The 144,179-nt window shown below is 31.9% G+C and overlaps 4 protein-coding genes, 2 long non-coding RNA genes and 1 pseudogene across 6 annotated transcripts in view; 3 read left to right on the top strand and 4 right to left on the bottom strand.

Moving 5' to 3' along the window:
- LOC143074361 (uncharacterized) overlaps positions 1–4,147 on the top strand; it is a 5,257-nt gene extending 1,110 nt beyond the window's left edge. The window contains exons 2-3 of the long non-coding RNA XR_012977818.1: positions 1,902–1,970; positions 3,099–4,147. This is a non-coding gene — a long non-coding RNA (uncharacterized LOC143074361). The remainder of the gene's footprint in view (positions 1–1,901; positions 1,971–3,098) is intronic.
- Positions 4,148–8,340: 4,193 nt separating this feature from the next.
- Positions 8,341–21,117, top strand: LOC143074360 (uncharacterized). The gene is made up of 3 exons (XR_012977817.1): positions 8,341–8,449; positions 17,248–17,300; positions 20,125–21,117. It is a non-coding gene; the product is annotated as an uncharacterized LOC143074360 (long non-coding RNA).
- A 9,956-nt stretch (positions 21,118–31,073) lies between these two features.
- On the bottom strand, positions 31,074–41,264 carry LOC143074359 (glycosyltransferase 25 family member-like). The gene is made up of 7 exons (XM_076249851.1): positions 41,210–41,264; positions 40,195–40,301; positions 36,745–36,819; positions 35,507–35,564; positions 34,536–34,663; positions 32,207–32,410; positions 31,074–31,278 (listed from the first exon to the last, which is right to left on the bottom strand). Exons 1-7 carry the CDS (start codon positions 41,222–41,224, stop codon positions 31,128–31,130), a joined length of 738 nt encoding a protein of 245 aa, XP_076105966.1. The 5' UTR covers positions 41,225–41,264; the 3' UTR covers positions 31,074–31,127.
- Positions 41,265–55,748: 14,484 nt separating this feature from the next.
- Positions 55,749–59,210, bottom strand: LOC143075297 (thyroxine 5-deiodinase-like). Its single transcript, XM_076250668.1, has 2 exons — positions 59,137–59,210; positions 55,749–57,155 (listed from the first exon to the last, which is right to left on the bottom strand). Exon 2 carries the CDS (start codon positions 57,153–57,155, stop codon positions 56,424–56,426), a length of 732 nt encoding a protein of 243 aa, XP_076106783.1. The 5' UTR covers positions 59,137–59,210; the 3' UTR covers positions 55,749–56,423.
- A 4,260-nt stretch (positions 59,211–63,470) lies between these two features.
- LOC143075296 (thyroxine 5-deiodinase-like) lies at positions 63,471–65,349 on the bottom strand (annotated as a pseudogene).
- Positions 65,350–76,483: 11,134 nt separating this feature from the next.
- On the top strand, positions 76,484–139,850 carry LOC143075295 (4-hydroxyphenylpyruvate dioxygenase-like). The gene is made up of 12 exons (XM_076250666.1): positions 76,484–76,563; positions 76,657–76,683; positions 80,055–80,117; positions 85,585–85,735; positions 86,951–87,033; positions 87,467–87,660; positions 88,911–88,988; positions 89,810–89,972; positions 135,232–135,303; positions 136,130–136,246; positions 137,518–137,640; positions 138,411–139,850. The coding sequence occupies exons 1-12, from the start codon at positions 76,561–76,563 to the stop codon at positions 138,483–138,485; spliced, it is 1,149 nt and encodes a 382-aa protein (XP_076106781.1). The 5' UTR covers positions 76,484–76,560; the 3' UTR covers positions 138,486–139,850.
- Positions 94,140–115,587, bottom strand: LOC143076859 (uncharacterized). Its single transcript, XM_076252751.1, has 9 exons — positions 112,816–115,587; positions 112,122–112,195; positions 109,450–110,895; positions 107,482–107,605; positions 106,903–107,026; positions 105,520–105,638; positions 101,087–101,282; positions 98,935–99,099; positions 94,140–98,412 (listed from the first exon to the last, which is right to left on the bottom strand). Exons 1-9 carry the CDS (start codon positions 115,585–115,587, stop codon positions 98,168–98,170), a joined length of 5,265 nt encoding a protein of 1,754 aa, XP_076108866.1. The 3' UTR covers positions 94,140–98,167.
- Positions 139,851–144,179: the final 4,329 nt, after the last annotated feature.

Here is a 144,179-nt window from a genome sequence, read left to right as displayed (position 1 = left end):
AACACGACGGGTACCACATGTGGAGCAGGATCTGCTTACCCTTCCGGAGCACCTGAGATCACCCCTAGTTTTTGATGGGGTTCGTGTTGTTTATTCTTTAGTTTTCTATGTTGTGTCATGTGTACTATTGTTTTTCTGTTTTTCTTTTTCATTTTTAGCCATGGCGTTGTCAGTTTATTTTAGATTTATGAGTTTGACTGTCCCTTTGGTATCTTTCGTCCCTCTTTTGTAGCTCTAAGTATCCACAACTGGGTCTCATATTTCATAAATAAATCTATATCGTATATTTTAGTAACATATTCCTGAAAAGAAGTTGAAAGCACATTTCCAACAATATAAAATGATTTTTGTAAAAAAAAAAAAAAAAAAAGAACAATAATAAATTCAATGCATGTTTTCATGATAATGTCAAAGTGTAATGTAAAAAAAACCAGCTATCACACTTTCAATGCCACTCAGAGATTACGCCTTAATCGAAGCGTCAGTATTCAGACTATTGGTTTATAATTTACTTTAAAGCTTTGACCTTCACATTGAATATAACACAATACTAAAATAATCAATTCATAAGTAGTTAAATTATTATGTCAGCGATTTCAAATCACAAATTACATAAAAAAAGATATTATGCAAAATCTTATCACAGACTGGGTAGGTATCTCATTATAATATAATGACAACGTTTTTTGCTTTTATTTAAACTACATTATTTGTGTCAAATGCAAGATCCAGAAATATATTACCAAGTGTTGGCTAATGTTTATCAAGTTTGTTTTCGTTATTTTTTTTAACATACATAAGGCTGTTAGTCCTGTTTAAATTGTGTTACATTTTGTCACGTCGGGTTTATTTCATGTGGGTTTTGCTCGTTATGAATGGCCGTAAGGTTTCCTATATGTGCTTACACCTACGTCATTTAGTCTTTAGTGAATAGTTTCACACACATATCCCTTAATGTGTATGTATAAAGGAGGGTTTTCAGATCTACTTAGACAAATCAAAAACATGGATAATGTTTGGGAATAAGACTGCAATTAATTCTTTCTCTATATTATTTTTATAACATCTGGTTGAAAACTATTACATTTGTAGATAGGAACCGAGTGAGAGCAAGATATATTTATAATTTTAATAGGCCATTTGTTGACTTCTAAATCTTTAAAATGATTGTGTCTTCTGTGTCATATTATTGATGAATTACTCACATCTGCCTCTAGTCAAAAGCTGTTCGATAAACATAAATGAGATATTATTCAATACGAAACCATCGAAACGATCTTATGAGCCAATAATCCGGGGATTTAAAAACGTACTCATCCAATTATATTGTTCTAAGACGTTTTAACAATGTATAAGGAATAGATAATATCCAAAGAAGAAAACAACAACTGGTCTCACTGAAAACAAAGCCTAATTTATAATGAATCCACAGTAGTTATTTTACAGTTATTTTAAAGACCAGGATAGAAGATTTTTTAAATGTTATTTGTAAATAATTTAATTTTGGATGTAAAGCGTCTTCTGATTGGCTGACGTTATTTTGTTATGAGCCCATAGACATAATTTAGTCATTTGACTTTGACGTCATCAGCGTTTTTTAATGGTTTTCTACGGTTTAAAATGGAATTTAGAATTAAATTATAAGAAATGACTGTAATATTTTTTCTGTCTATTCGAAATAACATACAAAATGTGGTACACACTGTTAAATAACCCGCTACGTGCGTTATTCAGTGTGCACCACATTTTTTATGTTATTTCTTCATAGACAAAAAAAAATATTACAGTCATTCCTTAAATAAACGTGCTGTATTGGAATTGTTTATCAACCTTTTTATTTGCCATATATATCATAAAGATCATACATTGTACTTCGATTTGACTTATCTTATTTATTACAGTAAATAACAGACTTGTACTATCAAAGATTATAGAAATGGGAAATTCAGCCTCGTGCAGTTCGGATTCAGGTATTATACATGTAATAAGTATAGAATAAATAATCGAAGAATTCAAATAAAAAAGTATCCAACGAATGCTATAAGCATGATAAGATCACAGTGATTCCGGAATGCGCATAGTGAAAGCTTTAATTATTAGTGCTGTTCGGTCACGACATTAGTTATAATTTTTATTACAATGAAAACGGATTTTTGTATAAAGAAATAAAGTAAGAAATGTTAGGATCTGTATCTTTTGCTACGCATTCACAATCGATAACATCTTGACAACACTTATCGTTGTATGATGACAGAGGAGTGAAATCGAGTTAATTTCACATATTAAGCATGCAATGAATGAAATCAATAAACGACAAAAAAGACAAACCAATGTATCATACACAACAAGACAATCACATGAATACCACAAGGAGTTAAAACTTGAGTCGATGTGATAAGTGTCTTCTTTTGTGCATGCATCAGAAGCCGTCCCACGTAGTCAACATGTCTAAATCGGGAAAAGGACCCACATATATAGTTTTAATGTTGATTCCTAGTTGAGCATATCGTAATTTTGAAAAGTTTACTTTACAGGAATAAAATGAAATATAAGATATTTTACACAATTGTTTGTACATACTTGAGTTAAATAAAATCGTATAAAATAGGCAAAGTGAGGATGTTAAATATGATGTATGCTTTTTGTTCTTCTTCGTTACATTTGTTGTTTTTATAGTGATTAGGATGATAACACAATGTTGACTGTTGTAACCCTATTTTTGACATTTTTATCAATTGTGTCTGTTTGTTTTGTTCACGCATCGGTGACAGCATAATGGAATTTGATGCGACTGTCATACAAGTGAGAGGTTTAGCTAGCTATAAAACCAGGTTCAATCCACCATTTTCTACATTAGAAAATGCCTGTACCAAGTCAGGAATATGACAGTTGTTATCCATTCGTTTGATGTGTTTGAACTTTTTATTTTGCCATTTGATTTGGGACTTTCCTTTTTGAATTTTCATTGGAGTTCAGCATTTTTTGTGATTTTACTTTTTATCATATTTCATGCAACAGAAGGGTTTGCCGAAAAACTGCATAAAATAATAAAGAATAATCGAATCTTTCTTATAACGTGTTTTTTTTTTCAATTGTAGGAATAGAAAATGAGGTACGTATAGTTATGATCGGAAAAACAGGTAGTGGTAAAAGTGCAACAGGTAATAGCATCCTTCAGAAAATGGCTTTCGCGTCAGTATCAAGTAGTTCATCATGTACGAAACACTGCACACGAGGTGAAAACATTTACGACACAGGACACAGTAAATATCATCTCATTGTTGTCGATACTCCAGGATTATTTGACACGGGCATGGAAACCGCAGACGTAACCAAAGAAGTTATAAAGTGCATCGGAATTACCTCCCCTGGGCCACATGTTATAATTTTTGTTGTACCGCTTGCAGTTCGTTTTACCCAAGAAGAAGAGGCGACTGCATTGCATTTCATCAATGTTTTTGGCGGGAAACTTATGGACTACATGATAATTATTTTCAGCCATGGAGACAGTATAAAGAAAGAAGATTCTATTGAACAAAGAATTAAAGATTCACCACAATCTCTTCAGAAACTCGTCAAAAAATGCGAAAACAGGTTTGTGGTGTTCAATAATAAACTCACATTGAAAGATCAGAAGAAGAGACAACTAAACACGTTAATTGAAATAATTAACAAAATGATCGAAAAAAATGAACAACCGTTTTACACAGACGAGATGTACAAGAAAGCTGAGGAAGAACTGCAAAAACGAATGGAAGAATTGAGGAAAGCAAATGAAAAAATGACAGCGGTCGATCGCCGTACAACTGTTCGAAACGAAGTTGAAAACGATGAAGGTGTTTTATCGATGATTGGCAACGGCATATATAGTTTTGGACAAGGCATGGTCACATCAGCTGTGCAGGCCACAGGAGTTCCTGCTCTTATCAATGGTTTGACAAGCTGGCTTGGACAGAAAAAATAGTACCTTGTTCAAAATAATATGTGAAAAAAATTGTGTAGTACACCTGTATATCTAGTATGTAACTCTGAAATATCCACACGAAGATATAATTAATTTAACAACATAGTTAGGCATTGTATTTTTTATTTTATTTAATTTGGAATGATTTTAGTTGATATAATAAAAATGTTTTATTGTATAATAGCAAGGATGTATCAGTGAATATTTTCTAATACATGTTTTTGTATTATATTGTTATAATATATAAACTAGCTGTGTTGGCCCTTTTGAAGGCTCCAGGTAAGCTGTATAGGCCACGAGACCCTGCTGATGAAAGATAATCTATAACACAGCTTAATCAGACAATGCCAGTTCATAACACTTTTATCAAACTGTTTTGATTCTTCGATTAAACCAAGAAACCTATAGTAAAGAAGATACATCATTTCAAAATTGAACTTGTCTTATGGAAGTCACGATGCACTTTATCGTCATTGATGCAATTTTGATTTCTCGTCCAAGTCCTTAATCTATTTTATGACAACTATTTTTATCAAGCAAGTAAAAAGTACCTGCAAAGAATAAAAGTAGGCAGTTGAACCTGTTGATTGATCAATGGCAATGTAAGAGATATAATAATCGAAAATTTTACTCGAAAATGCTGTGAAATATTCCGTTTCAAGACGTTACAAAACACGCAACATCATCTAAGGTTTGTTTATGTTATCTTGTATAAGTGATAAAATATGAAACCAGTATATTTTATGCATAATGGTACGTCCAAAGTTGAGTAAGTTCAAGGTTGGATGATATATAAGTAGCTAAAGGAAAGCTTATAATTTTTTTTTTTTTATATTTACCTTGAACGAAGGTTTTTGCTTTCAGAATTGAAAGTCATATAGAAACAACATTATGTTTTCGCCATTTTTATGACATATATGAACATTTGTGGCGTTTTATATTTTTGGTTTAACTAATTTTCCCACACATGAATAAGAATATTTAAAAACGATCTAAACATTGATTCTTAGGCAAGATTTTCCTTTAGGAAATACAAACACAAATATTAATCATGTAAGGGTGCTGACAGACCAACCATCTGAAAATTGTCGTTGATTTATTATAAAAATAAATGTTGACAATTCATTCAATTTCTTATCTGTTCCCATACAACAATATATCTGCAATATGATATCTTGCAAATTATCAGTCTGTTCTAAGCACATTTTACCTCCATATTAATATTCTTAAAATACTTAAATTTTATCTAATATTAAAAACCACTATCGGATGGAAGTGAAATTAAAATATTGTAATATTGTAATGTAACATCAATTTACTTTTATTAGATATTCTCCCTGGACCTAATAACTAATATATCAGGGATACTTAGTGCAATGCTGTACACTAAGTTTTAATTGTTAACAGCAATAAAGTGCAAAAGAATATATTAGTCACGTTTGAAAACAAAAAGTATATTAAGCTCGAAGGTATGCTGTCGATTGACACGATTCGGTCAATATTAAACAAAATTCATATTATTATATAATCTATATAGAATTACTCAAAATGAAGTTCTAAAACGAATAAAAAACACTGCTGCACTACAAATGAACCATTCCATATAAAATTGTATATAAGGGTTTTGAATTTTTGTAGCGAATCTTTTGGTATTACAGTATTTGATGCTATCTAAGTTTGGTAGAATTAAAGATTTCGTTACTACTATTCTTCCTAATATACTTAGTTTTCTTTTCTTCCACTTTGCTATTATTTTTTCACATTTCAATATTTATTTTCCAATATTAAGATTTTGACCTTCTAATTTATTGTTTCGAAAATAAATTCCCAAACTTTTGATAGGTTTATTACTCCAATTAATATTTTCATATTTTTTCTTTGCAGTGCTTCATTTTTAGTTCTATTAAGTTTAAGTCCAGGAAAGTTACCAAATGTTTCAATTAAATTTAATGCAACTGTAATATAATTGAGAAAGGAAATTGGGAATGTGTCAAAGTGACAACAACCCGACCATAGAGCAGACAACAGGCGAAGGCCACCAATGGGTCTTCAATGTAGCGAGAATTCCCGCACCCGTAGGTGTCCTTCAGCTGGCCCCTAAAAAATACGTATATTAGTACAGTGATAATAGACGTCATTCTAAACTCCGAATTATACACAAGAAAATAATATTAAAAATCACACAAGACCAACAAAGACCAGAGGTTCCTGACTTGGGACAGGCGCAAAATTGCGGCGGGGTTAAACATGTTTATGAGATCTCAACCCTCCCCCTATACCTCTAGCCAATGTAGAAAAGTAAACGCATAGCAATAAGCACATAAAAATTCAGTTCAAGAGAGGTCCGAGTCCGATGTCAAAATATGTAACAAAAGAAAATAAATAAAATGACAATAATACATAAATAACAACAGACTACTAGCAGTTAGCTGACATGCCAGCTCCAGACCTCAATTAAACTGATTGAAAGATTATGTCTTCATCATATGAATATCAGGCACAATCCCTCCCGTTAGGGGCTTAGTATCATACTATCATAAAATATACGAGAAGAACATAATCCGTGTCATGCCAACAGCTGGTTTTTTTTTTTTTTAAATATATGCGTTTAGTTCCGACGCAAAGACCCTATAAGTGAATCAATATTACAGCAAATATTATTTCAATGTCTTTGTTAGAATGTAGGTACAGAGCTGTATCGTCTGCTAGTTGACATATTTTTAGGGTATTAGTGCTGCTTTTTAGCTTAATTTTTAATCCTTCAATATTTCTATTTTCTCTAATATTTCTATTCTTATATGCTATTCAATTTCCAGGATTACCTGCCTTTAGCAGCTCTATTTATATCTATATTTAATGAAACACAATTATGATCAGTATATATGTTGCAGAACTATAGGTCTTATATCGCATGAAGTGGATTTTTTGTAAACTTCAGGTCCTATTAAAAAATAGTTAATTCTTGTTGTGTCAGATCTATCTTTTCTACACCAAGTGAACAGCGTTTTTTGTTTGATTTTCTCTATCCAAACATCAATAACTTTTAATGATTTGATTAATTTGTTGAGATTACAAACTGTTTTTTTTTTTAATCTATTTGAGCTACTATATCATCAAAATCACCTCCTATAATCATTTGTCTTATGCTATGTTTATCCACTAATAATTTGATGTTTTTAAACAAGTCATTTCTAGTGTGTGTATCATTAGTTGCATATAAATTAACTGTAGTTAATATGTTGTAGAAATCTATCTTCTTCATCTTCAAAACTATCAATTAATTTCAAATTTAATGTTTTTTTTTTATCCAAATTGCAACACCTCGTGAATTGCTTGTTCCGTTACTTAATATACTTAGTTCACAAAAGGCATAAAGGGCGACAACAGATACCGTAGGGACATTTAAACTCATAGATCAGAGGATCCCAACTTCAATTAACGGTCTTGTTATTGGAGTCTCGTTTTGAATTGCGAATATCAAAATAAAGTCCAAACTTAAAAAAAAATCTTTCTGAATGACTTTTAGGGTGTAACTGAAATCGAAAGTCTACTCAATACATAACATATAAAAGTATTAAGAATTTACGGGAACAGAGAGTAGATGAACTGTTCCAGAGTGCTAAACGGAAAGTGAAACTACATAAACCTTGAGTTGAATATCAAGGGAATTTAGAAGTTAAACGTATTGTATGTTCAGCTTGGCTTTCGCCAAAACGTAGATTTTACTGTCGCAAATATCCGTTTACATGGCTCATACTGCCGATGTCAAACACAAAACTTAACAGATTACATTAATGTTATGAAAATTGATTGTTGCAAAACAATTGAACCTTTGGTAAAAAATGGAAAACAACACGTTTTATAATTTATTGCGTCCGAAGCGCTTTTCTGGATTTACCTTCATCAGGAACGCTCAAAGCCAAACATTTGAAATCCGAAGATGTATAAGTACCGAAAATCGTTGAAGAGCTTTATGTAAAAAAAACTAAAATATATAGCCAAATAAACTGGTAAACTGAGTTATCATTCTTAACATAATTGTAAAATCAAATCTTATCGATCTTATAGTAATTCATCGATTACATGAATGTTTTATGAGCGAAATGTGTATTGATGACTTAATCAGTATGCAGTTTGAATTGCAATTGAATTCTTCTTCTTTATATTTTTATACTGAATCTTTAGCACACGACAATTATTTGTTTTTGTTATCATTTTATATACATCATTCAACAAAAAGATAATTTGATCCTGACATTTTGAAAAAGCGCTATTTTCCTAAAATATTTTCTTCTTTAAACTTACAAATGGATCAAATACAAGTTTGACTATTTAGCATTTAAAAGACCATGCTAAAAATAAACCAACTCCATTGAATGTGATCATAAAGATTGACAGATTCATAGGAATTTACGCAGTACATATAGAAATTGCATTTAAATTTTAAATCAGCAAACGTAATATCGATAGTTTGAAGGTTTAAAGGTAAGACGTTTTGCATTTTATAAGTTTTTATCTAAAGCATAATTTTTGGCAATGTTTTAGTTTACAATGTTTACCTCCTCACTGTTAGATTGTTTTTGTTTGCCCTTAAATCCGTTCTTCATTTCTGGTATTCCTGTTCCGACTTGATATTTTATTTGCTGTTATTGAAATAACTAACACTGATATAACACCAACTAATAGTAACAAAATTAATGCAATAATACGAAATATAAAAATATAGAAATAAATGTACAAAAATTGTATCTATAAAAAAAATGTTTGTTATAAAACTATTATAAAGAACAAATATTTGGTTGACATGCGTAATTTACGGTCTGACACGATTTTATAAGTGCACAAGTAGTTAAAATATTATGTGTTTTGATGCAATACCTACGTTTAAAAGGTATTTTGATAGTTTCGTCGTCGATTATATAACACTTTGTTAAACGTCTAATAATCTTCTCTCATAAGAGGAATGAATCGTATTTTGTAAAAAGAAACATAATCTGTACCGTTGTTTTCCTAATATGGTTTTTGTTTTCTCTCAATCTATTAATGACTTATGAACAGCGGTATATTCCTGTTGTCTTTATAAATGAACGATTTAAACATTGTTGTGACGTCATTATATTATTGTATCCGTTTTTTTTTTAATTCAGTTATTGGGCTGAAAAGAGACGTGTAAGGAACGATATCTGTCTAATATTTTTTAAAATAACTCTCCTCTTTCTTAAAAATATCGGACAGCTGAAGGCAGTATAATTGATTCTTACCGATAAATGAAAGTTCAAGAACAGTTCTAATAAGAATTAGTTTCTTTTCAATGTACTTTCCAAACAGTTTCAGACACTTTACTTTTGTATAAACCTCAGAAAATACAAAATACTACAATTCATTGAATGCAATAATTATACATTATACACAGAAGCAAAGATACATACACCTACAACAGTACAATACTTTGATTTGATAGAAAACCGATAAAGTTATTTGTATAGGGAAATCAAGAGACAACATTATGTTTCGGTAACATAAAAAACACAAGTGAATATCCATACGCAAATAATCAAAAACTGAAGGTTCTAAAGACCCTGTGAGACGCTCATCTTCGTCTTTGTGTATTTTCAACAAAGGACACTTTCAAAACCTCATTAATTAAACAATGACCAGATTAGAAATAAGTCATTTTGTTGAACGTATTTATATGAAAGAGTTATTTAAGTGACATCCCAAATAGTAGACATTTTCATTTCAACAAAGAATTATCTTGGATAAAAATGCTTGTGAGAACATTTAAAACTCTGATTACAGTAATTTCATAAGCGATCATTATGTATATTGTTATGTAAACAACACGTACTACTATTATGATAATGACACCTGTCAATCAGTTATAAAAGTATCACCTCGTTGAATCTACAACACAGATTAATCAGATCAACTGATCGAAAAATCACATTAACCCTGACAGCATTTTCTTCTATTTCAATCCTAATTAGGTCTACTTTTCTGATATTGTGTATGTGTTTTTACAAGGAAATATGACAAACTTTTAATCTACTTAAACATTAACATGATTAATAAACCGAAAACAAAAGATTTCTGACTCATTTAATAGCTTGATTTAGGATAGATTATAGCTGTTAACTTTTGAAATCATATATGAAAATATTTATATAGACCACAGGGAAATCGCGAATTCTAAACGGCGCGAACTTTGATTGTGTTAGTAAATCGCGAAATAAAGACGGCGCAAAAATTTCCCGGTTTACAGTAGATAATTGAAAAAAAAATAACCTAAAACAATGACTTTTATGTTCGGGACAAAACATGAGCCTCAACGAACTAACTACTGTAATAAATTGATGCACGTTATCGCTACAATTGACAAAAAAGACGACAAACACACTTGTCAAGTTTTTCTCTCCAGTCATAAGTACTAATACTAAGTGAGCCAAAAAGCCCCAACGGCTTACTAATTAGAGCAAATTTGATGTCATACCTGGCTCTTGGAGCTGGTGAATAAGCATAGGAATAACGATGTTTAACTTACAAAGAAATACTGCTGATATGGGACTCAACAGTAACTACCAATTAATTAAGGGCGACGTCGTTTTTATCGACTTTCATATCAAATCGTGCCATCAGTCGACAGTTCCGATATCCTTATCACACTCAGGCATATTATCTAATCAATTTATTATTTAATTAAAAATTGCTGAAATAGATATTGTCTATTAAATTAACAATGACACAACCTATCAACTTATTCATGATGAGTTGTATAGACTGCCAATTCGTTTTGGCCAATTCCGTTGTCCCACTTTAACGTAAGAATATGTGTATGATTGTTCTACTGGTTAACTGTTTTTCCCGAAGGGTTGCATCTGCCCAGTACAGATTTGTACGGTTCGAACTTATTGACTTTATTAACATATATTTGACTGGTCAACGATGACAATTGTCAGTGTTAACACAAACTTAGCACAAAAAGCTGACTTTGTCATCTGACTGCTTTTAGACTTCTGACGAAAACAGGTCGGATAATGAAGTTCAAATCCGATCCTCTATTCGGACAATTCTGCGATTGAACTAGCTCTGTTTCAAGATGTTACATTAATATGATCTGCTCCACACTAAGTTAGATTTAGATCGATTGATATTTGTTTGTTATTTGTTGATGTGAGATATAAAATATAAAGTACTCATAAACCTTTGAATGGAATATCGATTTCTCCCAAATCAAAAGAAAAGATATCGGTTTCATCGTTTAAAGACCAACAGGTTACGTGCATTGCATGTATAATAAAATTATAAATATTTTATGTACATATATATCAAAGTCTAAACATTTTAAAATTTAGCAAGCCGTGTTAATTATTTAAGTGTATGATAGCATGAACTAATGATGGTCACATGTTAATTAACCTAAATAAATTTGTATTTAAATTTTGGTTATTCAAGATAGATTGTATAGTAAGAACATGACGATTTACATAAGCATTGATGTACAATTTCTAGAATGTATGCATAGTACGCTGTAATTCTGAGTACTATCATTTCTCCTTATATTTATTCAGCAATAACAGGAATGTGTCCATAGTATAAGGATGCCCCAATCGCACTATCATTTCTATGTTGAATGAACTTGGGGTTAAAACTCTAATTTGGCATTCAAATTAGACAGATCATATCATAAGGAACATGTATACTAAGTTTTAAGTTGATTGGACTTCAACTTCAATAAAAACTTCCTTGACCAAAAACATTAACCTGAAGCGGGACAGACGGACGTACAAACAGACGGACGGACGGACGCACAGACCAGAAAACATAATTCCCCTCTACTATCGTAGGTGGAGCATAAAACAAAAGTGTTTGATATTTCATGATGCGTTATTTGGCAGCATCAATCATCACTAACTATGGGTGTACCTTATAATCAGCAGTATAAGCCGGTGGTCTAAATCCGAGTAATACTCATCAACGATGCCAGGCTTATATTTGTGACCCTTAAAGACCCAACAGTGACGTTAGCATAAAACAAGTTAAAATACTGTAGTAGTTTCGGTATGTCAGAAAAGATTATAATAGTATATATATGTTTGTGAAATTTCCCCTAATACATGTTGCAGATCTTGTATAACTGATATTGACAAAAACGATAGATAAAAGCAACAATAGTATACTGCTATTCGAAAGTCATAAATCGATTGAGAGAAAACAAATCTGGGTTACAAACTAAAACTGAGGTAAACACATCATCTAAAAGAGGAAAACAACGAAATTTTTATATATAAAAAAAAAATAGATTGCATATGCGTTTTTACATATTTGTATGAAAGTGCTGTTAAACAAACTATCTATAAATCAAACGGAAACAAATTACATTACAATCAAAATATATAAGTACAGTTATCAATCTTTTTTGTCAATTGCTCGATAGAAAGGAGACTGTAAAAAGTAACAAACATAGAAACTTAAAAAGCTTAATAGGTATAGGAAGATGTGGTATGAGTGCCGATGAGACAACTCTCCATCCAAATAACAATTAATAAAAGTAAACCATTATAGGTCAAGATACGGCCCTTAACAAGGAGTCTTGGCTCACACCGAACAACAAGCTATAAAGGGCCACAAAATTACAAGTGTAAAACAATTTAAACGGGAAAACCAACGGTCTAATCTATATGAAAAAACACGAGAAACGATAAACATGTATAAATTACATCAACAAACGACAAATACTGTACATCAGATTCCTGTCTAAGAACAGGTCAACACATTTGCCTGTTATACTGCATTTTTCGTATGTATTTTGAAACGCTTTTTTTATCTTTGAAATAAGTCCCTATACTTCAAAGACATATGTATGTATATGTTACAGTAAATAGGTGAAATTAGGAATTACATGTAATTACTGAAATTTAGGAATTACATGTATCCCCGATGTATTTGGTAAATACAAGTAATTCCCGAAACGGCCCAGTTATTACCTGTAATTACTAATTTTAAAATGAATTTTTACACCTATTTACTAACTGTTAAAACAATGTTGTAATATGGTAAGCTGATCAAAAGTTATGATAATTCTAGCTATAGAAGATCAGTGAGTACTCTTAAAAAGTGATCAGCCTAAAATGTACCTTTTTTGTTATAAGAACATTAGCTACGAGATATAAAATAAATTAAATATGGTTTTTTGTTTGTTAAATCATTAATGAAAATTATATAATGAAATTATAATTCACTTTTAGCAGTCAATCTGGTTTTATTTTACTAAAATAAGCAGAGAAACATGGTTGATGATTTTTGCACTTGCAAGTGAATAATTGGACCTCATTGAATACGTATTCATGTGACCTTCAATTCAACACCTACCTGGAGATAGGTTACCGATGTATTCAGATTTAAAATTGTAAGGGTTTCGCAGAACCCAGGATCTCGCCTACTTTAGTTGTTAGTCGCAGGCTCAACAAAAATGGGGGGAAAATATCAAATCTTTTGACTAGTGCTGTAAGAAGATTCTGTTTAAATTTGGTTAAAATCCAGGGTGGTTTATGAAATCTAATAAATATTTAAAAAAAACTTTAACCGCAGAGTGTATGTAATGTTAACTGGGAAAAAAACCAAGTCCATTTATAAAGAATATACGAAAAGGGATTTCTTTTTTTACATACTTTACTTCTGGATATTATCTTATGAGCATTAACAAGCTTCTGTCCAAGTTTGGTAGAAATCCAGGATATTCTGAGAAAGTTATCAAAATTTTAAAAAACTTTAACCACAATGTGAATGTAGTGTTAACTGGCATATAAGTCCAATTATAAGTAAAATACGGAAAAACTTGGTTTTATTTTCACAAAATTTACTTCTTGAAAATTATCTCATCATTAAAGTTAAGCTTCTGTTCACGTTTGGTAGAAATCTATGATAATTTAAGAAAGTTATCAAATTCAAAGAGCTGTAACCACATAGTAAATATGTGTGGATGATGATAACGACATAATGGTTTGCTGTGTCTCGCTTTTGCGACAAAGGTCGCAGTCTCGACAAAAAGAAACATAATCATAATGACAACATTGAAAGAAAATCAAAAGGAATGGCTTATTCAATCCTCAACAGATCATTCTTTTCAGACAAAAACGATAATAAAATTTTGTTGCAGGTATATAAGCTGGAGTTTGTAGGTTTTGAAAAACTCACAAAAAAGAGAAACACAAAAATATGAAATGTGACTCTTAACACCATCAAATTGTAAAAAATTGCTTGTGAAAAATGTCAGCTTTATCACAACAGTCTGATAAAAGAAGTCGTGAATAAAACTATTTTGTAAAAGGAATTTGACTTATGTCATTGGGAAGGTTTATATGCAACAACTACAACAAACAACAAATATTTTATTTGCCAATCACGGCACCCAAAATGAGCAGAACAATTACAATGTAATTTTCAAACATAATGTAAAGTAAATTAAAAATAGGTTAAAAGGGACATTTTATGATTGATTTTGATTTAATTGATTAATATAAAATATTAAAGCAAATGAAGTAAGCAGAGTATGCCTGATGGAGATTACAATATAAAGAAATTATGAGATTTTAAGAATTATTCAACCAAATTTGGCATTATCAAATGTTTATCATCAAAAAGAGCTGACAAAATTGCCTATAAACTTCTCACAAATGTATATCTATTTTGGATTAATATCATTGTCTTGCATACTGCAAGTGATATTAAGGGAGTTTAAATACTTTTAACACAACCACTTTTCAGTTTCAATTCACAACCACTAAAGGTGTGCCTTATATTCTTTAATCCTTAATTAAGTCAGCCCTAAAATACCTACTCTTTTACTGTCTTATTTTGTATCTTGGATTATATCTTTAATTTTAAAACAAATATTTCAAGTTAGTAAATAGCTGTAAAAATGACAAAGAAAATCAGTGAATACCAATAATCACTGAAACAACTAGTAAATACATGTAATTACTAAGTTGGCTAGTAATTACAGGTATTTACTGAAATGTTTAGTAATTACCCCTAATTTCACCTATTTACTGTAACATATATAAACTGATCACCGTTATCTAATATTTACAAGAATGATTATGGATATATACATAGAAATTTCAGTATGTGCATATATGGAGTCAGAGACATACAATATAGAATATTTCATGTTGCTGTACTTGAGAAATAAATATACGATTTTCGTTCCAATAACCAAACGTCAGTTCTAGTCAAAGTGCTGCACATGCCAATATGTCAAAAGGAGACATATTCATGAGTCTGTTCAGGAATCTAGATGTCATAAGGACAAGTACACAGGTCTGATCATCAGAAGCGCCTGTATCTTATCAGTAGTATTTTTACAATTGCATGTACTTATGTTGATACAAACCATATCAACAATATGAAAAACCTCAACAGCTCCAATTGATAATATTGGACACTTGTATGTTAAAGGGTATTGTGTATTTGTGAAACAGTCTTGCACTCCTTTAGCCATTTTTTAATTGATAATTTTGTATTATACGTAATATATGTGGGTATTGCAAGAGAAATCTGTTTGAATGTTTGAAGAAGTATTTAAATTTAAGGTACCAGTCTTGTATTACAGTTCCAGTTTCCGGTGCATGGTATTACAGTTTTTGCATTAAGTAGTATATTCAAATAACTGTAATTTAAAGGCTAGCTATGAAAAAAAATGCTGGTAAATTTACAGCTGAGTTGGCAAATAATACTGGAGGTGAAAATGAAGTGTTTTTTATACCAACCGTCATAATAAAAGTCTCAGTGAAGTCATGATATGAATATCACAACAGTCACAATTCACCCACTCTTGGCAAGTATGATAGTTGGTATCTATATATGCATTATTGTACCTAATGAAATGGCTATCTACTTTTACAACCTTCACTTAAACTGTGAACGACCAATTTCCCTCTCAACCAGGGTTTCCGCTGGCGGTCGTCATTTTCGCAATTTGCGAAAAAATAATAATTGTGGCGATAAAAATTGATCATTTGCGAAAAAATTTGGCGAAAGAAATATAAATAACGATTTATTTTCCTCCATCTAGTTTATTTACCTTTTTTCGAGTTTCTCGGACTTTACCCGATCAGACAATACTCGGAATTCACCTTGATCTCATTAAGATTTGGAAAAAAAATCAATAATCAGCTGATTGCATTTTATAGCTATCGACAACAAAGGACTAATTAATAAAGGTGTTGATTGAATTGTTTGACAAAATTATATGGTTAAATGGCTTCCGCTAAATGTCACATAGTTTTTTACAGAATTTATTTACGACTTTTCGACGCACGTGTTTGAAGCAAATTTTTGACGTCTCCTCTCCTTTTGAAGATAATTTAGAAATGCGCATCTGGTGCAACAAAATTGGTACCGTTGATTTTATTACTACCACTGGGTCGATGCCTCTGCTGGTGGACTATTAGTCCCCGAGGGTATCACCAGCCCAGTAGCCAGTACTTCGGTACTGGCATGAAAATACGGATTTTTTGTGTTATTAAAATTTGCTGTTACACAATATTAAAAATTATTATAAATTAAGGAATGTATCTCCCTCATGCAAAGCTCTGATTCCTTTCACGAATTTGGCTATACTTTTTGGACCTTTTGGATTATAGCTCTTCATCTTTTATATAAGCTTTGGATTTCAAATATTTTGGCCACGAGCATCACTGAAGAGACATGTATTGTCGAAATGCGCATCTGGTGCAACAAAATTGGTACCGTTGATTTTATTAGAAAAGAAAGCTGTTGTTGTGACGAAAAATGTTTGAAAGCAAGAAAAATCTCCGATTTAAAACTTTAACTATCCTTTGACTTTAATATAGGTAATTGATTATGGAGACTACTTTAAAGTCTTTTGAGTGACACACTTGTTTCAAGCAAAGTTTTATGTCTCAACTTTTTCATTTACGATGGTCAAGAAAAGAAAACTGTCGTTATGAAGAAATCTATCCAAAAGGTTGGAAACAACCCCTCGAATGAGAGTAACCCTTCACTGTAATGACTACATATGAAATGAGGGATCATGAAATCATCTTATTTAAGGGAGGGGGGGGTAGAAAAAAGGTAAATTTTAAACGAAAAATATATTTATGTTACTTGGCGAAAAAAATATTAAAGTGGCGAAAAATATATTGTTTTGGCGAAAGAGGTGGCGAAAAAATTAATGGACCCAGGGGAAACTCTGCTCTCAACCATATTCAAATCAAATATGAGATCTTGCCGTTTGATTTGGTACATTTTATATATTGCAGAAAAGTTCTAAAGGTTACTGAAATGGGCAATACAGCATCAAGTTTTCCTGCAGGTATACTAATATATAATGGTACTAAGTAGATAGAAATGTCAGGTGACGCTCATTTCTACTATACTAGAAATTCAAATTACCTATCTTGTTTGAGTAGGCGCAGATACAATAAGACATCAAGAATAGTTATCAAAGGTACCAGGATTATTATTTAATTCGCAAGACGCGAGTTTCGTCTACATAAGACTCACCAGTGACGCTTAGATCATAATAGTTATAAAGCCAAACAAGAACAAAGTTGAAGAGCATTGAGGACCCGAAATTCCAAAAAAATACGGTTAAAAAATTTATTGCTTGGAATACTGTTTGTAAATATGTTGAAGAGATTTTCAAACATTGTATTCTAGATTTGTGGGTCTCATGTAAATGATTTGTCTTTTTGGTCTTCAACACAATCAAATTTGTATCGTTCTTTTCAATAGCAATGTTTTGTTATGATATATAGCTCGAGGATCTATTCATTTAGTTAATTTGTTTGATTTTTCGTTTAACGTTTGCAATAGCATGAATTGTTCTATATAATAAGAATGTTCTTATCCCGGGCATAAAAACAATGCCGTATTTGGCGAAACCTTTTCAACTTTTTATCTCCAGTGCTGTACAACTTTGTACTTTTTTCACTTTCGATATTTTATATCTGGGCGTCACTTGTAAGTCCTGTGTGGACAAGGCGCGTTTTTGGCATATTGAATTTTAAACCTGATGCTTTTTGTTATCTATTAATCATATTTTTCTTTGTCTAATATGTTCTCCTATTTATTTGTATTGTAGTCCTGTAATATTATGTTGTCATTTCAATGTTATATTTAACTTTGCCATTAAAGTGCGAGGTTTGGCATGCCACAAAACCAGGTTCAACCCACCACTTTTATTCCCCTTTAAAAGTGTCCTGTACCAAGTCAGGAAGATGGCCATTGTTATATTATTGTTCGTTTCTGTGTGTGTTGCATTTTAACGTTGAGTCGTTTGTGTTTTCTCTTATTTTTGAGATATTGAGATCAGACGTGGCACGGTACTTGTCTATCCCAAATTCATGTATTTGGTTTTCATGTTATATTTGTTATTCTCGTGGTGTTTTGTCTGATGCTTGGTCCGTTTCTGTGTGTGTTACGTTTCGGTGTTATGTCGTTGTTCTCCTCTTATATTTGATGCGTTTCCCTCGGTTTTAGTTTGTTACCCCGATTTTGTTTTTTGTCCCTGGATTTATGAGTTTTGAACAGCGGTATACTACTGTTGCCTTTATTTAATATTGTCTCGTTGTTAACCAATATTTTAACTGTTTTTCAAGTTATTTATATAACAGTAACGGCACAAGTCTGCTATTAAAAGGGTTTACATGGCGCCTTTAGAAATATCTACAATGAATCGATAAACTTTATTGCCAAAACTTTCATAAATATTGCCAAATAGAAAATAAGTGTCAAGTCCACTTGTATTTTTAGTATTTGTATTTTTATTCATCTGATGGGTTAAGCTTTTGTCAACTGAGTTTTATAGTTCGTTCTGATGTTACTGTTACAACACTGTCCCAGGTTAGAGGAGGGTTGGGATACCACTGGCATGTTTGAATCCGCCGCATTCTTTATGTATGTGCCTGTCCCAAGTCACGAGCCTGTTATTTAGTGGTTGTCGTTTGCTATATGTTATTATTTGTTTTTCATTTATGTTTTGTACTTAAATGAAGTCGTTAGTTTCCCCGTCTGAATTGTTATACATTGTCATTTCGGGGTCTTTTATAGCTTAATGTCCGATGTAAGGGGAGGGTTGGGCGCCCACTGACATCTTTAAACTCGCCAAATTCTATATGTGGCTGTCTAAAGTCAGGAGCCTGTTATTCAGTTGTTGTAATATATTGCTGTTACATTTTTATTGCTCGTTTATTATTTTGTACATTAATTATGCCGTTGTTTTCCTCGTTTGAATTGTTATACATTTGTCAAGTCGGGCCCTTTATTGCTGACTATGTGGTATGGGCTTTGCTCATTGTTGAAGACCGTACGGTGACCTATAGTTGTTAATTTCTGTGTCATTTGGTCTCTAGTGGAGAGTTGTCTCATTGGCAAAATCATACTACATCTTCTTTTTTAAATTTATCATTTTATCATCTCATCATACCTCAAGTAAGTTTATCTAGCATACTTGAGAAAAAGGCTTTAATCTTCTTTTTTTATATGTATACGACCAATTAAATTTGCAATCAGATTTATGTAATGACCATTTAAATTACTTTTGTTTGATACGAATGTACATAAAGAAGTGAGGTATAGAGAGTGGAATAGTCAAAACTGTCAGGCAAATCAAAAGGACAATCAAATCATAATTCACGTAATTTAACTAAAACATCCATAGATTATTTTGAAATCTTTAAAACCAGGTTTAATCCACCATTTTCAACATACGAAAATGCCTGCACGAAGTCCGAGGAGGCATTAAGTATTATTTTTACTATTTGGATCTCTTTGGAGCGTATGGTTTAGAATGTAGTTGATGACTTCCATGTAATATTTTCGTCTTACCATCACCACGTTGTTGGCTGCTTTGTCGGCAGGTACGAACACAAATCAATTCGACAGTACTTCATTTTTTTAATCCTATAAATAGGCGTAAAACGTTTTTTTTTCATTTCTGAATTATTTTTATTTGATTGTTTTTCTGGAATCCTCTGGATACTCCTTATGTGATTGTTCTGGTTATTAATGAACGGTTTGAAGTGGTTGAAATTTGATAAATAAATCTACAACTGTGTTTTGGTTTTCCTCAATATCGATAAATGACTAATGATAAATAAAAAAAGGATTATTCATGACATTACAATTTATTTTAGGAATAGAAGACGAAGTACGAATGGTTATGATCGGAAAAACTGGAAGTGGTAAAAGTGCAACCGGTAACAGCATCCTACAAAAGGATTTTTTCAACTCATCATCACTAAGTTCGTCGTGTACAAAAAACTGCAGACGCGGTGACAACATTTACGACACCGGGAGCAAAAAATATAATCTTATTGTTGTTGACACTCCTGGATTGTTTGACACGGGAATGCCAAACGAAGAGGTAACCAAAGAAATCACAAAGTGTATTGGAATTAGCTCCCCGGGTCCTCAAGCTATTATTTTTGTAGTGCCTCTCGCAGTTCGCTTTACGCCAGAGGAGGCAGCAACTGCATTAAAGTTTCGGGATCTGTTTGGAGAAAAACTCTTGGACTTTATGGTCATTGTTTTTAGCCATGGAGATAACATAGAAAAGGAAGTTTCTATTGAACAAATAGTAGCAGAAGCTCCTCCACCCTTAAAACAACTCTTAAAACAATGCGGAAACAGGTATGTGGTTTTCAATAATAAAAATGCTTCTAAAGATAAAAAGAAGAAACAATTGAAAACATTGATGGAAGTAATTGAAACAATGATCACAAACAATGACAAGTCGTTTTACACAGACCCAATGTTTAAGGAGGCTGAAGAAGCACTACAAGAATGAATGGAAGAACTTAAGAAAGAAAATGAACAATTGCAGGCGGTAGACCTCCGCAAAACAGTGCGAAAGGAAGTGGAAGAGGAGAAGGGTACTGTCTTATCCAATATCGGCCAAGGTATATTGGCCGCTGGACAGAATATGGCAACAGCAGCGATAGAAGCTACAGGGGTTCCTAGTTTGTTGAATGGTTTTTCTAATTTGTTTGGGCAGTAGAAATTATTCAACGAGCTTGATTACAGATATTTTAAAATATCGTACCAATGTAAAATAACTAGAGAAATACACCTTTTACTACTTAACCAACATTAAAACCCTCTTGTATTATTATATTTGTTTTAAATATTTGTAAATGTTTTCTTTTGAATTTGAAATTTAGAGTGAAAATGGCGAATGTGTCAAGAAGAACAGAACCCGATCGAAAAGTATAAAGAACCCCCAATGGGTAATTAATACAACGTGGAAATCACAGACTCGCAGACAGGCTTCAACTGGCCCCCGATTATGGTATTTTAGTTTAGAGAAATGGACGTCACCTTAAACTCATAAACATATACATGAACAAAAAAGGATACAAGACTTATACAAACTAAAGGCATCTGACTTGGGACAGGCGCAAAAAAACCGGCGGGGTTAAACATCATTAGTGAGATCTCAAACATCCCCTAATTCCTCTTGCTATTTTAAATGAATCAGCACAAGGCAATATGCACAGTAAAACTCAATTTTAAAAAGTCCGATGTCGGAAACTCCGAGGAAAATTCAAGAACGGAAAGTTCCTAATCAAATGGCAAAATCAAAACATAAAAAATATCAAACGAATGGACAACAACTGTCATATTGCTGCCTTGGTACAGGCATTTTCTAATGTAGACAATGGTGGATTGCACCTGGTTTTATAGCTAGCTAAACCTCTCATTTGTATGAAAGACGCATCAAATTCAATTATATTCAAAACAAACAGACATATTAGGTAACAATGTCAAAAAGGGGTACAGCAGTCGACACTGTGTTAGAATCTTAATCTAAAAAAAACAATTGTATCAAAGAAGAACAAAATGGCATATAGACCAAGATTTTTAGCAATCATTAAAGACAAGTATTCACAAATGTACTATAGTACAACAACACAATGACGAGATGTAAAAGAGGGACGAAAGATACCAGAGGGACAGTCAAACTCATAAATCGAAAATAAACTGACAACGCCATGGCTAAAAATGAAAAAGACAAACAGACGAACCCCACCAAAAACTAGGGGTGATCTCAGGTGCCCCGGAAGGATGAGCAGATGCGGCATCCGTCGTGTTGCTTACAAACAAATCCGTGAATAGTCTAATTCGGTAGGTCATATTTATCAAAGGGAAGGGGATTGTAGTTACGACGTAAGGAACATATCCGAAATCATTTGTGAAACGGTTATTCCATATCGGTCAACCAACTCGTGATGGCGTCCATAAAATTTACGAAGGGATGATTTCAAATTCACCATTTGAAACTCTTGGTTTAATAGATTCCTTATGAGCAGCAACCCTCTATCGAGAAAATGATGATCGGAAATGCAAGCACGGGAATATCGTATAATTTGAGAGGATTTTACCCGTATGCAAGTGCTGCTGTAATGTTGCTACTTAGAAATGGAAAGTTCACAATTGGAAAGCTGAAATCATTTCTTTTGTCGTAAAGTTTTGTTTTCAACCGACCCTTATTGTCAACTTTTAGATGTAAGTCAAGATATGAGGCCGAATTAACTTTATCTGTAATATCCTTTATCTCTGGTTCGATGGGATAGATGCGTTCAACATAGTCACCAAATTATGAATTAATTAGTGAAATAATATCCTCTATGTAGCATACAGTAGAGTTAAAGGATATTGATAACTTCTTATCTTTCTTCCTAAGAAGTTCCTGTATAATATGAAGTCAGCCTCATAATAATAAGAAAAAGGTCGGCAAGAAGAGAGACACAATTTGTTCCCATTGGAATGCCGACAGTCTATTGAAAAACACGTCCTCCGAACGTAACAAATATGTTGTCAATCAAGAAATCAAGCATCTTGATAATTTCAGTTTCAGAGAATTTTTTGTTTGAATCAGAGTGATCTTTTACAAAGTAGGATTTATCCCTCCCTAAAACAAGATACTTTTATCTACGCTGGCCATTCTTTTTTATGAAACAAAGCAAAACCAACTCTTTCATTTTGTCTTTTAGTTTGGAATGTAAAAGTGCAGACCCACGACATATAAGTACTAAAGAAACATAAAAATGATATAAACAAAGCATATAACAAACAATGAACTACAAATATACAAACATGTATTACAATAGCACAATATCTAGATGTATACAGTGGGCATTCAATAAAATCGTGAATTTCAGACCTTAGAAAAAACTGCTTCTAAACACACATCTTATGGCATATTAATGTCTCCTGTGGACATTTCAGTTTGTTTTACTTTATATACTAGAAAGATCTTATTTTTGTCTGAATAGGAGACCCCTTTTTTATCGATTCAGATTAAACAGTACATATATGAAGGTACAAGTCATGTTACATAGTGGACATTTTGATGAGTTACGTAGTGGACAAAACAGTTTCGTAGTGGACAAAACGTTTCGTACAACCCTATTCTATGTTGGTAAAAACATACTGAACATTACAGATAACTAACCCTTGTTATTTGTTTTGAAGGAATATAATTTGAAACAAAATAGTAAAACACGACTGCATGGTAGTGGTAGTGTCTACTACGAAACGTTTTTCTCCCATACTTGTTTCGTAGGTGATCGTTTCGTAGTGGACATATTCACATGTTTATTTTTCTCCCACAATCCCTACATTGCAATAGAAACAAGAAATATTCTATTCATCATAGCACATACTATCTGTACACTGATATTTTTTTCATAATTTTAAAACAAAATACTGAAGGAGATTTGACCCGTTTCGTAGTGGACATTCAAACAAATATGGTATCACTCTTGTACATTTGATGTGAACAATTTAATTGCCGTTATAAAAGCATGACCTTCTTTGTAAGACCCTAATGTTTCTTGCAAACATTGATTTTTAAAACTGTTTAGTAGCAAAATTTAATGACTTCGTTTCGTAGTGGACACTTCGTCAGGTATGTCAGGACACGCCTTTTAAAATAAAATAAATCATCCTTTTGTCAAAAGCTGTTGATTAAAATATGTTGGCTCTAGATATATTTTTGAATAATTAAGAACCTATATTAAGTATTTATTTCTACCTTTTTTACCAAGTTTTAGAGTATAAATGCTGAAGAGGAGGTCTAGGGACATCTGAAACCTTTCAGGAATCAATATCTGTACAATCCCTCTACAAATAATATTCTAAAATACAGTTGTTGGCATGACACGGGTTATGTTCTTCTCATATATGTTATGATGGTATGATACTAAACCCCTAACGGGAAGGATTGTGACTGATGTTCATATGATGAAATCATAATCTTTCAGTCAGTTTAATTGAAGTCTGGAGCTGGCATGTCAGTTAACTGCTAGTAGTCTGTTGTTATTTATGTATTATTGTCATTTTGTTTATTTTCTTTGGTTACATCTTCTGACATCAGACTCGGATTTCTCTTGAACTGAATTTTAACGTGCGTATTGTTATGCGTTTACTTTACTACATTGGTTAGAGGTATAGGGGGAGGGTTGAGATCTCACAAACATGTTTAACCCCGCCGCATGTTTGCGCCTGTCCCAAGTCAGGAGCCTCTGGCCTTTGTTAGTCTTGTATTATTTTAATTTTAGTTTCTTGTGTACAATTTGGACATAAGTATGGCGTTCATTATCACTGGACTAGTATATATTTGTTTAGGGGCCAGCTGAAGGACGCCTCCGGGTGCGGGAATTTCTCGCTACATTGAAGACCTGTTGGTGACCCTCTGCTGTTGTTGTTTTTTATTTGGTCGGGTTGTTGTCTCTTTGACACATTCCCCATTTCCATTCTCAATTTTATTCTTTGCTTAAAAATGTTAAATCTAATTCAATGTACTGACTGCACAAAAATTACTTGTAAAGATCAAACGCATTTTTTAAAAGTGGCTGGGACAAAAAAAAATCACTTTTTTTTTATTGAAAAACGCCTATGTATCAAAGTAACACCTAAAGGCATATAGACATAGCAAATTAGCAACAATGAAAGACAATAATACAATAACAGGATGTACAAGTACAACAAGTATCTTAATCACAATAAAAACAAATAAACATTAAACAAAGAAACACAAAAAGGCATATATATCACATCTAACAACATCATTCATTGCGTTAACATTAACTCTGGCGTAGATTTGCGCGTTTGACGTCAGATTGAAACGTCACACAGGTACAGATACAAAATAATTGTGTCGCTCAAAGTATGAATACATTTGGTCTACAGTTCTTTAAGGCATACATTTCGCAGAATGTAAATTAGAAGTTTACCTTTCCTTCTTGCCGCTTGTCTATATTCTTATTGTGTATTTCTTCTAAAAAAAGAGACACGCCATTCTATATGAAAGAAAACCAAAAGGCCATATAGACAAAGCATTAGCAAACATGAAAGACCAGAATACAAACCTTATAATAGAAAAATATCACAATGGCGTGATGTTAAGTACAGAACCACATCATACATGTCATATGTATCAAAGAAACACAAAAGTCACACGGACAAAGCCAAAATGAAAGATAATACAAACAACACAATGACTGGATGTATAAGTACAGAACCATGTCAACTGAATATCACTAAAAATAGACCAAACAGTTAAAGTAATATTAATAAAGACAAATAAAAGAACACTATAACACATATTAAGATGATAAACAAGCCGGTAAGCAAAACCATCGTGTATTATTTGTGAAGTTGATACGGAATATTTATCAACAAGGTATTTGTACCTAAGGTGGGAACAATTTATAATTTAAAATAAGTTACAGAAGAAACGCAGCAAAATGACAATGATTCATAAATTATCAAGGAAGTATTAGCAGTCAATGACTTGCCAGTTCTAGACCTTAATTAAACTGATTGAAGGATTAAGTCTGCATCATATAAATATCATCCATAATTTCTCTCCATAGAAGTTAAGTATCTTACCATCATCAATTATATAAGACGAACATAACCCCTATCATTCCAGCAACTGGTGATAGAATAAATTTATGTTCGGTGAAAATTGAAGACGATATGAGTGAAACAATGTTAATTTCAAAATAAGCCATCTTTAATTACCTGTCAATAATATCGTAAATATATCCCTCCTAAATAAGTCTGTGTACAGTTTGGTTAGCTTTTTAGATTAGAGACGAACTCTTTTGTAAATGTTTTGACTAGTCCCTGATATCGAAAAAAGAGAGTAAATCACTTTCATTATTACAGGGATTTCTTACATCAAAATCAAATGCGTACGCGCAAATCGAACAAACTGAGATAGTATTGTATAAACACTATAAGATAATGGCACGTTAACGTCACAATCTTAAATCATATAAATAACAATGTCAGGAAATGAAAAATCATTTCTTTCGTTTATCGTAAATTTTGGAATTAGGCTTCATGTTAAAGATATAGATATTTAGATAAGTAAAGGGCAGTGTCATTGATAGTATAAAATAAAATTGAAATTGGAAGTAACTATTTAATGCTTTCTTCACACATTTAAAAACAATCCTTGTTTATTCTGCTTAAATTGAGAATGAAAATGGGGAATGTGTCAAAGAGATGCATGCATGTTACATTTTTGTTTAGAGGCCAGCCAAAGCACGCCTCCGAGTGCGGGATTTTCAAGTTGCGTTGAAAGCACATTGATTGCCTTCGGTTGTTGTCTGCTCTTTGGTCGGGTTGTTGTCTCTTTGACATATTCTCCATTTCCATTCTCAATTTTATTAAATCAATGTTAATGTGAATGAGAACCAACATCTAAAGTGTATCATCTTTATCTACCATGAATAAAAACAGTTAAGACAACATATGCAGACATATTTACAAGAGAATGCACATTTTGGTCACTGCCATTTGAAAAATGAAAAGTTTTACACAAGTATATAATTACATGTGTCAAATGTGTACAAGATCAATGATCGTAAGCATTAAGATTGTTCATGATACTTAACACATTATCCTTGACGTCAGTTCGATGTCATATTTAAGCACATCATGACAAGCATAATATACTTGTGGACTTCCAACATTGCTTCAGAAGCAGATGATCGTGTTAGTCGCAGCTAGTAATATCAGCAGAGGACATAACTAGAAACATGGACGACAACCAACTGGTAGACATTCTTTGATTTGGTTTTGATTTCACACTGGTAGGGGGAAGTAACATCCGGCGTACCCCAGGGAATAGTTTTATGACCATTGCTGTTTCTCCTGTACATAAATTACATAGGGAACGAATTACCCTCACATACTCGCATATTCGCAGTAGCTTACATTAACTAGCGATATCAACAAAGGGCAACTGCAAACATCTACAAAAAAGATCTCTACAAAATGGTATATTTGAACAAACCTTAATTGGCAAGCGAGATTCTTCAAAATGTTATATCCTCAGAATAACCAAAAAGAGACAAACCATCCGTTTCAACTACAACACCAATAGACATATCCTGGAATCGGCTGCATCAAACCAGTACCTGAACTTACCAACACAATTTCATGGGACAAACAAGTTAGCAAAGTTGTCACTAAGGGGAACCGAGCGGAAGGAAGTCAAAAAACAAACCTATCTTGCCCTTGTCCGACCTTACATTGAAAACGCCTGCAGTGGTGCATGCGACCCTCACTTACAAAAGCATAATTATATAAAACCAGATTAAGGTCATGTTTTTCTCTGGCTGTTTATGATGTCTTCACACTAAATCCTTTGGATGTTGGATGTGTACGGATTGATAGTTTAGTCTTAAATGCATGATTTTTTTATTAGTTGTTAGTGGCTTTGAACTAGCTGTCAGATAACTGCGAGTACTCTCAGATCTGTTCATTGTGTCTTTTTGTGTCGGGATGTATAAGTACCCGGCCACGCCCACTGATATTTTTATCCATCTGATGAGTTAAGCCTTTTTCAACTGATTTTTATAGTTCGTTCTTATGTTGTACTGTTATACCACTGTCCCAAGTTAGGGGGAGGGTTGGGATCCCGCTAACATGTTTAACCCCGCCACATTATTTATGTATGTGCCTGTTCCAAGTCAGGAGCCTGTATATTCAGTGGTTGTCGTTTGTTTATGTGTTACATATTTGTTTTTCGTTCATTTATTTTCATAAATAAGGCCGTTAGTTTTCTCGTTTGAATTGTTTTACATTGTCTTATCGGGGCCTTTTATAGCTGACTATGCGGTATGGGCTTTGCTCATTGTTGAGGGCCGTACGGTGACCTATAGTTGTTAATGTCTGTGTCATTTTGGTCTTTTGTGGATAGTTGTCTCATTGGCAATCATACCATATCTTCTTTTTTATAAGTTAGTCTAACGCCGTGCATCACGCTTTATAAAAAAACAACTACTCAAGATAGCCTGTTACAACACTTTTATAAGAATTGAACCTGACACCACAAAACAAACAGAAGAAAAATAGCACGTAAGCTGCTCTTTCATAAAGCCATTCATGAAAAGGTTACTATACTTATTCAATCACACATTTTCAAAAACAAGAAGAACTTCGAGACTCCATCAACCGAATACTCAGAGATACGTACAAGTCAGGCCAAACAAAGAAACCTACGAGTACAGATTGTTTGCCTCGGACCATCAGAGACTGGCATAAACTACCAGACGAACTACTAGATATTGAGAGCGGTGAAAAACGCAGAACCAAACTCGCCAAGCTTCTCTGTAGAAGCTAATCAACACGAATAAAAGATAGATGATATTGTCAACTAGCACCTGTACATTAATCTTGAGCACATTTTTGAACTATTGTTTATTTAATGTTATATACAATTTGTTTTTCATGTTGGTAGACGTCAAGCTTAATTTTGTACTTAAGTGATGGGTCAAAGAACCTTTTTTCGAGTGACGACATCACTTAGCAGCTATGTCGTAGATGTAGATGCACAATTTATATCGCAAAAGCATTCATTCTTCAAATTCTTATGACTCACGAAAACATATGATCTGATGATGATTTCAAATCTTTGAACAATGATCAGTTGTTGCTTGTTCAACATCTAGTGGCCAATATTACATGGAGATCAAATTAACAATCAATATTCAGATTTCGATTAGACCGTTTGTTTTCCCTTTTGAATGGTTTTCCACTAGTCATTTTCCAGGCCCTTTATAGCTTGCTGTTCGGTGTAAGCCACGGTTCTGTGTTCAAGTCCATTCTTTGACCTATAATGGTTTATTTTTATTAATTGTGACATGGTGGATGTAGAGTTGTCTCATTGGCACTAATACCACATCTTCTTATATCTATTTACATGTATTGTCATTTATCATATACAATGCAATATATATGGTTTGCAAGGTAGATCGTCGCAATGAGGTGAAACAGGTTAGAAAATTTGGACGCTCAGCGAAACATGATCGATAATAACTAAATATGAATAAGATATGGTCAGGAATATTGCCTAGCACAAGACGTCCTGCGAATTCTTACGGAATTTCTACTAGGGTTTTTCAATGCGCACAGCTGGAAGGTTACACGATCACTACATATACATCAAAAGTACAAATTGTGGCCTGACAACCAACGCTTGCAATGCCGAGTTATTCTGTCGGACGTTTTATATCAGAGGGATGACAACATATCCATGTCCTAGTCATAGTCAGCCACGTGTGTGTATATTGCTTTGCCATGAACTATATGTGAAGGTAACACAAATATCAACAAAAATTTGACGAGAACGGCGTCCCATAAATTAAATTTAGGCGTTTCAACTTTTTCAAGTTTAGAAGACAAAAATCAATTAACAATTCTTCATTGCATGATCCCTAATCAATTGATTAAGTCTAAGCATCGTTTTGTTATAGGAGAAATGGTTGTCATTAGTAGATTCTGATATGTCTACCCTTCCGGAGCACATAATAGCACACCCATTTTTTGTTCATTTTGGTTTACTCAGGCTGTTTTTTTCGAGGGAAACTTTCGTCGGGTATCTTTTTTGTAGTGGTGTTGTCGGTTTATTTCGACTTATGAGTCTTTAAAGGCATCTTCTACCATTTCTTTTGAAGCTGATTTTATCAAATGTTATATTTATGTATATTAAATATACCAACATTCTCTTTCCAGTTATCTGAACCACCTCTAAAAGAAGATGATAGGACGAGCACCATTATTAATTATATAGTATTAATAACTGGGTGTTTTTATAATGGCCCTGTTATATGTCCAAGGTTGTAATAATGGTCGAGGAAGTCTGTAATGGCCCGAGGCAACGCCGAGGACCATAACAGACATCCGAGGCCATTATTACTGACTGAGGACATATAACAGATGTCTCTCTCTCTCTCTCTCTCTCTCTCTCTCTCTCTCTCTCTCTCTCTCTCTCTCTCTCTCCGAGGCCATTATTACTGACTGAGGACATATAACAGATGTCTCTCTCTCTCTCTCTCTCTCTCTCTCTCTCTCTCTCTCTTTTTTTTTTTTTTTCTATCTGATGAAGCAACCATTATCAACTACTTTTTAGTGTTTGTTCATATGTTGTGGTATTAAACTACTGGAATGGGTTATGAGAAGGGTCACACCCGCTTACATGTTCATCCGAGCCACATTCTGCATGTGCCTATCCATAGTCGGGAGCCTGTAATTTCGACGTTGTCATTTGTTATGACTATCGTATTTGTTTTTCGTTTATCTTAATCATAAATCAGGCTGTTACTGTTCTCATTTGATGTTGTTTTTTTTTCGGGTATTTTTATAGCTTGTTTTGGGTATGGGGTGTCCTTACGCTTAAAGCCACACGGTGACCTATATTCGGTAACCTTTATGTCATTTAGTTTTGGGTGGAAATTTGTCTCACTTGCAATAATATTAAGAACATACAATACCAGTTTAAACTAATTGATGAGGGTTTATACAAAACGTAGTGAGGGAGCTATCAATTGATTTTTAAAGGATTCAAGGATTAAAATTCTTGTACTTTATTTTATGTAAGTTGTAATCTCTGATCTGCCTTTTTATCTGTCACTCTAATTCGTCTTGCCTTTTTGATCAGTTTATCTTAATTTGAAAAAGACATTGTTATCCTGTCTTTATTTTTATGAAAGGTTGTTGGAAGATACATGTAACAATACAATTTTGCGAACTTCACTGAGCAAATAATAATTGTAATTGGCAGACACATTTTATTGAAACCTTGAGAAAATTACAATTTTGATACACAAATTAAGTATCAAGTTTCCAAGGTAGAAGCAATTTTGCGTGAGTCTTCAGTATCCGATATGTATTTGGTCTCCCCGAACCACCATGACGGATAAATTAACAAAGGATTGGTTGCAACAGCTTTCAAATCATTTGGGTAAAAAAGTTTTTTCCATTCTTCCCTGAAAAAAAGGATTTTGTTCTATAAATTAATAATAAATTCATATAAGTTTTAGACTTCGATGCACGATATGTTTTTAATTATATAGTTGTTATTGGCTTTTAACTAGCTGATAGTAACTACAAGTACTCTCATATCTGTATTTGGTCTTCCTTGTGTAGGGATGCATAATTAAGTACTCGTTCAGGTCCACTCTATGTTTTTGTTAGATGTATTTCGATTTGTATCCATCTTATGAGTAAAGACTTTTTTAAAGTTTGTTCATACTCTGTTTGAAGAGGGTTGGTGTCTTCAACCCCGCAATACTTTGTTTATTCCTGTCCCAAGTCAGGTACCTGTAATTCATTGGATGTTGTTTGTGTTTGTGTAATATGTTTGTTTTTTGATCACGATTTTGTAAATCGTTTTTGATAAGAATATAATTACAAGTAATATAGACGTACATATGTTTTGAAGCTCAAATTGACAACTGGGAATGTTTCAAAGATACAACAACACAACCAAACAGCAGAAACACCACCAATGGGTCTTCAACACAGCAAGAAAATCCCGCACCCGAAAGCGGGATTTAGCTGACTTCTAGATAAAATGTATACTAGTTGATTAGTTGTTTATTTTAAGAAAAATAAGACCTTATTCGTATAACAATAAACTCATCATAGATTCTTTTTTTACGCAGACGCGCGTGTCGTGTACAGAATATTTAGTCTCATCAGTAACGCTCGCATAAAGAAGTTTAAAAAGTCAAAATAGAACGAAGTTAAAGAGACCATTGATGACCCAAACAATTTTATCAAAAATTTTTGCCCAAAGAAGTTAAGTTTATCTATTACTGTGGTAGAAAATGCAAAGTTGAGTAAACAGTTAATTTAATGACTATGACCATTTCAATAATTTTTGTCAATACTTGTTATTATTAAATTTCTTACATTGGATGTCTGTTGTACATAATTGGTATCAACTCATCGGTTGGAACTAGTTTCTGTACTGGTTTCTGCTTCAGTATCTTTTTCGCACCTTTTCTTGTGATTGCATACGCTAACGCCCAATAGGAAAAATCTGGCCACATCGCAAAATGCGTTCCATCCACATATTTATCAGCAGTTGCATTCATGGGCTTGCGTCCCAAAAATCTACAACAAATCAATTATTTAGTATACAGAAAAAAAAAAGACCATCCTAACACATTTTTGCAATTTGGTTGTATGTAATAGAGAAGGTTGAATTAAATGACGCAAATTATCTTCGTTTATGTAAGTTATAGTTACGTCGATCTACTGTCACTTGGGTAACACATTTACACTCACAATTAATTTGCTAAACAGAAGATGAAATAAAAACCTACGTGGTTTGCAATTCACTTCTGACAACAAAGATTGGATGTTAAATGATTAAAATACAGTTCAAGATATGACAGCTGTCTCATGATGGATTCGAACATTTATCTTTTGTTAAATCAATGCGAAACTAATTTTCGAGGTTATCGATTAGTTTCTGTACTCAATAACCTTGAAATTTAGTATTTGCGTGATCTCACGAAAGATATTACACAGACAATATTTTATTCTTTCGTTTCTCTTTTAATCCCTAAGTTTTAGCAACACATTTGTCGTTTTGAAAACATTCACCGGTCCTTTTTATAACGATGCTTCAGTGCTTTCGAGTTATTAACACCTTTAGTCAATAATCCTGTAGAAACATCATTTTTGTATTTTACAAAGTCATACAAATTGGGTTTTTGGTTTGGATTTCATGTTGGAGAGATCTCAAAATTCGCACTTTAATGATTGGTGGTGGATCAGTTGTAAGACCTCTCCTTAAACAAAACTCATCTAATATACCAAGCTTATCACTTTAACCTGCAGTCTAGTGTATGATCTTCATAAAACTCATAGTAGCAAACAAGTAAAAAAAAAATAAAGTTGAAACAAAACTATTTAAACTTGTGCCAAATTCATATCTTGGTAAATATCATCTAAGGCCATATGTGTTTGTTGAAAATCTTTAGTGTAACCAATTATCCAAAATCTCATAATCCGTAAAAATAATCGTAGAGAAAAACTTTTGGCCAGCACAGGAATACTGACTACCGGACAGATGACACCGTGGGAAACAAAACGTCCGCTTTCACTGGCATTGACTCAAAGTTTGTTCTATCTCATTTAAGATAAAGATTTTCTCACTCGGTACGCCTGAAGTGCGTAACGTATACACAAGACACTTAGCCCGGGAGTAGAAAAAAACACCTTACTGCATGTTTCATATATTTCAACATTTGAAGGATAAACTCAAATATGAGGTTCTTGGTGGGGATAACAAAATAGAAAATTATTTGTAAAATATGTAAAATAAGGGCGAAAATAAATGAAGGATTTAGTTTAATTTGTGAGTAACTAATTTTCATGGATTACATTTCAACGTCCAACGAAGTACACCTTTTTGGGGAATTTAAGCAGACTTTGGCTAAACAAATAAATAAATATCCACGAGAATGCAAGTTTTCCTTCATCCAGAATATTGCTTCCCAAGAAAATAGATGAACCCACAGTTGAACCCACTTTTTTGGCTTATTGAAAATTAAGCTGAATCAAATAATTCAGACAGTAGAGAAGAAAAATCTGTTTTAATTGTTGATTACTAAGACTTAAATAAAGAGTAAGCTATTAATATTCAATTTATGAAGTCTCTAGTCTAGTCAAAGGATCAGAGTTGTCTAGCTTAATTGAACGATAAATTGTTGAAATTCGATAGCATGTTTTTATGTGTTGAGAAATTTTAACTTATGACCAGTGCATGATTGGATTACATCTTTCTTATTGGTCAATGATCTTGCGAGGTCAGCACGATTTCACATGTAAGTGTCGTGTGGTCACTTCCTTTTATCATCAGCATTTGATGTGTTAACTTGTAATTCTTATCAAAAAAATTGTGAATAATTCCCATCCTCATACCTCCATTAATGTTATCTGTAAAGTAGATATGTATATAAGTTTATTTGGGTTGTGTGTGCAGCTTTTTCTCCCCACTTTTGCTATTTTTTGTTATCTATTCAATTGATATGATATTAGTAAATATTATTTCGTATTAATTATGTTGTATTATTTCATATTAAACATGAAGTTTTATGTCAAATGTTTAATTTGCAAAATGTACTTTTTTTGTATTTTATGATTTTGAATAAATGTGCATATATATGTTTGTGGTATCCAGCTGTCTATCTTAAAATGTTTTCGTTTATCTTGGACCAATAATACTCACAAAAGATCCCAATCAGGTACAAACTCTTCTATATCGGCAAATGACCTAGACAATTGTTTGCGAAACATAGGAACGAATTGGGCGTCATCTTCTAGTATAAGAACTCTTTGGTAATTTTTAACTACCATCTATGAATAATAAAAAGAAATGTCATGTTAAGTAACACTTTTTACTCTCCAATTTCGAAATCGATTTATCGTTATCGAACTGTAGTAATATTTTGGATACACGCTTTTAACTAGTGTTAAGTTAGATTCAATTTGATCTGTTGTGTTCCCTTATTTTAAAATTTAATTTGAATGATCAACAACAATTGATGAAAAAAATAATTTTGCGGAATAATTCATCAAATTTAAGCTAAGAATTATATACACCAAATTTGCATATATATAAAAGAAACAGATCTATACCGCTTTCAAATAGCTATATTTCAATTAACCAATAACTAATCCCGGTAATGAAGTAAAACCGAGCGGAAACCATCAACTATTAGTGGTAAAAGGGACAATAGAAACACTGAACTACAACAAAATCAAACGCCAAAATACATAGCATCGTACTCATGGTAAACGAAAAAATACTTGTAAAAGAGGTAACTTTGAATTCAGGTTCAAAATGTATAGATCTATGCAACTACACAGAGACAAAATAATTGTGTTCTGTTAAAGGCATGTTTCTACATAACACACGTGACCTTAATTGATGATTTCCAATAAACATTTTATGGGGGTCTTTTGGTAATAAGAAGCTTTCTTTGATAATATGTTGCTATGATTTCGACGCTAACAGTTAAATAAAATACATTTTTTTTCAAAATAGGAGCACAAAAAACCAGCACTTTAAGTGTCAACAACCGTGAAAAAAAGCCAAACGTACGCAATCTTTCAGACAAAGTTTTCAATGCAATATATGTAAGGCCAAATATTCATTCCAAGCAGCGCCACAACATTGCACAATATCTATTAACTTACATCTTCCAATATGTAATAATGAGTAAGTGCACATCCAATTTCACCATAGGTCATATTCCTACAATGAAATATAAAAAACACGAATGAAATGTTAAGGCATGCAAGGCTTTCTATAACACAACTGTATGTAATGTGTGTCGAGTATCAAGCGTTTTTTTCCGAAGGTAAGAAACTATCGAAAAGATCAGATACGTCATACCCGTGTCATTAAAATCGATTGCAGACAAATACATTCCAGATTGTTTTGTAAGAATACAGGTCATCAGACACACACAATCTTCCCAAATATAATTTGATCTCCTTTAATATATCACCACTAGTAGAAAAATGGTTGCCAGTTGGACCTATGTAATTATTGCTATTTTGTGAATTTTTCCTTTGATCTAATTTTGTGATAATTTTTCATATCATGCTACTCGGTGGAAAATTATCGCTAGAAACTTAGGATGCATTTGCGTTTCTAATGAAATTGACATGAAATTGACAACGTCATCATAGGTAAAATAGCGATAAACAGATTATCGTTGGTACCTGCTCAAGCGAGAAAATCAATCTCGTTGAGATGATCAACGACAATCTATAATTCTATACAATGCTAGTATATATGATGACGTACATTTTTAAAGTAATCGTCCAATACCTAAGTCCTATCACTGCATCGAGTGTGATACATTATTTATATTGAGACCTTTAAATATTAAATTGTTGATAAATATTGTATTGTAAGGGATTTGCTTGTTGTATATGTTACTCTTATGACTTTAAGATAATATGCAGACCAATTTACCTGTTTAATGCTTCATTTCAATTGATCTGAAAAACAACGACTTCTTTTTATGTGACGTTATCGATCATGGTCGCCGTTTTCCATTGGGTCACAAGAAGTATTTCAAAGGAAAGCAAGACCATTTGACATCATAATCAAATTTAAACTATTGAAGAAATGAGATCAAACGAACTTCACTATCATTCTCTCTAGAACAGTGGCGGATCCAGAAATTTTCATAGGTGGGGGCCCACTAACTGACCTAAGAGGGGGCCCGCTCCAGTCACGCTTCAATGATTCCCTATATAAGCAACCAAATTTTTTTCCCAAAAAGGGGGGGGCCCAGGCCCCCTGGGCCCCCCTCTAAATCCGCCTCTGTAGAATACAACCTTCGTGAAACTTTTTATAATTACCTGTACCCATTTTCATCAACTATATACTACTAAAAGCTGTATGATAGTGTATACGTTACCTATTTTGATATATATCTGAATAGCCTTGTAATATTTGTACTCCAAGTTTGTCCAGTTTTTCAGTATTCAAATTTCTATTGATTATAAAAAAACACATCTTATATCGCACATGCATATGGCGCTGTTTGCTGTTTGACAAATACCACTTTGCAAATTAATTCATTGATAAAAGACTAGCTTGTCTTTTGTTTATCTGGATCAAAATAGTGTACAGTTAAACCAAATGCAATTAAGATCTTTACATATGGTTTGAATTCGAATTTTCTGTAAGGTGATATGGATATAGTTGGTTTTCTTATATTATAAAAAGAGTGTGCCGTTGGTAAATCAAGTGACTTCATACATCTTTTCTTGATGAATTCCTCATCTAATAATTCTTTTTTTTAATCGAAATGTTTTACATCCTTAAAACAAAGATTAACAAACACATATAGAAAAAAAGGACATGTCGGTTGATATTTTTTTGGGGTAAAATTTCATTCCTGTAAATAATAAAGAAAAATCCCTGAGAAGAACTTTTTTTTATTGAATTGATCAGTTAATCATCTAAAAATTCTTTTTTTAAATAGAAATGTTTTTACATCCCTAAAACAAGGATTAACAAAAACATTTAGAAAAACAAGAGGCTCTCAAGAGCCTGAATCGCTCACCTGAATTTTTTTGGTTTAATCTCTCATCAATGATTATTTTGGCTTTTCAATTTATTTAAATGTTCTTTGAATCGTCCTATTTTCTTCAAAAGCAAAAAAAAATCATTTTCTCCTATGTTCTATTTTAGCCATAGGAGCTATGTTTCTTGACATACAAGGAAATGAAATATAAAATTTATACTAGATACTCTGAAACTCTGAAACTCATTTAGCCTAAGTTTGGCTGAAATTGATACAGCAGTTTCATAAGAGAAGATTTTTTAAAGTAAGTCAACATGATGAACAAATTGTGAAAAAAGTCTTTAAAGGGCAATAACTCCTAAAGAGGTCAATTGACAATTTTGGTCAAATTGACTTATTTGTAGATCTTACTTTGCTGATCATATTTGCTGTTTACAGTTTATCTTTATCTATAATAATATTCAAGATAATGACCAAAAACTGCAAAATTTCCTTAAAATTACCAATTAAGTGGCAGCAACCCAACAATTGGATGTTTGATTCATCTGAAAATTTCAGGGCTGATAGATATTGACCTAATGAACATTTTTACTCCATGTCAGATTTGCTCTTAATGCTTTCGTTTTTGAGATATAAGCCAAAAACTGCATTTGACCCCTATGTTCTATTTTAAGTAACGGCGGCCATGTTTTTTGACGAATCAAAAATCAAAGCACACACTTTGTGCAGGATAATCTAAGGAACAACCATGCTAAGTTTTAACCAAATCCATTCAGTAGTTTCAGAGGAGAAGATTTTTTTTAAAGTTAGCAAATATGATGAACAAATTGTGAAAAATTGTCATTAAAGGACAATAACCCCTTAAGGGGTCAATTGACAATTTTGGTCATATTAACTTATTTGTAGATCTTACTTTGCTGATCCTTTTTGCTGTTTACAGTTTATCTTTATCTATAATAATATTCAAGATAATGACCAAAAACTGCAAAATTTCCTTAAAATTACCAATTAAGTGGCAGCAACCCAACAATGGTTTGTTTGATTCGTCTGAAAATTTCAGGGCTGATAGATTTTGACCTAATAAACATTTTTACCCCCTGTCAGATTTGCTCTAAATGCTTTCGTTTTTGAGATATAAGCCAAAAACTGCATTTGACCCCTATGTTCTATTTAAAGTAAGGGCGGCCATGTTTTTTTACGGATCAAAAATCAAAGCACACACTTTGTGCAGGATAATCTAAGGAACTATCATGCTAAGTTTCATCCAAATCCATTCAGTAGTTTCAGAGGAGAAGATTTTTTAAAGTTAGCAAATATGATGAACAAATTGTGAAAAATTGTCATTAAAGGACATTTACCCCTTAAGGGGTCAATTGACAATTTTGGTCATATTAACCTATTTGTAGATCTTACTTTGCTGATCAATTTTGCTGTTTACAGTTTATCTTCATCTATAATAATATTCAAGATAATGACCAAAAACTGCAAAATTTCCTTAAAATTACCAATTAAGTGGCAGCAACCCAACAATGGTTTGTTTGATTCATCTGAAAATTTCTGGGCTGATAGATCTTGACCTAATGAACATTTTTACCCCATGTCAGATTTGCTCTAAATGCTTCCGTTTTTGAGATATAAGCCAAAAACTGCATTTGACCCCTATGTTCTATTTTAAGTAACGGCGGCCATGTTTTTTGACGGATCAAAAATCGAAGCGCACACTTTGTGCAGGATAATCTAAGGAACAATCATTTTAAGTTTCATTCAAATCCATTCAGTAGTTTCAGAGGAGAAGATGTTTGAAAAATTGTTAACGACGACGACGTCGACGACGTCGACGACGACGACGACGACGACGGACGCCAAGTGATGAGAAAAGCTCACATGGCCTTTTAGGCCAGGTGAGCTAATAAGGACATGTTGCTTGATATTTGTTTTTGGTAAAATTTAATTATAGAACTTTTTTTTTATTAAATTCATCAGTTAAACATCTAATAATTCTTTTCTTTAAATAGAAATGTTTTAACATCCTTGAAACAAACATTAAAAAAAAAGAAAAAAAGGACATGTCGGTTGATATTTTTTTTTGTGTTAAATTCAGTCCTGTAAATAATAAAGAAAAGTCTCCGTTAACAATAAATTGTAGATTGGTAACATCAGTGTTAAAGGTTCCAATATCATCAGCGTAACAAAAGTGCAGTTCAACCTAAAAGTCATTATAGTATTATGTTGCAAATCCTGCTTGAAAATAAGGCCAGCTAATATGTGCAAGAAGACTGATAAAGATATAAGAAATGTGGTATGAGTGCCAATGAAAAAGTTAAATCACAAAATTACTGAACTTCGGGGAAAATTCAAAATGGAAATTCCCTAATCAAATGGCAAAATCAAAAGTGAGACAAGTCTCCATGCTTGCTTATTGTTTGCAATGACAATAATTGGAATGATAACTTAAGTACATATAGAAGGACATTGGTCCTAGTTTGATTCATAGTTTAATAACCTCTTATCTTATAACTACAAAATAAATGTAAAAAGTATAATTTGGTTTTTATTTGTTTATGAATAAAATGAGATATGTTATGAATACAAATACTAAGTGAGACATCTATCAAAAGGAGTTCAAATATAGTGGATATATAACCACATACTATGTTTACGTAGTAGAGTTTTATTTATATTACATACTTGTATTGCAGTTCATATTAAACAGATCATTCTAAAAACAAAAATGCGGCACGATAAAACTGATTGCATCAAGTATTTAATATATGTTTGATAAGAACAAGTTCACAATTGATTCCTATATCATTAACTAATTAATACTTAGTACCCTACCGTCCATCAACAGCATGAAAATATGTAAAGTCAAGTTTCATTTCATCGGCTGCCTTCTCCAATCTTTGTCGTCTTTCTGTTCTTCTCTTTAAATGCACGATATAAATCTAAGGTGAATAATAATACAAAGTTAACGATTTAAAAAGTAAATTTATAAAAAAAAAAAAAAGAACTCCAAAATAAATTATAAATGGAAAATCGCTAAACAAAAGACAAAATCAAAGCTCAAACACATCAAACGAACGAATAACAACTGTCGTATTCCCGACTTAGTAAATGCATTTTGTATGTAGAAAATGGTGGATTAAACCTTGTTGTAAAGCAAGCTTAACCTTTCACTGGTATGACGGTCACATGAAATATAAAAACTTCCTTCATTGAATGATTTAAGCCTTGCTGCAATTTCAATGTTATAGAAAAGAGTTGTTTGTTAAGAAAATAAATGATCAACAAAAGCTAAACGGTTAATAAAAAAGCTATATGGCATATTTAAATCAATAGCATCAGATCAAAAACAAAACGACAAGATGACCAACTACAGTCAACAAAAAATAACTTAGACAACTATAGTCTGATGAGCCCATGATTGATTATAATTTTGAAAATTTTAAAGAAATGGTTTTACTACAAGTATGTGAAAACCAAACATGTTCAATGGTCCATGACAGATAAATCCTGTCAGACAGACATTACAATCATTCAAACCACAAACTGTAGTGAACTTATAAATGGTATAAGGAAACTTAAAAATTTGACCAATTTACCATGATAATGAGGACAATGCCAGTTGATACATTCTAAACAGAACAAAGAGTAACCAAAACACAAGACTCAACATTCACTAAAGAAACATGACAACAAGGTCAAATTCAATGGACAACCTGTTGAGCTGACATGTACATCTTATATTTTTCAATGATAAAACATTGTTTAAACTTTGAGGTCATATCTTTATAAAGATGATGCGCTTTCACGAAAATCTAAAAAGAAATGATTATTTTTCAACAAAACAAACCTTATCAAACATCATAGTATCTGGTTTGAAAGCATATTTCGATTCTGGCGGGAAATCTGAAAACAAAGAAAATAAAAATTACAATTATTGACAATAAACACATCTTGTTTATTTTTCGACTCAAATTATAAAAAAACACCTCTCAAATGTATTTAAACAGCAGTCTGATTTTAATACTTATTTTGTGTTTACTTTTATGTTGGAATAGTACATTAAATCACACTTTAGTCCTGACAAATACGAAGACAATACAAGTAAGTGATATGTTATATATCAAAATAAGATACAGGCTTGCGAGTTAGATAATTTCCTCCCAAGGTATCATCAGCTCAGTAGTATAAACATATGTTCTAACAATAGTATGACTTATTTCTAAGCAGATGCTTGAAGACGGCATTAAACTTCTATTTTGACAATTTGAGTCTTATACCAAAAATGTATATTACGAACATTGTTAATCATAACCCAAGTTATGTTGGATGAAATGTTATAAATTGTCCTGCAGATACACAGTAACTAATTTTGATTGGCGATTTCCTTCGATTTTCATATAAAATTTGTAATTTTCAACAGCAACATATAGTGCTTTTATTTTATGAAGTATTCAAAATTATTTAAAACATTTTTTTTTGTAAATATTTGATGTATAATGTATAATGTATACTCTGATATTCAATTTCCATTATAAGTTGACACCATGAATTCTAATTGATAATGTCCTTTTAATAAATCAAATATTTAACAAACTTAAATTAATCGAAAAACTAAGAATTCAATCCCTAGACTAAACTACCTTAGTTGTACCTTTGACGAAATCTTTCGAATTATTTGACCTCATTCATGCGTCACCGATTATTTCTTTTTTAGACAAAATACACGTCTGAAGTATAAATCTACTGTCCTGTATTTATGATATTGATTATATAAAGATATATGCTCTTTTACAGTCCTTCCTATGATGATAACAACTTTATTCGTTATCAATACATCTCATAGAGTATATGCATTTAACAAACATGTTCAGAGAACAATGGCATCAGTTACCGGTCAATAATCTACGCAAAACAGAATGGAATCAAATCGACAGAGTAAATACTATACAGTCATCAATTACAGATCTGTTTAGCAAAATTCTCGTATATAACGGAAAAACAATAGTTAAACAACTTTGGTCTTTCCCAATAATATGTTCAAATATACGTTTTTGTTACATCGGCTTCCGTAAATGGTGCATACAGCTCATTATCAAAGTTTTTTCTGGGTTATCATTTTCTACATTTGTATATATTTATGTCTTTCATTATCAGATTTCTAAAAAAGTAGTGGTTCACTTTCATGTTCCACTTTTCTAATTCTTAGTAAAATTGTTTCAATTTGGTCAATTTAAAACTAGCTTACAGGTTGGTTTTCTTTTTGGTATTTTGGATTTCTTTTTATCCAATTTTCTAGGGCTTATACCTCTGTTTTGTTAGATTCAAGTTCGTATGAACAAAATGTACTAGAATAATTCAAAATATCGGATAGCATATTATTCTAGCTATATACACTAACGTGAATGTCACTGTTTACATTATTTGTCCTTTGGTATCTTTTTTTCTCTCTTTCCGATCATTATTCTTCTAATACATTTTTAAATACAATATAAGACTGTTTATCTTGTAATCGTCGATATCTTCATTCCGTGTAATCAAGCTACATTCATGATTGAAACATGTACATTGATCTTTTATCACATTACTTGTACTTTCAGGTAAAGATTAATATGAAGCGACAAGAAAACCCGTTGAACATGCATACAGTCTGATTGTTTTAGCAATGTTAGACATATAATTCTGATTAATTACGATGTAGTTTAGTACTACATTTTTACATTTGTCGTTCCTATGAAATGTATTCACAAAAAACAGACATAGCGATCCTACATTCTGGTTTTCGAAGACATGGTCAGCGGTATCGGAGTCGGCGGCGTCAACAGTATGGTTCAGTCTGTGATATAGTTGTTAAAGTCATCAATAAATTTGTCAAAACTACATGTAATTTTATGAAATTTGGACAACAGGATGTACGGGGCGCCGGATGGGACTCTTGTGGTTTTGTACAAAATTCAATTCTGTCATAACAAATCTTTTTTGTCTTACAAAACCATGTGATACAGACTTCGTTTTTTGAGAACTTCAATTTTTTTATGACACAATTCATTTTTGTCATGACAAAAATGTCATGACAAAAGTCAATTTTGTCAAAAAGGTATGCAATATAAACTTATTTCAATGTTATAACGACAAAATTCAATTTTGTGACGACAAAATTCAATTTTGTCAATTTTGTCTCACAAAAGTCAATTTTGTCTCACAAAAGTTGATTTTGTATGCAAATTAGTTAACAGAATCCAAACTAAACTAATTTGCATACAAAATTGACTTTTGTCGCCCAATTTTCAAATTTAAAAAAAAATAAAGTCTGTGTAACAAAAATGAATTTTGTCATGAAAAAAGTAACTTTTGTCCACTGAAAGATAATTTTGTATGACAAAATTTTAAATTTGTAGTATGCTACAATTTTTGTTTAACTGGGCTCATTTTTGTTGAACAAAACTCACTTTTGTCCGTACAAAATTGAATTTCCAGTAAAAAAACACAAGAGTCCCATTCGGCGCCTCGTAGGATGTTTGTGACTCAAATATGTATGAGAACATTTAATTTCATTTATCAGAATTTACTGAAAATGTATTGCAGTTTTTTGTCAGTCTACTTGAGGTTAATGTTTTGTTAGCGATCAACAACTTTTTCAAACCTAAATGGAATTTATGAAATTTGATCAAAAGCTTAAGTATGACAAGAATACAGAATCCAGAGCTAATTTTGTAAAAACATTAACTTTTATTTTTAAAGTTTTTGTTCATAATTAACACTCAGTCTGAGGTTCAAGTTCCTCAGTCATCACTTACTTTGTCCAACCTTCATGGAAATTTATAAAATTTGAACAGAAGCTTGTTTTTAACCAATATACAGTTCCCATTGCAAAATTTAGAGGATATTTTTTTTTTTCATTTTTCAATATTTTACTGAAAAACGGACCTTATTTCAGTAATCATGAAGATAAGTCGGGGATTTAGATTGAATTTTTTTGCACAACAGTTACATTGTCAAACCTTCGTTGAGAGTTATGAAAGCTATGGCAGAAGCTTCTAAATGATTCACAGAAAATGTCTGAAGCAAACATTTTAAAATATATTTTCTTCATTATTAGTGATGTATTGTTAAAACGGTTTCGTTTGTTACAGATATTACTTACAGTCGGTCATGTATTACATTGTTTTGACAACACAAACTGTTTAACCTTCATAGATTTTTATGAAACTTGGACAGAAGCTTATCTTCAAGACCAAGGAAGAGCATCCAAAGAAACTGTTTAATTATTTAAAAACTTCTGTATACAAGCCTTCTTTTAAAGTCAGGATTACACTTTGACATTGACAGCGGCAATTGCAGGCGTTAACCCCTTGTGAAACTTTTAATGTATTTCACCGGTGTCTGATCCGAATCTGCCGTTATATATACGTGACCCGTCGATCTACACAACTGTAAAATCGTATTGTAAATGCTGTTAATTCCAAAGTAAGACCTTCCAATAAATGGTTTTAAATTTGGTTATTTTGTTTCTGCAAACGTATTCATTTTTATATCTTCTAAGGCTGTCCAGAGAAAATCCCAAGTATTTCGCATTATTCAAAGTTTTGAAATTGCTAAACGCACGTTTTTTTTTTACAAAAGACTCATCATATTCAAGATAAATTTAAGGAAAATAAATTAAAAAAAGTAAGGAGCCGAGAGGACTTGTTTTTGATACCTATTTACAAAAAAAAAAAAAAAACCAAGGCTATCTATTCGTAGTGTAGACATTTCTTTTGCGGACAGTGAATTTATGAATATGATCGTATCAATTAATTCACGTTAACTGGTCTGGTAATACATTCGGGGAGGAACGTCCTCAAGCAGTGACATTGACCCTTTGGTTGTCAAAAAATCATTATTGATACCAGACTTATAATTATGATCGCCTGACTCGCGTATGTAGAGAGTTCTCACCACAGTATCATTATTAACTGTAAGATTAGGACTCATCGCTTTTCCACTCATTACCCGAATGATTGGTTCCCACCGCTGTTCTACTCATTACCTGAACGAATTGTTATCATCCCTTTTCCACTCATTACCTAAATGATTAATGCTCACCACTGTTTGTCCCATTGCCTGTTAGATTAGTTCCAACTACTGTTCCAGTCAATGCAAACACAACCAGGGTTGCTAAATACATTACCATATTGTTTTACAAAGACAAAATCCAGTTTACAACACTTCACTTGAACACTTAAGACGTTAATATGAATCTAAACAAAAAATATTGTCAATAGTGAAAAAATAAAACCGACTAAAGTTCAGGAGTATAGAAACACCTGTGTGAATAAAAAAAAACATGATTTACATTTGTAGCTTAAATAAAACAACATTTAATTGATGGTAAAAGTTCAAAAGAGTATAAGTTTACAAGTCAACGAATCTTTTAAATTCAATTTAAGGTCAAGGATCAGTAAATGAACTAGTCCATAGATTTTTTTTTAATTTAGAACTCGATTAGATATTGAAAATATACATCAGAAAATGTAAAAAAAAGTATATGTCACCGACTTCGTTTTCGAGAAAAAAATCATTTTTAAAATGGTCCGAGAGGGTACTAAATTACATTGAATATATAGGGGGAATCTGTATTTTTCTTCTACAATTTTCTGTTTCCGGTATAAATCACGTAAACCGCTCCATAGATTTTTTTTTTTAAATTAACATTTTCTTCCTCTTTGTCTTACGAATTAGATGATGTTAAAAAAAAATATGGTCACCGACTTCGTTTTCCCTGTAGAAGCGACGCAAACTCAACATTTTGGCAAAAAACCCATCAAAATTCGTGACGTCGTATTTTTATTATATATAACGTCAAGTTATCATGCTAATTATTTCCAACGTTCTTCGTGTTGATTATGCACGATTAATATGTGTTTCGTATTGATAGATTCTTTTTATCTGGATAATTATCATTAATTTTTATTTTGTATTTCCGATATTCTCTATTCTTTATATTTAGGCACCCCATTATGCTCTTTTTCTTTTTTCTTTTTCTTTTTTGCCTTTTATTCTGCAATTTTTTGCCCATTATTCTGTATTCCGTTAACCTCAATCAGACCCAATTTTATGGAACATTTTAAAAAGAAATTATACGTTATAAAAAATATGATACATGTATGTTCATTATCAATACACATGTCTAAAACAATTACTAATTCAAACAAAAATACATTGTAAGTACATGAACGCAAAAATAGTAAAAACATAAAAATAGAAATCATCAGGTTTACTGTCTACAACATACAAGTTGACGCAATAAAAGATGTAATTGAAACTATAATTTGTTATGCCCCCGCAACTAAAAGTTGGGGGGGGGGGGTGTTACCCCTGTCCCTATGTCCGCCGTCCTTCCCCTATTATAGTTAATCCGCATAACATCTACAGTTTGAATCCTAGAACGTTTTCACTTTGTTGTCTGTTTCTACATATATTGAAGGTGTGCATGTGGTCAGGGTTGTGATCTTTATTAATATTTGCTCTAATGGGAGATTGTTGAATTTTGTCACTTTTTTTGGTAACTAATTCGTATATCTCTTAGATTATCGTGTAGATCATCTGTTTGCATTTTTTCTCCGTTCCGATATATGATTTGGCAAATTTTTGAAAACAACGGTTACTTTACTTTAGCAGCGGAACATGTAATAGCTCGTTTTTTGGTACTATATCACGACAGATCGAGTTCTGTCCATATACTACTGCTTAACATCGCATATATAAACAAACATTATATCAACGATTCTACAAATTATTGAAAGAGTGTCGTGCGGTTATTTATACATCTGCAAGTTAACAATTAAAACACGCAGTCAAACTGACATCTTTGTGAATATTTTTTTTTGTTCTGTATAAAATTTATTGTATACAAGTCTACAAAAACGTTTTAAAAAGTTTAGTAAATAGTTATTTTTCCATAAGTGTACATGTGTATGCTCGAAGTATATATAGAATCAGTACATGATACACAACATGCGACAAAAAAGGGGGGTAGTAATAACAGGAAACTAAATTAAACTTAGGAGATAACTGTATTGTATTTTAAGCTCCGACGGCATCAATTGGGGATTTGATGGTCGCAAATTAAGTTTACTGGCGACGCGTTAGCGGAGACAGTAAACGGGTATTTGCGACCATCAAATCCCAAATTGATGCCGTCGGAGCTTAAAATACAATATTGTTATCTCCATTCTAATGAAACTACAGAAAACAACGTTAAAACATGTATTTAAAATCTGTCATATGCCGTCTGCGCTTGCGCGTACGTCCCATAGCATCAAATTGTCAATTGATGCCATGTAAGAAAGTGACGTTATCCAATCAAAATGAACGTTACAAAAGTTGTTGCATTAGAATAAGGCTTTGATCGATGTAAACTTCAATAAAACTGGAAGTTACACAAGGGGAACAGGAAAATAAGAATATATTGCATCACTTACGACAACCTTTGAATTGACCAGTGACTTTTTTATTTATTACTGACCAGCCACAACGAGATAATCCAACGAGTTTTTAAGGGTTCATATGAAGTGTGGACCTAAATGTTCTTTATCTTTAAATATGACGCTTATTCTGTAAAATCCTCAATAAACAATTTTGTAAAATTCTTCTATAATTAAATGATTTCTTAATTCTGTACATGGTTCTTGTCTGTGTCTACACTGTTGTATTAAATTATTATTTCATTTTCTGTTGTTATTCTTTATAATTTTGCAAACTTTTTTGTTCAATTTTTACATTCGCCAGTATCCGTTATTCTGCAACTCCCTTTGAGATCTTATTATATGTGACAATAAATTAATGTCCTTCTCTCTCTGATTTTCGCTTTCTCTCAAGACATTGCACGATCTTTGAAGCACGGTGTATTTTCCAGAAGATACATCGTGTAAAACATTTACAAGGAAACCAAACATACGGAGATTGAGATATAACTTAAAAACAGATGTACAAATTAATGTTTAATATGCCTACCAAAATAATCCCCCCCCCCCCAAAAAAAAAAGAAAACACAACAAAAAACAAAAAACAAAAAAAAAATACAATCGCACACAGGCTGAGACATGACTCGTAAATGTTTATTTTGTTATTTAGTTCATCCACACAAATGAGGGAGGGGGGCGGACCGGGATCGGGTATTTTTAAATACGGGATTTCGGAATTAATCTTTTCGGGATCCGGGAATTCTTTTTTCGAATTTCGGGATGGCGGGATTTATTTTAAATTACTTTAAATTCGGGACCTCTGGATTTCATTTTTTAAAGTCCGGGATTTCGGAATCAGGACCCCTCCTATTTTTTTAGTAGGTATATAGTAGTAGTATGATATAGAGTTGATCGATATAATCTCGTTCTCGACCTTCAAGTTTTATGGGTGAAATAGAATTGAGAACAGTTCTATTCTATATTTGAGATGCTACTTTCAGGGTACATTTTTATTTTTTATTCGGTTAATTTTTACCCATATATATATATATATATATATATATAACACGTCAAAAAGGGTACAACATCACCATTAAATAACTATAAAATATACAAATATTAGATATTTCGGATAACAGATATCCTTCTTCAATAATAGCACGATGTCAAATAAATCATGTCAATATATTCAAACTGAGATACTTTTTCTAAATCTTGAATTTATACAATTTGAGCGAACACCACAGACGCTGATACAATTTTAAAATTTCCAAACACGGCGCAAAGATTACAAAGATATGCCAAATGAAAATAGTTATTTTCGTTGTGAACTGGCACAACTCTAGATTTCCAAAGGTTGTGACAGTTGAGATGTTATAACTGCATTGAGAGCAGTCCTGAAACAAAAAGATCAAAAATGTCCTAACCGATCCAGGATGGTATAAATTAGACAACGGTAGGGCAATTACAAAAGAAACTACATATTTAAGCCTCCCAAACGAATAGCAGTCTAATAATGATTGAAAAAAATAGTTTTATATAATGAGGTTAAATAATTGAACGTGGCAACGTACTTATACATCATCCCGAATCAATGGAAACCTGTAATTTAAACTGTTATTTTTAAAAATAATTTCGAACTGTAAAGCCAGTACTAAATCCGGCGTTGTTTGAAACAGGTGGTCACAGGAAAATGAGGGACTCGTTCTATGTTTTTTCAGTTATGCTCTCTGGGGAAACTGTCCGTAACTTTCTTATCCAAAATCTTTCAGGATATCTGTTATCCGAAATATCTAATATTTGTATATTTTATAGTTATTTAATGGTGATGTTGTACCCTTTTTGACGTGTTATATATTATATTTTGTAGTGTACAGAATCATATTACATGATCCATCGCCCTGTAAGATTGATCGTTGACTATTTATTCAGTCATTTTATATATATATATATATAAAACAATTTCCTTTGAGGAGACAACCATACGAATCAATACTAGTAAGAAAATTCTGTTAAGGATCCACTGAATGTTCTTTTGTTAGGATAATATTCCATGTATAAGTCTTTAAACCATAAACTATTTATACATGTATCTATTAAAAAGATTTGTGTTCTATTTCATCGAAACTTTCAACAAAATTGCGGACGTGAAAGAAAACACCATTAGAAAAAAACAAACACGTCAGAATACAAAATGTAGCGATGGATTAATGATCGTGAAACATCATTTTTGTTTATTTTTCATTTGTTATAGAATCATATTCAAAACAGTGTAGCTGTGGCCATTGACAACCTTAAATTATCCCATTGACTGGGGCAGATTAGGTGAACGTGTGTCTGTAACGACAACTGCTCACTATGTACTTGTTAAACTGTGGGGTCACAAAAGGTTCTCAACACCTAAATAAAGAAATTAGAAAAACTAATCAGGAATAACACGCTGTTTTGATTTATATCAATAATATAAATCAAAACATAAAGTTATTCCTGATTAATTTTTCGAATAATTTTAATATTAAAGGCGTTTAGAACCTTTGGTGACCCCACAGTTTAAATTCTATAATAAGTAAGTAGTGAGCAGTTGTTGTTACAGACACACGTTCACCTAATCTGCCCCAGTCAATGGGATAATTTAAGGTTGTCAAATAATGGCCACAGCTACACTGTTTTGAATATGATTCTAGTCTAAAAACTGTTGTATGAATATTAAATTATTGTTCCGACCGTAAAGAAGGTTAAAAATTTAAATGTATTATAGTTTAGTGTCATCTATATGACTGACTGACAGCAGCGGAGAATTTATGACCAGTATTAATTTATGTGGTTCATTTCCTTTTCGCTACTTTGAAAATATTTTTAATTGTTCCAAATGGTGTGATAATTTTCAAAATAGGGGATATCTAGTCTTACCGTACAAGACTAAGTTTAGTATTAATTAATGTCCCAAACTTGCACCCCATTCTTATTTCCTGCTACACGATGTCTTTTCCCAGTGAATATAGCATGTATAGGGTTTTTGTATGGACAGTTTTGACATACTACGTATAGAATACAGGGGCGGATCCAGGATTTTGCAAAGTGGGGCGAAGTTTTCTAAAATCGCCGAGCGGAGCGAGGCGAACAAATTTTGGGACCTTTTTTTGGCTAAAAAACATAAAATAAGTGTAAAATGCACTTTTTAAACGGTTCTTGACGTGGGGCATGTATATTTAATAGTTGCTGTTAAGTGTAAGAGTTGGACATTTTTGATGTATTCTCCCCATAAATTGTCTATCATAAAATTATAGTATGGGTCAAAAGCTATGATCTGATATATTTCATGTGGGACTTGTCAGTAAAAATTAGACATGGAAAATTCTCGCTTGTTGTAAGTTAAGTTAGCATAAACTCACAGATTTCTTGTTGTAAACAAGATACACGCCGCGCTATTCGATGAATTTTACAATACGAGCGACACGAGTTAAAAAAGACAAACAAGCAATTTTTATACAAATGTTTGGTTGATATGTTTTACCCAACACAATTGAAAATTAACCAAAGGCTACGAATGAGTCTGAAATGACTACGAATTTATGAATGAAGGTCGACAAATGGAGACATTAAGGCCACACCAGCAGGCAGGTTGCAGTCTGATCTTGATAAAAGTATTCGATATATCAGTTCATGCAAACCCCCGTCCCGAAAAAAATACGCCCGTTTTTTATTTATTATGTTCATTTAATGCTATATTATTCTGTTGGAAATTTTCGTTTCTATTAGCCAAAAAGTGGACAAGATTATTGTTTTCAATCTAAATACGGCCAGACTCTCAGATCTCAGACTGCCTCCTCAAACAATGGCTCGAACCTTGCACTTTAAATCTATCCAGAGCTTATACTGACTGGGGATAATTATTCAGCTATGTTATTTTAAGATAGGCGTGGGCGTTTGGGGTTAAACATAATTTCGTAGGTAAATAATATTAATGTGGAACTTTTTTCATGAGATTATAATAGAGTATAACTTTTTTTGGTTGAATTGTGAAATAAAAGTCAATACGTTCTTGCTCACTCCTTTGTCGCTTTGAAGGTGTCATGATTTTTCATGCTCAGAATTGCAAATGTGTTCCTGTAATTTGAATTTCAAAATGACTGAGAGACGTTTTTTCGACGAACTGGTCAACTCAACCATACCGAATCACTCTACTGTGATGCGACTGCCATATAAGTGAGAGGTTTAGCGCTATAAAACCAGGTTCAATCCATCATTTTCTACATTTGAAAATGCCTGTACCAAGTCAGGAATATGACAGTTGTTGCCCATTCGTTTGATGTGTTTTATCATTTGAATTTGTCATTTGATTAGGGACTTTCCGTTTTGAACTTTCCTCGGAGTTCAGTATTTTGTAGTTTTACTTTTGAAATAATCAGTAAATACTGGCGAAAAAAAATCTGTATATGAAAAGAATTGTCTCATAAAAATTAAATACACGGGAAATGGCAAAGTTTACGAAGTCTAGTCTAAATCCAAGCAAAAAGGGGGGCGTACGCCTTCATGCCCCCCTCTGTATCCGCCACTACACGCAGTTACTGACGGCTTGTTCAAAGCCAATAACAACTAATAAAAAAATCAAGCATCTAAGACTAAATTCTTACCAAGATCTCTGTAAATCAGTGTTGATTGAGACCCACTGGAAAGAAATGCACCACTATTATTCTGTGTAACAGATTGTCGTTGTTGCGTCAACCAGATTGATTTCTTGTTTTACTTCATTTGAATTTTAAAAGTGTAAGAAAAATTGATTTCTTGTCCAAAAATACCGTGTGTTGCACTTATAAACATTTCTTCCTGTTTTTAAAACATACTAAATGTTTATAATTACATGATTGTGTAAATTTACATTCAAACATTAGATGAATTGCATTTATTTCAAACGTGCCAGAAAACATGCTCATATTCGAATAAGCTGACAATAATTCAAGTGAAACAGGGATGGGGATATACAAAGTACTGTAAAAGAAAAGTTAGAGTATCTATACTAATAAACGAGAAGACCTAATTTTGTGTGTCGCTTCTCTTCCTTCTACAATGAATTAATCATCATGCCTCTGTGTTCTATATAGGTATAGTCGCATTTGTCATCTTTTCTTATGATTATTCAGTTTGTGTTATTTTGGGAGGAAAACGAAAATAAAGGTGTCAGGCCACCAATTAAAAATCTCTATCTGTTCAACCGAATCTTGCAATTTTCACAGCTATCTAAATATTTTACCTTAAGTTTAACTTCAAGGAAACCAGGTATATCCTGAATTGTACATGTATCACCTTTCTACATGCCAATTTTCAACCAATGTTTAAAGTCTTATATGAAATTTCTGATCTTGAAAATACAGGTACTACCAAAATAACTCCCTGTTTTCTTGAAATCTTAAATTAGTGTACTATGTAGCGCATTAATCCTGAATTTTTAACGCAAACTCATAGACAAGTGAATTTTGACTCAAAATGGTCTAAATATATTTCCCTTTCACCAGAAGTTTCATTTCTGCATATTTGTTGGTTAGTTTAAGTAAACAATGACATCAAAAGTACTATTTTGTGTCAGAGTTCAATATACTGTCTAGACCGCACTGTTTTTCCTCATCACAATTATGTAGAAATAGTGGTGAGCAACAGTGATCAACAGTTTTCACACTTGTTTTAACTGGTCGGCAGACATCCAAACTCAAACACCTGATTTTCGTTTTGAAGGTCGTCTTCATGACTTTTCATATTCATTTTCAAAATCCTGTAGCATTTCTTCAATTTTAGCAAACAAGTTCATTCTCCTAGAAGATACATACTTTCCGTCAGATTTACCGTTGTCCCATTGAAAAGTCGCCGGTTGAAATTTTAACATTGCAAAATCTGGTCAAAGGGACGTAATTCGTACAAAACGTCGCAATATTTCGCGGAATCCGCTAGACGGCGTTCATTTACTGTTACTTGACCTTAATGCATGTTATCTAAAGCTATCTTTGAAACATAAATTTACATGTACAGTTCATAAACGTATTGGTTGAAATTTAATCTTAAACGTGAACCGTTTAAATGATTGAAAGAGTCATAATGTTTGCAAAAGGGTCTTTCCAAATATTTCTGAAATATTACCAAAGTCGTAAGCAACATACGGAATTAATATGAAAAAAAGATCTAGCAGGCATACAGGCTGATACAGCTGTTTATCATATTAATAAACATAAGTTTGTTAGAAAAGGATATTGTGGGGTAGAAAAGGTTAGGCAACCTAAAATGAGCAATATGCATATGATATTGTATCGATCGGTTTTCTCATATAATTTAAATTATATGTGTTTAAATATTTATTCATAGGTTGCTTTTAATATTTGGTGATTAGGTGTCACACCACCAATTACTCCCTCCAATTTAGAACGTGAAAGTAGGCCTACTCGGACAAAAAATAGTGCATTTGATGTCAGTATTTACTTAAACTAACAAGCAAATTGGCAGAAATAAAACTTTGGGTGAAAGAGAAATATATTAAGACCATTTTGAGCTCAAATTTACTTGTTTATGAGTTTGCATTCAAAATTGAGGATTAATGCACTCCATAGTATACTAATTTAAAATTTCCAGAAAACTAGGATGGTATCTCTATTCGGAAGACCTCTTATTTCTAATATGATTTTAAACATGTGTTGAAAGTTGGCATGTAGAAAGCTGATACATGTACGATTCGGATATACCTGGTTTCTATGAATTTAAACTTAAGGTGAATTATTTAGAAAGCTGTGAAAATTGCAAAATTTGGTTGAACAGATAGGTACTTTTAATTGGTGGTATGACACCTTTAAGCATTTATCATGAATGAGAACGCTTTAAAATGTGAAAATAACACTTTATACATGTCATGCGTCCGAAGATTGACCATCATCAGAAACGCTCAAAGCCGAATAATTGAAAGCCAATGATGTATATGGTCGGAAATGTTTGAAGAGGTATAAACCAAAAAAGACCTACATAAATAGAAGGATCCATCTAAGGCCAATTTTGCATGATGGATTTACAACCTTATTTTCTGTATAATTGACAAAATATTAATGTGTAGTTGCCATTTTGTAGACTGGTTGTTTGTTCAGACTGCAGTTAACGCAAGTTATCAGTACAAGAAACAAGTGTCTTATGTTTAACGATAACGACAGTTCTGATCAAGTCTGATGTATGATATGGCTTATGCATATTCCCCTTTTTTATTTTACATTGGAGCTTATAAATTCTTTTTTTATATTTGGAATTTGCAGGTAACTTAGTAATGTATGAGGAAAACCGATACTAAAGTGGACAGTGCGGACGTCATCATCCAAACTTGGTCTCTATAATAAATACAATTAAAATCTATCTCAACTCAGAATATGACATTCAACCAACGACATTAGTTACATTTTGTAGTGTTTTTAGAACATATTATCGCTATTATCTGTAAAATGGATATTCCTTAACAGTCAGCAAACCAAGGATCAGTATGTAATTACGCGTTTTAACTAATAACATTGGCGAAAAAAACGGTGGTTTATGATATTTCAGTCTGGTCACGCCTTGTTGATCGATCACGATCCAAAAAATGCATTGCCTGATCTTTTACGATGAATTTTTATTAAAAAAATCTAAAATAATATATACATTTTCAAAAAAACTACGATTTTTTTAAGGAATAACACACTGGACTATCTGACAAACTAAAGATAAAGTTTCAAATACTTACTTACATTCAAGATCCGACATACGTTATGCAAAAAAATCATGCAATAATTGAAGAAGAAAGACGATTTCATCATATTTCTAACAATGCAGTTAGACACTATCAAATTATTTGTAAAAGTAGAAAAATAGAAGTTAACTCGATCATGTCTTTACATTCAAATTAATAAAACCAACGATGTATTTCATAACTAGTTTATTATTTGACAACTATTTACAAATTTATCTTCATACGTTAGACTGGAAATGATCACTAAAATGATTTTGTATGTATTTTATATTTTACAGACTATAACGTTGCCAATTCTAATTCATAAGAGACAACTAAAATTAAGAAGGAAATATTTGCGCGCAACTTTAATTAAGTGCATTACATGCTTAATATATCATTTTTACTGCTTGAAAAAATCCCAGTGTGATATACATTTTATAAAGAGTTAATAGTTTCATAGTGTTTTTGGTCAACATGGTAAATATTCATAATGATATTAGAGTTTCTTAATGATTTCTTCTACCTAACAACACTTTCAAATAAAATTTAAAGCTTGAACAGTTCGCTGCCAATGCAACACACGTTCGTAATCATGATAAAATACAATCGTCTTACACAAATTTGTACATACATTAGGCAGTTGTTCTTCTCGTTTAAATCTGTCCTTTGCGGGCCTATCCCATACAGACTATGCAATATGGGATTTACTCATTGTTGAAGGTCGTACATTGGCCAAGATTGGTTAATTTCTGTGTCTTTTTTGTCTATTGTGGAGAATTGTCTTACTAGCATTCATACCACATCTTCTTTGTTATAGTTATTCTTTGCTTACTATCATAAGGAACTACTTCTATATTGTTTGACTGGTTATATCATACACAAATACTTGTCTAACTACAATAATGTTCTAACCATTGCTCTACTTCCTCAACACGATACCCTACTGGTCCTCGTTCACCTGCAAATGCAATGACGTCATTTAAAACAATGTATAAACGCTCATAAAGCCCTCCGTATTGCAAATTAGCCTCATCTCGCATGTTATCCACAACAATTGAACATTTCGGTCCGAAGGATTGTAACCGTTTAGCTGCTGTAATGCGTTCTTGTAAGTTTCTATGATAATTTATTTCTGTATTATTTCCAAATTTCCAACCATCAGAAGGATGTGCCTCTTCAATGTAAATGATTAGAAAATCAGCGATATCAGAAAAGCGAGCTATTACTTCATTGAAGTGCTCAAGCTTCACCATAAACGGTGGTCACGTACAACTGCCGAAATTTAGTATCAGTGGTCTTCCCTTTCGTTGAAAGTCTGAAAGCCTCGTTTTGACCAAATCGTCTATCCTAATCACTTCGACGTTTGGAGTCTTGCCATGTAACTTTGCAGTTTTGAAAACGTCTAAATACATCGCCTTCCATTCTTGTTTGAAAAAGGCTAGTGTATAAATAGAGTTCATATAATCTTCGTCTGTTAGTATAGTTCCTTTGAGTGTTTTTCTAAATCTTGCTGCCTTTGATTCTTTGATAGAGGGAACAAAAATTGATAGCAGAACATTAATGGACAGAGCAACCATTTTTAGTATGCAACCAATTACCTTGAAGAAATGGAGGAGCATCATCTGTAATTCAAAAAATATAGTATGTGTATAAGATTAAAATGAAATGTAGGATTCACGTCATTCAGACTGCAACACAAGAACATAAATGACCAAAAGACAACTAGAATGCAAACATACAGACTTCAGCAAAAATAGATGTCAATGAAAGCTATCATTAGACACATTTCAAGTAGAATCATTCTAAATTTAAGTGAAGGGTTCATATTTCTAGAAAAAATGTTTTAAACATATAAATATTACCTTAAGATACCAGGTTGACGTTTTTGTTTTAAGCGTTTCATCAACAAAAGATTCATCAGCGAAGATCGAGTCAAATGATAAATGCCAAATACAGTATAGAATTAAAGATTTCCAGTGGCAAGTATAACATGCAAATTTAAAATTGTACAAGGTTAAGGAAAACGAATTCGTACTGAATAATTGCTACGCTTTTCTTTTTTTTTTATAGTTTTTTTTTTTGTTTTTTTTTTTTATACATGTAGCTTAAGTTAACTATAAAATGACTTCATTATTATTCTTCAAAATATTCAACACCTTTGTTAATAAACTGCTTTTCTTGTCTCTCTATTGTAATGAATATGCTAATCCCTACATTGAAGTATGGAGATTTAGAAGGATAATAATATTATTTACACCTCACCACAAATTTTATTGCTTTGTATTTACATTGTGTCATAGATTAAATGTATGCGTTCAGTTTATGTTCACTTGCTTTAATATTTATTTTGACTGTGTTAAGCCATTTCAATTGCTATTTTACAGAGTGTCCTTCTATGTTGTGATGTTAAACTATTGTTTTAGGTAAGGTTAAATGTTGGTACCTATTCAAACATGAAACGTGCTGCATTTGTTTGCAACTGTCTTAAGTCAGGAACCTGATGTTCATAAGTTGTCGTTTGTTAATGTGGTTCATAAGTGTACTTTCTAGTTTTGTATATAGATTAAACTGTTGGTTTTCCAGTTTGAATGGTTTTACACAAGTCAATTTTGGTCCCTTTATAGCTTGCTGTTGAGTATGAGCCAAGGCTCCGTGTTGAAGACCATTCTGGGATCTATAATGGTTTACTTCTACAAATCGTGACTCGGATGGAGAGTTGTCTTATTGGCACTCATACGACATATCCTTATATCCATTTAATAAACCTATTAACATGAAATTTGGGCTAAATGTATTAAAAAAAGACTTCTTCTTTCGTTTCATATACTCATAACAAAGAACTCTTAGGTTAAATGAATTAATCAGAAAGTCCATTTGTTTTTAAATTATCATTTTATTAGAAAACATATATTGGAAAATAAATACATTTAACCAGTCGATGATAAGAACTGGTCAAATTTCATGACTATTTTTTAGGTAAAATTGCGAAACATTCAAGATGACGTGCTTTTGTATGTGTTTGGATATAAGGTGTTTTGTTATTTCGATGTAACTTTGAATTCCTTCCTAGATCAGATTTATCTTCTCCAGGATATATGTTCTCACAACATGAAATCTACTGTCCAATTATTTTTATTATGCATACCCTTTTTTAATTAATAAAAGTAACAAAACAATCCTTCCTTTGCCTCATGTCTGATGCTCGTGCGTTACTTTCTAAAGATTTTTATTCAACCTTTAATACATTTTCTACTTCATTTCAGTCATTCAAAACTAACCACCCTCTGTCTTGGTCGAAACGTTTTCTGACCATATGTGTTTGAATACCTAGCCTTCAATGTTCGCGTAATGCATATGCATGAAATATTTGTCACACTTTGTCTTGCTTTTAACACAACATTTGTCAAACAATGATTCCAGCGTTACATTCACACCTTCACCGTAGTACGATTACCTTTGGGTTAGAAATAAGTCCTTTTTCTATGTTATTTACTTTCTTTTATCAAATAAATATTCTTTTATTTTAACCAGATGGACCTTAGTCTGCCAAAAACGTGTGAATTTAAAGTAGCTTTTATCAATATAATTTGTTTAAAAACTTACCGTGTCTGAATGTCCTACTAGTACTTACTATTTTGGCTACTTTAAGTCAATATGAACATCTTGCTCGGTCGTAAAAGTTAGATAACATGACATGAATATCTATTTAAAGTTTTAATCTCATTTGACCTCAGTTAATTCAATTTGGCATAAGTAATGTATATGTGTGTTAGTTATAACCCATTCATTCATGATTATGTATTTAATATTTTAAACGTAAATTCCTCAAGTCTAAAAGGTTCTCTGGATTGACTGTTATCAGATATTAATTTTGACTAATGACGTTTGGTCTTCGACAAAACTTTAACAAAAACACCGAGCTTTACAGATTGAAATAAACAATTAATTTCCCCATAGGCGACAATGGTAGCCTTTTTCGAGATACAGACTTTAGAAAGTTGATTTTTTTAACGAAACCTTGCTAGAATCAAAGAAAAGTTATTAGGACAGTATTTTTTTGTCCCAAAAATATAGGTTCGCGTTGCTTTTCTTAGCGTATTTTGTACTTATCTCCCATGCCTATCAATTTTGCCCTTAGAAAAACGTGTCTTGTCCTAGCGTTAAAAGGTCATCTCAGTGCCTTTAGGGCTACGGAATAATTTTTATTTTGCATTTTGTATAAAGCAGAATGCACGAATTCTCTAAAAATTAAAAATAACGGGCGCATATATCGACCAATCAGGATTAGCCATACTCTTAATTCTGAATACCATGTTAAGCTCATAAAATGGCTGCGCCCATAAAATCTAATGGTGTATTGTAACCTATACGGTATTTAATACTTTCTTGTATCGTGCAATTCATATTGCGTTAGATGCACAAATATATATGCCACAAATAAATCATCTTCGAAACGTTCTGGCATAACTCTCTGAATTTTCACAATTTTTTATCGGAGGTGAGCCCAGTCGAAAAATGTGAAGAAAAAAAATCTTTTTTTTTTAGTAAATGCGGTACTGCTAAAAAGGGCCTTGAGATAATGACCACTTTCTCCAATGATTCTTAATATATCATCAAGTACTGATTATATTGATACCAAAACCAATCCAATATGCAACTACTACGGTGAATTTTTAACAACAGTTTTAAATGAAACCATTTTCGTCTAAAAGTACATTTTTGAAACAGACTATAGCATTTCAAAATATGGAATATGTGTAAATATTTGTGTTTTTACATCGATTACTGTTTGTTAACTACAAAATGGTATGCTTATTCTTATTCTTTTAGTTTGTTATTCGTGTGAACACTTCAATGTTCGAAGGGGATCATTTCCGTACATTTTCGCTGAATTTGGTAATTTCGATAACAGCACTTGGGTCGAGATTGTTATGTTTAAAAATCGATTTATATTCACAAACTCTAGACGTGTAATTGCTCTTTTCGAACAAATCAGCAGAACTTCAGAAAATGACATATTCGTTCCTCAGTAAGTCAAAAGTCGAGCCCACCCTTGTTTCTAAGGTAAAACACAATACAAATACGAAACAGACTATAGCCTAAAAACTAGACAATCAATATTTCATTTGTCACAAAAAAAATACGGTTTCACATCAAATGTCAAGTAAAATGACTGTTTTTGACACTTTTTAAGCACTATGATAAAGAAATCGGCGTTTTGCATTTGCGCCGATCTGCATTTCATTTGCGCCGATTTTTTCTTTCATTTGCGCCGATTTTTTTTTTGCATTTACGCCGATTTTTTTTACAGGTAAATTACAGGTGAATAGATATAAGAAGATGTGGTATGAGTGCAAAAGAGAGAACTCTCCATCAAAGTCATGTTATTTTTCATTTATCATTTAAGACCTCTTCCATTAGCCATTTGTACAAATGTAATGAATTGTCAATCATAACATGTATATAACTGTTGTCCCCTGCTCACTACTGGGAGATGGAAGAAGGCCCACAAGATACACCTCCAGACTTTTTCTTGACAGTACCCGTAGTTCTTTAACCTCTGTCTTTCGGACATCTGCCACATGTTTATGCTCGATCAGTGTTTTGACAATATAATCCGTGGTGACTCTGGGTTAACACGATTTGTGGTACATTCGTAAGATATGTTCTTATGTTTCAGGACACTAACCTTCCGATATGTATGGCCCTCGATGATTAAAGAATTGACTCTTCCGCTCGTTTCAGTGTGTAATATGTCCATCATGTTACAACGAAGTTCCAGAACAATATGAATCAAAATAAACTTAAACATAAATGAACAACAATTATAACCAGATTTTATCAATGGTATAGTACAGTACATGTACAAGTATTAACTAACATGTAAATCTAATTAGGAGCAAATATAAAATCGGCGCAAATGAAAAAATGAAATCGGCGCAAATGAAAGAATGAAAATTTTCAAAATCGGCGCAAATGTCATACGCCCAAAGAAATGTCGATGCTGTATAGATTGTAAGAAAATGATTTGAAATTTTACAACTTTAAATGGAAATAAGTTAACAGTTTACAGCATAAAAAAATCCAGTTTTTTAAGGTAACATATTCAGCGCCACAAAACATATTTTTATGTTGTATCAATTGTTTGTTTTGTCGCAAATCGTTGTCGGTGTGGTGGAATTTGTGCGACTGTTAATACACAATGAACGAATAAATTTAATTTGTGATACCTGAATGCAAATACGTAGTTGATAAAAATTATAAGGGATAAATAATTAAGGTCAAAAGTAAATAAAAAGGTTTAAACATAGAACGATTTAGGTTTCACACTTTCTATTTGCATTTTCAAGTTCATGGATGAACTGATATCATAGATATTAAAACACTGTAAAGACTGAAGACTGAAGGGTGTTCACGGCCATGTGTCTATGTGTCTATTAAAAGAATAAATCGTGATCCATTGGAAGCCATTTTTTTATAACTTTTGCTTGTTTTACGTATTATTTTTCAGTTTATTCATATTCGCTCGTAGAGGATCAGCGTTTAGTTTGGTGTTTTATTCTGGTAAACTATTGTATTGTAAGCAATATTCAACACATGTTCAATTGAGATTAATAAACATAAGAAGATGTGGCATCATTGTCAAGAGTAACCCAAAATGTCATACAATTAAGCAATTATAGGTCACCGGACGACCTTCAACAATGAACCAAATAAAAGTGAAAGGTACGACGGCCTGATTTTAGTACAACATGATAAACGATATACCAATATATATATAACCAACAAATGATAACCACTGAATTGAAACAGAGGGACGAAAGATACCAAAAGGGACAGTCAAACTCATAGATCGAAATTAATCTGAAAACGCCAAGGCTTAAAAAAAGAGTAAGACACAAATAATAGTACACAGGACACAATATAGAAAACTAAAGACTAAGTAACACGAACCCCACCCAAAGGTGGGGATGATCTAATGTACCCCGGATGACTCCTGTCATGGCACATACATAAGATAGCGATGTTGAATATGTTTAATGGCGCAAACCCCTCTCCCTAGCTTGGGACAGTGATGTTATAGTACACAGTAAAAACTGATTTTGTAATACAATGTAATCTCTAAGCTACATTCAAGATCAGATATACAGTCTTTCGTGATCCTATTGCAATGATTGGCCAACGTTAGCTATTCTTTTACTATTAATTGTTTCTCGATATACAGAATGACACTCGTGTATTTAAGCAATAATTCGTACAATAATTGAAGAAGAAATTCAATTTTATTACATTTCTACCAATTATGTTATGCACACTAAAAACCTTCAAAAGTATTAAAATTATTAGTAAATTCAGTATGTTCTTAACATTAGAATACATAAAACGAAGAATATATTGCATATCAATTTTATTATACCATATCCAGTAGAATGGCATCTAACAAATCTGAAAACTCTTTACAAATTTGATTTCATACGTTCGACTAGAAATGGTCACTAAAATGTGTTTTTTTTTATACATATTTTATACTTTACAGACTATTGCATTGCTACATTTTATATTATTCATGGGAGTAAACTTCAATTACATAGAAGATAGGTGTACGCTACTGCCACCAATGGCATTAAAAACGCTCATTTCACCTTTTGTCCAGCTAGAATAAACACTAGCTTCTTAAACTTTTTATAAGGATTTTTTATAGTATTTTTTGGTCTACATGGTATAACCCCATAATGATACTAGAATATTTTAATTTTAACCTCACAATTACAAATACAAGGTAAAACACAATAGTCTTACATAATTTTTTACATGAATTAGACCGTTGGTTTTCTAGTTGTTTTAAAGTTAGTCATCTCTGAGCCTTTTATAGCTGACTATGTGGTATTGGTTTTGATTATTTTTGAACGCCGTACGGTGACCCATAGTTTCTGTGTCATTTTGGTCTCCTGAAGAGAGTTGTCTTATTAGAAATCATACTACATCTTCATTTTTTATATTTCCTCTCTTCCTACAATCATAAGGAACTCCTTTAATATTGTTTGACTACTTATTTCATACACAAATACATGTCTAACTACGATAATTTTTTAACCACTGCTCTACTTCCTCAACACGATACCCTACTGGTCCTCTTTCACCTGCAAATGCAATGACGTCATTTAAAACAATATATAACCGCTCATACAGTCCTCCGTACTGCAAATTAGCTTCGTCGTGCATGTTATCCACAACAATTGAACAGTTTGCTCCTAGAGATTGTAGTCGTTTGGCTGCTGTAATGCGTTCTTGTAAGTTTCTATGATAATTTATTTCTATGTTATTTCCAAATTTCCAACCATCAGAAGGATGTGCCTCTTCGATGTAAATGATTAGAAAATCAGCGATATCAGAAAAGCGAGCTATTACTTCATTGAAGTGCTCAAGCTTCACCATAAACGGTGGTCACGTACAACTGCCGAAATTTAGTATCAGTGGTCTTCCTTTCCGTTGAAAGTCTGACAGCCTCGTTTTGACCAAATCGTCTATCCTAATTACTTCGACGTTTGGTGGTTTACTATGCAATTTAGCAGTTTTGAAAACATCTAAATACATCGCCTTCCATACTTGTTTGAAAAAGGCTAGTGTATAAATAGAGTTCATACAATCTTCGTCAGTCAGTGTAGTTCCCTCGTGTATTTTTCTAAATCTTGCTGCAATTGATTCTTTGATAGAAGGAACAAACATTGATAGCAGAACATTAATCGACAGTGCAACCATTTGTAGGATGCAACCAATTACCTTGAAGATATGAAGAAGCACCATCTGTAATTAAAATAGAAAATGGTATGTGAATAAACATAAACGGAAATGTATGGTTCACGATATGTCGACTACGACACAGCGACATAAATTACCACAAAGACATCTAGAATGCTACATACAGACTTGAAGGCCGTACGGTCACCTATAGATGTTAAATTTTGTGTAATTTTGGTCTCTAATGGAGAGTTGTTTTATTGGCAATCATACCACACCTTCTTTTTTTTATATTCAGAAATAGATAGATGTCAATGAAAGATATCAATTGACACAATTAGAGTAGTATCATTCTAAAGCAAGTGATGAGTTATTTTTCTAAAGAAATTTGTTTCGAAAAGGTAAATATAACCTTTAATATAACAGATTTACAGTTGTTTAGCATCAAACGTGTAATTCGTGTTCAAAAGACTCATCAATGACGATCGAGTTCAAAAAGTAAAGCCCAAAATAGTACGGAATTAAAGAGCATTGAGAACCCAAATTCAATAATTGAGAAATGAAACCACCTGTACACTGATATACAAACTCGATAAGAGGTATCAAAATGAATAAAACGTGTGATTGGAATTGTTTAGTGTATAATAGTCAATGACAAGTATAAAATGCAAATTTTTAATTGTACAAGGTTAACGAACAGCGAATTTTCACTGAGTTCTTGTCTGTTTAATGTAACAGTTTTAAATATATTACACAACATTTTTCAAGCAATTATGCCAGTGATATATGAAAACTTGTCCGTTCAAGGATTTCCAATTGGTTTAGGAACAGGTGGTCAATTTTAAATGTTGTTTCCGATCCTTTATAACAAAAACCTTTTTTTCTATTGTAACCAGATGGAGTAAAGTCTGCCAAAAACGTGTCAATTTAAAGTAGCTATGGTCAATATAATTTTATTTAAAAACTTACCGTGCCTGGATTTCCTGTGTATTAATTTGGCTATGTTAAGTCATGCACATCTTGTTAGATCGTAAATACTGGATGACATACATGAATATCTATTTAAAGTTTTAATCTTATTTGACCTCAGTTAAATTCAACTTTGCATAGGTAAAGTATATATGTTACTGATAATCCCGTTATTCATGATTATATAAATAGAGTAGTGTATACGTAACTTGCTCAAGTCTAAATGGTATCTAAATTGACTGTATTAAGATATTAATTTCGGCGCAAGACATTTGGTATTTGAAAAACTATAACAAAAGCTATTACAAAAACTATTACAAAAACTATAACAAAAACTATTACAAAAACTATTACAAAAACTATAACAAAAACTATTACAAAAACTATAACAAAAACTATAACAAAAACTATTACAAAAACTATTACAAAAACTTTAACAAAAACTATAACAAAAACTATTACAAAAACTATTACAAAAACTATTACAAAAACTATAACAAAAACTATTACAAAAACTATTACATAAAGGTCTAATGCAGAAGTACAAAAAAGCTGAAAAAATATTTTAAACCAATTGAATGATTCAAAGACAAATGTATTAATTCTATTTTTGAACAGGCATTTCTGAAGAAAAGGGTGGACAAAGCATGGTTATAAAGCAAGCTAAACACTTCACTTGTATAAAAGTCTTTTGATTAAAGTCAACATAAGTAGATTAGGAGCAATAAACCTATCATAGATACCAGGCTTGAAATTCTATATTTACGCCAGACGCGCGTTTCGTCTACAAAAGACTCATTGCGATAAGACGTGTCACGGTACTTGTCTATCCCAAATTCATGTATTTGGTTTTGATGTTATATATATATGTTATATTTGTTATTCTCGTGGGATTTTGTCTATATGTGTTACATTTTAGTGTTATGTCGTTGTTCTCCTCTTATATTTAATGCGTTTCCCTCGGTTTTAGTTTGTTATCCCGATTTTGTTTTTTGTCCATGGATTTATGAGTTTTGAACAGCGGTATACTACTGTTGCCTTTATTCATCAGTGACGCTCGAATCAAATCATGTTAAAAAGGCCAAATAAAGTACAAAGTTTAAGAGCAGTAAGGACCAAAAATTCCTAAAAGTTTGATTCTAATAAATATTGTCGTTGCTGTATGAACACTTGTCTAGTAAGATAGACTGTATGTTAATCACTAAATGTCTTTTAAGGTATTGTTTTTAGGTTACTCTCCCATTGAGGTACTCTCAGTATGATTTATGAATGACAAATAAGTACTCAATCACGTAAATGACTATTATGAAAATATCAATTTTTAGTTTTTTCTTGTATATTATGTTTAAACAAATGTTACATTTTTGTCTTGTTATAAATGACAAAAATACATTACATACAATAATAAAACCGATATAATCTAGGAGTGCAAAATTCGGTTAACAAAGATATATAACCGACCTCTATAAAATACAAGTTCCAAGTATAAGTTTAACTTTGAAGCAGGAAATATTCTAAATCTGCAGTGCGACGGTTTAAATTTTAAAACTTGTAAATGTACACTAGTACATATAATGCATGATATACAATTCGTTTAAAATATGTTATGTCCTTGTTTTTGCAAACCTATAAATACCTATAATTGAACTTTATATCAAGGTTATATATTTATTGTTTTATTTACATCTATGTTAGCAAATGTGCCAAAGATAACTCGTCGGTGGATTTAAAGATTGTATCAAGAAGGCAAATGTGATACATTAAAAGGAATGCATAATACTAAATCTTTTTTATAACAGCGTCTTTATATTAGCTCGAATCTAAAGTTTAGAAGGTCATTAAGATGAAATGTCTGAGAGCAATTGATAAAGGATCGAAGATACCTGGATACCGACAATTCTTTAGCAGTGATTAAAATAAAACTTTTGTTTCATATCTATAGAATTTATGAAACGTTTACAACATTAAACAATATATTCTTGTACTATACATCCTTGGCTTTCAAATATTCGCTTGAGCGTTTCTGGTGAAGTTTAATCTAGAAAAGCACTTCGGAGGCATCAAATATATAACGTGATGTTTTTATATTTTTCTTTTTAACTACATTTAGCACGTTAGACAAATATCATAAAGAGTTGTCAATTTATAGTTTTTTTTAAATTTTTTTCTTACGAACTTACCTTGAACAACTAAATATACTTTCAACATAAAAAGTGATGTAATATTTATAATTTAAACATGTAGATAAATTCTTTCCAAATTGTATAACATGTCATTTTTAAAAATAATATAACCCGAAGGAAAGTGACATTAAGGAATTTACTGTAATTCGTAGAGCAATTATCGCTACGAAAACATTATATTTAAGAATGAAGAAACATTTAAAATAAGAAATATTCAAATTAGAACTAAAACTAGAAATATTAATTTTAAACGCGAGTTTATATAAAGTACTTTTCGAATTATAGTAAAAGTTCCTAGCGTCAATGTTTTTCCGGTTATATAATAACACTATTTTATAATGAACAAAGTATTTTAACCTCAAATCTTTTTCTACCTTTTACAATAAAGGGGTGAAAATATGTTCTCTTAATTTTTGAATTATAATAAACCAAAACTCAGCTGGAACTTTGAGGATAACATCATGTATATTTGACTTTTTTTAAGCTTTCACAAAGATATCAGAAATATAAATATTTTCAACATCGGCCTGGTTATCATCCCTCGACCCACATCAGCACCTCGACTACGTCTCGGGCTGATATGGGGGGGGGGGGGTCTCGGGATGATACCCGGGCCGATATTAAAAAGGCCATTTATTAATCTCTATATATTGGACGATTACTTTAGAAATGAACGTGATCAAACTGTACGCATTGCGTATAAATGTCCAAGTGGCAACCAGTTTCAACAAGCAGACACATATTGTATATTAAAAGATCAAATTATTATACAGAATAATGTGTGTGTCTGATCACCTTTATTCTTACAAAACAATCTGGAATGTATATGTCTGCAATCGATTTTAATGACACGGATGTGACTTTTAAACGGTTTTCCACCTTTGGAAAAAACTTTGTGTTTGACACTAGTCGGACATTACACACCATTGTTGCAAAGAAAGACTTGCATGCCTTAACTTTTCATTCGAGTTTTATGTATTTTATTGTAGGAATAAGACCTTTGGTGAAATTGAATATGTACTCACTCATTGTTATATATTGGAAGATGTAAGTTAATATATATTGTGCGTTTGCTTGGTATTAATACATGCCCTTACATATATCAAATTGAAGTCTTTGTCTGAAAGATTGCTTACGTTTGGTTTGCTTCCGAGGTTGTTGACACTTTAAGTGATGGTTTGTGTGCTACTATTTTGAAAAAAATGTATTTTATTTAACTGTTAACATGTCAAAATTATCAAAGAAAGCTTCATATTACCAAAATACCTTCATAAAGTTGATATTGGAAAACCATCAATAAAAGTCACCTGTGTTATGTACAACATGCCTTTAACAGAACACTATGTAGTTATATCTATGTTTTTTAAACCTCAATTCCAAAGATACCTCTATTGCAAGTCTCTGTTCATTGCTCATGAAAGCGACGCTATCAATTTTGGTGTTTGCTTTTGTTCATTTTGTTGTAGTTCAGTGTTTCTGTTGTTCTGTTGTTTTCTTCTTGTATGTGATGTGAACAGTGGTATACTTCTGTTACATTTATTTATATACAAATTTGATGTGTAGATTTCTTAGCTAAATTGGATGTTTAAATCCGTAAAGTTGAAGTTTTTTACATAAATTGGTAATGATTTATCATTTTATGCCTCATCGTTCAATTTAAGAAGAACTATAAGATATCAAAATCAGTGGACAAAAAAGTTGAAAATCAATTTAGTTCCAAATAAACACTCATTAATATCGTGTATTTAAAATATTAGTACATTTCAAAAACGATAAATCGATTTCAAAATTAGAAAATAAACAATTGTTCCCTTACCGTACTATTTTGATTTTGATTTTATATTCAAAGATGATAGTTTAGAATTACCAAAGAGTTCTGATACTAGAAGATGACGCACAATTCGTTCCTATGTTTCGCAAACAATTGTCTATGTCGTTTGCCAATATACAAGAGTTTGTACCTGATTGGGATCTTTTGTGAGTATTATTGATTCTAGATAAACGAAAATAAATATAGTGTGGATTTTTCTTTTTTCGTGAGTACCAAGTTTTTGTGGATTGAGGAAAACTTGCATTTTCGTGGATATTTGTTTCGATGTTTGACCAAAGTCTGCCTATATTCCTGAGGAAAATGTGTACTTCGTTAGTTATCGAAATTTGTAATTCATGGGTAACCACGGAATCCACGAAAATGTGTTTCCAACAAATAATAATGAATCCACAGTATAAGAGTCTGGATGGTGGTCCATCATTTCTTTATTTGTTTTACGTTCAACAGATTTTGCACATAATTCTCTATTCTGTTAACCTCATCAACAACTTCATATCGGAGTTTATCCTTTAAATGTTGAAATATATGAAACATGCAGTAAGTATTTTCTCTACTCCCAGGCTAAGCGTCTAATGTACAAAATGTATATGTAACGCTTGTCCATAGTTATCAAAGTTACCAGGATTAAAATTGAGTACGCCAGACGCGTGTTTCGTCTACATAAGACTCATCGGTGACGCTCATATCAAAGTAGTTATAAAGCCAAACAATTACAAAGTTTAAGAGCATTGAGGATCAAAATTCCAAAACGTTTTGCCAAATACGGCTAAGGTCACGGCCGACACTCGGCTAACCGAGAGATTGGTCGGTTAATCTATATTGAGTATGCGGCTATATCGGCGGTTGGTCTGTTAATCGGGTTGGCTAAAGTCTGTTAATCAGGTGTTATCGAGAAAATCATTGAAAGTTCAGCATGTTTCATTGTATAACTTTTTAAATATATTTTCATCATAAAAAGTATTCATGTCTAACAAAACAATTCAATGTACTGAATTCAGTGGTGTAATTATTATTTTTCTAGCTTCGATGTACGATCTATAAAATGAAATGGCGGGTTACTCATCAATAAATTTATACACATTTTACACACATAAAATGTACACAAAATGACACATTGGTTATTTTTACTTGCATTCAATATTTTGAACATCGAAAAAAGAAAGGCATTATGTTTGTTCACCCTATTGATATCATTGTGTGAAAAATCTACACGAAAATCTGTATTTTGGTGACATAAATCAATCTTTATTTAAAACCTGGTCTGTTAATGGGTCGGATGTATAAAACCCGGTCTGTTAATTGGTCTGTTAAGAGTTATGAATGGCAATAAAAGTATAATTTTGGGGTGTTATCGGATCAAATGAGTAGGCTCAAGACGAGCGGCCAAAATATACAAAAACAACACATGAGCAATGAAACATAACATATACGGAAACAACACATGTAATTGAAAATTGATAAAAATGGTTTTGAAAAAGTGTAATATTAAAGTAACATTAATTTCATCGAAGAATGATCGCATATATCATGTTGATTCTGTTTAATTGTCATGAATGACACAAATTTGTCATCTACATTGGTAACCAGTATATAAATCAGAGATAAACGTCGTAATGTAACTTAACATCAGTAAGTAAAATATACTGGGATGACAAAATATGAAAAATAAAGAAAGAATAATAAGTAAGATAAATAAAATGTAGAAAAAAATGGCATAACAAATTAAAGAATACAGAAATAAACAATACCCCCAATCCGGACCCTCATGGTATACACGAGAATCTGGATGGAAACGCAGAATATAGAATAATATAAGGACAGTAGAGAGTGATACATTGCTTAAAACGAGAGAAAAATAATACTTGTTTAAGAATACACACATGAAACACCGATGGCTGTTGAAACAGTAACGGATTGCGATGTACTTATATTGGTGACAAATTCTAGAAGTTTACATGCGGACAACTATGGTGGCAGGTTAATGCCATTTTGCGTTTTAGCACTTTAGCGTTTTCGCCTTACATATTCTATAGGGCGAAAACGCGAAATTGCGAAGTCGAAAACGCGAAACCGATTTCTCGTTTTCGACTTCGCGATTTCGCGTTTTCGCCCAATAGAATATGAAAGGCGAAATCGCGAAAACGCGAAATGGACTTCACCGGCCACCATAGACAACTGTAGTTCTCCTCTGCACTTATGTAGAAAGGAACTAAACGGAACAAAATGAATTGAAACTTAAAATAACCAAATGTAGCTGCATTCGCTCCTTTCCGTTTACTTCTTTAGAGTGATTTGTAAACAACATATGATTAAGTAATAGAAGAAAAGAACAAATTGGATGATACTGACGAATTATCATGTTCATATGTGAACAAGGAACACGTTATATGTATCCTGTGTTGTATTAGAAAGACACTTTCATTCGGAATTGATAACGTGATACTTCGAACAGACACAAAAATTATTGCTGATTGAAAACGTCAATAAAAAATTCATGCATATTCCAGAGACCAATCCATATCACGCTATATTGAAGTGACACACCCTTCAATAAAATGCAAAGAAATTCAAAATAAAAATGCTCTTTCTAGGATACTGTGGCACCGTATTGTCATTTTTGTTTACTTAGGAACATCTCATTCTATAATTTTTCAAGGGGAAAATATAAAGGTAGCAAAATTATTGTCGTGGCTAATCACCAGCCCAGTAGCCAGTACTTCGGTACTGGCATGAAAATACCGATTTTTTTTTTGTGTTATTAAAATTTGCTGTTACAAAATGATAGAAATTATTATAAATTAAGGAATGTATCTCCCTCATGCAAAGCTCTGATTCCTTTCACGGATTTGGCTATACTTTTTGGACCTTTTGGATTATAGCTCTTCATCTTTTATATAAGCTTTGGATTTCAAATATTTTGGCCACGAGCATCACTGAAGAGACATGTAATGTCGAAATGCGCATCTGGTGCAAGAAAATTGATACCGTTAATTTTATTAACTGACACAATTTCAATTGTCCAACCCATTAACAGACTTAATTCCCATAATTTTCACTAAAACGTGGTATTATTCACGTTATTTTACAATTATGAAATATTTACTAATGTCAATTTATTTTTGAGAAACACAGTACTATTTTTTGTCCTTTAAATGATATCTAAATTTGTTTGTTTCGCCTTTTATTCAAAAATTGCTATGCGTATAAGCATAAATACTACATACTTGCGCGACGCCTTTTAGTTTTACTGAAAACTGCGCAGATTAAGAAATGTTTTTACAAGTGCAAAAAGTACTATGATAGATATCATTTTGTCAGACACTTTTCTTTTTTTTGATTTGGTTCTTATAACATGCCAAAAATCTGTATATTCAATAGAGTTTAACATTAAATTAAGCGTTTTACTCTTAACAGACGTATAACCAACCCGATTAACAGACCAATAGCCCATATAGCCGCATACTCAATATAGATTAACCGACCAATCTCTCGGTTAGCCGAGTGTCGGCCATGAAGGTAATCTATTTCTGGGATAAGAAATGCCTTAGCTTTTCGAAAAATTAAGTTTTGTAAACAGGATATTTGTAAAAATGACCACATAATTGATATTCATGTCAACACCGAAATGCGGACTACTGGGCTGGTGATACCCTCGGAGACGATACGTCAGGCGTACAAAAATGAGAAAACCAGTCCCTTTATTGAGATCGAATAAACTCAAAGTCAATGTAATAGTACTAGTGGACGTTTTGTTTCCCATGGTATCCATGGTATCATCATTTCGGTTATCAACATTCCTGTGTTGGCACAAAGTTCCTTTCTGCGATTATTTTTACTGATTATAAATTTTGAATAATTAGTTGCAATTACGATTATCTTACATACACATATGGCCTTAGTCTTTGACAATTAGCAAGATATAAATTTGGCAAATGATTTATTCATTTTTTTTTCTTCAGATTCGTATTTACTTTATGAGTTTTATGCAGATCATACACGATTCTGCAGGTATTAGATGTTCTTTGTTTAATGATAGGTCTTACAACTAATCTTCCACTAATCATAAAAGTGTGAATTTTGAGGTCACTCAAACATAAAACCAAAACCCAATTTGTATAAGTTTGTAAAATACAAAAATGATGTTTCGACAGGATGTTAGACTAAAAGAGTTAATTTACTAGAAAGCAACGATAGCAACTTATCAAAATGACGGAGATAATCGGTGGCAGATTTCAAAACTACAAATGTGTTGCTAAACTAAAAAGAGAAAGGAAAAAATAAAATATAATTTGTGCAAGCATCTTTCGTTTATTACAGAGATACTAATTTCAGAGGTTTTCGATTAAAGAAGCTAATCGATAACTTCGAAAATAATTACCTCGCTGATTTTACGAACGATTTGCCAACAACATATATTTGGTTACATCTCCTGTTCAGAAAATTAATTATGGGTGTAAAAGTGTTACCCACGTGACCGTAGATCAACGTAAATGATACCTAAAACAAACGAAGATATTTTTGTCATAGAATTCGGCCTTCTCTATTACATAAAACCAAATATCAAAAATGTGTTTTTGGGACGCACCCATGAATGCAACTGCTGACAGATATGTGGATGGAACGAAGTTCGCTATGTGACCAGATTTGTCTTCTTGGGCGCTAGCGTATGCCATTACAAGAAAAGGTGCGAAAAAGATACTTAAGCAGAAACCATTACAGAAACTTGTTCACACTGACGTGTTAATACCAATTATGTACAATAGACATCCTAAGTAAGAACTTAATATGATAACAAGTATTGACAAGAATTATTGATAACCATTTACACCACTGGTTGGATGCCACTGCTGGTTTCAGATGAATGCGTCGATCAATTTATTTGCAAAGCATATCTATTGTATTTGATAAATGACAATACATGTAAATGTATCACTTGTTTATTTGATGTCCGTGAAATATTGGCCACTGGATAATTAATTATTAACATCTAAAAGCATAATGAAATAACTTTATTTAAAAGGGACAATTATTGTTCAAAGATTTGAAATTATCATCAGATCCTTAATATATGTTTTCTCTTTTTCTGCTTGGTTTCTTCGAAGTTCAGTATTGTTGTGATTTTACTTTTCGCAGCATGGACATTAATTTAGTCCGAGATTACTCTGACGTCCAAAATGCAGAAATCGATGGGTCTCTGTGAAAACTGTTAAAATATGGAAAAATAAAGGTTGGCAGGTAGGTGAAACCAGAGACATATATACACATGTATAAATGTCTCTGGTGAAACTTACATAAATGAAAAGATAAATGAAAAATGAACAGATTGATGCCCGATTTATATAATTCCAAGGCCGTCAGTCGGCACCAGAAGCGACGAAGCAGCGCATCTATTGTGGTATATATTTGATATGGGACGAGCTCTGACGCCCCATGGCCCCAGCTTGTCTGGCAAAACAGCCGTTGGACGTCAGAGTAATCTCGGACATGTAGGACATTTGATTTTAATTAGTTGATAAATAAATTGGTTAAAATTATTAGTTTTATTTCAATGTTGTCAATTTTGATGGCGACATATCCACTCTGACGTTGTGTATGTGTAAAGCAAAATTATATTTGGGTGAAATTTGATCCGGAGGAAAAAATGTCACAGTAGTTGTTGTTATTTGTTTATCCGGAGGAAACTATTTCCCTGGGATATTTTATCCTTTGCAGTGAAATTCTATCTGGGGAGTTAACTTATTGAATAGTTATTAGAAAAAAATTATCCTCTAAAAATACAATGAAATAATAATAGTGTATTTGAAATAAAGCGAAATTGTTAAAAAAAAAATATATATATATTATAATGGGAAATAATTTCACAAATTATCCTTGAAAAAATTTTCTGAAATATTCAAGTCAATATCATCCTTTTAAAAAGAAAATTATCATGAAACATAGGGAAGAAAATCAGAAGTAATTTCAAAGATCGTAATTGTGAAAATAATATTATATCATAATTAAATATGGTTAGTGAAATTCATGTAAAAGTGAGTTGTTTTCAGATCTCAGTACAAATATAAATTTAAAAGTAAGGTAGAAATATTGCTACTGTTAACAGTAATAGAAGAATTTGATTATGATGATATTTTTAACTATATAAATAGTTTTGTCTGGGGACAGAGATGTAGTTGTTGATTATATGGAAATCAGATAAATCATAGCATAACAATATATTGGAACAATAGCATGTTTAACAGCTGGATAGATTTTACCTGTGAAATGTTATCTGTCTTATTAAATCAAGTTGTAAGTCATCTTTTTATATAAATGAATATATAAAAAATAAGATTCAAAGATATTTTTCGCTATAAAATAGATTCAGAAATATATTATATTAATGTCTTTAAAATATAAATTGCACATAATTACCTCCCTTTGATAAATTATGCAAATTTAGTCTACCTTTGTGAAACATTTTATAATTATAGTCAGGTATATATTGATTGTAAGTAACTTACATAGTAGTTGATGGGACTCTATTTCACACGGTTCTGTGAAATATAGTACGGCAAATATATACCGGTACATACTATCCGAATAACACAGATAGATGTTCACTCCTCTGGAAAAAATCAACCTGTGAAATACCATGCCTGGAAAAAAATTACCGGGACAAATTATCCTCAGGATAAAATATCACAGAGGAAGAAATAAACTGTTACATATGCATACGCCAACATGTGTGTACGTTGTTATTGTTAATATAAATAAATATAAAAAGGTCTTTGAGCCTTAGATTTGATAGAAATTTATTTATAATGAATGGCAATACTTTATTTTGATTTTATTGAACCATAAAACTAATTTTTGACTCTTCACATTTTACATAATCCGCTTCGCGGATTATTCAATGTGAAGAGTCAAAAAAAATTTTTATGGTTCAATAAATTCAAAATAGATAATAGCCATTCATTAAATAATTTTTAATTCGAAGATACTACAACATTGTTTTACAATACGCAGAAAGGATCCAGATTGGATGATTAAAATTATTATTTAAAATAGTGACGCGTTTTGTTTTGTTTTGTTTTGTTTTTTATTCTTTTCTAAATGCTCTCAATTGATTGAACAAGCTTTTGCATAAAGCTTACACTTTTTCCGTTCGGAGGTGTGTAATAATTCCAAATATTGATTGGTTCATCTTTGTTTCAACATCCAATGAAAAGTAAGGTTACTTCTGCGACTTTTTGATGGGTGTGTAATTGATCTACGCTACGATTGGTCAATTCTGTCCATGTCAGCGGAGGAGATTACTGAACAAAAATGGTAGGAGATGTTTTTGTTAGAAATTTGCCGAATCTACAGAATGTCATAAAAATCAACTTGCATTATCTGATAAATTAATGTTTTATTTTTCAGACTTCATATACAGATAAAGGTCCGAAGGTGAGTAAAAGAAGCATATTTGTAGAGTGAAGTTGGTTTTATCAAGGTCACACATATTATTTACTGATTATAAACTTCCATGATTAATATGTTTGTTGTTCATAACTTCAATTTATATGTACGAAACGCAATAGGTTGCTATGCAATTTATGTATTTCTATTTGATTTACCATTATGCCCAGACTTTGTATATGAATTTCAAAACTATGCATCAGTTTGGAACAAATAATGGACTTACCAGCTTATTAAACCACAGGAGGTTGAAATCCTATCAATGAGGGTCTATAAATATGTCAACTCGACTATCACAGTAGAGCTTCTCTCGCTTCTCTCTACGAGAGAAGCTCTACTGTGATAGTCGAGTTGACATATTTATAGACCCTCATTGATAGGATTTCAACCTCCTGTGATTAAACTAACAACTGTCATGACTGTAGCCTGTAGGGAAAAGCAAATTATCCTAAAATTTTCATCAAAGTAGTCGAGGAAAACAAAATGTTGGATAATGAGAAATTTGTTAATGCCTCCTCCTCAAATTTTATGAACTCCTCCTTTGTCCTGGGTTGAAAACCCCCCTTTTTAAATTGGCTGGATCGGCCCCTAGTACATTCATGAAGAATATTTGTAAAAAAAAAATTATGTGAATGACGTGAAGAGTAATTTTTGGTGCATGCCAATAAAATGTTCACGGTATTTACCACAATAATGGAGTGATTTTGACGAATCGGGTTTAATTCTTTCCAAAAATAATAGAAACAGTAAATTATTAGAGACCTCTGACAATACACAATAAGGATCTTTACACTAATCACAATAGGGCCATAAAAAAGAATATTTATGTTTGCCCTAACCCTACTTAACCAGAAAATAGCTGCCTACTCAAAATTTTTATTGCCTTGATTTGAAAAAGTTTTTTTATAATCAAATCAGCATCACTCACTCAGACCAAAAAAAACATCTGACAGTTCAATTTCCTTTTTGGAAAAAAAAACCAAGAAATGCCAACCTACCTACCCATTGTCTCTACCATTGGGTAGGGTTTGGGCAAACCAAAATATTTTAAGTGTGGCCAAAATTTGTTAAATTGTTTACTGGAGCAGTAGCCGAAAAATACTGTTTGAAACCTGATAGTAAAGGGAGTCCTTGCACTCACAAAAGATTACCTTGCATGGATACATTGTGGACAGAATACCCAATGATTGCTTGGTTAAAGAGTCAGCCTTTTCCTGCCATATTTTAAAAATCAAATATCTCGAAAATATCTTAATCAAAAAATTAAATGTATGTCAGGATAGAATCAAATGTTTAGAATCGTAGTAAACATTGGTAAATGGTAATATTATTGATGCATTAATAAAACATGCTTGATGTAAAAATTAAAAGATTTGGTATACATGGTATAATTGCCAATGAGACAACTCTTCACCACAGACTTAAACATGCCAAATAACAGTAATCAACAATCAGGTCACAGTAAACTCATTTTGTATTATATCAGTTAATGTATGACCATTGAATTCACATTTTATCAGTTATGACAATTGAATTCATCATGTTCATAATTGATATGTGAATGAAATATTATACAGGCACAATGTATGTAAAATGAGACAAAACAATAAGAGATTTAATAAAAAAAAGTTGAAGCAATGTATTATTATATTGTATGACACTATATGTGTATGAAACACTGCATGTATATAGTTTGTCATGACCTTTGTACCAAGTTACAGATCATACAGATCAACTGCATGTTTATTTTGTTTCTGATCTAAATATAGATACTGACTAGACTACAATTATAAAAGTATCATCTGTATTTGAAAATTATGGAAAGGTTACTTATACATATTTTGAATTTATGAGCTACTTCAAAGTATTCTAATGCCCAGATGTAATTTAAGCAATCTTTTATGAGTAAAGAGTTACTTTTAAATAAAAATTGAAGATATATTTTTATTGTACAACATGTGTTAATCTTTCTAACTTGAACTACAGTGAACTTGAATACATTTAAATTTATACTGAAATCCTTCACCTTTTGGTTAGCCAGGGGCGGATTTAGGCGGGGGCGTGGCGGGTGTGCGACCTCCCCCCCCAAAAAAATTTGCAAAGCATGGGTTTTCCGCACGTAATAAGTATCCGAAGAAACGACGAAAGCTAGCCTAATGTCGTCGCATTCAATCTGTTTTAACATTCAAACAAGTATTTACTATAATCAACTGACCTATTGTTTATTTAAGTTCTGTAAACATGTTACACTTCAAAGGAAGGTGTCAAACGCGGTACTGCGTTTGATGACAAATATCATAGGCTTTCAGCAGTTAGAATAAAACAATTGTGACATTGTAGTTGCAGTTTTAATAAACAATTTCTTTGATAATCGAACTTCAAAAACATCCCTACATCACTTTCCCACGAAGAAGGTGGAAGTGCCCTACCCGCTATTTGGGTTATTTCATCATGGCACGACCAAGAAAGCAGTCTAAGTTAGATTCTTTCTTAAGGAAAGATAAAGATTATGGTTCAAGCGAGAGGTTAGTTTGTTAATTTGACTCATTATTTAATATCTCTGTGACAATTAATTAATATATGATTCTCACTTGCAACATATAAATTTTGCCAAAGCATGCATAAACAGTCAAGGACCAAACCCGTAGGTACTACAGTATTACATGGGATCCCAAGAAAATAAGCACAATTTTTTAAGGATCTCATTTTGATTTTAGTGGTTAGCGGCCAATTTTTTTTTTACAGAATTGAAAAGTCTAGCATGACCTCCGAAAAATAGAACAAAAATAAAAACACGTATTATGAATTGACAAATAAATTGTATCAGTAATAATTTTCGTTTTCAAAATCTTATATTGGTCAAATGAAAAATCGTCATTTGCTTCGTCTCACTTTGCGTCTGTCGGTCCGCCTGTCTATCTGTCAACTCTTCACATTATGGTTAATGTAGGTTGTCATTAAAATTATGCGGTTTTAGATTGAAACTTTAATTTCTCGCTCATTTTACCACAAATGTTTCTCGCCACACTTCGCTTGGCAAGATATCTATCTACATTGCACCCACTCTAGAAGAATATTTCAATAACTTTGATTATTTTAACCTCAGAAAAAATTTATTCTGTGCCCCCCCCCTAACGTCTAATCCTGTATCCGCCCCTGTTAGCAACAGGTTTTTTTCAAACAGTTCTTTCAAGGTCATGTACATAGGTGTGGACCGAAAAATCTGTTTCTTGTGAAAAAGAATGGAATAACATATATACAAACACACACAACATTAAAAATTATTTTGTCTAACATGTCTAAAATGAATGTAGCTGAGCCATCCTTTTCTACAATGATGTTCCTATTATTTATTTCAGCCAGAATCTGGAAGATTTCTTAACTTTGCCCATGTAACATTCTGGGTTGGAAATGCAAAGCAGGTAAGTACAAGACAGTTCTAAAGAAATGTTGTGAGGAGCATGACACACATTTGGGATGTTTGATATAGGGGGTAAAAAAGTGGGTTACTAGGGTTAAAACAGGGAATCAAGATATAGAGGTTAAAAGAAGGGAAGGGAATAAAAAAAGAGGAAGTGAGATATCATGGGAAAAAAAGAAGGAATGTGGGATGAAGGGGTAAAAAAGAGGGAATGCTGGATAAAGGGGTAAAAAGGGGGAATTCAGGATAGAGGGGTAAAAAAGAAGGAATGTGGGTTATAGTGGGTTTACAAGGGGGATGTGGGATGAAGAGGATAAAGAGTGTTACAGGACATTGGGAGTAAAAAAGTTAAGATCTTGGTCAAAGAAAGGAACATTTTGCATAAAAATCTTGATTTTGGAAATAATCACACTTTATCACCCGACTCTAATGTGAAGAATATCTCTTTTTAGTGGAATTAGTGCTTTGTAGATATTTAGATTTGACAGGCAAACATGGCAAATGTTTTGACATGAAAACTTAAATCTGTGATTAAATAATTTGTCCAACTGTCAACGAATATTTGTTCCAGTCCTTAAACCATGCTAACAGAAGTTCCAATGGAAACTTTGTTATAAACAATTGTCAAAATATCTGTTCCTGTTGGAACAAATATTCTATACCATTTATTCCGTTATAGGAACATTTTCTGTAATAATTATTCCAGTGGAAATAATATTATACAATTACTGTCTTTTGATCATTGTTGATGAGGTAAATATGCGGTTTAATTGACTTTTGAAAAACTGATACTCACTGAGGCCGATGGCAATTAAAGTCAATTAAACCACATATTTACCAAAACAAAAGACAGTAATTGTTGTATTCCATATCTTAAGAGAAAACAATGTACATATGTATTTAATACCACTGGATTCCAATGGTATACCACTGGTTTCCACTGGAATACCAGTGATATTTTCTATGGGGTAGGAACATTTTCTGTAATAATTATTCCAGTGGAAATAATATTATACAATTACTGTCTTTTGATGAGGTAAATATGCGGTTTAATTGACTTTTGAAAAACTGATACTCACTGAGGCCGATGGCAATTAAAGTCAATTAAACCACATATTTACCAAAACAAAAGACAGTAATTGTTGTATTCCATATCTTAAGAGAAAACAATGTACATATGTATTTGATGACAAATATTTATCTAAACCAATTGTACATCAAACATTTTCCATAACATTACATGTAAAAGCGTGTTTAGCATGGTGAATAACACTTTTCTCCAGGTGAATATGATTGTTTATTTAAAATCCAATTCATATAGAATAACCTACTAAAATAATTCTAATATGGAATAATCCAGAATGTTGTTTCCATTTGGAACTTATATTGTGCAGGAACTTAATTATATTCTGTGACACTACAATAAACAAATTCTGTCATTTTTAATAAAAAATCATGTTACATATTCAGTATTGATGATGTTAAAACAATATTCATAAAATCCTCTTTAGATGCATGTCCTTATTTTATTAGGGCCCCGCCGCAGGCGGGTCACCCTATAGTGATCAGTCTGTCCGTCCGTTCGTCCGTAACACTTTGTAATAACTTTGTGTCCGCTCCATATCTAGAGAACCATTATGATTTCATACCTTATACTTTACATGTTTATTAACCACCACCAGAGGGCGTGTCATGATGTATGTACAACTTCCTAGGTCAAAGGTCAAGGTAAAAAAACTTTGGTTTCAGTTGACAACCCTGTGTCCTGTGGTGAAGATCGTGTCCGCTCTATATCTTGAGAACCGTTATGATTTCAAAGTTTATACTTGACATGTATATGAACCAACACCAGAGGGTGTGTCATAATTTATGAACGACTGCCTAGGGCAAAGTTCAAGGTCCAAAACTTTGGTTTCAGTTGACAACCCCATGTCCTATGGTAAAGATTGTGTCCGCTCTATATCTTGAGAACGGTTATCATTTTAAAGTTTATACCAGAAATGTATATAAACCAATATCAGAGGGTATGTCATAATTTATGTACAACTTCCTAGGTCAAAGGTCAAGGTCAAAAACTTTGGTTTCAGTTGACAACCCCATGTCCTATGGTAAAGATCGTGTCCGCTCTACATCTTGAGAACCGTTATCATTTCAAAGTTTATACTTGACATGTATATAAACCAACACCAAAGGCTGTGTCATAATTTATGTGCAACTTCCTAGGTCAAAGGTCAAGGTCAAAAACTTTGGTTTCAGTTGACAACCCCGTGTTCTATGGTAAAGATCGTGTCCGCTCTATATCTTGAGAACCGTTATCATTTCAAAGTTTATACTTGACATGTTTATAAACCAACACCAAAGGGTGTGTCATAATTTATTTAAACTTCCTAGGTCAAAGGTCAAGGTCAAAAACTTTGATTTCAGTTGACAAACCCATGTCCTATGGTAAAGATACAATTTTTTAATGCACATTATTCACAGCGGGGCCCACAGAGATGGCTCCCATCTCAATGATATCTAGTTAAGAGTTGTTTCTTTTACTATGATATATAATCCTGGAACTAACTTTATCCACTGAAACATAGATAAATTAGGGGAATTTAAAAGAATCCGGAATTTATATTTAAGATGTATCTTCATAATCTTCTTTTATCATGTCTATATACATGTATATCAATAAATTCATCAAAGATATAAAGATAGGGAGATGTCGTATGATTGCCAATGACATGAATGAGACAAAAATCAACGAAAGTTCAAGTGAAGTGAATATAAGCAATTATAGGCATATACATGTATATATATATACCATGATTAAAATTTTGTACATTAGACATGTGATAGATGACGTTTCATCATAAAGCTTTATGTCATTGAAACATTAAGGCCAAAATCATTTGGTTGCATTATAATCTGTAAAGCAATTTTCAAATTTTTAATTATGTAACATTGATATTCTTGACCGCTAAGTTTTATAATATTGCTGTCCTAAATATGATATAATTATGCCCCTACGACATTGTACAAATATAAAGTTGTCTCTGTCTGCTACAAGTCAAGTAATCTAAGGAGCAGAGAATATTAATATCTAATTACTCTAATCCTGTCAAACTAAAACAAATGGTCAATAAGAAATGTTAAGGATTATACAAAAACAAGAGGCTGTCACAACGACAGCAAACCAGATTTATTAATATTTATTTGTGTCCTGGCAATATCACAAAAACCATTACTGATGAATGGTGAAAGTGAAAATCATCAATATCAAATTTGACCTCCATTTTGTCATCAGTATCAACATATTAAAATTTGAAAAGCTTAGATTGAATGGTTCATGAGTAAATGCAACAACGTGAATGGAAACACCATTTTACAATCTTTCAAGAACCATAACGCCTGAACGGTAAAAGTCAAAATCGTCATTATTGAACTTGACAAAAGCTTTGGTTGAATGGTTCATAAGAAAATGCACGGACACGACTGGAAACACCATTTTTCAATCTTTCAAGAACCATAACTCCTGAACGTTAAAAGTCAAAATCGTCATTATTTAACTTGACTTCTATTTTGTCACCAGTAACAATTTACATATTAAAATTTGGGAAGCTTTGGTAGAACAGTTCATGCGTAAATGCACGGACACAACTGGAAACTCCATTTTTCAATCTTTCAAGAACCATAACTCCTGAAAGGTAAACATGGTAAAAGTCAAAATCGTCATTATTGAACTTGACCTCCATTTTGTCATCAGTAACAACATATTTAAATTTGGGAAGCTTTGGTAGAACAGTTCATGCGTAAATGCACAGACACGACTGGACACTCCATTTTTAGCTCACCTGGCCCAAAGGGCCAAGTGAGCTTTTCTCATCACTTGGCGTCAGTCGTCGTCCGTTGTCTGTAAACTTTTACAAAAATCTTCTCCTCTGAAACTACTGGGCCAAATTTAACCAAACATGGCCAAAATCATTATTAGGGTATCTAGTTTAAAAATTGTGTCCGGTGACCCAACCAACCAACCAAGATGGCCACCATGGCTAAAAATAGAACATAGGGGTAAAATGCAGTTTTTAGCTTATACCTCAAAAACCAAAGCATTTAGTGCAAATCTGACATGGGGGTAAAATTGTTTGTCAGGTCAAGATCTATCTGCCCATGAAATTTTCAGATGAATCGGACAACCCGTTATTAGGTTGCTGCCCCTGAATTGGTAATTTTAAGGAAATTTTGCTGTTTTTGGTTATTATCATGAATATTATTATAGATAGAGATAAACTGTAAACAGCAAAAATGTTCAGCAAAGTAAGATTTACAAATAAGTCAACATGACCGAAATGATGAGTTGACCCCTTTAGGAGTTATTGCCCTTTATAGTCAATTTTTAACCATTTTCCGTAAATCTTAGTCATCTTTTACAAAAATCTTCATCTCTGAAACTACTGGGCCAAATTGAACCAAACTTGGCAACAATCATCATTAGGGTATCTAGTTTAAAAATTGTGTCCGGTGACCTGGCCATTCAAACAAGATGGCCACCATTGCTAAAAATAGAACATAGGGGTAAAATCAGTTTTTGGCTTATAACTCAAAAACCAAAGCATTTAGAGCAAATCTGACAGAGGTTAAATGGTTTATCAGGTCAAGATCTATCTTTTCAGATGAATCGGACCAATTGTTGGGTTGCTGCCCCTGAATTGGTAATATTAAGGAAATTTCGCTGTTTTTGGTTATTATCTTGAATATTATTATAGATAGAGATAATTATAAACAGTAATAATGTACAGCAAAGTAAAACCTAAATAAGTCATCATAACCAAAAAGGTCAATTGACCCCTTAAAGAGTTATTGCTCTTTATAGTCAATTTTTAACAATTTAAAATTTGTAAATTTTCACTTACATTATCTACTGTAACTACTGGGCCAAGTTCATTATAGAGATAATTGCAAGCAGCTAGAATGTTCAGTAAAGTAAGATCTACAAATATATCACCATCACAAAAACACAATTTTGTTATGAATCCATCTGTGTCCTTTGTTAAGTATTCACATAGACCAAGGTGAGCGACACAGGCTCTTTAGAGCCTCTAGTTCAATCTTTCAAAAACCATAACTCCTGAACAGTAAAAGTCAAAATCGCCATTATTGAACTTGACCTTCATTTAGTTGTCAGTAACAACATATTAAAATTTTAAAAGCTTTGGTTGAACGGTTCATGAGGTAATGCACGGACAACATTTGATTGCCGGCCGCCCGACTGCCCGGCCACCTGCAGTACATCCCCAAATCAATGACCAACATTTTTGTCACAAAAATTGCGGTTAAAAAGTGTCCACTTATCATGCTTATCATGGTGGTTTTGAGTGTTGATTTAATGCTCTGGTAACTCCCATACTGACAATCATGGATATATAGTTCTTTCAAACACTTTACCAAAGTTACATAATACTAATGCCATTTACACTTCATAGGCAGCCTCTTATTACTGTACCCGCATGGGATTTGAACCATTTGCCTACAAAGGATTGGAGACAGGAAGTCGTGAAATTGCAGCACATGTTGTAAAACAGAATAAAATAGTATTTGCCTTCCAGTCCATGCTGAATCCAGATGTACCAAAAGGTATTAAGAAATAAAAGTACTACATCAACTACTACATGTACATTCAAACATTCTAACAGGATTTCCCTGGATTATTTTACTATTACTTAAATTCTCGTGTTTTGAAAGGTCAAAACATGCCTCAGCAATTTCTTTTCGTTTTTTATACATGATAATATGCTTATAATCATTTGTATGAGAGTTCATCCTTTTTTTTTTAAAGAACTAAAGAAATCTATATGATCTACTACACATAGATGTTTAGTAAAATTGCTCCCTAGAGCTTGTAAATAAGGAGTATTTGAAAATAGACAAATAACAAACAAAGAGAAGAGAGAAAAATTGTTTAAGGCATGTTTTTCATTCCAAAATGTTTATTTTTAAAAAACAAATTATTTATACATGTCCATGATGTACAAAAAAAAAAAGTAAAAACACAAAAATACTGAACTCCGAGGAAAATTCAAAAAGGAAAATCAAAAATCAAAAGGCAAAATCAAAAGTCCAAACACAAACAACTGTCATATTCCTGACTTGGTACAGGCATTTTCTAATGTAGAAAATGGTGGATTGATAATAAGTAATTATTGTTTTTAAAAAGTTAAGGGGAGATTATTCACATACTTTACGAAAATATGAATATAACAAGTTTATTTATATAAGTCTATAAGTAAATTTTAAGTCTATTATAATTTACCTCTTCAAGCTTGAGTGATTAAGAATAACTTGTACAAGCATAACAAGGAGTACCCTTTACAGACATACTACATGTAGATGTATTAAGATTTGCATATTGACAGGAAATAATGCTTCATATAGGAGTTATTCCCCTTTGAACTTTTTAGTGTAAATATACTACTGCATCAAATTTGTTTAGGGACAACTCCTCTGAAACCACAGTACAGAATTTCATTAAGAAGGACATAAAATATAGATCTAGATGTGCCATTAAGAAATAATAACTGTAGGAGTTATCAGACTAAGTCTTTGAACCTAAGAATCTAGTTATTTTTTCATGATTTATAACTGTTGTGCAGACAACAAGCAAAAAGATAGATGGCGACTTTGATGTTTATTTTGGGGTTTAAAGATGAGAAATTATCTGGGTGACAGAAGAAGGTCTAAAAGTGTTAAATTTACTTGTAGTAGTTATTCAGGTGTACTGGTTAAGAGTAGATAATGTAGCTGTATTTTTTAAGTAGCATAGCAATAATATTAAGGTTGTACTATTTTTAGAATTTGGTGCCCATCTTGTGAAGCATGGTGATGGTGTGAAGGACGTAGCGTTTGAAGTAGAAGATTTACAAGCTATTTTCAAGGTAAGGTTTTATATAACATGTATGACATGTATGAGTCGAAAATTAAATGATAAAAAACAAAGAGAATATAATGCACTGACAATTTGAAAACAAATTGGTCAAAATTTATAATATATATGTCATATTGTTTTAGAGAGCTGTAGGCAGAGGTGCTATAGTTGTAAAGGAGCCATGGGAAGAGAGTGATGAGAATGGGACTGCCATGTCTATATTGATTTGTTATCTTGTTTTAGAGAGCTGTAGACAGAGGTGCTACAGTTGTTAAGGAGCCCTGGGAAGAGAGTGATGAGAATGGGACTGCCATGTCTATATTGATTTGTTATCTTGTTTTAGAGAGCTGTAGACAGAGGTGCTACAGTTGTTAAGGAGCCCTGGGAAGAGAGTGATGAGAATGGGACTGTCATGTCTATATTGATTTGTTATCTTGTTTTAGAGAGCTGTAGGCAGAGGTGCTACAGTTGTTAAGGAGCCATGGGAAGAGAGTGATGAGAATGGGACTGTCAAGTTTGCTCAGGTCCAGACCTACGGAGACACTACTCATACATTGATAGACAAATCAAAGTACAAAGGGTTATTCTTACCAGGATACCAACCATCCAAATTTAAAGACCCACTTAGTGATATGCTGTAAGTTCAATTGCACTATAAATAATAAATTTGTCAACAAATTTTCTTTCAAGTCTAATTTTTAATGGACCAGGAGCTATTTGAAAAAGATCAAGCCATGAAACAAACAAAAATTGTCCATATGAAACCTGAGCTGTTAAATATAAAAAAATATTTAAAAAAAAAAGCTCAAAAACATGTAAAAGCTCTATAAATTGAAATGGATTGATTCCAACACCAACATGACCAATGAACATGATGAAATAAGCTCTTGATAGAATTAAGAATGAAAAGTGGAGTTCTACATCACACGTATTATGGTTTAAAACTGTTTGGAACCTGAAGAAATTGAATGTCCAAAATTTATACCAATAGCACTATAAAAATGTTGTTTCCTCTACAGAATAATTGTACAGCATTGAAAACCAAAAAACTAAGATGGGAATCAAAAATCAATAGAAGATGAATAAAACAATCCATGGATAAAAAAATAATATACAGTCTACCCACAAAGCAATAATCAAAATCCTAAAGAACAAATATGAACAGTACTTTATAGCCAACTATTTATGGGTTTTCTCATTGCTGAAGAAAACCATACACCCCTTCTTCTGTTACCTATTATTGCTTACAACTACTTTGTTTGAACCTTGATGGGTAGTTGTCTCAATGGCGATCATACCACATCACCTTTTAGCTTTATATTTTTATATAATAAAACAGTACACCCACAAAGCATTACATTGTACATCAAAGATTGAGCAACCACAAACATTATAATCAAAAGGGACAAACTCATGTGCTATGAAAGGGTAAATTGTCAGTAAAAGTGTTTGAATCATATAGAAATTTTTTTTTATAATGCTTTGTATATAGAATTTTCCATTGTCCAAAAGAAAGTTCTATACTACTAAAGGTAGAGACTGATTTCATTGAGCATGTTGAGCCACAACTACTCTGAAACCATATTATGTCTGAAATATTCGTGATATAATGACAATGTATAGATATAGTGTTTTATACTTCCTAAATTTTTCTTTGAAACATCTTTATTTCCACAGGAGAAGGCCAATTTCTGAGAAAAATACCCAAATTCAGAGACTGTTATTGATTTGTGTCTTATACACTATGGTGCATGCTCAGTTGATGTACGCCTGCAAAATTTAAAAACTCTTAACACTTGCCAAAGTTTACCTTGATTTCGGGGGCATCTTCTAGTTAAGTATAATTGCACAGGACAATGATGCATAAATGTTTGTTTATTTTTACAGACCAACAATTGGTTTAAACTTCATTGATCACATTGTTGGAAACCAGCCAGACGAAGAAATGGTACCAGTATCAGACTGGTATGTGTAAATACTGAATATGTTATAGCCAGCTGAAAATATACAGGGATTCAGTCTTGTAGAAAATATCTTGCAGCCCTGATTGTTCAATATCAAATCTTTGAAATTGTTTCTTAAATATTATCAATTAGTTTGTAGAAAAATAATTTTAAAGATAACATATTGAATGAAAGTACAGGCAGTAGAAACAAATATTTGACCTACCAAACTTAGTAGCTACATTATTCATTGTGTTTTATTAATAAAGCAAAACATTTTTCAGCAATTTAAAACATGCCACTTGATTTTGATTGGCTCCAGACTTGAAAATATCATTCAGATTAAAAAAAAAGTAGCAAGGTTCACAGAACTATTTTGTCCGTGCAGAAATGCATACTCATAATATTATGCATAAAAATTCATACATTAACACTGATATGTTGCCATGACGCTCACTAAAGAAATAAGATTTGTGTAACGCAAATCTTATGATATTGGAATTAATTACTTGTTTTGTAGACCTGCAAGCTTAATTTTTTTAAATCTTGAATATATTTATACATATACCATGGATACTACACTTTACTAATTTAAAGAAATGAAATTGTAAATGTATGTTAGTTTTACTTCAAAGTGTTAGATCACTTAAATTACTTATTTTGTATACATCCGAGTTCAATGAAAGATATTGTGGTCAAGCAGTGAAAGCGCTTTCAACATAGAATTCTTTTGGAGTATCTAAAAATAATTCTCCTCACTCGCTCACACCACAACCAAGCATAAAAAAGATGAATGAGTGCTGAGATTTGATTTAAATAGTTTGATAATTTCTTATACAACAGGTATGAGAAGAATTTGATGTTCCATCGGTTCTGGTCTATTGATGATTCTCAAATGCACACAGAATATTCAGCATTACGATCCATAGTTGTAACAAACTATGAAGAAACTATCAAAATGCCAATTAATGAACCAGCCCCTGGCAAAAGAAAAAGTCAAATTCAGGTGAGTCCAATAAAGGGAAAAGTTGAAACATTTTGAAATAAAGGGCTGCGCTTTAGCGCATGATACGCCCGTTGCTTTTTTAACTTGTCTTTTATGCTTTAAATGAATTTATATGATCAACTAGAAATATATATACAAATCAAAAGGGATGTTACATTAATTTTCATAAAATCCCCCTTTTTTAAGTATAAAAATTCATTACTTAAGAAAACGTAAAATCTAAAATTTATAAAAATGGAAAGGGAGCTTACATCAATAGATATAAACAATTCACCAAAGTTTCATGGACATTGGTGAAAGCCTTTTTGAGTTATTGTCCGAAGTGTTGAAAATCCCCCTTTTTTTTATGAATAAAGCCCCATAAATCCAAAACTTAAAATTTGAAATTTATAAAAATTGAAAGGGAGCTTACATCAATAGATATAAACAATTCAACAAAGTTTCATGGACATTGGTGAAAGCCTTTTTGAGTTATTGTCCGAAGTGTTGAAAATCCCCCTTTTTTTTATGAATAAAGCCCCATAAATCCAAAATTAAAAATCTGAAATTTATAAAAATTGAAAGGGAGCTTACATCAATAGATATAAACAAATTACCAAAGTTTCAGTGACATTGGTGAAAGCCTTTTTGAGTTATTGTCCGAAGTGTTGAAAATCCCCCCTTTTTTATGAATAAAGCCCCATAAATCCAAAACTTAAAATCTGAAATTAAAAAAAAAACGAAATGGAGCTTACGTCAATAGATATAAACAATTCACTTAAGTTTCATGGAAATTGCTGAAAGCATTTTTGAGTTATTGTCCGAAGTGTGGACGACGGACGGACGGACGGACGGACGTACAGAGGACAGCTACAGTGTGCAAAAAAATAAGTTGTGGGGTTATGGAATGAAAAATCAGACATACTGGGGTTTGCATATTTTTTCTTATGAAAGGTCATTATGGGGTTGTTGCCATACCATATGGGGTTGTTGCCAGGCAACCATATGGGGTTGTTGCCATGCAACCATATGGGGTTGTTGCCATACCATATGGGGTTTGGTGTTGACTGATAATGGCAAAGCTTTTAATGTGTAAACCGTTCTAAATCAATGGACAATAACCGATTTTTACCTTTATTTTATTAACACTTAACTATATTAACAAGGTAAATAATTTTTAAAATAAACGCATATACTTTTAATGCTGTGACCCTGCAAATAAGATAGATATCCAATGGAAGAAGATTGGCCAAATAACTATCATGAAAGATATTGATGTTATGCTAACACAACTGCATACCAAATATTTGGTTACTAAAGTGGTTCTCCCTCAATTGATCTAATCGAGAACTAATTAAGTTTCAATAAACAAAGTACAGACAGAACCAACTTAGCTCCATAGAAAAGAATCATGTCTATACAACTGCAAGCCAAATAACGTTGACTTACTTCTATTTTGAGTATCAGAGGGCATCCGGAAAGATTTCTATTGTACAAAATGATTCTACCCTCTTTAAATACAGTATTTTATATATTATTATTATAGTCGTCAGATAAGTGGTTCCACTTAAGCTGGTGTAATCGAAAACTTTGACATGTCAAGTACTATAAGAGCAAACATTATAGCAATGGTTTTATTTTTGTGACTCGCATGTTAAAATTTCAATTCACCATTTCCTGAAATCATAATTTAATTTGATAATAAAGAAGAGGTATGATTGCCAATGAAACAAATATCCATCAGTTGAAATGAGATGCATATTAGAAATTAGTGGTCACTGTACGACCTTCAACAATGAGAAAAACCAATACCATATAGTAAGCTATAAAAGGCCTCAACATGAGCAATGCAAGACGATTCAAACAAAAAACAAGAGTGGACACACTGAAATGTCTCGTCTGTTCTAGTGTTGATAATATAATTTATGTTGAAAGTATAAAAAGCATTGTATACCACAAGCATTACATTAAATTAACTGTACTTGAAATGAAGGTGAGATAAACCCTTTCAGACATAAATGTAGTTCATACACTCATTCAATACAACAAATCTAGTTTATCTATTGCTAAAAGTATCTCTGAATAAACCTCATAAAAAAATAACCTTGACCATTAATGAACCATGAAAATTAGGTAAAGATCAACTAACATCAACTAAACAGACATACACATCTTACAATTATTCCCTACACCAAATATAGTTCTACTATCCCTATAGTATCTGAAAAAAGACCAAATCATTGATGATTTAACATTGACCAATGAACCATGAAAATGAGGTCAAGGTCAGATGATTATTGCAAGACAGACTTGTACACCTTACAAACATTCTATACACAAAATATAATTGACTATATGCTTATAGTATCTGAGAAATAGGCCAAATCCCAAAATTTAACTTTGACTAATGAACCATAAAAATGAGGTCAAGGTCAAGGTCAGATGATTATTGCCAGACAGACATGTACACCTTACAAACATTCCATACACCAAATATAATTAACTGGATGCAATAGTATCTGAGAAATAGACCAAAACACAAAAATTTAACTTTGACCACTGAACCATGAAAATGAGGTCAAGGTCAGATGACACTTGTCAGTTGGACATGTACACTTTACAATCATTCCATACACCAAATATAATTGACTGAATGCTAATAGTATCTGCAAAATAGACCAAAACACAAAAATTTAACTTTGACCACTGAACCATGAAAATGAGGTCAAGGTCAGATGACACCTGCCAGTTGGACATGTACACCTTACAATCATTCCACCCACCAAATATAGAAGACCTATTGCTTATAGCTTCTGAGATATGGACTTAACCCTGTAAACTTGACCTTGTTTACTGATCCATGAAATGAGGTCGAGGTCAAGTGAAAACTGACTGACAGACATGAGGACCTTACAAGGTACGCACATACCAAATATAGTTATCCTATTACTTATAATAAGTGAGAAATTAACATTGCAAAAAATTTGAACTTTTTTTTCAAGTAGTCACTGAACCATGAAAATGAGGTCAAGGCCAATGGTCATATGACAGACGGACAGTTCGTAACATAAGGCATCTATATACAAAGTATGAAGTATCCAGGTCTTCTACCTTCTGAAATATTAAGCTTTTAAGTCAAGAGCTAACGTGCTGCCCCCGGATCACTATCCCTAAGTCTCTCTTTTTGCAACAAAAGTCGCAGGCGAGACAAAAATCATGCAATAGACCATAAATGAGGGGTAGGGCCCAGTCAACTCCATGGAAATGATATACATGCCTATGCTAATACAACTAAATATCATTGACTAAAACTAGTGATTCTCCTTTGACTGACATAAACAGCTTTCCCGAAGTCTCCCTTCCACAATTTTGTTCCATGCAAGACAAAATAGCTGTCTCACTATGTAATGGCAAAATTTATAAAAAAAATCCAAGAAAGATTAATAATAAATTCATGTTACTAATATCTGCAAAACTGAAAAAAAAAAAAAAAAAAATCAATTCAAGACCTTCAAAACTATTGCTATGGCATCTGCCCATCTAATATCATTTACTATTTTATTGTTCCATAAAAATTAACCTAATCAGGAACAAAGATGCAAAATGATCTGTGGGATAATTCAATCTCCATAGGAATAAAACAAACTGGTGTTAATGCGATTATATACCACATATCAATGAACCACGACTGAGTGGAAGGAGCTACAATGTAAATGACACCCATGTAATTGTAATGCAACTGCATACCAAATATCTATGACTTATCATACATACATGGTTCCTGTTAAATTGAGCTTAGCAGAAAAATTGTTGATTACGAAAGAAAAGAAACACTATGTTTCTACTAGGAAAATAAGAACCCTTTAGGTCTGAAATTGGCTGAAAATATCAAATTAAAATGTTCACTGAAATTTGTCTGGCTCTACAGCTTTTTATTCCATCAAATTTGTGAATAGGACACCTTTATTAACCGAAAATCTGTCTTGTCAGGTCACCCTCATTTTAATCATTTATTGTTATACCTAATGTAATGTATTTCGAACCTAATTCAAAGGTCTTCTTTCTGATATGGTCAGGTTTCTTTGTTCCCCTATTGGGCCAGTACAGGGACAGTATTTAGACATGTATATATACCCATTAAGTATGCATATAAGAAAAAATTGCAGAAATTACTTAATAAATCATGCATAAACTTTCTCAACTTTATTAACAACAGACATTATCACATGATACACATTATACAATACACAAACAAGAGTCTCCTAGGAGCCCGAAATTGCTCACCCTGCCTTCATCACTAATTTATCAAAAATTACCATTTCAAATCATTTTCCTTAAGAGCTTCTATGTAAACTTGCAACCATTTTGAATTTCTGATGGAAACAAAATCTAAATACTTATACCAATGAAGACAATAGGGGAACCTAACTTGTAACCTTATAAGATTAGATGTAATAACCTTGGAATTTAAGAACAAGAGCCTCTCAAGAGCCTGAATCGCTCACCTTAAATTTTTCACTTAAATCTTTCATCAACGATTATTTGGCGTTAAAATTTAAATAAATGTTCTTCGAATCTGTCATATCTTCTTTAACAAAAAAAATGCATTTTCCCCTATGCTCTATTTTAGCCATAGGGGCCATGTTTCTTGACATACAAGGAAATAAAATATAAAATGTATGCTAGATACATGTACTCTGAAACTCATTATGCCTAAGTTTGGCTGAAATGGATTAAGCAGTTTCAAAGGAGAAGATTTTTGAAGTAAGCCACCATGATTAATAAATTGTGAAAAATGTCTTTAAAGGGCAATAACTCCTTCAGGGGTCAATTGACAATTTTGTTCAATTGGACTTATTTGTAGATCTTACTTAGCTGAACATTTTTGCTGTCTACAGTTTATCGTTATCTATAAAAATATTCAAGATAATAACCAAAAACTGCAAAATTTCATTAAAATCATCAAATCAGGGGCAATAACTGAAAAACCGGTTAACCCATTCGGCTGAAAATTTCAGGGCATGTAGACCTTGACCTAATTATAACTTTAACTTCTTGTCTGATTTGCTCTAAATGCTGGAGTTTTTGAGATATAAGCCAAAAACTGCATTTTACCCTGTGTTCTATTTTTAGCCATGACAGCCATGTTTTTTTTACCAAATAGAAAATAAAACACAAACTTTATTCTAGACACCTTAATAATCATTAAGTGTAAGTTTGATTGAATTTGGTTCAGTAGTTTCAGAGATGAAGATTTTTTAAAGTTAGCAAATATGATGAACAAATTGTGTAAATTTGTCATTAAAGGACAATAACTCCTTAAGGGGTCAATTGACAATTTTGATTTGTAGATCTTACTTTGATGATCATTTTTGCTGTTTACAGTTTATCTTTATCTATAATCATATTCAAGATACTGACCAAAAACTGCAAAATTTCCTTAAAATTACCAATTAAGTGGCAGCAACCCAACAATGGGTTGTTCGATTTATCTGAAAATTTTAAAGCTGATAGATCTTGACCTAATGAACAATTTTACCCCTTGTCAGATTTGCTCTAAATGCTTTAGTTTTTGAGATATAAGCCAAAAACTGCATTTTACCCCTATGTTCTATTTTTAGCCATGGCGGCCATGTTTTTTGACGAAATGGAAAATAAAACACAAACTTTAATCTAGATACCCTAAGGATCATTCAGCTAGAGTTTGGTTGGAATTGGTTCAGTAGTTTCAGAGGAGAAGATCTTTGAAATAGTTTACGACGACGACGGACGCCAAGTGATGGCAAAAGCTCACATTTCCTTTTAGGAAAATTAAATACGGTCTTGTACACAGAACAAGACTGAAAATGTGTACACAATTTCTTTAAACAATTAATGACAGTCATTCTATAATTTGGTGTTGCAATGAAAACAAATTACACAGAAATAATTAGTGCAAATTTTAAAGAACTGGTCCCTACTTGCTATAGAAATCATTAGATCATTTTTGATTTTGAGAGAAGATATTATGTGGATTGTTACTGTGATGAAAATTGGCAATGTCACAGTGAATAAACATATTACAGGCAAACATATTTATTATTTGCATACCAAAATACTCAGATATTATAGTTTGAGACAAGTAAACTGGGAAATAAAAATAATCCCATACAGTATTTTAGACATTTAACACCATTAGGACAACAGGAGTAACTTATTTGTAACATTATAAGCTTGAACAAGTCACCTTAGAATTTCTAATAACCTCAATTATTTCAGTCAAATTTTCAAAGATTTTTTTTAGTTGTGGTATAAATCTAATTTTGACAAGTTTACCAAAAACAATAACTGTACCTCCTGTCTATTTGATCTATGGATCTGAAAATTAATTGTGGTAACTTCTCACACTGGGCCCAGTTGTTCAAAGGGAACCATTATTTTTCATAATTGAATACTTTCTTGTTTACAGGGTAATATTGAAAATGAGTACACATATCCATTCTATAGTTTTGTTTTTCAATTAAAAAAAATCAAAAATATGTCGGTACCATGAATGTCCAAATTGCAAATATTAGTTTCTCAAATTAGTAACAGTAGTTTCCATAAAGTTACTTTGGCATAAGGTCCTTGATAAAAGATGCAGTAATTTTACATCATGTGGCATCTGTCCCAAATGGATGAATAAATTTCACACATAAACAAGTTTGAAAAACATTTCTACTACCATAACTGTACACACTAATGCCCTGTCTTCAGCAATTACGTGTAGCAGATATTATAAAACAAAATATACATATAATGTCAATCTCAGTAGACAAGACAAAAAAAATACATGTATAATAAATCTTCACTTTATGACAAATTCTTTTGAGTTTTTTCTCAGAGTAGTAAAATAAACAATAATTTTAACTGTTGCCAAGTCTCACAAAAAAAAATGCCTGTACAAATTTAATCCCATAAAGCCCATCATCAAATAAAAATAAATCTATACATAAACACAAAAATAACTAAGAGTGCACATGCTGAAATGTTTGGTCTGCTAAACTGATTTAAGGATGATCAGAATTAGCTCCTATGTATCAAAATAACAAGATTTTATTAAAAGACGATAAACTGATAGAATATAAATAACGGATCTTGAAAAGCATAAAAAATGAAATGTCTTTGTCCTTGTTTAGAGAAATAACCAATAGGACATTTGTAGGGAAATTTAAGATTTTTCATGCATTTAACATTGTGAACCTTTTCTTAAAAACAAATAAAAAATAACAAGGATTGTATAAGATTTTCAAAAATGGCTTTTAAAACCAAATGTAATAAAATAAATCAAGAAGTGGCACTATATGGATAAAACTAGAGGATTCAAATATCAGACAAAAAGTCAAAACAAGTGTAGCGAAGATCTTTAACTGAATTATATATAAAAAGTTTTGCTTCAAGTTAAACAGAAAATTTAATATTATCAATTATCCATGAAAATAAGGTTAATGTCAAGATCAACCCTGTCAGATAAGAGATGTATTCTTAACAATCATTCTATACACCTACTACAGTTGATCTATTGCTTAAAATACATGAGAAATGGATCTAGCAGGGATAAAACTTGGGAAATTCAAGTTGGTAGCACAGACAAAATTGTTCCTAATTGCGTTTGTATTTTGAACCAAATTTTATCAAAATTTAAGTAGCCCAGCACAAAATCTAGGGCCATGGGCGACTGGGCCCCTGCTAAGTTTTATTCCTCTCTAGTCATATTAACTCACTTAATCACTGATTCCTGAAATGTGGTAAAGGTCAAGTTAACCTAGTCTGACAGACACATATATTAAGCAATTAATTTATTACCAAATAGCTGTCCTATTACCAATTTTAACTCAGAATTTTTAAATTGTCATTAAACCATGAAAATGAGGTCAAGTTCACATGTACCAAATATGGATTATCCAGCTCGAAAAACCTTCTAAAATATGAAGCTTTATTCAAAGAGATTTTCTTGTTGCTTCCAGGTTTACAATATTGTTTAAATAAACAGTAAATGTATTCATAATTATATCTTAGGAATTTTATTTCCTTCTCAGACAAAATTACAAAATTTCATATTAAAATATGCAACCAACAAATAATAAAAAAACAGTCTAACCTACCCTATGTCAGCGATAAAAAAGACAAGTTTATTAACCTCAGGTGAGCCAATATTTATTTTTATTTATATTTGTCCTGTAAAATAATTTTCAATATTAACCATTATCAACGGTTTTGAGTTTTTGAATCATATTGCTGACTTTCTTCTTGATGTTATCACGCTTTCTTTTGTGGATAAGACCACCATTTTTTTTACTAATTGAAATTTTTTTTTCAATTTCAGCTTGTTTTGGACATTTCAGTTTTTTAAGATTAACTGAAAACAGGTCTTCTAGTTCCTGGACATCATCCTCTGACCATTTTTGGCGTTGAACTTTGTCTTTTCTAGATTTCTTTTTATCTGAAAGTATGAATATGAATTCCATAAAAGTATTACTTTAACATTCAATTGACTATCACCCGATTTGTTTTCTATGTAGAGCATGAAACAGTTAAGAGAACCAAATACGTTCACAAGTTATATAAGCATCTATAAAAACTGGGCTACAAAATTTTCCTTATATTTGAAAAGACAAACAAAAATCAATAGGCTTTTTAAGTTAATAGGAAATTTTAATTTGGAGATATATTATATAATTTAACTTTTGGTTTAAACATATTGTGAGCTTTTGATTGCTTAATTTTCTAACCCCCCAAAAAGGCCATTTGTTTTTCAATATTGATACATTCAAGGGAAATAAGATCTTCTCAATTCACCTTTCTAAAACAGTTACACAAAATTAAACTATAGGTTTAACCATAAAGCGTATAATACAGAATTTTCTGACAAACACAATGAATAACATCCTTTGAAATCGGATAACAAATAAGGGTTTTACATAAAATTATCAATCAGTTCATATGAAAACTTTTACATTCATACCAGGTCTATGTTCTTGAATTGGAATGCTGAAATCAGCATCAACTTCATCGTCATGCAATTCTGGAATAAAGTCCTCTGCTATATTATCAATTCCTGTGTTTGGTGTATCTATATCTGCATCATCTTCACTTACTGCTGATATGTCTTTTTTTTGCGGTACAATATCTGCAGAAAAAAAAGTTTCATTATTATCATTTCCATTGGTACAGCATTGATATGACATTACAGCTTTTCAAAATTGATGGCCAAAATATTGGGTGTAATGAACACATACTTGCTCACATTTTGACAGAATTGATGTACTGACCATTTTACATAAATGTCACAAATTTTTTGAGATTGGCACTTTTCAATCTTAAAAGATCAGACCATATACATATAGATTCTACCACTGATTCGATATTTATCCATTCATGACATTTAAATTTTCTGTCGAGAGTGGATAAATATTATATTACACAAGATTTGGTGGTGGAATCTGTTTCTCTAATGATTTTTGCAGACAATCTTAATTCTTCTTTTCGAACGACTTGCAAAAAGATGTTTTCTTTCTACGTGAAGTCATGAGGCATGGTCACCTTTTTTCATAACGTCACAATAAGAATTTTAGAGAAAAGCAAGAAAATTTGACGTCATAAACAAATTTAACCAATGAAGAACTGAGATCATAAATGTCATAAGTTTTTTTAGATTGGCACTTTTCAATCTTAAAAGATCAGACCATATACATATAGATTCTACCACTGATTTGATATTTATCCATTCAAGACATTTAAATTTTCTGTCGAGAGTGGATAAATATTATATTACACGAGATTTGGTGGTGGAATCTGTTTCTCTAATGATTTTTGCAGACAATCTTAATTCTTCTTTTCGAACGACTTGCAAAAAGATGTTTTCTTTCTACGTGAAGTCATGAGGCATGGTCACCTTTTTTCATAACGTCACAATAGGAATTTCAGAGAAAAGCAAGAAAATTCATAAGACGTCATAAACAAATTTAACCAATGAAGAACTGAGATCAAATTAACCACACGTTGATTAATTAAATATAATCAACAGGCCAGGATCGATATAAATCAAGTAAGAATTAGAGATGATATATTAAACAAAATTTCAGCAACAAAACATTATTACTTTTTCAAACATAGTTTTTAGAATATACTTCTAAATATCACTTCAAGCCACTGCAAAATTTGAAACCTTTGTAATAACCGTACATGTACTTTTTTTCGTGTGTACTTATTATCACAAACTTGGTATTGCTGATTACTTTATTTCATGGAATTTCCAAAAGTGATTTATATGGTAACTGTATAAATTGTGTACTTATTATCACAAAACTTGGTAACTGTATAAATTCATGTTCGCATGTATCTATTTTCGGGAAAATATACCTACCGCAAAATCTGTGAAAATAAATTCACCGCGAAAATAAGTAAAAATACAGTAAATGAGAGGTGAACAATCAAAATAATATTATTTTAATTTTCTTTAACACTAACTCTTGTTTAGAATATCAAAATAGACGGCTAAATTTAGAAACTTATTTTACAGGAGCACCCAAGATTAACGGATAACCCGTTTCTGGGTGAGATTTCTGTTCCTCAATCTTTATTTTTTTATCAGTGTTTTGTGGAACTTTTGGCCTTTTCGTTGTTTTACATTTTTTGCAATTGCTAGGTCAGTTTTTATTCAACTTGTGAGTTTTGAATGACCCATTGGTGTCTTTTGCCCTCTATTTTACAAAATGAATAAAGTTGGTTCACTCTCATTCTTAAAATGAATAAAAGTTATCAATTTCAACGTCACACTATTTGCTGCATTACTGAAATCTTGCCCATATACCTTTTACGTCCATCTTTAATCTTAAAGACCAGACAAAACCAAGTGTCTACATATACAATCTTAATTTCTAGCACTTGTATCTAATTATAGTAAGAATCAGGAGATGGGTTTCTTTGATGCATTAAAAAGGCCTTGTGTCAGACTTTTCATTATTTTATTTCAAATGATTTACAGCGATACATGAATGTTGATATTCTTATGGAAATTTACTAAATACAGATATATTGACAGTCATTTTGACAGTAGTGAGGGAACTTACTCCCTTTGGTCTACTAAAATTGCATAGAGTTTATCTGAAAATTACCTTGTAGTTGAATATCCTCCAATTTTTTGCCAACAAAATCTTTCACCTTGCCAAAGTCTTGGATTAACAAAAGTTTTGATACATGAACCCTTTCTATTAAATCACTTGTTTGCCTATAATGGACCCTATGGACATCCATAGTATGCCCTAGGTGATCTAGGATCCATTGACGTTGGTTTTCTGTTATGTCCAATGACTGAAACAAAACAGAAATATATTTTAACACACACCTTTACATTTCTCTACAATCATGACAATACTGACATCAGAATTTGGCCGAAATTTGCCAGTGGCCCTCAACTTAATATTGTCTATTTTAAGGTAGATTCATGGTATACCGTCATCTTAGATTGAACAATCACAGTAAAAAATCGGTCTAGTTATTTGGATTAATCTGCAAATTTGAAGACAGATTTGCAATTTAATGGTTAGACTGTTTAAAAATATAAAGAAAACTTGGCAATTTATTGTATAATCCAAAATATTTAAACAAATATAATTTTTCTTGCTTTTAGAATCATTTTTTTCAAACAAGCCATTTAAGGGAAGATAACTCTTTTAGTAAAAAATTTATACTGGACAGATAGGGAATTTTTTTCTTTTTACTTGTAGCAAGAAAACAAGTTCGGTGACACCATTTTTTCTTTTTATTTTCTTAAAACATATTACAAAACCTATCTTTTCACAATTTTTTTCAAAATTCTATCTCGTAGATTTTTTTTTATGCACACAAATGTGTTTTCCCATGAACAATCTAACCAAATTTCGGTAATTTACAACGACTTATAGCTTGAAAAATAGCACGGTGACCCCTCCTTTTTATTATATATTTGAAAAGAGCATATAAAAATCTTCATTCTGGCTAAGTATAAGAAAATTCTGTCTCAAAAAATATTTACTTATGATCTACCTTAAACTAATATTGTTTGCATTATTAGTGTCCAAGCACAATTTTTCCACTTAGCAAGTTTTCTTTATACATTTAAGATCTTGTGGCAGTATTTTTGCCACATTTACATTTTGTTTTTGATGAGGTATTGATGGAGAGAATTGAAACTTAAATTTTAATCTTTCAAAGAATTGGCCAAATATAGTATAAAAGGTATCTAAAATATTATCATAAATAAGCTAAGATTACAACTTAAATTAAAATAGGATTCAAACATTTTAAAGAAAATTATTAAAATAAGATTTGGTTCTGTTTTCATGGTTTTGTCAATATAAGCTTAAAATGTATTATTAGTTGGCAAGTCGCTAATTCAACTCATTTAAATCATATTTGTGCAACCTTAAAATTAACCCCTGTTTACACATGTGCTAAACGTGTTCAGTTATTAAAAAGAAAAGAATTGTCAACATTTAAAAAGTGAAACAAGGGTGCTGCCATTAAAAACCATTTCATCAACTGATTTGACCCATAAAAATGTATTAGTATACATGTAAAACATTGATTTACAACTTTTAATCTATCACACCTAGAAAATCGGTATTACACATTAGTATGTGCTTGTCTGTTTATTTGTATTTACATTTATATCAGGTGGTAAGATTGTCGGCAGTCATGCATTGCTATTTTTTGTTTTTGGACTTTACATAATTTGGATATATTTCTAGCATGTTATAAATCAAATATGAGAATTTTAGTCAAATTGGTGATCATTGTTAAAATTTTTATGATGTGTGCAAATTTTATGAAACTAGGCAAGTAACCATGATATACTACTTGTCCGAAACTTAAAACCACATGTCAAAAATTTGTTCTTGCTTAAGAAAGGAGCATGGTCGAAAAGGTCACACTATGACCCCTATTTCTGAAGTTTCCATCAAATTCCAAGAAAAACATGCAAATTTTAAAATTTGTTATTTTCAAATCAGTAAGAAAAAGCGGGGGAAAAAATCAAACTAGTTCAGTTTTGCATCGATATATCCATCAAAATGAAAAACTTTCCATTTTAGAATAATAAACTTTTTATTTAGGGCCAAAGAGGGCCATTAAACATACAATCATTCAAATACAATTCCAAATATAATGAAATGTAGCTGATTTCTGAAAGTGTTGCTCCATGGACTGTGCTCTTTTATTTTTTTACCCAAAAAAACTTTAAAAAACATGGAAAAGGATGATAAATAAATATATTAGGTTTAAAGTTTATTTATACAGTTACAGTATGTGGCCAAAAGTTTCGTCACTTGTTATTTTGCACTATATATTCATACAAAACTACAATTTTTCAAAAAAATATTGTTGGGTCATTTGCGGTCGGATTTTAATAAACTTGGCACCAAAAGAAGCGGAACTGCACATGCATATTTGTTTATTTAGTTATAATTTTGTTAACAAACTTGCTATATATTACCTAAATAAAATTATTAAAAAATATAACACATGTTCATATCAAGAGAAAAGAAATGCAATTAACAGCAATATCATTACCAAATAACTTTTTGTGCCAAGTTCATTAAAATCTAACAATGAATGCCTTCAAAATATTTTTTTGAAAAAATGCGTTTTTATATATATGAAATATATAGCAAAAAAGAAAAGTGACGAATACTTTTGGCCACATACTGTATTTTTTATTTTCCCTAATTTCATTTTTGTTCAATGTTTTAAAATTGATGAGATTAAGGTAAACTAAAATATATATTGTGTCCTGGATAGTTTTCTTACAACAGCTACTAAGGTCTTATCCGACTGATTCAACTGAATAAATAATCTGATTGGCAAATATTTTTTAAATGTCTATAGTTAGAAAGGGAAAATACTTAAAGTGTGTAAATTTGTTAATAATGTCAGGGCTGATTGACATGATTTATTTATAAAAAGAGAATTTACTGAAATCAGATCTTTATATTTTAACTTTTATTTTTACATGCCCATCAGACAAGTACACTGAAGCTTTTACTCGCCAGATGATGATATTTGCTAGTCCCGAGCAATTGGACAGCCCTTAATGTCAAACCCTGCATTCATCCAGGGTTTTAATTGGCTGTCCCAATTTGGAAAAAAGCTTAATTGTGTGGATGGAAACATATGAGTTTGACTACTACCATCTTGTTTATTATTTTTTTTAAAGTTTCCTTTGTCCCTGATCAGACAGCTCAGATTTTATCTTGATCTAGTCACATGTTATGATTCTGACAGAAAATCAATAATTAGCTGATAGCATTATTTGGGCGTATTGCTTTTGCGCCAATTCTTAAGAGTCGTAGTATTTCATTTGCGCCACAATGTTGTATTTCATTTGCGCCAAAATATAAATATTTCTTTTGCGCCAATTTACAGGGAAATTATTTGAAAAAGTTAAAATTACAGGCATGACAGGTAAATTATAAAATGAAAATTGAAATATAAATTGAATTTTGAATGTGAGGCTCATATCTTTTTTTTTTTAAATAATATCCCCTGGTTAATTATTATGTGAGTGTATTTTCATTCTTATACAAAACTAAGTCAGTTTGTTAAATATTTGTGGGATGTTCATATGTTTTATTTGAAAAATGGATATCATACAGTCGAAAAGGAAGAGGAAAAAAATAGTTACTATTATATTTGATGACCACACACAGCTGTTGTTTGGAGATTGGAGAAAGAAATAAAATGCTATCTTTTAGAAAAATATGGAATGTACCTTGGATGCGAATTTTCCCCGTCTAGATTATATAAGGACAGTTGCAAGCCTATAAATTTTGAGCTAGATCAGACCTGTTATTTTTATTTTAAAAAATTGAGTTTTTATTGTGGTTTTAAGCTTTAAAGGAACTGACCATTTTTTATAGTGCTTTGATTAATATGAATAATATTTAACATTTTGCAAACTCCTTTTATCATAATTTAAACCAGTGTTTATTGCCTTGCTTTTTATGAAGATGTTTTAATATTTTGCAAATACGTTTAAAAATATTAATGAAACTGAATTGTGATGAATTAATGCAATACAAATCTTATTCGATTCTACTTAGTCTACGTTTCATATATTTAATATATTACTATTTACCTGTAAAATTGGTGCAAATGAGAGATTTTATTTTGGCGCAAATGAAATGTCAACTGGCGCAAAAGCAAAACACCTCATTATTTAGCTATCAGCAACAATTGACTAATTAATAAGCTGTTGTATTCTATAATGAAATTGTGTGGTAAAATGGTGTCACTTGTCACCTTAGAATATAGCAAAGCACACTCGCCTAATGAAATGGTAGGATTTGATTTGAGTTGTGAAGCATGAATGTTATTCGTGTTCTAAGAAAGGGATTGTCCTATTGTTTAGGTCTATACTAAATTCAAAATAAAAAAAATCTATAAATGGGTTACAACTGCCCGAAGCACATTTGTCAGATTGATAGGATTAAATTTTATGATTGAAATTACTTAAAAATTGATTTGTTAAAAAAACTAAATAATCAATTTTTTTATAATCATGTTTTAATACCTGCATCATTGTTGCCATATACTTCCTCATGTTAGACGTTTTAACAAGGTTTGGCAACTTTAATCCTGCTTCCTTTTTTACAGCACCAATGGCATCATAGCCCCTAAAAACACCTGCATCTGCAAAAAAGCTGTATTCAATAGCAAATAATTCCAATATTAATGGTAACAATTTTTGTTTCATTATTCAATATCAACCAAAATGGTTTTAAATTATCATCCATGGAGATCCCTGAATTGCTTCAAGCTATTCAGTTTAGGAGTTGTCCAAATTTTGCTGGAAGAGTCTGAAAAACAGGACAAAATACCAAAAACTTTTTTTATTAAAAAAAATCTCAAGATATTATATTGTGGGTGGAATAGACAACAATTTTTCAATTTCGTTAATCTATACATATTTTGAAAGGATGGTTTTGATATTGATAATGCAATAAAATATTATTTTTTCAATAATGTAAATATTTCTTACAACTGTGAAATTCTTTTTTTAATGGTTTACTGTGACCTCAACTTGACATTTTCAGGTATTTAATAGCTACATACATGTATATTTATACATGTACATGATCTGTTTGTGTACATGTATTCATTTGGGCAGTATAATGTCCAATTGTTGGTACATTGTATAACAAGGTTTAATGGCTTGATAATTGTTAACTTTAACACCTCTGTGTACCCACTCAGAATTTTATGAATTATGTTGATATTTATAAAATCTGTCAGTTGAACTATTTTCATTATAAATAATTAGTTACTAGTAACATTGATGATTTTATGGATGAAAAATGATTTTCAATTATGTTAACATCACAATTATGACCGAATCACATGCTCATTGGCTTCTAGGATGACTTTTGTGTATTTGATAGTACATGATAAATGATAGACTGTCCCTTATCAATCAGACTTTGCCCAAATTTGAGTAGCAATAACAACAGGAGTAATACAGATGCACATTGTGGATTATCCCTGGTAGTGTTTGTAACTAGGCAATAATTTCCTTTATCGATTTAATTTAAAGACTTTTCATAATGGATTTAAATTTAACCATTCAGTTAATCCTTTCTACTTTCCAGACGCAAATGTTGAAAAACGGTAAAGAAAAAAAATATCTTACAAGACATAAAAAATTAATATATATATTTCGGCTTACTAAAAATATTTCCATAATGTTTAATATAAGTCCCAAACATTATTGCTCAGTTGTTATGTGCCATCCTCGGGATTGTCCATTTCTTTACACTACTTTGCGTAAATTTGCTTGACAGGACTGTACATAATTATGTATATACACAAATTAGAAACAAACAATTATTAAGCAGGTATTGTTTATTATGAAATAAACAAAATATGCTACTTGGTGCATGATAAATAGTATACTTACTGGAATTAGCAAACAAATATTTCGAAGGAGGTATTCCAACTTTGAGTCTAATAGAGTCATTTGACAGGTATTCCAACACATTTACAGCATCCTTTGGGATAATAACCGGAACCGCCTTGCCACCCTTTATAATAAGAAGACAAGACTTCACCACAAAATAATAAAAAAATTTCCTATTTAATCAAATGGTATTGATCTGATGAGTTAAGCCCTTTTCAACTGATTTTAATAGTTTGTTCTGATATCTTACTGTTACACCACTGTCCCAAGTTGGGAGTCTGTAACTCAGTGGTTGTTATTTGTTGCTGTATATCATATTTGTTTTTCGTTTATTGTTTTGTACATAAATCAAGTTGTTAGTAAAATATTAGTTTTTTTTAATTATTTTACGTTTGTGATTTTGTTCATAGCTTACTTTGCTGTATAGGTTTTCGTTTATTTTTGAAGGCTGTGCAGTGATTGCTTTTTAGTGTTCAAGTTCAACGTCATTTGGTCTCTGGTGGAGAGTTGTCTCATTAGCAATCATACCAATGTATCTTCTTATTTTTATATATGATTAATTTTGTTTTAACAGCATACCTTCCCTCGAATCATTACCACCTCCTGCGTGTTAAGAAGCTCCTTTTCAAACTCTGTGAGCTCATGGCTCATTTGCAAAGCCACTTCATCTGGGGTACTTTTTCTCCTCCTGTAATCCGATAAACTGAAATTTAAGAACAATTTCTATTAGCTGGATATTCAGTTGTATAAAGTTACCAACTAGGCATTTGTAAGTTTTAAGACCTATTAGGCTATTACATTGTACATGTTGTAAGCAGGAAATATTTGGAAGAAAGTTATATATTTCATAGATAGTCCAGGCTATGAAAACCTTAAAATATTTATATTAGTTTCTACCTATCTACCAAAAATTAAGGGGACAAGCCCAAACATCAGGGATTGAAACATTTAAACTCCAGCTATTTTTTCTACTCTGAATGGTAGTGACAGAAATTTGATAATGAAATCATAAAATAATTTTACTAAATGAAGTCCCAGTAGACAATGGTAGAGTATTAAGAAAATCCATACATTTACAATAAAACAGGAATGCACAGGCTAAAATGTCTCGCCTTTTTTACTTATCATTGAATTTATATTGAAAGTCTGTAACATGAAGGTTTTACAACAAGTATCACATAAACATAACATTATCATTAACTAAATATAGTTGACCTTTAACTTATAGTACTTGAAAAAACTGAACGAAACACAAAAACTTAACATTGACCATGTTGACCAATGTACAATGAAAATGAGGTCAAGGTCAGATAATACCTGCCAGACAGACATGTATACCTTACAATCATTCCATATACCAAATATAGTTGACCTACTGCTGAAAAACAGATCAAAATACAAAAACTTAACATTGACCAATGAACCATAAAAATGAGGTCAAGGTCTGATGGAACCTGCCAGACAGACATGTTATTAGATTACAGTCATTCCAAACACCGCATATAGAATAAGTTATCCTACTGTTTATAGTATTTGAGAAATGGACCTAATTATGTAACTTTAACCTTGATCACTGATCCATGAAATTAGGTGGAGGTCAGAAGAATCATGTGTGAAGGAAATGTAGACGTTGCAAAGAACTCATACACCAAATATTACTCATAAAAAGTGAGAAATTCCCATTACAAAATTTTTTTTTGTTCAAGCAGTTGCTGAACCATGAAAATGAGGTCAAGGACTTTGCAAATATTACAGGCCAAAACTTTGTAACATAAGGTATCTGCAGACAAGATATGAAGCATCCAGGTCTTCTACCTTCTGTAATATGCTTTATATAAATACATGTAGTTTACGCCACCACTTGATAGTTATACCTGTCTTGCATACTGTGTCGGGGGCAAGACAAAAATGATGAATTATTTCTATTTAGATTGTCTAATCAAAAAATTTATGCCTACCTTCTAGGAGCACCCTAGGTTTTGTTGTATTTTTTCTGATGTTTAAAGTGCTTGTCAAACATGTGTCATAGGTTACTGTCTGTTGAATTGTTTTACTTTAATAACTTTTTTTATAAAATAAATCAGGCCATTTTCTTTTTAGAATTGATCAACATTTTGTGTTCATATGGATTTTTGGCAGACTACAAGGTACATGTGCATAGGTTAGTTTAACTCATTGTTGAAGGTCATATGGTTATAAATATAATCTGTTGTTGTTTTCATCCATATGCCATTTGGTCTTTATTGGATAGTCGTCTCACATTGGCAATAAACCACATCTCCTTATCTTATTTATTTCTATGGTTACAGCTGTTCAAGAAATAGATTTTACGGAGAGGAGGGAGCTAGATGGCACTTTTTATTATTTAACCCTGTAATGCATTTAATTTTTATTTCATTATTTCCTATAACTGTCCTATTCCTATTTTACCAGGCTATCTTTCTAAAATAATTGGACTGATCAAATTTTATAAGAAAAGCCTTTGAACAGACCCCTTCCCATTTTACAACCAATTTTGGAATAGTCTGAACTATATTATATACTCACTTTAAAGCTTGAACTTCATGACATCTTCTTCTATTATACAATGTAATCCTAGCTAAAGCAAGAACAGCAGCCTTTCTAAATATCTTGTATGCAACATCCTGCAAGTCCAATTTATTAAGCTCTTCCACCATAAAAGAAACCATTTTTTGAATGTCTTCAGGTAGAGGAAGTTGCTTAATAATATTAAAATTTCTTTCTGCTAGAACCATTCTTGCTAGTTTTGTCACTTTCAAGCTCCAACTCATATTCACTAGTGTTAAAAAGTTTTCTGCTTGGGATTTCTTTAGATCATCACCTTCCACTAAAGCTTCACCAAGTTTTGCAGAAGCCATACGTTTTATGTCATATCCAAGTTTTATTGCATTGCTTGGGCTATTCAAATCTTCTTCATCATTTACAACTTGTTTACTACAAATCAATGCAGCTTTGGCAAAATATTCATAATATTTTGCTTCTATGAACTGCTCCATTGAATGTTCCTTCAAACCTGTGATGCTTCTTAAAGAAGTCAGAAGCTTGGCTGCCAATCTCATCACAGAAGATGTATAGTATTTCCTCATTATACGATTGCCCATGTTAGACAGCATCCATTGATTTCCTAATGATATAATTAGTTTGTCATTTTTTGCAACCTTTGAGACTTCATCTATGGTCATTATACTAAAGACCTCTCTGACTAAAGCAGGACTAGCCTCATCTGAAATTCTTCTAGATATTATCTGAGACTGGGTTACCAAACTAGCCTTACTTTGTTTCGTTCTAGTAGAATTACCAAGACAATTTGATTGATGCCTTTGAAAATTTGAAATCAAAAACCACCCAAGACATGATGGACACGCTCCATACTTTTCAATGTCAAAAGATTCGGACGTTAAAATTCTACGGGCCAATATGATTTCTCCGGTTTTACTTTGATTGACTTTCATGTTATGTTGATGACATCCTTTTAATCTCAACAGATCAATCATTCTTTTTCTATCTTTCATAATTTTCTTTTTTTCCTCAGAACTACTGTTTGAAATATCTAGTTTTATAATTTCTTTAACTTCTTGTTCTTCCATATGTTTAGTAGACAATATATGGTGGGAAAAATTAGTCTGCATTATGCCACAAAATGGACAGGGGTGGTGGGAATTATATACCCTGTCTGTTTTCTTCATTTTACCCATTTTAGTAAATTCATTTTTTTTCACACCAGTGATATAAAGTTCCTTGTGTTTAACATCTCTTATGATATCTTCATCTATTAAGTCGTCTTCAGAATCCTCTGAACTCATTTCAATTTTGCCAACTGAGCACTGCAGCTTTGGTAGTATGGGATATTGTTCACTTGTCTCACTGTTGTTATCACTGTTGTTATCAATCTCACATGTCTCATTACTGACTTTCGTTCTTTTGATATCTTCAGCTGGAGGATCATCAACTTCCATATCAGAATCTGTGTACCTTCAAAACAAATTAAGTGTTATAAAAAAAAAATGTGAATATAAATTTCGTACAATACTGGATTTTTAAAATTTTGTCACTCAAAATACAGACTGGAATATACTATTTCGCAAGAATTTTTCATATGACTGGTTGAATGGCCTTTTAATAATAATTTACTCAAATCAAACATGTTTAAATCCCTTATCTATCCTGTGTGCCATCATGGTCATATATATATATGTGAAATTTCCAGGCTTATGGTGTAAAATGTCGTAATCAGAAAAATATCAATGTTAAGTTTCGTCGCGTGATCTGGCACCAGTTAATGAATGTACAATTCTTTCATGCGGTAAATGCTTTTTTTTAAACTTTAATAGTAAATTTGATTATATTGAGATATATACAAATATTATCAAGTCAGGGATTTCGTTTATACCATAAATTACTAAAACTTTTACTAAATTCTTTCATAGATACAAAAATTTGATTAGTAAATTTGGTTGTACCTGTAGAAAACTAACTAAAAACTTTTTAATTTAAGTATTTAGTATTGCGATAAATTTTCACTTCCGCCATCTTACTCTGAACAACAAAATCATTATATGACTTCCACAGATATATAGACAATACATTTTCACCTCTAAATCTGTACTCCCAACAACAAAATTATTATATTTTAATTTAAGCTTGTTGGAGGTGGTTCATACATGTTTTTTCATTTCTCTTTTTTTATATAGATGAGACCATTGGTTTTCCTGTTTGAATTGTTTTACACTGGTCATTTTGGGGCCCTTCATAGCTTGCTCTTCGGTGCGAGCCAAGGATCCATGTTGAAGGTTGTACTTTGACCTATAATTGTTAACTTAAAATACACTGTTACTTGGATGGAAAGTTGTCTCATTGGCACTCATACCACATCTTCTTATTTATATGAAAAAAGTAGATTTTTTGCGTAAAAATTAATAATTTATGATAAAATAAAGTTTAGAATCAAATTCTTATTTACACCATTTATCTTTTAGATTTCTTTGCATTGATCTGAATTAGAAATAATTCACAAAAAGGCCTAAAAACATTGTGGTAATTTTTCCATGCCTTGGTTTCCAGATCGCTAAAGGGGTTAACTGATCCGAAAAATAAAGATAATTTAAAGTGTTTCACTGCCTTGTTGTTTAGATCCACAAACAAAATCGTTTGACATTTAAATTCGTTCACACATGGGTATATATTTATGCATAATGTACCTAATTCTCTTCCATCTTCTCTTTTTACATTTTTTCCCATCTTCTACATCCATGACATCATGTCCAATGATTTCCTACAAAGCAGAGTCTGTAAATAATATGTCCAAAAAAAATGGTCATCAAACTGATATGTACTGATAGTAATGCAACTTGATAGAAAACATCATTGATCTATCACAAAAAGTTCATATTAAACCGACTTGAAATTTTAATCAAAGACATTACAGATTAAAACTTGTGCTTTCCTGCAAGTTCTAGGAAATATCAAAATTTGAAAGAATGACAAAGTTTCTATGTCTGGATGAATGAGAAAAGTCCACAAACAAGTCAATCACGTCAATACACGATGGTAATAGAAGGGAGCACCATTACAATATGTGTATAATTTTGTATAAATTTTAAGGGATTTAAGTTGAAAAAACTTAGTTTACACAAAATCTTGAATGTCTATGTTTACAGTCTTGAAAAAAGGAGGGGAGGGATCCTGTTATAGTTCCAAAAGCATGATAATGACAGGTGCACAATTCCAATATATGTACAATATTTTTGAAATATAAGGATAAAGGTGGAAAATTAATGATGGGAAGTTTACTGTATGGCTTATAACTCAAGTTTGTTTAATTTCATACTTGTAGTCATTAAGTTTCATTAGAGGAACCATAACTGCATAAACATTTTTGATCTTATATTTTACCTGTATCTCATCCTTTGCAAAAGTTTCGGTTTCTATCACAGCTTCTGCCTCATAAACCACTTCATGATTATCACCTGTTGGTCCTTTGGTTTCACCTTTAAACATTGATATTGGTTTGATTTCTGTAAACTTAAAAATACCATGTTCTTGTTCCTCAATAAAAACAACAGTAGAAGAAGGAGTATCAGATTCTTCATCTTCTGTCTGCTTTGTCAACTGCTGGACTAAATTTTGCATTTCTCCAAGAGAAAAGGTATATACATTTCCTCCTTTAGGAAGCTCAGTGTTGTGTTCAGATCTCTGTTCTTGAATATCCCTAACATGTGTATCTTCTCCAACTGTTATAGGAACCTCAGTGTTGTGTTCAGATCTCTGTTCTTGAATATCCCTAACATGTGTATCTTCTCCAACTGTTATAGGAACCTCAGTGTTGTGTTCAGATCTCTGTTCTTGAATATCCCTAACATGTGTATCTTCTCCAACTGTTATAGGAACCTCAGTGTTGTGTTCAGATCTCTGTTCTTGAATATCCCTAACATGTGTATCTTCTCCAACTGTTATAGGAACCTCAGTGTTGTGTACAGATCTCTGTTCTTGAATATCCCTAACATGTGTATCTTCTCCAACTGTTATAGGAAGCTCAGTGCTGTGTACAGATCTCTGTTCTTGAATATCCCTAACATGTGTATCTTCTCCACTTGTTATAGGAACCTCAGTGTTGTGTTCAGATCTCTGTTCTTGAATATCCCTAACATGTGTATCTTCTCCAACTGTTATAGGAACCTCAGTGTTGTGTTCAGATCTCTGTTCTTGAATATCCCTAACATGTGTATCTTCTCCAACTGTTATAGGAACCTCAGTGTTGTGTTCAGATCTCTGTTCTTGAATATCCCTAACATGTGTATCTTCTCCAACTGTTATAGGAACCTCAGTGTTGTGTACAGATCTCTGTTCTTGAATATCCCTAACATGTGTATCTTCTCCAACTGTTATATGAACCTCAGTGTTGTGTACAGATCTCTGTTCTTGAATATCCCTAACATGTGTATCTTCTCCACTTGTTATAGGAAGCTCAGTGTTGTGTACAGATCTCTGTTCTTGAATATCCCTAACATGTGTATCTTCTCCAACTGTTATAGGAACCTCAGTGTTGTGTTCAGATCTCTGTTCTTGAATATCCCTAACATGTGTATCTTCTCCACTTGTTATAGGAACCTCAGTGTTGTGTTCAGATCTCTGTTCTTGAATATCCCTAACATGTGTATCTTCTCCACTTGTTATAGGAACCTCAGTGTTGTGTTCAGATCTCTGTTCTTGAATATCCCTAACATGTGTATCTTCTCCAACTGTTATAGGAACCTCAGTGTTGTGTACAGATCTCTGTTCTTGAATATCCCTAACATGTGTATCTTCTCCACTTGTTATAGGAAGCTCAGTGTTGTGTACAGATCTCTGTTCTTGAATATCCCTAACATGTGTATCTTCTCCAACTGTTATAGGAACCTCAGTGTTGTGTTCAGATCTCTGTTCTTGAATATCCCTAACATGTGTATCTTCTCCAACTGTTATAGGAAGCTCAGTGCTGTGTACAGATCTCTGTTCTTGAATATCCCTAACATGTGTATCTTCTCCAACTGTTATAGGAAGCTCAGTGTTGTGTACAGATCTCTGTTCTTGAATATCCCTAACATGTGTATCTTCTCCAACTGTTATAGGAAGCTCAGTGCTGTGTACAGATCTATGTTCTTGAATATCCCTAACATGTGTATCTTCTCCAACTGTTATAGGAAGCTCAGTGCTGTGTACAGATCTCTGTTCTTGAATATCCCTAACATGTGTATCTTCTCCAACTGTTATAGGAACCTCAGTGTTGTGTTCAGATCTCTGTTCTTGAATATCCCTAACATGTGTATCTTCTCCAACTGTTATAGGAACCTCAGTGTTGTGTACAGATCTCTGTTCTTGAATATCCCTAACATGTGTATCTTCTCCACTTGTTATAGGAACCTCAGTGTTGTGTTCAGATCTCTGTTCTTGAATATCCCTAACATGTGTATCTTCTCCAACTGTTATAGGAACCTCAGTGTTGTGTACAGATCTCTGTTCTTGAATATCCCTAACATGTGTATCTTCTCCAACTGTTATAGGAACCTCAGTGTTGTGTTCAGATCTCTGTTCTTGAATATCCCTAACATGTGTATCTTCTCCAACTGTTATAGGAACCTCAGTGTTGTGTTCAGATCTCTGTTCTTGAATATCCCTAACATGTGTATCTTCTCCAACTGTTATAGGAACCTCAGTGTTGTGTACAGATCTCTGTTCTTGAATATCCCTAACATGTGTATCTTCTCCAACTGTTATAGGAAGCTCAGTGCTGTGTACAGATCTCTGTTCTTGAATATCCCTAACATGTGTATCTTCTCCAACTGTTATAGGAACCTCAGTGTTGTGTACAGATCTCTGTTCTTGAATATCCCTAACATGTGTATCTTCTCCAACTGTTATAGGAAGCTCAGTGCTGTGTACAGATCTCTGTTCTTGAATATCCCTAACATGTGTATCTTCTCCAACTGTTATAGGAACCTCAGTGTTGTGTACAGATCTCTGTTCTTGAATATCCCTAACATGTGTATCTTCTCCAACTGTTATAGGAAGCTCAGTGCTAATTTCATGTTTTTTATTGCAGGCCCAATTTATATCTGTGATAAAATCAAAAGTGCTTTTTGGTCTTTTTTTCAATGCACCTGCAAAAGAAAGCAATGTATATGACATGTTTATAAATACGAAGATGTTGTATGAGTGCCAATGAGAAAACTCTATGTATGAAAAGTTAACAATTATAGGTTAAAGTACAGCCTTCAATACGGAGTCTAGGCTCAAACCAAACAGCCCCTAAATGACTAGTTTAAACAATTCAAACATGAAAAACATTGAAAATATCTACTCTTCCCATGAAATTTTTTCACAATAATAAGTATTATAGTATTGAAACTATTTTGTATACTCTCTTTTACAAGAGTGGAGACATTGAAATGTGTCGCCTGTTCTTGTGTTCATAATAGAATAGAATAATAGAATAAAACAGCTTGGACTAGGCCATATCTTGGCACTCCCATTTCATCAATTGACTTGGTCAGATTAGGTGAGCGGTTGTCTGTAACGCCCACTTATCACGTTGTAGACTTTTAACTGGGGGTCGCCAAAGGTTTTAACGCCTAAATCAAATAGTTGATTATAATTCGAAAACTAGTACAGGAATAAACCTTGTTGTTTGATTTATATTTGGTACTATAGTCCCAGTTTATATTGAATAATTAAACATTCTCTAATTGGGGCTTTAGTTATATTTCGAAAAACATTTTTCGCCCGTTCGATCCTTGTAAGCAAAGTATGGAAACAGTTTCTGTATTATAATCATTTTTACAGGGGTTAAGAAATTTTGTTATAGCTCACTAGCCCAGGGCTAATTGGTTTCAAGATTTTATTAGCCCTGTTGGAAGAACTACTAGCCCAAGAAAACTGACTTGCTAGCCCTAGTATGCCTTACAAATTCAGAGTTTGCTGCAATAACAAAGAATTCTATAAGCTTAACATTTTTTATCCATTTACGGCATTGTACAGTAGATTTTTGCAAATTGGATATTTAAAACTTATATCAGCAAAGAATCCATTAGCATATAAATTCAATTAATCGATAATTGAATATTCACTGAAAATTCTGATATACTGAGTTGACCAAATCCAGGGATGATACAAGTCTTGACCACTGCTATACGTGGTTATGTAAAAGGATTGGAGGGGTTTTATCAGATACAGTTTGTGTAAAAGAATTATCAGCACATATTTCAAATTTATATCTGACAAAAGTCAGGTTTCTGCTGTCAAAAGGGATTCACATTTATATTGCAATAGATTAATCAGAAGGAGGTAAATCAGGTTGCATAAGCAAAGTACAATACAACCCCCTGTACTGACACATCGATATTAAAAGTACAAGATCCACCCAGAGTTATTTGTTCTATTTTAAAACTTGTACAAAATCAATTCAAATTCTGGGAATCCTGGATGACGTAGTTGAATCTGATTGGATAAGAAGAAAAGTGATGAGGAGATTTTCCCCTTTCAATTTTTGAAACGCCAAGAATTTTTTGTTACTAGTCCGTCGGGCATTTTGAGTTACAAGTTTTGGTTGCCCGAGGTCTAAATGTTGTAGTCCCGGGCGTCGGGCTAGTGGATTTTTTAACCCCTGTTTTTAACAAATAAAATGCTCAGCTGGACACAGCTTGATACAACACTGGGGTGTTGAACCCTTAGGTAGCAATAAACAGTTAGCACTTGATGATAAAATTGAGCCTCTAAGTGATGAACCATGTACATGTATTTTGAAATGGATATATGCAATCTTACATCAATGCCCCAACATGTATATATATTCAGAATGCTATTTCCCAACAGATTTCAAATCATGCAATAAAAGGTTAAAAATAAATTATATAAGTTCAGTACCCATGGAAACATTTGGTGTTTGTTTTGTTTTTTTTTTCTTCAAAATTTGCTGTCGCGACAACTCGTTTGGGCGTAAAAAAATATATATACTAGAATTTCAATGAACCTCAGACATACATGTTTTCAAGCAAAAAGTTTAGACCTTTCAGAAAATGAAATAAAAATGGGGGGTCAATCACCTCTTTTTCCCGCAATTGAACTTTCAAAAGTTCGTGTCAAATTCTCACCACTCAAAAACTGTCAACAAATGCGGATATAATTTCAGTCATTGCTGGACTAGACATGTGTGTACATGAATATGAACCCGAAATTTACACTTCTACTGAACAAAATATGGCTCAATCTCTTCCCTGGAACCATACCTTTCCATTAAAACCACTTTCATAGCAATAAATAACAGCCTTCTTAATTTTTAAGTTCTTTTACCCCAGTATTTTATTTTATAAAAAAAATCCACCGTGGCCATAATGCGAAACTAACTGTGCTAACTGTTTATTGCTACCTTATTAGTTGAGGTAAGTGTGAAAACTACTTTTAAACTTGATACAGCTCTGAATTTGGATTGTGATAAAATATTTGACACAGAATCGGTTTCTGACACAGAATGAATATTGTCAAAGAACTGAAAATTTTGAAATATGACTTTTACCTATTACGGTCTAAAGTAATATCCAAAATTTAATTTCTAAATACTTGGTGAGTGGTGAGATTTAGTATTTCCAAGTATATCAAGAATTGAATTATTTTTTTTAATTTATTGATGGACAAAAATTTTAAAAGGGTTCGCTTAATAATAATTTTTTCTTATAAAGAAGTCTTAATTGAAAACATAAATATAATTTTCATTGAACATTTGAGGTTAAGGACAACAGAAAAATGTGCCATGCAAGATGGAAACCAGCATCTGTATCAAAATATCTAATATCCACTACTAAGTCTTCTTCCTTCTAAAATATAATGCATAATACAAAAAGTTAACACTGTACAACTGGATAAGATTCTTATGTTTTGTAAAGTAAGACAAAAATTATCACACAAGGACAGAAATAAGCACTTATAAGCACTGAGGCTATGGAGGCCATTGACAAATATTTGAATTTTTTTCCTGGAATTCTTTTGAATGTTTAAATTATTATGATATTGTTTTGGAAATGTTTTCCACAATTTTGATTTCGTGTTTTTACAATAATTGCAAGTCTTATTTCTATCCCTGTAACATGCAAATTCAATAGAAACAAAATATCAACTTCTTTTGAACAATAATAATTACTAATTCCTGTGTTTTTCCACTGACTCATGTCCCCAGGGAATGGACAGACATCCTCTAAGTTTACTATAAAACTGTAAATATGAATATATTCTGTCAAATTTGTATATAAATTTAAAATCTCTCACTATATATATATAATTCCATTCGATGTATGTTTTATTATAATACGTTATTCTGATTGGCAAACTGCAATCTCGCGTTATTTTTTAATCACCTTCATTACACAATAAAATTCATCATTCATGATAACATGAGGTCCCACAATTAAGTGCATAGGTAAATTAAATAAAAATTGTCCCTCTTAATCATTACCTCCAGCTCCAAAAACCAGCAAAATAGAACCGAGGTCCTATTCCATTATTCCATGCAATCATGTTTTCATGATCCTAACTTCATTGGGGTGTAAAAGCTTTGATCGTGCACACATTTTTAGAATGAAGCGCTTTCACGCTTCATGCAAAATGTACTTTGGTCAACGCTTTTATACCCCAATGAACTTACAAAAAGAGGCATTCAATTCTTAAAATATGTATGGCACTTAAAACCAAGAGTTTTATAAATATTCCTCTCAATCAAGGTTGGGCCCTCAATACTCCATGACTGGTCAATTGAACATTTCAAGATGAATTTCACTATAATGATTGTATAAATAATAATGAAATGAAAGAACAGAGTTCCAATATTCCCAGCATATAAAAGTGCAAAGACTAGAAACTTAATTTCATTTTGGGTTCTTTTTGTTTTAAACTTCTTATAAATATCTTAGTCTTACATGAAATATAGGCAAGAGATCACTAATTAGTATCCTGTATATTTTCTTTTTCCAAGGAGCACAACTTATGGTGAGAAAACTAAAATAGTCTATATATATATTGCTAGTCAAATGTTCGGACTCTTTGTTTTTTACCCCTACGATACAGTGTAAAATATTTTGCTCTGTAACAGATCATTTCCAATATTTAAGCAGAATCTAGATTTCTTTTCTTATGATTTGAGACCTAAATAATACCAATGCAAATATAAGGTAAAAGTCTGAGTCAGCCTGTTCTGTTTTTTTTTTAAATCAAATACTTCATAAAAGACTTCCATAACCTATCAATATTTTAACTTGTTTTGTTCCTTTATAAATGCTCTTTTTACTTATATCAATTTAGAATTATAGATTTTTTTTTAATTTCATGCTAGTACATCCTTTAGACAAAAAAATCTGCTTAAATTTTTATAACTGATGATTACATTGGATCAACATATTTTTTAAAAAGATTTAAATATTAAAATGAAATCCATGAGGGTCTGCCATTGATAACAACAACACCATGCCTTTTACATCCTGATCATCTATCATGTCTATTCATGCTATTGTTGTCATTTAAAATACCTCATTTCACCAGTGACTGTACCATTGATCAACAAGATTTTTGTTTTAGCAGGTGACTAACTTGAATAACACACCTAGCAGTCTGCACAGTTAGCCACTAGTCCAATGCCCCCGACTAGTAAAATTTTATTCTGACTAGTAAGTTTTTGCAAAACTTTGTTAGGACCAATAAGAAAAATGTCAGAATATTGGTCTTCAGACTAGTAGTTGAAAAAGTTTTTGGTGCAGACTGGCATAGTGGATGTTTTAACAAAGATGTTGTACCATATTCATGATATTGGTGCTTACCATGAATTGTCTGAGTGACAAAAAACCTCCACTTTCCCGTCGCTAGATCTAATAATCTCCCCAGGCCACTTCATTTTCTTAGGTATTCCTGCCAATGATGTCCAGACGAGGCAACCAGGCATGAAGATGTCCTTCTTATTCTTTTTCTTTCTTCCCATTTTGGTTTTAATCTGTTAATACATAAGAAATAAAGGAGAGTCAGACATTTTTTTGTTGTTGAAACAAATAATCCACACCATATTTAAAGATATAGCATATATATATATATGTACATGTAGCTAAGTATTATTGTGGCCTTCTTTGCACCTTTTGCATTCAGTTGATTCAGATAGGAAGACTTCTGACAACAGTTTTCAAAGACAGACAATGTTCCAAGTTTTGACAGTTTTTAGGTGTAATACCAACAAATCATAGTACATGTCATCACATCTGGTTGCATACGAAAATAGGTAAAAAAAAAATATTTCCTTGAACGTGATACCAATATACGACCAAAAAAATTAAATTTTTGCGGTCGTATAAAAAACAATTTATAATTCTGGGGTTACTTGTCTGTGATTGTGAGGTTTATATCTAATTCATCATATTAAATAATAACCTATATTTCTGGGGTTACTTGTCTGTGATTGTGAGGTTTATATCTTATTCATCATACATGTATTAAAAAACAATTTATAATTCTGGGGTTACTTGTCTGTGATTGTGAGGTTTATATCTAATTCATCATATTAAACAACAATCTATATTTCTGGGGTTACTTGTCTGTGATTGTGAGGTTTATATCTAATTCATCATATTAAATAATAATCTATATTTCTGGGGTTACTTGTCTGTGATTGTGAGGTTTATATCTAATTCATCATATTAAATAATAATCTATATTTCTTGGGACACTTGTCTAAGATTGTGAGGTTAATACATGTATCTAATTTCAAAATCTTATCCTGGAGACTTTTTATCATAAAAATGTAATGGGTTCTGTGAGAAATCAAATGGCATATTTTAACTGTTAGAGAAAATGTGCTTCACAGAGCGCAGCATGATATGACCGCAGAGGTCCAATCCTGAACAGTTTGGGCAAAAATGGACACAACATTCAAGCTTGATACAGGTCTGAATTTGGATTTTAATTAAATATTTGACACATTATAGGTTTCTGTCACAGAATAAATGTAGTCAAAGAATGTGAAATTGGTTAAATAATTTGAATTTATTTTCAATTGCAGATTTCGTTCTGTTGTGCAATACACTGTGCTGTTGTGCAATACTTAGTGAATCTATTTGTAGACTATATACAAAGAAATAGCAAAATAAATTGTGAGAAAAATCTAAAAATAATAAAATGCGGTTTTATGTGCAAAAACAATTGGAATGGACATCGTTCAGTGTAAGGAATTTGTACAACTTTGTTAAAATTTTCACTTTTGCCATTTTGGGTTTAAATATTATGATGTCAGATGGGTCAAAAGTTTCAGGGATCTGGGCTGAAAACTTTAAGAGGAGTTGATTACACAAACTATGTACCCATTTTTGCCACCAGCCCGCTCAATTATTAAGTGTTTTTTACTGAAGCATTTTATAAAAAAAGTGCTTCTATGAAGAAGAGAAATTTAAAAGCAAACAATATGGTGTTTCCCTCCCCTACACTAACATTCACCATACATTTTGTCTCTGCCCATGACAATGACAACAAATGAGCTATTAATAAAATTAACAAAACAAGCATCTGGAATATGCATTACGAACAAGTATGTATACCTAGATAGAACTAATAGTCATTTAATTACCTACCTTTCTTAAATGTTACTTAAGGTTAGATGATAGTAGTAGGCAAGAATGCCCAAATCTGAACAAATCCTTCTAGCAGCATAAAGTTGCATTTCACTTCCAAAAATCATGAAATATTTGCCTTGACAGTACATGTTATAAAAGTCAAATCCACATGAGACACAATAATTGTACAATTTGAAAAATTCATCATCAAAAATTAAAACTAAAATTCCAGAAGGAAATTCCCAGCAAAGCTGTGCCATTTTCATCTGATTAAGAATCCTTTCTCCATTTTGACTGTTGAATTATGGGACACTGGATAAAATACATGTGGTCTTTGTCCAAACTTTATGGGGCATAAATTTTTACTGGGTTCTGGCTTATGTAAAAATTCTTTTCCTTCCACTGCAACAACTGTACCTTAAATTCTTCTGAGGCATTCAAATTGTAATCCATATAAGCGACAAAAGAATAAACAAACTCTCAACTCTTCACTTGTGTAGAAAATTAATATAGGAAACCCCAAAAAATTATACATCTCATGGACATCAATGTCAAAATCAGAGCAAAAACTTATTGCTTGAGAATATTCATAGTCATCAAAAAAAATTATAATTCCAAATGGCAAATTTTCTTCATGAATAAAGCTGTCCATTTCAGAAGCAAAATTAAAAGGAAAGCACTGTATTCCACATGTATGTTAACTCCAAAAAGAGGCTACATGGTCGTCATGGCAAAGTAACCCCACAAATTTCGGACAAAAACCTTTAAAGATCTGAATTTAAGCTTTAAAAAAATACTTTCTTGACCTCCTCTGACCCAAATTTTCCAAAGTAGCTATCCTGGAATAAATTAATAAAGATGTCTTAAGTATGAACATGAAAGCTCACAATTGATGGACACCCAACCCCATAAAACATGGATACTCTAATCAGCTACATTTCTGTGCAAAACTTTTACAGCTAAAAGCCTAAATATTGACAATCACAAGTGTCTCAAATTATTGCTAAAATTTCACACCTCTTGACGAAAAAATATTTCTAGACTCTAGAGAATATTGAGTTCTCACTAGATGATTGGTCGAGAATTATTGGGATTTTGGAAAGAGTAAACCAACAATATTTGATTTAGACTCCGTTATAAAACAAGACAGAGCCTCCATTGCAGAGAAACATTTCAATAGGCTCAATTTCAAAATTGAATTAATAAGAATTGATTTAGCACACTATAACATGTCTCCCCTTCCATCTCTATGGAAGCACCTTGATTCTCAAAGAGGTGTATGCTTTAATAATGAAGGACACATGGTTGTTACTAATTTCAACAACCATCGGTTACTTGTTATACACCCTGACTTTCAAACAGCAAGATTCATAAGAAAAATGCATAAAAAAATCTGTCATTTGACATTTTAGAATGTCAATTCGGTGAGGAATTAATACTCGAGAACTCGTTGGTTTTACCAAGGAGGTTCCTTGGTTTTACCAAGTCATACTCCAGTACTCGCTCGGTTAAATATAGATCTATAAAATTATACATGTACACATTTTACGCTTAGGCGGTTGTGTGTAATGGCTGTTAGATCCCATAATTGGTTATGTATGACCAGCATTGCAGCAATTAAAAGCTAATTAAATTACTATATATATAGTAATTAAGTAAACAATAATTATCTTATCAAAAATTTAATAAATAAAAATTGAACATCAATGATTACAAAATTAGACTGGATTATCAAGAATAACAATAACATTCCTTAATCTAAATAAAACACAATTTACAAAGGTAGACGATTAGGAGTCTTTGGTGCTTTTTCATTCACTGAGGGTAAATACAGGGCATAATGAATTTATTATCAATTAGAAATATAACTTGTCTATTTTTTATGGAGGGGACGATGTCCTATAGGACCGATTAGTCAAGTGTTATTTTGGTACTTGATACTCTGTACTACCGAGCGATAATTGAGTACTCGAGTACTCGTTGACATCCCTAATTATTATTCAATATGATGAATTAGATATTTACCTCACAATCATAGACAAGTAATTTATATTTCTGGGGTTACTTGTCTATGATTGTGAGGTTTATATTCAATTCGTCATACAGAGTTCTCCTCAAGGCCTTAAAGCACCATGGCCGCGCGGTGCTATATTTATGGACAGCGGTGCTATCGGTCTTGCCGCGGTGCTATAATTTTTTACCACGGTGCTATATTTTTCTGGACATTGTATTCGATACAACGTAAATCAGTAGGATTTTATCCGCGGTCTAAAATTCCGGCCGTTATTTGAGCTGCACCTTGATGTTTACCTGTTTGATCGATGAAACTTGTTGATTGGAATTAATCACTTGATTATCACTTGTAACAGAATTCCTTTATGTTTTAATTGATTTTGGATTAATTTATGACTGGAGATTATAATGTTATGGCTTCACTCACCACCCAAGCGTTGACTAGTGACACAGGCAAATTTACCTTTGTACACAAACAGTGACGACTGTTGTACACACCACGGAGAAGTGATATCATTTCATAACGTTGTTGGATTGAGATTAATTATTGTTGGATTAAGAATAATTTTAAGGTTCATACACAGGCCTCTACAATAACTTTTTTTTCAACTTGTTCATACCAAAACTTGTTCATACCATAAATTAAAACAATAGAACTGAACTTGATTCCACAGTGTTTGATTCATACATAGTTTATCTTTTGAAATACTTTTCAAAAATATGAGTCTGAGATGGAACAACTGAATCTAGTCATGTCACAGGTTCTAGTTTTCAGAAATGCCAAAGTCTCATTAGACTATGTACATGAGGCACACACTGTCTGATAGGCCTGTGAATGTTTTTTTAAGTTGAAAAATTTTATTCAAATGCAATCAATACAAAAATGAAGAGGAGGTATGATTGCCAAAGAGACAACTCTCTGCAAGAAATTAACAACTATAGGTCACCGTATTGCAAGTATTGTTTCTAACAACTATAGGTCACCGTATTGCAAGTATTGTTTCTTTTTTCTACATAGGATTAAATATGATCTAGTGAATTTTATGGTTAATAAATTCTTCATTTTTGTAAAAAAAAAGTATTTTTGTTAAAAAAAATTACCAGTATGATTTATTATAAAGCAACAGAATAAGGTAGGAAAACGATGGATGTGTTGCTAAACTGTCTATGAATCATGTCTATGAAATATGTCTCATACGGTGCCAAACTGTCTATAAACTTGGAGCCAAATCATTTCGAGTTGGTGACGAACTGTCTTGTGAAGTTACCTTATCTGCAAAGGGCATCACTGATTCAGATCAGTAAGACTGGTTTACAGCAATAGTATGCCTTTTACCTCTTAAATAGTACCTGACAAAGAACCAGTTTTGAATATTCGATTGCAAGTAAACATGTCAATTAAAATTTTTATCTTCTCTTCTCTTCTTGTTTTTTGTTTATAATTACTTTGTTCATCAAATTAATTTTCTGCAGAATTAATTTTACTTGTCCCGTCGGACAAGCTTGACAAAGCTTTTACTTGTCCGACCTTTTTTTACTCTGGTACCGGACAATCGGACAAGCGTTATTGTCGAGGCCTGATACATATTTTGATTCTTTATGGAGCATGTGGTCCAAGCTTCACTTGACATAAATCTGATACGATACGGAAAATTGGGGAATCAAAACTCACAATGTGGGAGCCAAGTTTTTAAAGTCGGAAAAAACACTAGATCATTGTAAAATAAAGGGTGAGATAAGCCCCACACCAACATCCCTTGTTATTTAAAATTGTTATCAACTTTGTATAGACAGTGATTTACAGAAGACCAATCCCTGGTTAATTATTACCCAAGATATAGAGGCCACGGTTTTTTAATTTGTTGGTTTACGGATTTTCTCCATGAAAAAGTCGGGTCAGGGAAAAAAATAAAATAATATCTTTCAAGACAGAAGACTGATATGCAAAATAAATATATATTTCACCTTTCTAATAATATGTTTATTATCCTATTTTGTCATCATTTCTTAAATTTTAGTTTAATGAAATATTATTGCTCAGTTGTAATAAAAATTACATGACATTGCCTAATAATTTCCCGTAAAAAGGGGGTGCACGGACAAAGACGTAATTAAATTTCATAAAGGAAGACAAATTCACATAGCTCTTAATCAATTCCAGAAAACTTGGTGAATAAGAACGAAAACTGATAAAGAAATAAATGTAAAAGCGTGGTAAGAAAATAATTTTCAACACACGCGTCAAAAACGTAATAGACTTGTCCACTGGAAAAAACGAGAATATCGGGTTAATCTGTTGTCACGCATTCCCGTTTTTATCCAAATGGACGAAAAAAAATTATTATCTATGAAACAAGAAAATTTTAAATGATCTGTTAATATTCAGTACTTTAACTTGATGTCCTGAACTTCCACCTGTCCACATTTGGACAAGTCTATTTCTATGAGAAGATGCATCTTACTGACTGTTAACAAATAAGAGAAACGAACTTATTGTGTAATTGGTTTTAAACACGGGTTTTGTTCCACAAAAATATTTGTCCAAACAACATGTCAAGGTCATTAATAATTGATTTATCTATTTTTAGAAACGTAAACTGGAAGTTTCATTTTTTCACAACAGAAAGTGTTATCAATTCTGTTAGTGATTAATGCATTTCATTTTATAAAAAAAGGATTATTTATTTATTTTTCATTGATAATGCATTTGTTAGGGTCGGCGGGAATGAAAAAGCATGAAAAGTCAATTTTATTTTTATTCTGGAAATAGACAAAATCAGGTCGGCGGATCCGTAAACCAACAAATTAAAAAATCCTGGCCTAAGAAAGGTATCCATCCCTTCCTTCTTAGTTTTAATATAAATTTTTCAAGTATTTTTTAAATTATTACACAAGATAAAAAAGGTATCCTTTCCTTCCTTTCTTAGTTTTAATATAAACCTTTCCAGTATTTTTTTTATTGAAATAAAATAAGAATAAAACTTCTTGTGAAATGAAATAATTTTATTTACTGGTTATTTATTTGCTGTAAATTGACTTTATTTAACTTTAGTTCTTATGCCTAAATGTTTTATATAGAAAGTAAAGAATAATTAGCCTTTAATCAGTGAGCACTTGCAAATTTGAAAACAATAGCAACTTTCCTAAGTGCTTGTCATATGTTATGTATTTAATCTTGTTTTATTTGACTTGAATAAATAATATTAAATCTCTGTTGCTTTTCATTTATTAAATCAGAAAATGTCAAACTTAGAACAGGGTTAAGAAGAAAACAATAAAAAGGATGCAAAAACAAACCTTTAATATGGGTATAACCATAGTATAAAAAAAACACCATAAAAAACCGACGCAGCGCGTCACAAAAGTCCACACGTTTATCCAACTTGTCACACGCTACCAAGGTGCTATCCAAAAATCCTGGGGAGAACACTGTGTCATATTAAATAACAATCTATATTTCTGGGGTTACTTGTCTGTGATTGTTAGGTTTATATCTTATTCATCATACATGTATTAAATAACAATCTAATTATTTCTGGGGTTACTTGTCTATGATTGTGAGGTTTATATCTAATTCATCATATTAAATAACAATCTATATTTCTGGGGTTACATGTACTTGTCTATGATTGTGAAGTTAATATCTAATTCATCATACATGTATTAAATAACAATCTAATTATTTCTGGGGTTACTTGTCTATGATTGTGAGGTTTATATCTAATTCATCATATTAAATAATAATCTATATTTCTGGGGTTTCTTGTCTATGATTGTGAAGTTTATATCTAATTCGTCATATTAAATAACAATCTAATTATTTCTGGGGTTACTTGTCTATGATTGTGAGGTTTATATCTAATTCATCATATTAAATAATAACCTATATTTCTGGGGTTACTTGTCTAAGATTGTGAGGTTAATATCTAATTACAAAATCTTATCCTGGAGACCTAATTCCAAATCTTATCCTGGAAACTTTTTATCATAAAAAATTGTATAGGGTTCTGTGAGAAATCAAACGGCATATCTTAATTGTTTAAGAAAACTAATTTTCTCATTTTAAATGTTTTAATTTGACACTCCCTACATAACTTGCTGCTTGCTACATGACATGTATGTTGGATGGGTTTTGTTCATTGTTGAAGGTAGTACTACAGTGACCTACATGTATAGTTGCTAACCTTCTATGTCCTTTGGTCTTTGGTGGAAGAGTAATTTTCAAAATTGTGATGTGAAGGGCAAATGAAAGGCTTTTGTCCTATTTCCACTATATATACTTGAAGGTATCTATTTACTGATGAAAATAAGTGACGAAAGAGCAAATTTATACAACAGGTATAAATTAGTATCAAAGCAAGGACTATCATCATATTTTAGAAACAAATAAACATCATGTACATTTAATGAAAATAGCCATCCCATCTTGTCATCAAATTGCTGGTCCTTCTTATAAACACAGCTACTATGATACCTATATGCAACAATATAAGTAATATAATACACAAAAGGATACATATCAAAAAGAGAAGTAGATGTAAAACATCCATTTTTTGTCTGCAGGTCAAAGTCGAGGTCTGCCAACTGACCACATGGTTGAGAACCTCTTAGCGAATTAGTCACCTTTTAACCCCATAATATCAGGACTTTAAATTTATACTGTCCACGAACATAAAAATCTTGAGGAGTAACGCTCCTGTACAATGTACAATGTAGTGTACACCACAAGGGCATTAGCCCGAGAAGATGTATCTAATTTGCACCCCAAGATATTATTATCTATAATTCATGAGGATGGTCGTTCAGTGAGTTTAATGTCGGGGTACCCAATCGCACTGTTCTGAGGGTGGTTTCTGACATTTGCTGAGAAACTGTTGCAACAACATAGTTGATTTTTATGTTCTAACAAGAAGACTTCATGTGATTTTGGAGGGGAACCCAAATTTCCTAGTTAGTGAAAAGTCCCAACGAGACATCAGTGCACAAAATTATGTTCACTAAATTATTTGTCCAATACATGCACATGCACTAAACTAAGACATTTGTAGCATATTTTAACTTTTTATATTGAACCGGTAACGTGTAATTTACAAACAAAATAATGCGTTCGTTGATTTTATATGGAAACCATCTTTGCTTATCTAAGTCCGAGAAAACCTTCCGATGTTCTCAGACACGTTAATATTGACAAACAATTGACAAAAGCGTGCTCAAAAATCACATGCTTTATTAGTGTGACAATTGAGCTGTGTTGATTTATCTACTTTCACTTTCAATTTTACTTGCGCAGCTACAGCTTTCACATTGTTTAGGAGAGAAATCATGCATACGGAAAAGCATTCAGTGAATCTCGGAACAATTACTCACTGGAAGTAAATAATTCAGAAGCTGTACATTTCATGAAGTTTTACATTGAAACATAAGAGTTTTCACAAAAACAAGTATATGAATAAAAGTTTTATACTATAAACTTACAATTTAGTGAAAAAAAACATGTTCAACTTTTTTTTCTACAACTCGTTTCATATGACTTTAAAGCTTCAAAATGATTCTCTCATCTGCACAAGAAAATTTTTTATCAGCATTTACAATGACAAAATAAAATGGGGTGGGCGATCTAGGTACACTGGGCGATTTGGGTACCATGACGTTACCTTATATTGTATGGGAAAGCATGTGCACTTAGGTATCCAATTACATAACAACATTCTGATGTAAATATAAATGAAATATATTTAAAAAAAACTACAATTTCTCAGGAAGTACATTATTTGTAATAGCTTAAAAAAGAATTTTTACTTTCATTTTGTTTTTCATCCTCAGTATTGACCATTTTACTTACAAATACACCAATGAGACACTGTTGATATAAATACAATACTTACATATTCATAAGCAAGCGTAAATGGTCACAGGAATCCCATGAAAATCACAGAACTTGATGATGTCATCAAGCACACAATTATTTTTTACTTCAAACCCAAATTCCTCCATGAAACCTTGTCCTAAATGCAACTTACAAGGTATGTCATTATAAAGAATGTATGACATAGTAAATTTGAAGTCAAATTTAGAATCTTGTGAGGAGAAGATTATAAGATACATTTTAGGTACAAATGTACTTCATATGAAACACTTGAAATTTTTCCATGCCTCCATTTAATGATTGACAAGAGCACATTGCCTGTTTCACAAGGAAAGACAACTAACCTTATAATGAATAGTCTATTTGCCAATTACTGACTTCGATTCCGTTCTTTAAAATTTCCACTTTAAGGGAAGTAATTCAATCAAAAGTTAGATCACGCGGCACCGGACATGATGCCTGATTTACTGAACAAACCTTTATAAAAACGGCATCTTGTAATATGAAATCTAATTATATTTTAAACAAAACAAATTTACAGATAAAATGTCCCTATCATTTCAACAAGTTACACCAAAGATGAAGTTTTGAAACCGTACAGGTCAAGAGAAAATGATTTTTACATTTGGTTAGTTAACGTTAGAAATTGCAGAATTCGTCCAGGGCTAGAGTTGCTCACCTTTGCATGAAGTGTAAAATTCAAAGTCAAAATTGGGAATTCTGTGCTGATTGGCAAGTGGCCTATTGATATTATACAGTCAGACACCCAGTTGAAATCAAACAAAAAAATGAAATCTTGACTGCAGAAAGTAAAAATGGTCACCTAGAAAAAACAGGGTCGGTTGATACCAATTTTTTTTTTTTTGAAAATCCAATAAAAAAATTAGAGTATGGGCTAAAAAACAGGGTCGGTCTGGTTACCTGAAACACAGATTTTTGTCTCAGCCTGAGATAAAAGCAGCCAAGCTGTGAAAATACAGTTCCCTTTATTGTTTTACAATCTTACATTCATTGTTTAAACTCAAATCAAGCCGACTTCTTTATTTTATTTTTATTAATAATCCATCATAAGCAATCACTGAGATTTAAGACATTAAAAATATACATAATCAGTATTCCAAAATGCAAACGAACCTAGGGCCAACAGAAGCCATGGGCGAACGTACCCACCGCGAACGGACCTAGGGCCAACATGTTACTAGAGCGAACAAACCCGTTACCACCCAAAATCCCACGTTGAGACCAACCCCCCACCCCCCACACACACTTGTCTTCAGGGGTCCAAGTTGAAGTTCATAAACATAAAAAATTAAATCTCTGCGCTCGCTCATTTTTTTTAAAGACTGGTCGCTTCGAATGCACTCTGTTTGTTTTAAGGTACATCTTTACACTTTGTCAAAAATGGCTGTGTTTTCACCATGAAATTACATCTGAGTACAGACAAAACTGTATAATTTAAAGTTTTAAAGCCTGGCAGCACCTAGATATACAAAAGTTACATTAATTTTTTGTTTTAGAAAAACTGAAACTATTGTGGATTTTGCTAAACATTTTCTTTCCTTACCACAGGTATCCTAAATGATTACAATTTAATGTTAAAACTTTGAGATTGTCTCCTCAGGTAACGATTGTACATTGTAGCATGCTTTTTGCATGAATGATAAAACAATAGAATTCTACTCAACAAAACATGCAAAACGGTCCTACTAAAAAGGGCCTGGGAAACAGAAAAAGCGCCCGGGGAAGAAAAAAAAGCGCCCGGGAAAAGAAAATAATATTATTTTATAACAGTAAATGTTTTCCTGAATAATAATAAAAAAAAATATTGCTTATTTTGTCCTTAATATAAATGGGGATATGTACGATTCTACATCTAAAGTGTGTAGATATGTTGATGCAATTTTACATTTTAGGTTTCAAAATTGTAAATGATTATATATATATATAAGTAAATATAAATAAGAGTATATCGTCGCTGTTATGCAAAAACCTCGTATCTCAATATTTTGCGGAAATCTTTTTATTGATTATTTAGAATTAAATATGTATGTTCCACTGTATGCGAAAATATCTGATCTTCTAACCAATCATTAACCTGAATTCTGACATGTGACGAAAAAGTGTAGTCGGATTGGTGAGACATTTTGTTGTTCGAAAATATCGTATCTCAAAAGAAAAACACACGGCACGGCAGCTGACATCATAACAGCTACAGTTTACTGAATCAATTTTAGGTTCTCAAAGCTAATAAAGCTTAGAAATAATGTGAAAAGCTTTCAAAATACAATATAGGTGCAGACATTTTTGCTCGTCTTGGTAATTTATTGGTTAGAAGATCAGATATTTTCGCATACAGTGGAACATACACATTTAATTCTAAATAATCGATAAAAAGATTTCAGTTTTTACTGCCTGGTGTGAAATAATCAAAACCTTAGATACGAGGTTTTTGTATAACAGCGACGATATAGAAGAATCATGAACGATATGGTCCCCGATTAAAACGTATTATTTTCGTTTTTATTAAAAAAAAAAAAAAAAATGCTGATGCTGATATACGTGTGTGTGTCACTTTTATCGTTCTTAAATCATGTGTAACTCTTTTTATTTTTTTTAAATTAATCATTATCTGTGAAATTAAAGTTGTTTTTGCATTTATTTTTTTTAAATTAATCATTATCTGTGAAATTAAAGTTGTTTTTGCATTTTTCATTTTGATATCGTTTTTAAAAAACATATATATGTCTTTTGATGTCGAACATTTTATAAATCTTCAGCATAAACTGTTTTCAATTATTATCTGTCTTTCGAAATAGTATTCATAAATTATTGTAAAAATTAAAACATTCATACTTGTTTTTGTGCTTTATTACAAGTGTCTATTATCTGAATTTGCAAAATACTTGTATAAATTAAAAATAAAGAAATGTGCATAACTTATTTCATTGACACAAAGTTGCCTCATGCCAATACAATATCTATATATATTTCCCTGTGCGCCTTTTCTCTACTGCGGGCGCTATTTTTTCGTCCCCAGGCGCTTATTTTTCTTCCCCTGACGCTTTTTCTTTTCCCCGGGCGCAATTTAGTAGGACCCCAACAAAGTTAGTGGACTGTATCATTTAAATCTCAGGTGATTTTTTATTTTTCCATCTTCTGTGTATCTGTATCTGTATGGGTACGTCGTAGCTACCAATTCTGGCTTTTACACAACGGGAGTGAAGGCGCCGTCGATTTATTGACGTTTCGCGAGAGCAGATTTAAAGCTCTCTACACTAGTTGCGCGTACAATAGTGTCTTCTAGATGGTTCCAATTTACTATTGTGGACACAAAGAATGAATTTGAATGTTGCGGTGTTTTACTAGTAGGAATGTCAAAACACCTGGTATTGTTCCTCACTTGTTTTTCAACAATGTTTGTGGCTTGATAGTTGTCAAACTTTTTAGCTGTGATATTTCGTCTTGGTCTCGCTGATTTGAGGAAGTCGTCTGGATCAATAGCAGGTACCAGCCACTCAACCACCTTGTACATAAATATAAGCTTTTGGCTCGTGGCAAGGAAAGAAAATGTTCAGCAAAATTCATAAAAGTTTTAAACATTTTAAATCACAAAATGGATGTAAGAAATATAAATCTAGGTGCTGCCAGGCTTTAAAACTTTTTAAAATGGACAGTTTTCTCTGTACTCAGAGGTAATTTTATGATGTTAACACAGCCATTTTTGACAAAGTGTAAAGATGAACCTTAAGATGATACAATTCGTAACTTGCGATCAACTTGGTACTAATGGTAGTCCTTTACGATGCCTTAGTGAAACACACGTAACGGGAACGTAGCGCGCAGTGACCAAGATAAAAGGTTAGCGAGTGCAGGGATTTAATTTAAGTATATTGCATTGTATTGTGTTGTAAATTATCTTCTTGGATGGATACTAAGGAAACCCGGCAAAAAGTGGTAATTCGCAAAAGGCAAAGTCTACAAAATCTCAAGTTGTTATCTAATATATTATCTACAGGCCTAACGAAACATAAACAAAAGAATTTAAAATGGATCTCACCTTTCGTCTTGTCTTTTATCTGTTACCATGCCATGATGATGATGACGACTTCTCTCAGACTCATGTATCCGGCCATTTTATATTTGAACTGGTTCCTTTATATTTCGTCTGAACAGAGCATTGTGAAAAAAAAAGATTTAAAGGAACCAGTTTTACGCGCATGCGTGTAGCTAATTAACTTCGCGCGGTAAAGACAACTCCACTTACTGTGTTTAGTCCATTACAATACTTATACGTGGACGTCTATCATTGGACAACACATTGTGGGGTCAAAATAAAATTTATGGACAATAACCTTAGAAGGATTAAAAAATGAATTTCAGACGATATATTGTGGGGTTAACCTCACTATACAGATAAACCCCACAACTCCATGTTCTACATACAAATAACCCCATAACACCCTTCTCCTAAAAACGGACGGACGGACGGACGGACGGACGGACGGACAACGGTATACCATAATACGTCCCGTCTAAAAGACGACGGGCGTATAACAATAGAAAAAGGGATTTTACAGTTTGTACAAAAATGTAGATTAAACCTAAAGAAGGAAAATTCAGAATATTCACCAAGAAAAATGCTTATATATTCAAAAAGAAAAATCATAAAAGAAAATATACAAATTGTGCTTATCAATTTTGATTTAACAATTTGAATGAAAAAACAAATAAGCAGTTGTATAATTAATTTTATATTTTATTCATAATATATGTGTTTTCACATTCCAATTTAAATTTAATATTAATCATGTTAATGAATCATACATACATGACAAAATAAGGGATGATAACTCAAAACATTTCTCCAGCCTTGATAGGCTCATGGTAGGCATACAGTATTTGGAGTTAAAGCAAGTAGTGGTCAGATTTAAGTAAAAATCATGTGTCCAGGTTGGCTCACATTTATTCTAGTACACAGTAGTTAACAAATTCCAATCACAATTAATATATATTCTTGTCCTTTAAATATAGAGAATGTCCAAAAGACACCTAGACTGAAATTAATTTGACTTGTTTAATTATTATAAAACTTTGACAAAATATTTTAGCAACTTGACAAAAATTGTGATCAATTTCATGCTAATTTTTACCACTTTGATTATCCATTTATTTATAAAGTACTTTTCATGTGTACATGTTTGGAAAAAGAAGAGAAAAAATGAATAAGAATTCCAAAAACAAAACAAAAACAATCATGAGTTATGTTCTTGGTTTTGAGGTTATATATGCATGCCAAACACTAAAATCTACTTATGTTTTCAGGAATATGTGGACTTTTATGGAGGAGCAGGTGTACAGCATATTGCCATGCAGTCAGATGATATTATAAAATCAGTAAGTAACATGTTTATGTACCTCATCTTAAGGAACCTTAGATAAATCAGTAAGTAACATGTATATGTACCTCATCTTAAGGAACCTTTGATAAAACAGTAAATAACATGTCTTGTATCTAATTGTAGAACTGTATAAAAAAAAATGCAAATTAGGCACCAAATTAATTGAAAAAAAATAAATGTGGGTACACATGGTACAGGTGAACCACAAATTCAAATATTCAACGAATTACAAATTGTCTATAGGCTTTGTATTCAGAGATTGGCAAAACCATGAAATCAAATATCCAAGAAAAGGCAATTTTTCCTCAACCCATTAAATTGATGCCCACGAAAAAAATGAATCCACAGTTCAAATAATGAATAGGTATGCCTGTATAAAACTGTTGACTGCATTGAAGGAGAAATATCTGTGATCCCAATAACACCTCAGTCTTTATAAGAAATACTGTCTTTGTGGCCTTATGGTAGTGACTGTGATACCATGCCTTGGGTGCGGGAGGTCCTGGGTTAGAACACTGGCCTGTTCAAACTTTAAAATTGGTATTTGCTGCTTCTCTGCTAAGCATTCAGCATTAAGAAGATGGGGTGATGCCTTCCTGTGTTACCTTATGAACTAGCACGTAAACATTCGGCTCTGTGCATTGGTCCAGTAAATAGCAGGGTTATATTCATATTACATTAATATGTTCCCATCCTAAATATGCATATTAATTTGCAACTGAGTGTTAGGTAGTCGGCCATCATCATCATCATCATCTATATTAGGAATGAACATTGTTATTTAAAATATGTTAACTGTATAGAGTTTTGATTTTTTACAGGTAACTAAGTTAAGGGAGAGAGGGATGTTGTTTTTAGACATTCCAGATACTTACTACAAAAATCTGAGGGAGAGACTAAAGAAATCTAAATGTAAAGTCAAGGAAAATTTAGATACAGTATGTATTACAATGATAATCATCATGATCATAGATTGATAAATTATGTATTATCAGTCAGGGGACTTACTTAAATGAGTGATTTTTAAATCACTTATTTAAGTAGCAAATTAGAAATTTTGTCATAAATTGTGATTTTGTAGTTTTACTAAAATTTTAAACACATAGGTTTAAATAATATCTTTTCATTAGTAAAATTGAAAAAAATAAACTTTTTGCTTCTTTTAAGTAGAAAGGTTTATGCCTTTGGTGCAATAATTTAGCTGCAAATTCTATTTTAGTGGATAAAATGCTATAATAATGGCCTAACTTAATGAACTGTTACTTTCTTAACAGATTTTTCCCAGCAGTGGGAGTATTTTTCCTGTAAAGTTCAAGGTTTCATCTTTCAGATTATGTAATAAAATTTCACTGTTCGGGGGTGTTGAAATTAGTGGGGGTTATTAGAATAATGATACTTAAAGAAGTGATTTTTTGGAAGGAAATTGAGGTATGATACTTATTTAAACAACTGATTTTATCACCTGACATGACCTGGTCATCCTAGACAACACAGATGTTGGTTCTATTAAGTTTAGAAACATAATTAGTCCCTGGATCATTAGTATTCTATATTTAAAACTACAATAAAATTCAATCACTTAGTCTAGTGATAAATTTGTACTACTTGAATAGGTGATTATTAAAGAAAGACAACTCTAACTTCAAACCTTTATGAACATAATGTTACTTGAATCAGTGATTTAATAATCACTCATTTAAGTAAGTCCCCTGACTGATTATAATGATTCATTTAGGAATAATTCACCATCTAGGGTAGATGGTTGAAATGATCTTTTTAATTAAAAGTACCATTATGAATGTAAATTCATAATAATCATAAAAATATCCCACTACAGAAAGAGAGGTATACTGGTTTACCTCTATCTACACATGTTTGGTTTTTCTGTTTTATTGATGACAGTTTTATGAACAAAAAATCATTAATTCAAGATTTATGACTGATATTTCTTAAAGCAAGTCAATTTCTGATAAAAGGAAATTAAAGATGTCCAATCTTGATTAAATTACAGAAGATAAGAATTTCAAGTTCAGGTTGTTTGAATTTAAAATCAGTCATGAGTGAAAAATTTTTCTCGATTTCTTGACCATTGAAGCATACTGATAAACAAGAAACGAACAAATAATTTGCTGCTCATAGACATAATTTTAGAAAAAGGTTTTTGTCCCTATTTAATTTTTTTAACAATGAATTATACTTTTTTTTTCAGATACAAAAACTGAACATTTTGATTGATTATGATGAGAATGGATACTTGCTACAAATTTTTACAAAGATTATGCAGGACAGACCTACATTGTTCTTAGAAGTGATACAGAGAAATAATCATCAGGTATGCAACAATTACACCTATAGCTATATCAACAGAAATAGTGTTTCATTTATAATATTATTTTAATATTATCATAATATTTTAGAAAATTTTTACAACTGGCAGTTGAAAATCCAAATTTCAAGCACTAACTTCTTGCAACAATGAAAATCAATTATCATTCAAATTACACACTAACTCCTTGCAACAAATCTACATGCCAAATATTGTTAAACTATTGTTGTATCGTAACTGAGGTACAGACTGAAAACTAACCCCACATTGAAAAGAAAACCTTACCATCATTCATTTCAAGTAGAGATCAAGTTTAAATGAAATTTTAGGTTGATGATGTACATCACATGCAACCAATCATTGTACCTTAAAACTTACACAAATTCTCCTTTAGTGTTACCAAAGGGACATCTAGAAATTTTTAAAAGACATAACCACAGACCCAGTGGCAGATCCAGAGGGGATTCCGGGGGTTGGAACCCCCATTTTTTTTGGACGATCAACGCATTTGAATGGAGACATGAAGTTCCCCCCTTTATCCTGGGTTAGGACCCCCCCCCCCCCCCCCCCCACCTCCTTTTTTTTTAAATAGCTGGATCCGCCCCGGAGACCATATCAATGGCTAAATGATCAACTGAAGTGAATAATTAATTGCAGAAATGTTTAGTCGAGGAAACCCTGTACAGAATGTTTCAAAAATTTTTTCTCAAGAAAGACTATCCAAACAATAAACCCAGTCTGTAATTTTAAGAGCTTACAATTTCTTTTTATTTCAGGGTTTTGGTGCTGGAAACTTTAAATCATTGTTTGAAGCCATAGAAATTGACCAAGCAGCAAGAGGCAACTTGTGATTTGACGGAGACCAGACAAGAGACCAGACAATCTTAAACATTCCAGGGATTCTTAAATTAACATCTACTTAATAATGAGTTTATAGCCCTTTATGCCAGTTCGAAATCTCAATATTGCATAATACAAAATTGACATGAACCAGATATTTTTTTTAAAACTTTACGGCATAAAGACCATGTCACTTCATTTGAAAATCTTTTTACAGAAATATTTTTACTGGAATTCAATCAAATCCAACCATACACTCTATCAGATATCTATGCAATAATTCGGTTGTTGACTCCCTCAGGTTCATTTTATAATAAAAAAATATTTTTTGAGAAAATATTGTTTTCAGCTTGTTTTAAAATGATGTTTCTGTATGATAAATTGTCATAAGAGCTTTATAGTATCTTTATTTATGTATTCAGATTTTTATTCATAGTTTAAACCAAAGTCTTTTCAGTATTTTGTTAACATGTAAAATATGCGAACTACTTTCAATCAATCATCAATTTTCATGTTTTTTTTATAAACAAGAATTGGTTTGCATGTCCATTTTTTTATAGATTTAAACTTCAAGCACAATCAGGTCAATAGTACAAATACGAATATTTTATTCTCATAAACATACATAGTTACAGAGAAATTAGTATACAATTATAATACAATTATAGCGCATGTGTAAATAAATATGGAAAAAGACAGTTCATTTAATTGTGTATGCTAAACACAATTTAACTAACCAGGAGGGACGACAATTGATAATACATGTTTAATGAATCTTGCTAGTTTTTCTAATACAATAATATCAGTTGAAGAGATTAATTGATTAAATTTTGCAGTATTTGCATTTTTTTGACAATATTTCGGTAACAATTTTTTTCCTTTCTGAACTAAAAAACTAGTTCATGTAGTTGTTTAAGATTTGTAGGTCAGTTAGCAATAGTTAGTTTTATTCATCACGTTTCAACCAATCTTGAAATCAACTAAAATATCATGTATCAAGTAAAGTGAGAAACTCTGTGTACTCTAAGTCCTTTGTTATATGTGCTAGTCATTTTTATAACCAATCAAATTATATAGTTGCTTTGTAATTGCATTGGTTTTTAATTTTATTTTAAGCACTATTGCTTATTTTTGTTATTCTAAGCTGGTAATGTCTTGTATTAACAGCAGTATTGTATATGAATTTTTTTTTTTTTTATCTTACTTCAAGTACTATTGCTTAATTTGCTATTTCAAGCTGCTTGAAATGACAGCAGTATTATACATGTATTTAGAGTAGTCAGATTATGTTGGTAATTCTCAAGATTTTTCTGATCTCTTAGCCTATACAAAATGTTTTATCTATAAAAATCTATACAATAAAATAATCAGTTATTGTTGTGTTTTAAATACTCATTTAATAAAAGAAAATGAAATCCATATGCATAAATTTTTATTTCCACAAATTAAAAAGTAAATGCCTGGAAAATTTCAAGAAGGTTAAGAAATATACACTAATGATAGAACAGACATATTTGCCACTGGATTTTAGGTAACCAAGAATCAATCTATCAATCCTCATATGGCAGACATCTTAACTAGGATAATATGATGTTGTATGAAGGGCAACATTATTTTCAAAAACTGTAATAAGTAAACCTCCAACAATCCCAGGTAAAAAATCTGAGATAACAAATATTTAAAAACATGTAACCATGGTAATGGTAAAATTTGGTCTGATGACTCCTTACTTTAATAATCTCAGAAAACAGTATGAGACATTATTAAGCCAAATTTAAACAAAATTGTTCATTGTAATTATTTTAAAAAATATAACAGTCATGCCAATAGATAATGATACACACTCCCATTATCGTTCATATTCTTACCCAGTACAGCTGTGTACACTGTTTTTGATCATCAACAGATTTAGGTATCCATATTTAAAGAACACTGATTTAAGACTTGAAAATTTTACGTATAATTATTACATATTGTTGCATTAATGTTGAAGTACAATTTTATTGTTAAAACATTATATTGTTCACATTTGAAATATATTATAAAGATTTAATTATCATTTTTGTGCCAAATGGAAATTGCATTGCTTGCATGAATGGTGTTAAAAATGTAACTACAGTTTAAATAAAGAAAAAAATGTTTTTAATGTTGTGAAGGATTTAATCTCATTTTCATGTAAATGTTATGGATAGTTTTTATTTCATTGTTATTTCATATTTTTTAATTTTAATTCTGAGTGATCATGCATTTAATTTTTTCTATATTTTCTCTGTACTGTTTGATATATGTGAGGTATAGCTTTATTGGGGTATGAAATGGTTTCTATAGAAACAACAGCCCAATGGTAGGCAGCTTATGATGGTTGTATACAATTTTGAGTTTTGTTTATATGAAAACATCAACTTTGCATGTGTGTGTAAATATCAAGAAAATAAGAATGGATGTACACGCTTTTATGTGGGAAATGTTTGACAAACAGATCATTTTTATACGACCGCAAAAATTTTAATTTTTCGTCGTATATTGCTATCACGTTGGCGTCGTCGTCCGAATACTTTTAGTTTTCGCACTCTAACTTTAGTAAAAGTGAATAGAAATCTATGAAATTTTAACACAAGGTTTATGACCACAAAAGGAAGGTGGGGATTGATTTTGGGAGTTTTGGTCCCAACATTTTAGGAATTAGGGGCCAAAAAGGGCCCAAATAAGCATTTTCTTGGTTTTCGCACCACAACTTTAGTATAAGTAAATAGAAATCTATGAAATTTAAACACAAGGTTTATGACCATAAAAGGAAGGTTGGGTTTGATTTTGGGAGGTTTGGTCCCAACAGTTTAGGAATAAGGGGCCCAAAGGGTCCAAAATTGAACTTTGTTTGATTTCATCAAAAATTGAATAATTGGGGTTCTTTGATATGCCAAATCTAACTGTGTATGTAGATTCTTAATTTTTGGTCCCGTTTTCAAATTGGTCTACATTAAAGTCCAAAGGGTCCAAAATTAAACTAAGTTTGATTTTAACAAAAATTGAATTCTTGGGCTTTTTTGATATGCTGAATCTAAACATATACTTAGATTTTTTATTATGGGCCCAGTTTTCAAGATGGTTCAAATCAGGATCCAAAATTATTATATTAAGTATTGTGCAATAGCAAGAAATTTTCAATTGCACAGTATTCAGCAATAGCAAGAAATCTTCAATTGCACAGTATTGTGCAATAGCAAATATTTTCAATTGCACAGTATTGCGCAATAGCAAGAAATATCTAATTGCACAATATTGTGCAATAGCAAGAAATTTTCAATTGGAGTTATCTTTCTTTGTCCAGAATAGTAGTTGAATCAACTTAAATCATTGTTTTATACAATATACAATGTATATTCACTTTTACTACCAACTGATAAATTAAAACAATCTTTACCATTCAGTGATAACAAGCACTTTATTTTACATTTTAATATTTTAATGATGTATTTAAATGAGTAGTTATTGTTGCAAACTCCATTAGGAATTTGAATTGAGATCAGTTTTGGAAAAAGGGAAAGGGGGATGTGAAAAAAAATGGGGGGGGGGGGGGAGGTAAATTTTTCTCATTTCAGATTTCATAAATAAAAAGAAAATTTCTTCAAACATTTTTTTGAGAGGATTAATATTCAACAGCATAGTGAATTGCTCAAAGGCAAAAAAAATATTTCAAGTTCATTAGACCACACTCATTCTGTGTCAGAAACCTATGCTGTGTCAACTATTTAATCACAATCCAAATTTAGAGCTGAATCCAGCTTAAATGTTGTGTCCATACTTGCCCCAACTGTTCAGGGTTCAACCTCTGCGGTCGTATATAGCTGCGCCCTGCGGAGCATCTGGTTAACGAATAAATTTCTTTCTTTTAGTTTTGGAGTTCTTTCACAAAAGAATTATTTCTTGAAATGTAAAAAAGATAAATGATGGAGTTTAAAGCAGCATAGAGAAGTATTATGGAGACCAATATTTTTCTCTCTAGAAGCTCTGGAAAAGGCCAAACCCAGTTTTTTAACTTATTTTTTGAAGCAGGAAAGAAATGTATTGTATATGGTGACCAATCACTTGAATTTAATTTGAAAGAATAAAAGTTTAATTTGTTGAAAAGGCATTTGTTGGAGATGGGAAAATTAACCTTTGTGCACCTTTACATTATACTATAAGAAAGTTTTTTTTCGAGTTTACATCAATCACAATGTTTGATTAGGTGAAAGCTGTGTTTTAATATTGAGATTTGAGTGTTCCTTGTATAGGTAAGTCAAGAACAGGGCTTTGTATGCATACATTTTATAAACATGATAAAGTGTTGTTTTCAATTTTTATTGAGATTTTTTGCCTGTATATATATATTGATATGGGCAAATTTGTGTATTTAAACATAATCAGTTAAATGGATGAGGCGGAATATGTTTGTTAATTTCATATTTACTTAATATGTTTCCTACATTTTTGTTTTGCACAATTATATAAACAAGTTCACTGCAGCTGGTGTGTAAGTAAAAGGACAATGAAATAGTTAATACTTATTCTTTTATTTTATGCATTTAGAATTTGTTTTTGTTACTAAGTGTTGTTATTTTTTTGTTAATTTCACATGCATGGGCTTTATGGTGTATTTAATTTCTGGACTTTAGTTTTGTAGCCATATATATACAGGTAATTGGTTGAAAAACTTTTGTGATATTTCATTTGACATATTTTAGAATTTGTTCTAATGATTGTAAGTTTAATTATCTAGAAGGCCCTGATTTAAAAGACAAGTAAACATTGTTCTGAATTTAAAAAGCAAACTCCTTTTATATACAGCCCTTTATATTAGCATGTTTAGATAAGACCAATGACCGTTATAGAGGCTGGAAACTGCAAAGCACAATCTAATGTAAATAAAATCAATACTCAGATGTGGATAGAAGGTATCATACATATGTAATACTGTAAATTCAGAAATTATTACGTGCATTTATTATTGCGATTTTGAAACTTTAGACTTAAATGTGATTTTAATTTTTAAGATTTTGAAAAAGATCTTGTTTAACTTATTTAAATATTTCAAAATGGGAGTATAGGGTTATTGCATGAATATTGGGGAATATTGTCCCGAGTAGAATTTTATATTGCACGAGCTTGCGAGTGCAATATATGTTCTACGAGGGACAATATTCCCCAATATTCATGCAATAACCCTTTTATTTTATAGCAATATAATATTTGAAAGTAAAAATTGGTTTAAACTAAGATTTTGTCGTTGATGACGTCATGAATTTTGAAGATTTATTGCACTAGTGCAATATTGGAATTTATTGCACGCTAACGTTTGGTTGCTTTCTGTGGGAAATATTATATTGCTATGCAATAATTTAAATTATTGTATAGCAATATAATATTTCCCACAGAACGTAACCAAAAGTTAGCTTGCAATAAATTCTAATATTGCACTAGTGCAAAAAATCTTCAAAATTCATGACGTCATTAACGACAAAATCTTAGTTTAAACCAATTTTTACTTTCAAATATTATATTGCTATACAATAAAAGGGTTATTGCATGACTATTGGGGAATATTGTCCCTCGTAGAACATATATTGCACTCGCAAGCTCGTGTAATATAAAATTCTACTCGGGACAATATTCCCCAATATTCATGCAATAACCCTATATTATTGCGTTTACAACTCTACCGTATT

The sequence above is a fragment of the Mytilus galloprovincialis genome, chromosome 5, assembly GCF_965363235.1.
Source record: "Mytilus galloprovincialis chromosome 5, xbMytGall1.hap1.1, whole genome shotgun sequence".
Lineage (NCBI taxonomy): Eukaryota > Metazoa > Mollusca > Bivalvia > Mytilida > Mytilidae > Mytilus > Mytilus galloprovincialis.
Note: the sequence above shows the minus strand (reverse complement) of the source record. Positions and strands in the feature narration are given on the sequence as shown.

Coding starts and splice junctions, on each gene's coding strand:
- LOC143074359 (XM_076249851.1), bottom strand. Junction 36,820..40,194: donor TTTCATGCTGTTGATGGACG/GTAGGGTACTAA, acceptor TATAATCAATAG/AAATTTGAATACTGAAAAAC. Junction 35,565..36,744: donor TCAGATATATATCAAAATAG/GTAACGTATACA, acceptor ATTTCATTGTAG/GAATATGACCTATGGTGAAA.
- LOC143075295 (XM_076250666.1), top strand. Junction 89,973..135,231: donor AAAGAAAAAGTCAAATTCAG/GTGAGTCCAATA, acceptor TTATGTTTTCAG/GAATATGTGGACTTTTATGG. Junction 135,304..136,129: donor CAGATGATATTATAAAATCA/GTAAGTAACATG, acceptor GATTTTTTACAG/GTAACTAAGTTAAGGGAGAG.
- LOC143076859 (XM_076252751.1), bottom strand. CDS start 115,587: ATGTCATATACATTGCTTTCTTTTGCAGGTGCATTGAAAAAAAGACCA. Junction 107,606..109,449: donor CATGAAGTTCAAGCTTTAAA/GTGAGTATATAA, acceptor CTTAAATTTCAG/TTTATCGGATTACAGGAGGA. Junction 101,283..105,519: donor ATATGGCAACAATGATGCAG/GTATTAAAACAT, acceptor GTTTTGTTTCAG/TCATTGGACATAACAGAAAA.